General features: G+C 34.7%; 7 protein-coding genes across 13 annotated transcripts in view; 3 read left to right on the top strand and 4 right to left on the bottom strand.

The window, feature by feature from the left end:
- Nucleotides 1-1,077: 1,077 nt before the first annotated feature.
- On the bottom strand, nt 1,078-5,601 carry LOC128178247 (SKI family transcriptional corepressor 1 homolog-B-like). 2 transcript variants are annotated; one of them, XM_052845333.1, is made up of 7 exons: nt 5,373-5,601; nt 3,580-5,043; nt 2,768-2,828; nt 2,600-2,671; nt 2,339-2,413; nt 2,098-2,163; nt 1,078-1,703 (listed from the first exon to the last, which is right to left on the bottom strand). In XM_052845333.1, the coding sequence occupies exons 1-7, from the start codon at nt 5,376-5,378 to the stop codon at nt 1,591-1,593; spliced, it is 1,857 nt and encodes a 618-aa protein (XP_052701293.1). In that variant the 5' UTR covers nt 5,379-5,601; the 3' UTR covers nt 1,078-1,590. The 2 variants fall into 2 exon arrangements, with proteins under 2 accessions (XP_052701293.1, XP_052701294.1); XM_052845334.1 differs by having other exon boundaries at nt 2,339-2,410.
- A 30,250-nt stretch (nt 5,602-35,851) lies between these two features.
- On the bottom strand, nt 35,852-69,911 carry LOC128178241 (tubulin polyglutamylase TTLL5-like). The gene is given in 38 exon segments (XM_052845320.1): nt 35,852-37,728; nt 38,529-38,572; nt 41,063-41,205; nt 41,207-41,903; nt 42,669-42,758; nt 43,213-43,266; nt 43,493-43,528; nt 44,272-44,460; nt 45,073-45,437; nt 45,690-45,826; nt 46,341-46,487; nt 46,608-46,722; nt 46,822-46,997; nt 47,832-48,058; nt 48,214-48,316; nt 48,481-48,526; nt 50,212-50,235; nt 50,825-50,887; nt 51,341-51,403; nt 52,862-53,043; nt 54,494-54,529; nt 55,347-55,415; nt 56,048-56,077; nt 56,606-56,694; nt 56,815-56,876; nt 56,987-57,068; nt 57,479-57,586; nt 58,076-58,167; nt 59,596-59,697; nt 60,483-60,567; nt 61,214-61,283; nt 61,732-61,814; nt 62,893-62,959; nt 63,736-63,906; nt 64,291-64,373; nt 65,922-66,034; nt 68,187-68,379; nt 69,501-69,911. Coding segments are annotated over 37 exon segments (4,614 nt in total). The 5' UTR covers nt 68,300-68,379; nt 69,501-69,911; the 3' UTR covers nt 35,852-37,470.
- A 1,864-nt stretch (nt 69,912-71,775) lies between these two features.
- Nucleotides 71,776-93,002, top strand: LOC128178250 (uncharacterized). Of its 2 annotated transcripts, XM_052845336.1 has the most exons (5): nt 71,793-72,326; nt 73,839-73,902; nt 75,968-76,599; nt 84,681-84,743; nt 90,681-93,002. In XM_052845336.1, exons 1-5 carry the CDS (start codon nt 72,237-72,239, stop codon nt 90,807-90,809), a joined length of 978 nt encoding a protein of 325 aa, XP_052701296.1. In that variant the 5' UTR covers nt 71,793-72,236; the 3' UTR covers nt 90,810-93,002. The 2 variants fall into 2 exon arrangements, with proteins under 2 accessions (XP_052701297.1, XP_052701296.1); XM_052845337.1 differs by lacking the exon at nt 84,681-84,743 and having other exon boundaries at nt 71,776-72,326.
- Nucleotides 93,003-103,108: 10,106 nt separating this feature from the next.
- Nucleotides 103,109-110,461, bottom strand: LOC128176951 (uncharacterized). Its single transcript, XM_052843464.1, has 3 exons — nt 110,331-110,461; nt 103,519-109,978; nt 103,109-103,166 (listed from the first exon to the last, which is right to left on the bottom strand). Exon 2 carries the CDS (start codon nt 109,872-109,874, stop codon nt 103,719-103,721), a length of 6,156 nt encoding a protein of 2,051 aa, XP_052699424.1. The 5' UTR covers nt 109,875-109,978; nt 110,331-110,461; the 3' UTR covers nt 103,109-103,166; nt 103,519-103,718.
- Nucleotides 110,462-116,926: 6,465 nt separating this feature from the next.
- Nucleotides 116,927-118,881, top strand: LOC128178251 (uncharacterized). The gene is made up of 2 exons (XM_052845339.1): nt 116,927-117,554; nt 117,780-118,881. The coding sequence occupies exons 1-2, from the start codon at nt 117,385-117,387 to the stop codon at nt 118,540-118,542; spliced, it is 933 nt and encodes a 310-aa protein (XP_052701299.1). The 5' UTR covers nt 116,927-117,384; the 3' UTR covers nt 118,543-118,881.
- Nucleotides 118,882-119,192: 311 nt separating this feature from the next.
- Nucleotides 119,193-126,223, bottom strand: LOC128178244 (uncharacterized). 2 transcript variants are annotated; one of them, XM_052845327.1, is made up of 2 exons: nt 125,994-126,223; nt 119,193-122,824 (listed from the first exon to the last, which is right to left on the bottom strand). In XM_052845327.1, exon 2 carries the CDS (start codon nt 122,813-122,815, stop codon nt 120,491-120,493), a length of 2,325 nt encoding a protein of 774 aa, XP_052701287.1. In that variant the 5' UTR covers nt 122,816-122,824; nt 125,994-126,223; the 3' UTR covers nt 119,193-120,490. The 2 variants fall into 2 exon arrangements, with proteins under 2 accessions (XP_052701287.1, XP_052701286.1); XM_052845326.1 differs by lacking the exon at nt 125,994-126,223 and adding an exon at nt 123,217-123,468.
- Nucleotides 124,133-144,179, top strand: part of LOC128178245 (mirror-image polydactyly gene 1 protein-like) — a 29,700-nt gene continuing 9,653 nt past the window's right edge. For 2 of the 4 annotated variants that reach the window (XM_052845328.1, XM_052845329.1), the window contains exons 1-7: nt 128,374-128,582; nt 133,062-133,295; nt 138,121-138,227; nt 138,393-139,012; nt 139,180-139,288; nt 142,346-142,475; nt 142,600-142,663. In XM_052845328.1, the coding sequence (XP_052701288.1) occupies nt 128,398-128,582; nt 133,062-133,295; nt 138,121-138,227; nt 138,393-139,012; nt 139,180-139,288; nt 142,346-142,475; nt 142,600-142,663 (1,449 nt within the window). In that variant the 5' untranslated portion in view covers nt 128,374-128,397. Of the gene's footprint in view, nt 124,272-128,373; nt 128,583-131,846; nt 132,066-133,061; nt 133,296-138,120; nt 138,228-138,392; nt 139,013-139,179; nt 139,289-142,345; nt 142,476-142,599; nt 142,664-144,179 lie in introns of those variants that run through there. The other 2 variants (XM_052845331.1, XM_052845330.1) reach the window with 2 other exon arrangements.

The following is a 144,179-nucleotide window of genomic DNA, read 5'->3' as shown; positions in this document are numbered from 1 at the left end:
TTTTTGAATATTCATGGAGCGGAGTTTTTGAGACCTTTAAGTAAGATTGATAAAATACTAATTCTGACTACCACATATTTTGGGTTTTTTAAAGATATTTTGTGTTTGGCGTAGACTTAAGAGAACAAACCTATGTATACATTCATTTTCAATTGAATCGTCACACTTTAATTCGCTCTTGAAGAAAACTCAATACCTCACGCATAGATAGAATTCAATCCGCCTATCATTGTTGTATCCGGGATTCACCTCAAATAATAACCATTAACTGTTTTCCTTCTACAATTGAAACCTATTATCATTTCGGAAGTAATGCGGAATTTGATGTTATCGCCGTGGCTAGCGGACGATTTGCTCGTCTGCCGCCGAAGGCAGCGCACGTGCCACGTGCCAGCACACACCTCCCTGCTCGTGCCAACCATCTGTGAAGAGCTCTCCAGCGAACCGTGACGGAATTTACCAGTGTCGGTTACCTTCTACCTGTGGTGTGATGCAATGGTCGTTTGATGTTAGCATTGGAAACGGATTCTTTGTTTCCCGTGGAAAATGATTCACGCAAAAAATGACAAACATCTATTTAATCAAAGAGTTACGGGGATGATCAAGAAATTATCTAAGGAGACTGGCTTATCAATAAATTACTAATCGTATTGAATTCTAAAATTTAAATATAGCTTTAAACAAAAACTATAGGAAAAAATTCTTTAGAGTTTATCTTTAGAATTTGATTTTAATTTTTATACAAAGCTCTCCTTATAACAATAGCAATAACTATCCAGTCCTCCTGATGGTGGACTCTGATTATGCCGCATACTCCATTTTTTTATTTATTTTTTTTTCTTTACAATTTTTTTAAAACTATTCAATGATATTAAAACTCTTCCAATCCCAGACCAATATTAAACTCTCTCTGATTTTTCAGAACACATTTAGCAAAGGTTAACCCTCCTAGTCAGATATACAGTACTTACAGAGTCGGTCCCTAAATGTTTGGAGCAATTGAAATGCAAGGTATATTTTCCATAAATCACAATTCTTACTAATATTTATAAGAAGTACAGACACTAACCACTAAAATGAAAGTTCAATAGTTTTTATTAAAACTAAGCAGTTTTTACAACATTTATAAAAGAAATTCAATGAAATCTGGTAAAAATCCAAAATCTTATTCTGAATTATGAATAATAACATGTGAATAACAAATTATATGAACATTTTTATCACAATTTTAGTGTAAAATATAAAAAAAAAAACAAACTAAAATTGCAATTACCCATTTAATGATGTACATATATTTTTTTAATTCGAATATCAGGAAGCTTTATACTCATAATTTGTATTTTCTATATTTTCATTTTCATTTAAACTCTGAAATATTTGCTATTTAATCTAAAGAAAATAAATTCTTATTTCAAGTTTCTATTAAAAATAAATGAAGTAAAATATTTCGATAGCATCCTTATAAGTGCTTCTAAAAAATACATAACATGGTTATATAATTATTCACAAATAAAAACTACACATAGAGGGATTTCATAAATTCAATTTACAATAGAATTGAGGGTTTTTTTGTTTTGTTACAATATATCTTTATGAGTCTTTATTGGTTGTTAATGGTTGTTCGCCTTCTTTATATTCACATTCGTCACATTTTCTGGAGGCGAGCATTTTACAGGAAAAATTGTGCAGTGCATCGTGCGCTTCTGTAAATAAGACATAAACATCATAAGCACAGTTTTTTAAATTCAAATTTGCAAGTATTTAAGAATAAAGGAAACGTTATTGAATTTTCACAACTGACACTAGTTCATCCTTTCCAAAAAAAAAAAATAAAATGCAAACTAAACAACAACAAATGTATAAAAACGAAAACGGAAGGAAAAAAAACGAACAAACAATATACAGGTTTTAAAACAAATCGAATCTATTTTGTTGTAAAAACAAAATGAAAGTAAACATTTTTGTTTTGTGATATAACCAAATATGAAGAAAAAATTTAAATCGATATAAATGTATAACATTAAAGATAAAAACAGTAATTACAGAGTTATAAATATTGATTTAAAGGAAGGAACCTAAATAATGACTGTCATTTACCTTTCAGCTTTTGTTGTAATGAAAACCTCACTTGTCTTTCCTGTTCCAGCTCATTTGTTAAAGCCTCTGTTGGAAATTAAACAAAACTATTTAACTCTATCAAATGAATATCAATTAATAATTCACTGAATTGCATTTTAAATCACATGCAGACGAAAATAGGAACATGTAAAATTTTCTTTTTTTTTATTTAAAGCATCAGTTGTAATAAAACAATGCATTAATGTGTAATTCGATTTACCTTTGAGGGCTTGGATTTCTCTTTCCATCTGTCTTCTAATCTCCATTTCCGCTTGAACTTCTTTTTGAATTTCTTCTAGAATATAAATATCATATATCATCAAGTTTACTCTTTAAAAATAACTATCACTTTACAAATCTTTCCGAATAAAAAGGATAATAACATATTTTTTTCTAAAAAAAACAAACAAAAAACCAACAAATAATACGTAATATATTGTTATTACATGAGAGGCGGGAAAGAAAGTGTTCATTATCTTACCTTTTGTCATTCCCACTGGTTGATTAGATGGTAACGATGGTAACGGAGATTTGTCATTACTTGTTGTAAGACCTAAAGTAAATTAAAGTTAAAAATTATGTATTTTGAGTTATCTTTTGTTTTGTTCTGGATTTTTTTTAAAGCAGAGATGCTGTTCTTTTCACTTACAATTATTGTCACCATTTTCATCTATTGATGATGTGGTTTCTTTTTTTGTCTCAGGCATCCTCTAAAAAATAAAGTTAGATTCATGTTGAATTACGCTAGAACTGTAAAAATAGTTTTACCAACTTTCAAGTGACCACACACGACGACGCGAAGGGTTATTTATTAAAAATGAAAAACACACCATCACTCTTCAGCAAAATTTTAAATTCTATTAATCTAACAAGGCGTCATTTAATACAGTTGTTCTCTTATACGGAAAGTGAGAATCAAACAGAGCATTGAAATATTTTAATAATCTGCCACGCGACGCTTAATAAGGTGCTGAACAAATGGCGCAGAATAACCAACACCGCGTATCAGTGCGAATATCATTAAAATCAGGCTTGTGATTTATGTCGCGATCTCGTAAACTGTAAATCTGTATGCACCGGTTGTTAAATCAAAGAAAAAATTAGTGCATTATGTATTAAGGACGCCTGAATAAGAACAGGTGGATGAAACACAGAGAGGAGCAGCTTTTGATGTAGATTAAACAAGGTGAATTATTTACAGTTTATCAGGAAACAGATATTTTCTTTAACTCTGATAATGGATTGAAATTTTATGTATGAAAGAGCATTGCGTGACTTTCGACATTAAATCGAACATTTTGGGGGTTTTTTGCAACTGATTTTCTGCTTTGCTGGTCTCTAAAATTTTAAATAATTCAAGATATGGAAATGCACAGCAAAACTAATAATTATTTATTTCTATATAATCTTCAAAATTGATTTAATGCTTTCAACATAATATTGGTAAGATTTTAAATGTACCTTTTTAGGTTCATTTTTTTCTTCAGTTTCTTGTTCTTTTATAGTGTTACCAGTCATGTCTTGAAGATCCTTTGAAATTTTGTCCTCCAACTTGCAGTCTAAATCTATTGCGTCCGACATAGACTCATTATTAACTATATCTGTTATGTTTATTTCTTCATCATCAGAACTATTGGACGATATCTTTGGGGAGCTAACTGAATCTTTTCTTGTTGTTTGGTTGACCAGACGAAAAGCTGAAAATCTCTCATTGGAATCATCGTAACAAGGACTGTTTCCTGCCGAGGACGAGGACTCGTCGTCATTGAAGTTTTCTTCCTTTCTTCTTGAAAGATTACCCTTAAAAGCCATCATTGATTCCCGAAAGTCACCTCGAAAACCCTGAACAAACGGGTTGTTCCATAGAAGATTGTAAGTTGGAAACATCCCATGTAAAGCCGGCCATGATGGAGGGTGGAGAGGAGAGGTCTTGGTGGCATCAGTCATGCACTCCTTTGCAAATGGTAACGCATACGTGGTTGGTGGAGAATGATTGACTGAAGAAAATTGGAACGGTTTTCTTTGCTGAGACAACAAGTTAAAAGGTGAGTAAGGGGACTGAAATACTTCTTTTGGGACATCTAAATCAACAGACAGTTTTTGTTTTTTTGGTGGTTCTTCTCCACGCGAACTGTAAGAAGGACTGGATTCGGTAGACAGCATTTTCTTTCTGCTTCCGCCATTAAACATGGCTTTCACATCTTCCCATGCATGAACAATGGCTTCATCAGAGGTACTATAAAGCTTCAAGTGGCGCCTCCACGAATTGAAATTTGCAGCATCTGGATGGCTATATTTTGCTTCTTGTGTCCGATGAAAATGAAATATAAATTTGTTTGGAGAAAAGTACATATTACAAACTTTGCATTTAATGCATTTTGCCCTAGAACTGTTGTATCGGGAAGGTTCAAAATAGCCTTCACATCCCCAACCACATTCGTGTTTAACATGGAAAGAAAAGTTTTCTGGTAACTTTGGCGGGATGTTTTCTTCCAGAAACGACTTAACTAACCTCTCTGCTTCCCTCATTGTAATCATTCCACATCGTCGAGAAGAGATGGGCATTGCTCCTGCCCGCCTTAGAATTTCTAACTGAACTGGGGTGCACTGTACACAGGTTATGCCAAGAGCTACCCGCCTATTGTGTATTTCATTGTAACTGTATTGTTTCAGCAGTGTGTTCGAGATCTGGGCGAGACATAATCTTTCTTTGCCATCAATATACAGGCTGACGATGGGTACACCGTGCAACAGAACCGTGGACACTTGATTTGGCCTCGCCACATAGGACCCGGACGTAAGGTACACGGGTTGTTTGTCTGTTGGTGGAGCTTTACCTATTTCCATGGTACCTGAAGTTGTCAAATCTTTCGGAACGTCCTTTACAAGAGGTGACGACTCGCCATATGACTTACAATTTTCGTTCTGAAAGTTTAAAAATAATATTAGATTTAATTAAATTTTGACATATTTGCATATATATTGAATCTATTTAGAAAATTGTGATCACATGTGAGGTTAGTATTTTTCATGGTAATAAAGCATAAAATTACTTGACATAAAATTTATCAAATTAATATTAAGAATGGGAGACAAAAAAACTTATTTTAAGCTAAGAGAATTAAAATAAAAATTCAATATTTCGAAAACAATTGCACATTTTCAGGAAAGTGTATGCTGTTTTAAAACATTTAACACCATATAAGATTAACTTATAAAATAGTTTGGTTTATTAAACATCTAAATCGACTTACCAACATCGTTTCTCTTTATTATGATTATCCAGAAAATGAGCATTCATATCAAAAGTAGAACAATTGTTTGAGAGTCTTCAGTAAGATGTTGGAAGATCTGTGAATGAGCCGACACCTAGCCCTAAATCAGCATAAGTCACGGCGATTGACAAAAGTGGGGCCATTTATACTTCCACCAATGAATCAAATCAATAAAGAGACCGCTTCGATTTAACCAAGCATATGGCAAACGTTGTCTCTGACAATTTTAATAAACTACCTGATCATTGTAATATTCAATGAACATTCTATCGACCGGCAGAGGATAGAGGCGGGGCTCTGACAGCTGTAGTCAAAATTTCATTGGCTGCTTTATTCTCTCATCTGGAAGCCTGACAGAAGAACAGTCGTTTCTAGGGGAAAGTTTTCTGCTCTTTTGTTGTTTAACTATTATAGCAAAAACCAAAAATAACAACGGAATTTGTCTAACAAAGCTTCATAAGTTTAAATTGAAGTTATTTCTGTGAGGATGTAAAAGAAATTTGTTTCCTCAACATATCAATACAATGTTGGATAAAATGGATATGGGCCACGGGTCCTCCACGGTAAATTGTAAAAAAAAATGAACCAAAGATATCTACCTAATAATTGACTTTATTTTGCTTCTACATGTAAACATTTTAGTAATGTTATAATTATGAGCTCAAAGGTTTTTTTTTTTATTAAAGTTAACATATATGTATTTCAAAACTTTAATTCACTCAAATTTTTATTGATTAACAAAAATATGACGAAAATTATTCTAATTTAATCTGTTATTCAAGTTTCTTGTTGTTAGTTAAGATAACAAACAAATTTTAAAAATGTACATTAATTTTTTAATATACATGTATTAACATGATTTAATGGTTTAAAATTTAATGGTTATATGCAATTTTGATCGTTTATAAGAACATTTTTTTCCTGACTGATATACCACCAGCATTGAAAACTTTCAGTATAACACAAATAAGACCCCGTTTCCCCTTGGAAGCATCCAAGTTGTTGCATAATATTACCCCTTTTTTATTTACATTTCATCTTTAGAAAATGGAAAGTAGAAAACCAGCTAAAATATTGAAGTTTTCTTGATAACCTTTTGTTTGCTTCAGCACTTAAACATATAACAGTAATTTAGGTTTATTTCATGTTTTTGCCAATTATAAGACGCTTTAAGAACTTTTTTCTGAAAAATCTAGTAAATATTGATAAATTAACTAAACTATTTTTTCGTCATCATCTTGTCTGTTCATCACAACATAGAGCAAGAAAGATGATGGTTATGGAAAGTTTCGAAAAAGAGAGAAAAACTGCAGTCATACAGGGTTCATTGTCAGCTATATTTCTTATTACAGTATATCATTATCATAGCAACTTGATGATTTATCCCATTTTCTTAGAAAGATTAAACAGCAAATGATTGTATTACTAAATTACAATTACAACACTTACTGAAGCTATTTTAGTCTGATATTTCACAGGTAATCAATCTAATATTGCTAATTCATTACAATTAAAGAAAATCGATTTTTTTTTCTTCTGATTGATATTCAACCTACCGGCATCTCGATGTTTATAACCAAAGTAAGCATTCATTTAAACCTATCGTTTTTCTTTTACTTCACATAAGAATTAAATAAAAAATGAAGGTGACCTTAATATAATACTGAAAGAAATGACATAATTTTTATTAACTCTTTCTAAACAATACAAATGTTCTTTTATTTCATAATTTTTACGCTCGTTTTTTCTACAGATTTCTATTAACCAGCAAATAACATTGTAAACAACCCTAGAAAAAAAAACGGCTGCTGAAAACGTTTGTTATGGTATGTAGAAATGACTGGACATTTTTATATAATTGTTGATATATGTATGTAGAATACAATAAAAAAAACTTTTTGTTGGGAATTAGACTTTAAAAAACGTACATTGTTTTTGATACATCTTTTCAGAATATTGTTATTTGCAGGGATGCATGTATTTGGAAATAGATCAATTAGATAGAAAAAGTTCAAGTATATGCAGCCAGTGACGTTATAAGTCAAACTATCGTCATTATCAATCTAATAAAAATTAGATCTTAGATCCGCTCACGCACGATCGCTTGTATAGCGTATCGTAGTATTCTAAATTTAATTAGATTGCACCAGCATTATCATGGTATTTAGAACTGTTTGGAAAATCACAAGTGTATTTGGAATCTACAGCAATATTGTTCGAGGTTATGCAAATAATATGTATTCGTAGTACCGGCAACACTTTTTCAAGATACGGGTGCTTCCATTTTTTCATGATCTCGACAAGAACACACGGCGGGTGCATGCTTACTCCTCCTAGGCAACAGATCCCACCTCTATCCTTTTAGAGGTCCGTGTTGCTCCGCTTTAAATTTGTATTTTGCTTTATGGATTTTAAGATGGTTGACAATTTCTTATTGTCATTTATATACAACACAGATTACTAAAAAATACATTGATCTGAATTGTTGCCACAAAGTGTTTAAATGAATGATATTTGACTCACCAAACAAAGCTACAAGGAAGCTACCTCAATATATCTTTAATTGATACAATTACTCGAAAAACGATCAAATTTTCACTTTCATATTTATTATTGTTCTCTGAAAATAATAAAGGTAAATTTAATATCACAGATTGTGCTTTTTGTCCGTTTATCAAAATAATGGCAAATACCATTACATTTTGTGTGTAAATTCTATATCCATATTAAGAGAATTATTCCATTTCTTATATTACAGAAACTTACTGCTGTTATCGGAAAACAGCGACCTTTTAACTTGATCAGGACTATTTTTTCTCTTGAACCTAGGTACTCAAAAGATTATCTAATTTCTTGAATACGCATACAAAATATAACTGCAGTCAGCAAGATAATAATTTTTAAAAATGACGGTTAAGAAAATTAAAGCGTTGAAAATAATTTATAAAAATACATTTGATTGAGTTACAATTCTTCAATATGTGAAAAAAAATCTTAAAATATTGAAAATACTTATATAGATATTTAAGTTTAATGTTCACACGGGTACATGTTTCGTCGCTTTTGAGAGAAGCTTTGTATCTGCATTACTTCAAAGGTTATATTAACACATAGTTAAGTGTTATTTTTTTCTATAGATTAAGGTATCTCACTCCTCACGTATTGATTTTATTGCGCAGATGTTCATTATATTTTACATAAATACGATTTTATTAATTTAATCCTCACAGTTAGATCATCATTTCATAATTACACAAAATTCATAAAGAAAATTCATTTGAATTCAAGAAACAAACAAGTTTTTGGGGTGACTATTTTCTTTTGCGGAATGTTTTTTTTTAGATGAAAATGACAGAAACAAGCAATTTTATGAATTTTCACTATACTTTTTTTTTTATTATACTTTATCCATTATTCACATTTTTAACATTTGATAGGTTTGTGACATGTTCTATATGCCCTGTGAGACTTGTACAAAACTAAATTTTGAGAGAATGATAAACGTTAAGCATAAAATCATGCAAATAAATATAAAATGTCTGAATTTTTGAAACCGAATTTTGCGAGAATTTTTCCTTTGAAGCCATATATCTAAAATTTGACATCACTGACCCCATGATTTAATAAGTCAAATTGATACTGAATTAATATCTGGGCAAACTGGATTAATCGTTTAAAATTCTTGATATTAAAATTGTTTTTATTTCAAATCAAATTGTAACTATTATAGAAAATGTCTATTTTAAGTGCCAAAACGTATGCAACTTCGTACAATTTTTTTTCGTAATCCCTCTATTCAGTGTGACCATTATGCATAATTAAACACAATATTTCAAGAAAAAAAGATTGCTTAATCAAAAATACAGATAACAAATCCTAATCAGGCTGAAATCGCATTTTAGGTGCAAAAAGGTCAAATTAAATTGGCCATCTCAGAGGGATGAACACTGACCTCCCATTATTTTTGTATTTTTCAAGTATATTTAGGCTACAGATTTCAATTATATACTTCTCAAGAAATTCTTGATACACGATATTGAGTAGTGGGATACCTTAAATGTTTACATTTTAAATATGTTTATACATGTACAATTTAAAAAAATGATTTTGCAACATTATCAAGTGATATCTTGATAAAACTGCGTTATTTCAGCTGGGGCCTATCAGAGAATTCAGACTTATCAATACTTACTTTTCCACTCATGAATTACATCGTTACTAATTAATATTCTAATGAGAGTCATATTTAAAACAAAAGCGTCAGTTTTACAATCTAAATTTCATGAACGCCATAAAAGTCATTCATAACTCACATGTCACCTGCTCTGCCTTAAGGAATTACTACATACTTTGTCTATTTATGTATATTGCCATGCTTAATTAACGATCTAAAAATTAACCGGAAAATTTAAACCAATATGTGTTAGGTATTTTTCCTGATATCGTCTACGCCTTGAATTGCATATCGATAAAAATGATTGTAATTGAAAAGAAAAAAATACAGCACCAGTAACCCATGCAAAAATTTACCCTTTGAAGTTCAAGCAGAGGTTGAATCTGTTTTGATTTATCTTTCAATGTGTAACTATTTGTATTCATCTCTCACCCCAGGGTCTATGTATCTCCAGTAGACGGTGAAATTATGCCAATAAATCTACCATTGCGGAGGATCGTTTCCTTTTTGCTGCAAATTGGCTGTCAGGACGAGTTAAAAATTGATTACACCAGCGATTACACTGCAAAATATAAAAAAAAATCATATATATATATATATATATATATATATATATATATATATATATATATATATATATATATATATATGATTAACACATTGTATTTACACTATTTGCTTTTTAATGAAGTACAACAATGCATTTTATGTTTAAAATTGAACAAATGTTGAAATGCAAATATGTTTTTGTAGCTTTAAGTAAATAAAATCAAATTACAGTGTCGCCATGTCTCAGATGATTGAAAGGTAGTAACATTTAATAGGTACTTTGTTTTGTATTATGTTGTGTTTAGTTCTTTTTGATCTTTTTAAGAGGTGAAAATGGTAATAAATATCACAATTTGTTTATTTTGAACTGATAACAACACTTGCCAAATATGTATATGTAAAATTAAAACAAATCAATAAGCTATGATAATCTTAAGGAGACATTCCACACCAAATTCAAATCAACAATTAAATAACATTTTGTTTTTGTTCAGAACTAGATAGTGTAGCTAAACCAAAGGTGTAGCGCAATATGTTCAGTTCAACACCAGCCGAAGTTTATGATAATAACCTTCAAACAAATATTAATAAATGTAATTTATACACAAATATTGTATAATTTGAATATTCTTTATGAAGATTAAATTCAAAAGATGTAAATTCATCGACGTTTCGTTGATATTTCTTATAACGTGTTTAACATCTGTCTAAATTTACATCATAACCGCTTGTTTTAAGCTTAACTGGTTTTGTTTCAATGATAAATCAATAAATTTTTCACTATTTTCCTTTAGAGCAATTGAGACAAAGAATAATTTTATATAGAAAATTTATTAAAAACTTTATAAGACAGCTGAATATTTAAGTGTAGTCCTTGGTTAAAAATACGTTTAAGAAAACGCCGAGTCGTAATCAATCATTCTCAGACAGTATCCAATCACTATAGTTTTAATATCGACTTTGATGTAACACGATGATAGATTTCACTGCGTGAAGAGTACTTTGTGGTATGAACTCTCCCGTGAAACCAGGTCGTAAGATTACTTTTATTTTCCGTTAAATAAAATTTTAAGATTTAACACGAATTTGACAAGTAAGTTGTGGCACCTTCAAGGTTTTAAGTATTGAGTGATTAACCTTAAAATTAAAAATGCTTTTAAGCAGACATAAATGACGGATTGAAGTTGGCGTTTTCAAAAATAGGTACATACTTTTTTTTCTTTTAAAGAGCCGCTTGTCTAGCAAATCTATCAACATCAACGAACTTTATCAAAGTCACTATTATGTAATATGTCGTGTGTATTTTTGGTAAAATAATTTGCATATTCAGGAATTTATAATCGAACGTGCCAATTACTTTTTAAAAATATGTTGAAACGTCAAATGAATATCCCATATTTTAAGACATTTGAATTGGGCGCAACAATAACTGTGAAGCCAAGCATATCAACACTATTTCGATTTCCCTTCGATGATATTTTTGGTGTTTTCCGATAAAGGTATACAGCAAAAATATATCATCCTCAATATCTGTACAATTTCGACCAGCACATTATTGTTTAATGGCAGATCTGTATAAACTACAATCAGAAGTCCTGTAGAGAAGGTTTTTTTTTATGTCAAATCTTAATTCTAAATGATTCTGCTCTGTTTGGTTTTTAATTAATTAATGAACAAAACACAAACTAGAATAAAAAAAAATATAGTCATTTATTACCAAAATCACAATGTAATGTTTCATATATATATATATATATATATATATATATATATATATATATATATATATATATATATATATATATATATATATATATATATATATATATGAAACATTATATTGTGATTATATATATATATATATATATATATATATATATATATATATATATATATATATATATATATATATATATCATATGAAAAAAAGAAACATATGCTTGATACCTAAACCTCGTTCAAATTGTGTCATTTATTACCAAAAACACAATATAATTTTTCATATAGACAACATATATACACCATATGAAAAAAAAGAAACATATGCTTGATACCTAAACCTAGTTCGAATTGTGTCCCTGAAAACCAAATGTTAGGGATTAACTTCTGATTTATTTTGCTTATATTCGGCCAATTCTGGAGTAAGCAGTATTGTATGGGATAATTGCTCACAAGAAAATTCAAATCTCCTAGAACATCTCCAGATAGAAGCAGGTAGAATAATTACAGGTCTTCGGAAAAACTTATCTAGGACTGCTTTGTATTCAGAGTTGGGGTGGGAACCATTATATAAGAGAAGGGAAAGACAAAAACGTTTATTATTCTACAAGATTGTTTATGGTATAGCTCCTGTATTTTAACAAGATTTGATTCGGCCTTTAAAACCACCACAGCTTGGATATAACATTCGTAATGTATGTAACTTTAACTTCGTTATACCTCAGTCTAGGACAGTTACATATTATAACAGCTTCTTGCCATCAACTATTCAGCTATGGAATAATTTACCATTGGAAACAAAATGTATTGAGTCCTTTTCATCTTTCAAAAATGAACTTAAAAACAATCTGTACAAAAAGCAAAAAATGCCAAAAGTTAACAGTTATGGAAATCGCAAAGAAAATATCGCTCACTGTCAACTTAGAAATAAATCCAGTAATTTACAAGCTCACCTTTTTAATCAACATATTAGTGACACTTCAACTTGTAATAAATGTGGTCACACACGTGAAAACAATCTTCATTTTTTCCTTGTTTGTCCAGCTTACATTAATCACAGATCAGTTCTCATTAACAGTATTCAAAATAATATAAACTTTAACAATCTCAATCATGAGGAAGTATTGTATGTTTTACCTTTCGGCAATAGACAACTTCCCTATAAAACCAACTGCTCAATTTTTCAAGCAGTTCAACAATATATCAAGTTAACAAAAAGATTCTAAATAATACCTGTTATTAATAATCTTGCATAATATCATCCTAAACTTTACCTCAGTAAACCTATCCATGCACTCAATATTTTATGCCTCTTATTTTTATTATACACTTCATTTAAAATATTCACTATCATTATAATTTTTCTTATTTCAAATTGTTTATGCGACCCCAATTTTTTAAGTTTTCCATTTTTTTGTTGCTTATTTTTCTTTCTCTGTTCTAATTCCTACATGAATTTCAACTTCTTAAATGCTGCAATTATTTAATAAAATGTTTCATATGATATTATAAACTTATTATATTCTGTTTCTATTATTCTTATATAATTCAAATGTAACTGAAATATCGGTTGTAACTTTGATCTTTAGGGAGATGACTTAAATAAGCATAGCCTGATGTCCAATCCTATCATGTACTTATTTGAATAAAACAATATTCGTTAAAATTAAAAATTAAAATCCTGACTATCACACATGTTAACACTGACATTAAATTAAAACTGGCCAAAACCTCTAAGCCCCTTGATAATTGACAAAAAGCTATTAAAGCAAGTTAAAACAAATGACAAACAGAATTTAACTAGTTCAGTCAAAATAGAAGAGGTTTGCATAATGAATACTAATAACAAGCAATTAGACCAATGTGGTAGTACTGAAAAAATATATATATATATATATATATATATATATATATATATATATATATATATATATAGATATATATATAGATAGATATATATATATAGATATATATATAGATAGATATATATATATATATATATATATATATATATATATATATATATATATATATATATATATATAGATATATATATATATATATATATATATATATATAGATATATATAGATATATATAGATATAGATATAGATATAGATATAGATATATATATATATATATATATATATATAGATATAGATATAGATATATAGATATATAGATATATATATATATATATATATATATATATATATATATATATATATATATATATTTATTTATTTACAAATCTTATAATTAACATTGTTGATAAGAGAGGGATGGGAATTTACAAATAAAACATATTTCTAAACTTTTATTTAGGATGTGTTGTTTTGATTCAATCTGCCAGTAACTAGCGGTGAAACGGGTAGACCACTCGACCAGAAAACTAAATACTGTTTCCTAGCGGTAAAACTGTTTCAAGAGCTATTCTTTGAGTTTTTTCAAAAAATACTTTTATTAATAAAAATTTGATCTTTTTTAACTCATTTATCTCAATTGATTTTTTCATTTGATGAATTCAAACACATTGTAAAATCAAAACGTAGTTATTTAGTTATATGTTATGTTTTTATTTTTTTGGCATGCTTATGTTTTTATAACTGTTTATCTTAGAAAAAACATGCATCAAAGTAACACATGATTTCACTTAACAAATATGTACTTTAAGACCCAATTTAGAAGCAGAAGAACGCATTAATCTAGCTGAACAAATATGATTATCATGTATTTTGATCATGTGATAATAATACTTGTCAACATTTTATGATATATATACATGTGCGATTGATAGTAACTTCTTAAATGAATCTTTCGATGACAGGTCGGTACTTCTTAAGCTTGGATGCTTCATGCTTCAAACGATCTATCTTTTCATAAACCTCTGTTACTTTAGATATTTGTATAAATTAGGAAATGCATACACATGTATAAACATATATGATACATGGAATTGAATATGATGCAGCTCATAATACTGTAGATCTACAATTCTCAATGTTTTTTCAGTTAAGTCAAAGAAATGGATACACAATTTAGGCATTAATGATTTATATGCAAAGCATGAAAACAATTATTTAAATCTATTTTTAGATGTTTTCAATTATCTAAAAAGGATGTGTATAAATCCTTTCACTCTGTTTTCTATGTGCAGTATTATGCTATTATTTCCTTCAGAAAGGATTTCGTTGGATTGATCCAATTTTGATTGTTTCTAGTGATTGTATTGTATATCCAACTTTTTTCTTATTCCTTTATTAAAAGCTTACCATTTTAACGCTTGTAAAATGTTTAACCGCTAAAATTCAAATTGCGTATTACAGTATGCTTGGCTGAAGATGTTGCAGTATAACGAATAGTTTTTGGTCTCGCAGTCCTTACTGTAAGATGTAAGAAACAAACATATAAGACATGCTACCTTCTTCTTTTCTACTTTTCAATTATTAGTTAAAATTATTTTCAAACTTGCGATGTAGTAGTTTTTAGGTCACCTGAGTAAACTCAGGTGACCTATTGCTATCCGTTTTCGTCCGTCGCCGTGCGTCGTGCGTTAACAATTTTACATTTTTAACTTCTTCTTAGAAATCACAGGGCTAATTGTTACCATTTTTGTCCATGAAGCCCTTTACCAAAATTGTAAAATTCATGACCCCTGTGTAAGTGGTTCAGGATCTAGGGTGGGGCCAATATGGCCATGTAGTTAAAATGAATTAAATCTTAGAAAATCTTTTTCTCTACTCAATATATATTTGTTAAAAACTAAATGCATAATCATAATGTCCATGAAGCCCTTTACCAAAATTGTGAAATTCATGGCCCCTGGGTCAGGGGTTTAGGCTCTAGGGTGGGGCCAAAATGGCCATATGGTAAAAATGTATTGATTCTTAAAAAAATCTTCTTCTTTACTCCCACATATGTGGGAGTAAAAACTGAATACTTTGTTATGATGTCCACTAACTCCTCTACCTAAATTGTGAAATTCATGGCCCTTGGGTCAGGGGTTCAGGAATTAGAGGGGGCGGGGCAATATGGCGTGTTAAGGCATTAAATGTGTTAAAATGTTCTTTTCTATTCTCACACATCTGTATGAAAAACTGAATTCATATTTATGTTTACCAGGAAGTCCACTACTACAATTTTAAATTTCATGTCCCCTGGAATATGGGTTTTGACTCTAGGGCAGGGCGAAAATAGATGTGTAGGTGTTAATGCATAAAATGTTTTAAAAGTATCTTCTTTCTCCCACACACCTGGAAGGAAAACTGAATTCATGATTTTGTAGACCAGATCTTTAAGTTTTTCGCCAAAATTATAGGTTTCATAGTTCTTTTTGAAAGATTCCTGGCAGGGAGGTGGTCGTCATTTTAAATTTTTAATTTTTCTACTCCAAAATTAAACTTAATTAAATGCATATATGATACTCCTCGACAAGTTTGTGTATGGGTTATATGCTACTCATGTGACTGTTAAGGCTATGGGCCTCTTGTTACTCACCTGAGCCGAAAGCTCAAGTGAGCTTTTCCGATCAAGATTTGTCCGTTGTCTGACGCTGTCGTTGGCGTTGGCGGCGTTGTTGTTGTCGTCGTCGTAAACGTTTCACATTTTTATCTTCTTATACAGAACCACTTGGCCAATTTCAACCAAGCTTGGCATAAAGCATCCTCGATGGAAGAGCTTTCAAGCTTGTTCAAATGAAGGACAATGTCTCCTTCAGATGGGGGGTTAGAACTAATGAAAATTTGTTTTTGAAAACCTGTCAAAAACCAATCAGCCGGAAACTTTTGTAGTGTATATTCATGATTGTTAAAATCATGATCACATGGGTTATGGTGGGGCAACGATAGAGAAGTGTTGAATCAAATGTTTACATTGGAACATATAGAAATCAATCTTTTAAAAGCTTATCAAAAACAAATTGGCCAAACAAGCTGTAACTAGGTAGAATAAGACTGAAATTTTGTGGGGGTTGAATTATAAATAGAAAATATATTTGCGTATTATCAAAAACCTATATGTTATAGTATTAGGTATTACTTATATGCAAGCATCTCATCATTTGTTTTAAAATTCTCAATTCAAATTTTTTGACTGTGGCCCCAAGACCATTCTGGGCCCAAACAAGGGTTCAAAGTAAGTTTGTAATTATATCAATAGTTGATCTTGATGTTTTTTTTTATATCTGCAATGCTCAATACGTAATATTACTACGAAATCTTTCAGGTACAAAAAGGGCTCAATGTTTAGCATAAGAATATCCGGAGAAAATTTTGAAAATCTTTTTTAAAAGGATCTATATTATTTTAGTGTTCAAACATATTGTATATGCCATCACAAGTCTAATTTTATTATTGTTGTCGTTGCTAAGGTGAGCTATGTGGCCCATGGACCTCTTGTTAATCTTGAGGTTCATAACTTTTTAAAGATTTATTAAGACAATTTTCTGAAGATTGCAATCTATGAAACAATATTCTCATGAATAGACTTAACGTTACATTTCAATTCAAGTTCAATTAATTAAAAGGTCAATTATTCAAATGTTCTTTACTTCATAACATATAGAACAAATAGAAGTGAATCCAATAGCATTTTCATTTGGTAAATCGCAAGTTGTCTCAGTTCAGTTTGTACTACAATGGTGTATAGGTATCAATGTAATTTAAAAGAAATAATACATTTAAATCATTAATAAAAATTTTGATACATTGACCTTTTCTTAGGATAAGCATCACTTAAAAATTCTCTTTTGACAATGAAAGGTGATTTGAAATTATAAACCGTCTCAATCATTTTTCAGCACAAAAAGTGGACCGCCTATGAATATATTTAGATATAGCTTGATCACGATAATTAAACTTTGTGGCACATATTCTGTTTAACCTTGCAATATTAATAAATGCAAATCAATCTATTATTCTATCTGTTACATACGTTTTCATCACAACGGATACCTATGAAATATTTTTTTTTCTTACGAAACGTGCATTAACTGCGCAGTATATCAGAATATATTTTTACCTCATTTTACTTTACAACACCTTATTGTACTGAATTTATCATTCCGCACATTTTGTTTAACACATAAATTCTTCGATAAAGGAACATACAGGTAATAGTCAAATTTGGTCCTCAATGATTCAACATTTTTTAAAGTATTTCAGGTATCTAAAATGTCACTGTAAAGCAATTGGTGCTAGACATATTCTCATTTATAACTCTTATTTATTTTAACTCAACGGCAATATATGATTTCAGAAGTGACACTTTATTTAGAATTCTACACAATCAGTCAAAAATATTAATAAACTAGACTCTGTTGCTATAGCAACAAAAAGGTCTTCCGTTTATCATGTATTAATCGGTACAAAAAAATCTATTTTTCTTTTAAAAGAAAATGGATACATGTAGAATATATACTGTAAAGGAATTCCCATGAAATTATTTCTAAGTTAAACAAAACAAAAGACTAGGTGTTAATTTTTGAGTACTTTCTGTGACGACCGAAGTTACGCCAGATCATTCAGAACATCGTAAACATATCTTCATACATTGGTTTCTCTTTCCTCAAAGTTTGGATGTTCAATTTTTTGTTCGTTATAGTATCTCGTTGAGAAAAGGATTTTGTCGCGGGACCGGAAACGGACAAACGGAAGTGATTAAGGAACTTAAAAGCAGATATTTTAGTACATTTACCTACGGTACGTTACTGTTCATCACACTAAGTAAAATGTTTAAAAATTCTAAAGTAAAAAAAAAAGTCTTGTGTTTGAATACTTCAAGTTAGAACCGGAAGTGACGTACGACCAAATGAAAGCCGTTAAACACATGTTCAATCAAATGTCCATCATCTATATAAGTTTGATGTCTTGATCTCTCACAGTTTCTGAGATCTTGTGGGTACTTTGTTTTTTTTTTTTATAAAAGAAGGCTACCTGAGATATTTTAGATGTCTCACCGGAGGTAGAAATTTTTTTTGTTTTTTTTTTACCATGTATAGATAACTTTTTTTTTTTATTTCTACAGCTTAAATGTTACTTTCATGCTATGAAAACAAAATATTTTTAAAAAATCAACATTGAGTGAACTTCCTGTGACGACCGGATGTTACGCCGGATAAAACAAAATATTGTTAACAAATGTACAAACATAGGTCTATCATCCCACCAAATTTGGTTGTTCAAGTCGTCACTGTTTTGGAGATCTGGTCGAAATAAGGTTTTCTGTCTCGGGACAGGAAATGGACAAACGGAAGTGCTAAATGTAAATCGTATTAAACAATTTTTGTATTCTTGCCTTATGCACATTATTCTTCATCGAGCTAACTACAAATATCAAAGGAATAAACAGCTTGATTTGTTTGAATATATATCTATACCATAGCAATTTAATCCTCTTGCAGAGTCAGAGTCATTCACCCCACGACCGACGATTGTTCATTTAAGGGACTCCAAACTTCGTCTTCAGTCATACTTCATAATGTTTTGACATTTATGCTCTCTATAAATGCTATAAGGCCTTTGATTGTTGTAGAAAATCGCTGCAACTACATCCTCTTAATTTATGGTTTCCACAAGGCATGCATTGCAAGAATTATAGAACACCTGCTATCAAGAAGTAGGCCCTATTTCCTGTATGTAATGTTGAAACGCATCACTTATTATACTGTCTACCCAACTGAACTATTTTGATCTATTGCCATATTTCTGTTATATTTAAAGTTCGATGAATGACCTCTAACACAATTCATCATTTAATTTTACTGCGTTTTACCGTGGTGTTTCACTAATTCGATCTTAGTTCTATTCAGTTAGAACAGAAGAATAAATGTTCAGTGATCTTTTGATTTAATTTCAAGGTATGACATTTTTATTAATGCTCGCTTATACATTTTTGTAAAAGCAGAAAAGAATACTGAGTATTAATATTTTTTGTCAAAGTTTGGTCGAATATCAAGAATTTTAATTTTAATTAACTATGAATAAAATGAAATGAATCAAAGAAACATTTATGAAAGAATTAAAAAAAACATTGGAAAAATGTTTTATAGATCTGTTTTATGGAGAAATATGTACATTTTTTAAATAATCCGGAAACGCATTAAAAGCAGGTTTAATTTAAATAAACTCCAAATTTAAAACCACATAAACACTATCGTCAAATACAAATTAATCACATCTGGTCTCCTCATAAATAAATCATTCTACAAAAGTACAAATTACAAACGTCAACATGAAAGTAATTATTATTTCTGATTTACATAGTTATAAGGAGATAAAAGTTTTAAAACTTCATTTTTTATGATTTCTATTACATTATTATCAAGGACAACATTCAGAAAAGAAACACTACATGATATTATAAATCATGAGCTGTCAAGACGTCCAATAACTCTAGAACAAGGATTAGTTTTATGGAATCAAAATGTTTCAATCTCTTTGTATAACCGCCCTGATAAAAGTGATGTCTAATGTTTATGCTATATTTTTAGAGTTTACCCGAGTCACCAATTTTTTTTAATATGTCATAGTAATGTCTCTCCTTAAAGCTTGGTCGTTACTTTTAGATAAATTCGGCTTCTACAACTAGGTCTGTTTCGACTAACTTGGAGTGTACACAACAAGAAAAGGGTATGCTAAGGCTATGCATGTTCCCCCTCTCTTTACTGAATTATATTTATCTAATCTTCAAAATATTCCAATCGACTGCTGTACATCCGATTGATAAAAGAATTATGGTAATATTAACAACCCGGTATTGCCTCCACCAAAGTTTGGTGGGGCTGGAATTATCATTCAAAGAAACTCTATACAGTAATTTTAAAAATGTGTTCTTATACTGGTTATCTAGTATACAATGTAGGCACACGTTAATGAAAGGTAACTTGTACAAAAAATTGTGTAATTTCCTGTCCCAGAGATCAAGGATTGTCTTAGAAAAAGGATGTTTTGTTTTCTATCATTTCGTCAATATTCGTTGAGTGCCCATTTTCGTGGATTTCGTTGATGGCTTCATGCACAAAAATGTGCATTGGAGTTCAAAATTTACATATTCTAACTACATATTTTATTGATAGGTTTCATAGGCCATGATTTTTTTCTTTAAACTCTGCTCTTCGCTCAATCAATGAAAATCGATGCGCACGAACATCAATAAAACCGCAATACCTACTAAATATTTGCTAAAATTACTTTAATCCTTTTATTTCTAAAAAGCACGTCGGTAACTAAGGTCACAATCAGGATATGTAGGGATGTCTCTAAATAAAATTGGGTTATGAAATCCAGCTCTGGTTATAAAGTGATACATATATACCAATATAAACACCTTGAATTATTTACTTTGTTCGTTTTACTTGAATATACTTCTCTTTGGATTACCTTTCACCACTTCCCCATTCATTGCTCGTTCTACAATTTCGTAAAATAATTTGAAATTTTGGCCACATAAGCTTTTTATATTTTTTTTAACAACCAAGACATAAAGCGTCAACGCTTTACAATATAAAAAAAAACAAAAGATGTTTTTTTTTTATAGAAATTAAGGAAACAGATTGGGCTTCTCACAATGAAGGGTATTTTATGATAAGCAATTCATTAAATTATGATGTAACCATCGATTGCTGCTTACGCTAAACAACAATTACCTTATGCATGATTAAACAATATATAAATAGTGCCTGTTTGGGAGGGTAACAGTTGAAATTGACACCCCGAGAAAACCATTGTCAACCGACGCGAAGCGGAGGTTGACAATGGTTTTCGAGGGGTGTCAATTTCAACTGTTATCCTCCCAAACAGGCACTATTTATTTTGTTATACTGAATGTCTTTTTTAAAATTTTTAAGAAAACTTTACTGCTTTTATATAGGAATAACGTGAATGCGAACCGTACGCGCATAATTTTCGCGCATGTAATATTTTTTAATGTTACCCGTTGCCAAGTGCGTTGCTAACGCTGAGGGTAATAGTAAATATTATTAACTGCGTCTTAACCAATCAGATTTCAGTATTTAACATGAAAGTATAACAATGCACTTTGTTATTATCTAACCCCCTAACATCAGATGGAAGTTACGTCAGTGGTAAAATGTTCGAAGAAATTCCTTTGAGCTTCTTAGTGTTTTTTTAATAATCGTGATAGTCTTTTTGTGGATTGATTGGGTGATAAACGTTTTTTCAAAAATTTCAAAATTAAATTTGTTTACCAAATCTAAACTTTTAACTAATGTTGACAATCAATTCTTTTCAACTTTTGTATAGAAATGGAAAATTGAAATGTGTGTTCTGCTACATTTATAAGATTTATAAAAAAAACTTTCATTTTCCGATTTTCCGATTTCATGCTCTTTATTCATCGACATGCGCCATAATATTTCCTAGAGTTTTTACCCAGATATTTTAAAAGAAAGAAAAATCTTGTCCAGCTAAACAAGCTCCAAACAAGCATGCATACTTTTACCCTCCATTTCATTTCTCGCCACCCAAGCCTATAATTGCCAACGTTCTCGATACGAAAGTCTTTTCCTACATCAACCCGATTAAGAAATATCAAGCAGCACAAGAGCTGACGCCTAATTACTGCTTCCATATACACCCCGCAAATACACTGACCATTTCTCGGGCTGCTGAGGGATTACACCGCTAATCATCACTCCGGAGATTCCATGTCCTTTTCAAGTCCTCTCTACTTCCGAAATCGGTAATTACTATCAATCTCGCGATTTAACGGATGCCCGCGCGAGAAAAACGTTATTTGTGCTACGCGGTGAATAGCGCCCCATATGTTTAAGTGTAAATTTCTACACGGAAAGTGGTTGCGTTACTTAAATTAAGATGATTTGAGATGAAAGTATGGCATTAAAGCTTGAGGGACGCTTCTCAATAACGATAATGAGGGATTAGAATAAAAAGGTGCAAGAAAGGATCCCCGATACTTCACTGATATAAAAGGAATCCAAATAAATGCGGGAAATCAACCGTGTGTTTTGTTTAAGGAGATTTTCCCCTATTTCTTAGACTGTTCTTATGAAGTTCTATATTTACATTATAAGCCTGCTGTTATTAATGTTTTAATAAGGTTATATATCACCATGACAGAAAATCTGAAAAGGTCTTATCGAAGAAACCAAATAAACACCCATTACAGACTCGTCATTCAAATGAAAAGACGTGTCAATTTTTTTTCGTAAATAAAAATATGATAAGCAGATCTCATTGAATATACAATTTCTTATCATTGAGTATGTGTGCAAATCAAAGGCATTGATCATAAAATTAGACAGAAGCATGCTTTTGCTGGCTTACAAAGGTATGTTTATAAGAACTATCTATTTAAAGATGAACAAAAAGTGGATAAGAAAATCATTTTTTTGAAAAATGCATAACACGCTTAAAAAAAAATTATTTCATTTTGCCAAATTTTATTCATGTGTGTCATTTTAATTTGTACTCAGATTAAATACTTTGCCAGTGTTTCTCGAAATGCGTGTAGCTTAAGTCAAAGTCAACTCAGTCGCCTTTTAAACGGGTTTCAACGTTTGTTGTAAGTTATTCTTGGGAAAACGCACTTATAAATGTGTATAAATCACAAATATTGGGCACCGTGATTAGTTGATGAACTGTAAACAATTATTGTATTTCTTTTTAAAAACTGATAAATTGATCTACGAAATGTCGTCATTATAAATGGGCAGAGGAAAACTAAAGGTTCATTCTAATCACCATCGTATCATTCAGGTTGATTTGGTGAAGAAATTCCGTTCCTAAACTTATCATGTATATTTTCATAATATTTCAGCAAGTGTGTGTAAACGTAAACACCATGTAAAGGGACAGCCTTTGCTGATATTGAACACATCATATTAAAAAGGGATTACCAAACAAATGTTTCTACAGTGTTATGATAAAAAAATTGAAAGTATTTATTGCTAAATTTAAAACCAGTACTAGTAAAGCCAGCCTACATTCAGTCTGAGAGTTATAGATACAGGCATTTGGGCATTATCACCTAAAATGAGCTTTTAACTTTCAACAAATCTAAGTATCAGTGCAGGTACTTTTCTTCCATTAATCTTCTACATATCAAAATGTGTTTGAAATACATAATTACTGTATATACTCAAAGCCATCATGTTGATCATAAGATAATAAAACTAAAGTCATTTAAATATAAGCCAATCAGAGCCCCTCAAAACCCCACATATTTGCAAATGTTCATATTAGCTTAATTGTAACACCTTGAGCACACAATTCATATTAAATATAAAACAGCATTAAACATCTTTTATAATCAACTTTTTACGTTTATACAACAGTTCTGCGATCGTGAAAAAAACTTTTTAATCGTCAAACTGTTTCTAAGCACACTCGCTGGCGAAGAAGAGCAAAAAGGACAGTAATTATGATAATAAAAGGGATCGATATGGTCATGGCAATTTTGTTTTATCTTCCGAAAAAGAACTTTGTAAAAATATTTGGATTTTTCTTTATTCAGTGTTAGTTTATGGCCAAAAATATCAAATGTCAAAGCTTAAAGGGGCATGGTCACGATTTTGGTAAAAAGAAAAAAAAATCATTTTTCGAATTTTATTGTTTACAATGCTTCAGTATGTCATTTTTAATAGGCAACCAAAATTTGAGCACCACTTGTTGAGTTTTAAGCGCGTTACAGAACTAACAATTCTTTGCCATGTAAACAAAGCTTTCATTTACATTTTGGATGTTAAAGTAAAAATTCAAGTTTTAGACCTAAAATGAATGTGTTAAATGTTAGAAGCTGTTTATTTATGCTTAAAATGAATAAGAAGATAGACTAAATTAGCTTTAAAAAAGATTTTTGCTGGTATATTGAACCTATGTAAACAAAAACAGGGCACGGGCCTTGTTTACATGACAAGAGTTATGAGTTGTATCTTGCTCATAATTCTACGACTGACTCTCAAATTTCACTTGATCATTAGAAACACATTCTTTCAGAGATTTTGTTTTCTTTGTTTTGTACTCATGTAATTTATTTTTTGGTCCTGAAGAAGGGACTGGTTGTCCCGAAAATTTGACAATTTCTATTATTCGTGTCGTTTGCCATGTTTAGTGCTTTTTATATTCAGTTTACTGGCTTAGTATCTATATATTAGATCCGACACTTTAAAGATGCCTAGTGTTGTTGATTCTATTCAGTGCTTTATATATATATATATATATATATATATATATATATATATATATATATATATATATATATATATATATATATATATATCAGTACTTTACCCAAAATACACTAGTATTACATAACTAGGCATAACTAGGCATAATCCCTTTAGCCATTTGTAACATTCTTGAAGCAGTTAATAGGAAACAAGGAAAGATTCTTAATAATTGCGAATGAAATGCGCTGTATTCGTTGAATCGATAGTAAATTGAGATGTTGCAGGACCGAGCACAAGACGGGGGGATCGCAAAATAAGTTTCTAATTGAGTTTCTGGAGTAGAATGAGGCTGATGTAAATATTGTAAATATTAGCTACGGGGTGCTTTTTTTATTACGGGAAAAATAAATAATATCAGGTGACCTCGCCTACAAACCTATTCGTTATATAGAATCAAAGGTTTTTAATTTTTTTTACCGTCATTTTATATACAATTTTAATTAAAAACGACAATGAATCTTTTCTGTCAACTGAATAATTAAGGTCTTTTTCTTGCAAATTTAGAAATAAACAACACTTTACTGTATAACTTTTGACCAATATATATTCAAAGAAAAAATAAGTAAAAGCCCCAAAGTAGTTGCTTTGAATGGCAGTCATATCCCTTGGTTTCTTTCTTAAGGAGAGAGCTAGATGGTCAAGGAATTTACCATCAGATCTACCAAAAATTTTAAAATATGATTTGTTAAGTTATAAAGTATAATTTAGTAAAGACAAAATCCACATATTTTACCTTTTGAATTGGAGAACTCTTTTCTCAAAGAAGATCAATAAAGTCTAAAAATGGACCCAAATATCAAGCCCTATGAAAGTCAAATAAATGAATTAAATGTATTTTGGTATAGTTTTTAATGTCAGCGTGATCGCAATGTTTTACGAGAAAAATTATGCTTGCCAACCTGCATCCCAATCCTTCAAAATACATGTATTGTCTAGCCTTACAGGGCTTATCACAAATTTGATGTTTCTATTATTCTTACATTTTTCGCGATTAATTAATTTCTTATTACCATTTGATTGCAACAAGCTGACCCATCTAAATCTGGAAACCGTAAACTGTATACTGAAAAGGATAAAGTTTAAAACTTAAGAAATCAACATGACGGTACAAGTTTCCAATGTAAACCGATGACTGATGTTGCATTCCGTACGTACAGTAGAAGCGACCAATAACATGCATTCTGTACGTACAGTAGAAGCGACCGTTAACATGCATTCTGTACGTACAGTAGAAGCGACCAATAACATGCATTCTGTACCTACAGTAGAAGCGACCGTTTACATGCATTCTGTACGTACAGAGGAAGGGACAGTTAACGTGCATTCTGTACGTACAGTAGAAGCGACCAATACCAAGTATTCTGTACGGAAGAAGTGAACAATACATATGAAACATGCATTCTGTACGTACAGGAGAAGCGACCGTTAACGTGCATTCTGTACATACAGAAGAAGCGACCATTAACATGCATTCTGTACGTACAGGAGAAGCGACCAATAACAAGCATTCTGTACATACAGAAGAAGCGACCATTAACATGCATTCTGTACGTACAGAAGAAGCGACCATTAACATGCATTCTGTACATACAGAAAAAGCGAAAGTTAACGTGCATTCTGTACATACAGGAGAAGCTACCGTTAACGTGCATTCTGTACGTACAGAGGAAGGGACAGTTAACCTGCATTCTGTACGTACAGAGGAAGGGACCAATAACAAGCATTCTGTACGTACAGAAGAAGTGACTAATAACATGCATTCTGTACATACAGAAGAAGCGACCGTTAACGTGCATTCTTTACGTACAGTAGAAGCGACCAATAACAAGCATTCTTTACGTACAGAAGAAGCGACCGTTAACATGCATTCTGTACGTACAGAAGAAGCGACCATTTACATGCATTCTGTACGTACAGAAGAAGCGACCATTAACATGCATTCTGTACATACAGAGGAAGGGACAGTTAACGTGCATTCTGTACGTACAGAGGAAGGGACAGTTAACGTGCATTCTGTACGTACAGAAGAAGCGACCGTTAACATGCATTCTGTACGTACAGAAGAAGCGACCATTTACATGCATTCTGTACGTACAGTAGAAGCGACCGTTTACATGCATTCTGTACGTACAGAGGAAGGGACAGTTAACGTGCATTCTGTACGTACAGTAGAAGCGACCAATACCAAGTATTCTGTACGGAAGAAGTGAACAATACATATGAAACATGCATTCTGTACGTACAGGAGAAACGACCGTTAACGTGCATTCTGTACGTACAGGAGAAGCGACCAATAACAAGCATTCTGTACGTACAGAAGAAGCGACTGTTTACATGCATTCTGTACGTACAGGAGAAGCGACCAATAACAAGCATTCTGTACATACAGAAGAAGCGACTGTTTACATGCATTCTGTACGTACAGGAGAAGCGACTGTTTACATGCATTCTGTACGTACAGGAGAAGCGACCAATAACAAGCATTCTGTACGTACAGAAGAAGCGACTGTTTACATGCATTCTGTACGTACAGGAGAAGCGACCAATAACAAGCATTCTGTACATACAGAAGAAGCGACCATTAACGTGTATTCTTTACGTACAGAAGAAGCGACCAATAACAAGCTTTCTGTACATACAGGAGAAGTGACAGTTAACCTGCATTCTGTACATACAGAAGAAGCGACCAATAACAAGCATTCTGTACATACAGGAGAAGTGACAGTTAACGTGCATTCTGTACGTACAGAGGAAGGAGTTACCAATAACAAGCATTCTGTACATACAGAAGAAGTGACAGTTAACGTGCATTCTGTACATACAGGAGAAGCGACCATTAACAAGCATTCTGTACGTACAGAAGAAGCGACCAATAACAAGCATTCTGTACGTAAAGAAGAAGCGACTGTTTACATGCATTCTGTACGTACAGGAGAAGCGACCAATAACAAGCATTCTGTACGTACAGAAGAAGCGACTGTTTACATGCATTCTGTACGTACAGAAGAAGCGACCATTAACAAGCATTCTGTACGTACAGAAGAAGCGACCAATAACAAGCATTCTGTACATACAGGAGAAGTGACAGTTAACGTGCATTCTGTACATACAGGAGAAGCTACCGTTAACGTGCATTCTGTACGTACAGGAGAAGCGACCAATAACAAGCATTCTGTACGTACAGAAGAAGCGACCGTTAACATGCATTCTGTACGTACAGTAGAAGCGACCAATAACAAGCATTCTGTACGTACAGAAGAAGTGACTAATAACATGCATTCTGTACATACAGAAGAAGCGACCGTTAACGTGCATTCTTTACGTACAGTAGAAGCGACCAATAACAAGCATTCTTTACGTACAGATGAAGCGACCGTTAACATGCATTCTGTACGTACAGAAGAAGCGACCATTTACATGCATTCTGTACGTACAGAAGAAGCGACCATTAACATGCATTCTGTACATACAGAAGAAGCGACCGTTAACGTGCATTCTGTACGTACAGAAGAAGCGACCGTTAACATGCATTCTGTACGTACAGTAGAAGCGACCAATAACAAGCATTCTGTACGTACAGAAGAAGTGACTAATAACATGCATTCTGTACATACAGAAGAAGCGACCGTTAACGTGCATTCTTTACGTACAGTAGAAGCGACCAATAACAAGCATTCTTTACGTACAGAAGAAGCGACCGTTAACATGCATTCTGTACGTACAGAAGAAGCGACCATTTACATGCATTCTGTACGTACAGAAGAAGCGACCATTAACATGCATTCTGTACATACAGAAGAAGCGACCGTTAACGTGCATTCTTTACGTACAGAAGAAGCGACCATTAACATGCATTCTGTACGTACAAAAGAAGCGACCATTAACATGCAGCACAGGCCTGCGTTACAATATCTGCACTAATATGCAAGGTTCTGGCACAGTTAGCACAACTTTACATTTAGGTCTTAGACAACTCTCACTCTCATTGATTTTTTAGCCTAACAATGAGATGCAAATCAAGTGCCGAAAAGGGAAAAGAAAGTTGATCTAACTTTTGTTGTTCAACGTTATGTACAAAAAATAAAACGAAAAATGCTACAATAAAAAGTTCCTTGAAAACTTAATTTTTCCCAATGATAAATAAAGACGATTTTCATTTGTCTGATAGACGCAGATTTTTCATGGATTAACATTGTAGCCTAATATGGTTAAATTGCAGTAGATAACTTCAGAATGCACATATTTATGCAAGATAGTATTTTTTAAGTTAATAAAATCCGTTCTCAAAAGTGTGTTGATGGTCCTTGCGAGGATATCAAAGACGAGTGTTAAAGGGATTAAACACTTTAGCGGATATTTATGCCAATGTCAGGTGGCCGTTCTGTGTCTGTCTAAGAACAGATTCCAAAATCCTTCATATCTTCCATATGATAGATCACCACGGCACTAACGACTCCTCTGTTGTGTGGTTTATCTTGTAGATGAAGTATATTGACATTCAAATTTTTTTTATACGTATCATGTGAGAAAAATAAATTTCCACATAGTAACTATCGTTGTTTAATATTTTCTTTTATTTGGAAGCTAAATATCTCAACAATCAGGTGAGATATATATCTAAATATTTCCATATTCGAATACATCTATTTGATTTCTTTTAAGCATGTGATGAAAACCATATTACATATCAATCATTTTTAATAATTTGAAGAAAAAATGTGTTTAAAAAGATACGCTGTAACGGAACTCTTTATTTCAACAGTAGTAAAATTGACTGCAGAAGTTCCGTTGCTGACAATTTAACACAGACTTTACACAAACTTCATGGCAAACATTGAATTGTATGCCTCTTTGATTCCTTCTTAATGTAAAGCGATTGAATCAAGTGCGGATGGCAAGTTTTCTTGATTAAAATCAATCATTTTCCAATTACTGCTCCAAGAAATATTAATCTTAAGCAGACAATAAGTCGACAATTGACAGATCACCAAACAATCGCAATCACGAATTTTGCATCTTTTCATTTAATACACAGCCATTGTTGCAACTGTACATAAGTTGCACGGTCATCCAAAGTCAGTATACAATTTACATAGCAATTTATTCAAGAAAAATTTCATCACTTCATGTTTAAGATGTAACTTATACTTTATTCCTTTTTAGTGAAGATAAACTGACATTAATTACTCTTTGTAATGACACTTAAACATCGATAAATCCATCAGGGATATTTATATCACATGTGATCCGTACCAAACCTGAATTCGCCATTAAAGTGAACGACCTCTACTGAAGATTCTTCGAATTGACCTGCTTTGTCATCTCCTGAACTCTAAAATATACACGTAATGATTTATTCTCCGTTTCTTAACCAAATGGTTACAAATCAGGCTTATGTTTTATTGTCAAAATGCATTGTTTCCTCCAAATTGGCGGTTCATGAATTAAATGAGTGAATATATTATTGATTAGACCATCTAATATCATTTTGTGCATGATAAATTTGAAAAGAGCGCAGTTTTACTTGTATCATTGCTTTGAAATGATAACTTCTCCTGATTGAAGTTACTTAAGCATCATCCAAAAGATGTGCAATATCTTTGTCGTCTGCAAAAATGACTTCTTGGTCAATGATGCAAGTTTGAATGCTATTTGTTTTAATCTACACACACAGCTTTACCAAAATTCAAAACAAAATTTTAGGAACTATATGCTTTTTTTTTGGCGCTACGGTGCATTTAACATGGCCTTTCTGCACTGAAAGTTCAACTTACAAATAATTCGCTTTCCATCTTTTATTTTTTATCGGAAAGAACCATGGCATCAAATGCTAATTGATTCTATTAATAATTAAATACAATTAAAATAATTAAAAAGAAAACTTACACAATATCAACTTCTAATTAATATTTTGACCTTTGCGCGCTAATAAAACTCTGTTTTTAATCATTAACGATTCAACATGCATTATTTAAAATTTCAACATTAATTCAAAATATAAAATACTTTTCAAAAAATCTTATAAATTCAGAAAATAAAACTATTATAAAAGCTTATTTTAAGCAACAATTGGAGTTAGTTCATTCTTGAATCTTATCAAAGAAAAGCTAAATATGCCAATATATGTCTATAAAAAAGTGTTCAAATGAAGCTATGGTTATCTCTAGAAAAAATCTTAGTTACGCTGAAAAGTCTTTAGGAGATATTCATAAAATTTATCTTGAAAATTATTTTCGATAGAAGTTGCTTTCATCAGTTGGGTATCAATGTCAAAAACAACTTTACACATATTGAAAAATGAAATACTTGCAAATAGGTTTCTGAAGATAGGTCTATATTTGGTAATCAGGCGCTTCTCTGCCATACGGTACTACAAAATAGAAATTAGGTGCATCATGACCATTAAAATTATGCACGAGACAGTAGTACTACTAGTATTAATGATACGTCATTGCAGTGTCGCAGTATTCCCATATGTCCGTCATCCATACGTATGTTGTTTATCAACATCTCATTAATGATATTTCATATATTCTAGATTATCTAGAATACGGTGCTTATCAAATATAAAATTTTCAATTTTAACAGTTGAATCATTTGATATATTTACTTGTAAAATAACTATAACTAATTCCATTAGGGATTCCGATGAATAAAACGTGGATTATTATGACAGATGACCTTAATCTTTAAATTTCAATTTTGAAGACTTACCTGCTGATTTACAATACCTTACTTCAAAGATATCTTAGAGACATTCAAAACTTTCTTTCCTCGGATTATATACAACACAACTTTCAAATACTATTAGAGAACTAAGGAAAAATAACGAACTGAAGACGATTTCAGCATTAATGCATGAAATGGTCAATATGTGTACATGTATAATATGGCATATCAAACGCTGCAACATTTGATCTTTTTCAATTGTATTGTAATTTTTTTTTTACGTACTCAAAAATTTTCCATTTATATTCTATAATAACAATTTTTATTGTATAATTTTTCATTTCCATTGCATGATTTTCTTTTGTATTGTATACATTTCATTTTTATTGTATAATTTTACATTTATGTTGAATATTGTATAATGTTTAATTTGTATGGTTTCTCAGAGATTGTTTATAACTTGAAGAAATGCCTAACCAAATACAATCTAAAGCTCAAAGTTCAATGTTTATAACTTGGCGGGGCAAAAACCCAATAGCATCGGTAGCATCTGAGGTTCAGTGCTCACTGGGTTCACATAAGTTTGATACGCCTTTGATGATTTACTTTCGTATTCCTAGTATTCTACTTAAAATCGAAAATAAATTCAATGATACTTCTTAATAAAAATTTTGTCAAAAGCATTCGTTTTCAGTACAACACGTACTTTTCAACACTTTTTAACATGGTTACGAGGGGAGATGGTCAATGAATAGATTTTTCCTAAACATTGCCAGTAAGCACAATCTGAATTGAAAGTCGATAACATTGTTCTGAAGCAAGCAGAATGAAGAATTTGGAGTGGCCCTTGTTCCGCACATGCATGCACTTCCTTCAAGACTATTGGTTTAGAAAAGAAATATGAATTGAATATGAATAAAATTATACAGTTGAACTTCGATATCTCGAACATTGATATCTTGAATACAATGCATATGTCGATGTGATTTGTAAGTCCCAACCACTTATTTTTGAAATATTTTACCCTTAATATCTGGAATACTCGGATATCTCGATGGTTTTTAACAGTCCCATTTAGTTCTAGATTGGGAGGTTTGACTACAGGTACTGTTGAAAAAAAGTGTTGCAGTTCCTGTGCTTTTTCCGTGAAGGTGTTGCATATACAGTTAAATACTTGAAGTAAGAAAAATGATGTCGGTCAGTTGATTCATCTTAGATCTTTCAATAAAATGTCCGAAAGTAGGTTCCAAAGATATTTTTATATCATTGTTTTTATGTATGAATATATGAAAATTTTCGGGTGTTTTTTTTATATTTCAGAAGAGTTTAATATTTTAGAGTTTTGAGATAACTTCAAGAACGGTTGTTCGGGTGAGTGAAGTGGCCAATGGGTCTCGTTTTTATTTGACTGTATTATATTAAAAACGAAACTTACTGCATTTATCAGCATTTTTACGTTAAGTTTAAAATACTTAATGGAAATTGATATATTTTTGAGAAAGAAAGAAGAGGGGTGCCATTTCTATGTATTTAATTTCAATGATATACAGACACTGTTGGACAGTTTGGTTGTCTGTTCCACGTTCCTATAAATGACGGTAGATTATGTTCACCGTTGTTTACAAAAAATATAAACATTAAATCAAACTGTAACTGCATTCTAATTAAAAACAAGGTACATTTCGCAATTGATATATTTTTTTTTTCAAAAGTGCGTCGACTTTTCTCGAATTTAACGCTCTTCGAATTTTTTTTAAAAGTGCGTTACTTTTCCCCAAGAACTTTGACACAGAGATTTATGACTCGGATAAATCAAGAAATTAAAAAAAAAGTTTTTTTACTCATATCTATTCTCAGTTTCTGGTCCAAGGTCCAAACGGGGTTCTCTCGAGTGTTTATAAAACAGAAGTTATTTCAAAGAAAATTGTTCAAAAATCTTTGCTCAAAGATGCGTTTTTAGAAAAATGTCATTGCTTTATAAATAGAACTTCATGCTTTTTTAATGGAATAACTTAATCATTGGAAAATAGTAGATTAACGATAAAAAGGGATTTAAAGGTATATTATATATATTAAACAAAACATCTCTTCTGACTGGAAAGATTTTGCAGTTTTTAAATAAAAGTTTAAAACAAACAACAACATTAGCTGGAATAGAAACAAACTCCATTGTGTTAAAATCTAAACTAGAAGAGATTAAAAACAAATTTTGTCAAAGAAACTTAATTATTCTGCCGCTTGTGGGTTTGATTCGGATGAATACCTAAAAAAAACTTTGACTTCTTAAGCCAAGAAAGGTGTTGAATATCGTAAAAAAATATGGCTGTATGACTTGTATTTCAATGCAAACTATTTGTACCTTATAACTTTAATGAATTTCTCAGAGGCAATAAGCAAATGCATATAAGAAAAATTATGCATATTTTTTAAACATGCTGAAAAAGTTTTTCGAACTGTCCTCTGTAAATCTTCCACAAATCATGTCCTTAATCTAGATATAACATACTTCATATTCCACAATTAGATCCAGGAAGAGGGGCTGTATTTAATGATCTGTTTATTTAAAAAGATAGTTAACCAATTAAATACTACACACACACACAGAGATCACATTGGTCAGGATATTTTTATGCACTTCGTGCAGCTGATTCATTAAGGAAAGATCTAGTATTATCTACCATCTCGTGCACTGTAGTGGTAGTGGGTTGTTTGAGTCATGTCTTATAAATACACAGTAACATACAAGTCCTTCAAACAAAATTTCTACCAACTTGCGAGATTTTTTTAAAAATTAAAATCATCACTATATTAAATGCATACATCTGGGGCATAGATCTGTTTATCAGTAATCTTCAAAGAATTCATTACGTTGCTAAAGAAAAACATTGAAAATCACTTTCAATAGAAACCTTCAAAATTTGCAGAAAATCAACTGAAACATCTCACAAAGATATACTATACAGTAATTACAAATTTTCTTTCGAAAACATGTAGCTGTTAGATAAGTAAATATTAAGCACATGACCATTAAATTGGCTGGATATTCTTGGCTGTCAATATCAATGTCCTTCAAACAGAGAACTCTGCATTGGAAAATGTTCAAATGTAAATAGCTCACATATTTTGACTTCTCGTTTACTTAAGTCAAAATATCATATTTAACATTTTAAAGGGACTTGGACACCATTTGACTTAAAATTTTCAAATTTTATTTTTCCATGTTTATACTGATATAGAAGTTTTCAATGTTACGTCAAAATTTGAACGTCAAATATCAAAGTTGTCATTTACATATGTGTTGTATTTGTGTAAGTTTCAATCAAATGTATCTTTCTTTTGTTGATACCAGTATATTTATGAAGATATTGAGTTAGATTAAATTGTTTTTTACATTTCATTTTGTCTAAGAAATGGTAAATCTTTACATTACTAATTTGTAAACAACTATAAGACTCGAGCATTGTTTACATAACAACCAATTCTTACCTCTGTATCTCGCTTGTAACTTGACTTTAACATTCAACATTTTGGTCAATCATTTAAAATGCACCAGTAAACCATTTTATACATGTGCATAAAAAATAAATGTCCAAGTCCCTTTAAGGTAAATCTGATGAATAATTTGTTGACCCTCCAGTCTCCTTAAGGTGGTATGGAACACCTGTCGATATTGATGGGGATAAAATTACGTTTTAATCAAAATAGTTTCACTTACTTGGAATTTTCAAATTTTACAATATTTGACCAATATAATTGTTTGAAATTATTTAAGAAAGGGCAAATTTTTTTTTAGAAACGGCGGGATTTGAACTTGACATAGATCTATTCGTAGCAAACTCTCGACGCTTCTAGGTAACAAATTTGGTGGTAAACAATTATATAAATTATACTTTCTAGTTTATTTCGATAGGAAGTGTGTAACAATATGCAGGTGTCCCATACCACCTTAACATACATCATGAATAGATTCAGCTCAGATTTTTTTTTAAATTCAAAATTGATAGTTAAAATTTTAAATATAGAAAAAAAAAACCCGAAAGTTCCAAGAATTTATAACGACCTCTCCCATTCATTTTTTAGTTCTTCGAAAACCAAGTAACCCGAACAGTTCAATGATCGTTCTAACAAAATACAAAAAAGTTTCATAGTTTACTTATTTATTAATAACATTATATATACGGAATGTGAAAAGAACATAAACTTTCTTACAACAGAAATAATATGAACTTGGTTTCCATGTAATCAGAATTATCCTTTTGTGAGACCTCTGTCAATAGATAAGCATACGAGCAGGAAACAGACTTGTCCTCAGCACCAATAGAATCCACTCTCATAATGCAATGGATCCAGAAACACCTCGCAGCGATAAATCACCGAAGGTTCCCCATTAACATACATAACCTGCTATTTCGATACAAATTTATGTTCCTTTAATGTATAATTGACTGTCAACTCAATTAATAAAAGTACAAAATAACTGCCTTAATTAAATTCTCCATTTCAATAATTTAAACATTTAAATTGCCAATGTGACACCCAGTGGGAATGGTCTGGCCTCACAACAAACCAGCCATATTTACCATTCTCATAAACATGAGCATGACAACAAATCGGCAATATCTGACATATTACATTGACAATCAAAAGAAAACCATTATATTTTTTTTAATATATAAAAAAGGCAAGATGTGTTTCAAAAATTATAAAGGGACTTGGAATACTTTCTTCTAATAAAAATGTTGGATAAGAATGGAGCATTATCAACATATTTTTTCGATGAAAATTTGTATGATGAGAATATTAAGGACTAGACAACATTGAAGTCAGCAGGTCTGGTGTCTGAAGCTAATACATCCCGATGCAAAGCAAGAAAGTGGACACAAGATTGTATTTCAGAAAAGTGCATGCCTCATTATGTCTGTCATAGTCACATTACATGCTATCTAAATATGACGTAACTAAGCCACAAGTGTACCTGACGTAAATAATGCTATGATTTAATCAAGGAAATCTTACTTCTGTTGCTAAGGCCGAGTTTTTATCAATCACAAGACCACATAATCACTAATACTGTCATCAATTTCTGAAATGCTGATTCAATAAATAGACACAAATTAAAAGAGGCATCGCAAAAGCTAAAATTATTTTCATAAAAAATGACTAATTAAACAAAACCCTGTTTATTTTTTTTCAAAGTAGGCAGAATATAAGCAGAATAGACTACTTATTGTGAAGTAATCATCAGATAAAAACAAATAAGTAACAAAAATATATCACAGATACATCCATCATCTGATAAGTAGTACAAACGATTCCATTTGTTTGAAACACTAGCGATACTTCCCACAAAGACATACAGATTTACACTCACAAGGAAAGTCTATACTTCAGAATTAGGCCATACTTTTTGTTAAAACTTTTTTTGCTAAAAAGTTACTTTTAAAAAATGGCCTTAATTAACATCAACAATTACGAGATTTAACAGTTTAAGTTTCTTGCTTTACCTGAGAATACTAACACAGAAATACAATGTTTTTGGACACAAAAGAATTACTTTCTGGTATAGGCAGCTTGTTATAAAATCAAATTATAAAATGTACAATTTAAAAAACCCAAAAATTTCAAGAAAAAATATGTTAAACCACACATTCTAAGAATCACTCAATAAATAAAATTGATATATAATAAAAGAACAAAAAAACTATAAATATGGACGGCATTTAAAAGATATGCTCTATATCTGTATATTTCTTCAATCTCTACAAACATATTTTCAATATTCTCACTGATACACACACATTTAATACATTCTCAACACTTGTATACATACATGGGCACAATCCACTCAAATCATGTACAAAAATAGATTTATCCCTAACAAATTCAAAATAAAACAATGTATAAAATATTAAATGTTTTTGGATTCCATTGTTGTGATATATTTGAATCAAACTTATAATCTTATTTCTGGAAGAGTTAACTCCATTATTTGTTCTAGTGGGCGAAGATTCAATACCCTGCAAAGGAATTAAGTTAAACAATTCTTGAATTCAACATTTAGATATAAAATGTACTATTAAAGAATCATAAAAATTGCAAAATTATAAAATCTTTATCTTGTTTCCTCAAAATTATAGGTAATCTAAATATACATCTATTTAAGCATCTACTTTTTATGCTTATATGCCAAACAAAATATCATGCAAGCAACAGTCATGCACCAAATGCTTTCTCTACGTGCTTGTAGCAATATATAAACCAACATATTAAGTGAAATATTTTACTTTAATTTGACATTTATTCTTTACTTGCATTTCATTATATACTGTGTACAAAAATCTTTTAAAGTTTTAAAATGCATCACAAGGAAATTAGTAATTTTACACAGGTATATGTAGCAACACACAAAATCTGTAAAATTATGAGATATGCAAGCTTGTGTAATATATATATATATATGTGTGTGTCAAATTTAGGTGTATGTGTCTATTACACTTTGATTGAAAATTTAAAATGTGTGATGGCCTTAAAATGCAAATTTCACAATGTTGTGACTTAGGAAAAATATTCCAATAAACCACGAAAATTGTGAATACAAAATAATTGATTTAAGTAGATTTTTTCTTCCTTCTTTGACAGCATTGAAATTGATTTACTTAATGTGGTTGTAATGGTTCTCCTCTATTTTTGATCGTCAGTATAAAGCTTTTAAACTGGACAGCAAAATAACATTACTTATTATCATGATTTAGTTTCCTAAGTCCCATGAGTTAACTCACCGTGGCTGAGTAAATCATGAGTTACTGAGTGAGTGTACCTTGAGCAGATCGAGTGCGGCCAGTGTGCTGGTCAAACTGCAAGCTGTTGTAGAAATTGAAATTTAAAGAATCATCAGGAACGGCAGACCTGTGTAACAAAATCAAACCAAGTGACAGGGTGATAGGACAATGTCAACCCATTACCTACAGGCACTGCAGAGGAGAGAACAGAGCAGTTAGCCTCAGATATCAAAATAGAAATTTTTAAAAATGATGATGTGACCAGAGAGTAGATAACTTCACTACTGATAAGGTAAATAGTGCACGTTTAAAGCTCTGAAAAGAAAGAAATGTTGACTACACAGAATGAGTTTCTGATATGTACAGGATAGTGTTTAGCAGTGTGGATTTTTTTTTATTTCAAATAAAAGACCATTTTGTTTTAGATTCATCTCCACACTCCCTAATTTTTTCATTGCTTTTTTCTTCTAGAAGTCATAAATAATTTCTGTAAGCAAGAAATGCAGAATTTTTTTTTAATCTTGGTGGTGCTATATATCAAGCTCTCTAAATTTCAAAATGATGTACGTATGATAAATCTTTGACCGTGCTCGTATAAAAGAAATTCTAGCGGCTACACTTCCACACCCAGCGTTACTAAGGATACACGACCAAATCTAGTAAGATACCATGTTCGTACATTAGAAGAAGCTGTAAAACTTTGGGACTTCACAGAATCTTTAGTGAGCTAAAACAAAGAGGGATAACCCTAGTTCATAGCAAGGATAAAATCTGATATATTGGGAAGCACACTTTATATATGTAGAATTACAAAACAAACAATCAGGACAATTTCAGAAATTCAACAAAAAACAGGGAGGAAGAGGGGGTGTTGAAATTAAGGTATATAATAAATTACATAATGGTACAGGAATATCAATCAGGAGTAAAAAACAATGGAAACAAACATTAAACATGATCAACTTACATCTAATATAGATATGGCACTGTGTAACTCCTAAATGCATGATTTAATCATTTATAACTATTCAAACATCATGTCAACAATATCATAGTAAGCAAACACATGCCAGACCAAAAATAATCATCTACATGCATATGATATCAAATCTGTCAAATTGTACCCTGAATAACTGTGTTACAAAAGCTGCACTTCAACACATAGCAAAGAAATGGTCAATATGGATGAAACATTCTAACCCTTTAATTCCATTATTTATATTTAAAACTTTCGCCCATTTCACAAAAGTTTTAAAATTTTCAAGTAGTTGAATATCTTTTACTTAACTGGATTTAAAATTTAAATACATAATAATAAAAGTTAACAATATTAAAGCTGACATGAACTCATAAAAGCGTCTGGTCGCCATATTAGTTTTGATCGCTCCTCTACTACCACTGGGGTATATATACCGGTCGAGAAAGTTACGGTCGGTTGCTTTCCGATCGAGGCATTCAGGTTACACGGACTTCTAAATGCATGAACTACATATTGTAGTAAAATCGTTGTAGTAAATAATAAAGGAAACAGCAGTCACTAAAATACAAAAAACATGTATATTTATTCTTTGAAAGAATTTCCAAGGTATCCGTACTATTTTGCACAAATAGTGCTGCCTTACTTCACATGCACATCGAACACGTATGTCGTTCATACAGAGTGCATAACGTCTGCATCTTTTTGAAAACCCCGGCGGCACTCCATCCAACACAGTAGATGAATGATAGTAAATCCAAGAAAGTAACAACGTAATATCGTTTCCATCGGTTTCTACAAAAAAAAATAATCCATGCGATCATTGACAATGCTCGATCTGCCACAGTTTCTGATTGCGCATGTGCAATGTTATAACATTCACAGGAAAACGGTCTACAATTATCGAGGATTTTTGAAGTATCTGTGTCTGGATTTCAGTTTGTCTTGTTTCGTCGTTCCTTGGATATTCCTTGCCAGTGCAGTTGTTGTCATATTATTTTTGTTCAAAACGCGTTTCTACACGTTTTTTCGTCCAAGGTAACGTGTTCGGGTGAATGAAATACCTGAATGCGGTGAAGCATGAATAGTGCTTTCGGCCTTATATAGGGGGTGTGTAGCGATGAGCAGAACAATAGAAATCGACAACTAATATGGCGGTAGTCGGAGATAAAAGGGAAATAATGCGTATTTATGAATTCATGTCAGCTTTAATAATGTTTTTGCAAATATTGCTTGCCAATGCACTAACAAAACATGAATCACATGTAAGTGTTCTAGATTAATAGTAGTTTAGCACCTTTTTAAACACAATTTTCTCGCTACTTTAACAGCGTTAAAAATTTTTTGGTATTATCAATGTTAAGTGCTTACTTGGAGTAAAATATGCTCTGAATAAATAAAGGGTGACAAACAGAATAGACAGACACATTATGTTTGAGAATCAGCAGCTTAAGGTACCATCTGACAGATTTTCTCCCCCTAAAAGCCCGAGCTTTCTGCTGAGCCAATAGCTATAGCAGCTTTTAAAATCTTTCTTATAAAATTCAGTTGAAAAATTCTCCCATTACAATAAGCCATATACAACAATCAGCTTACCTTTGGACCCTGTGTGAGCTGGGGGTTTTCCGGGCGTGTGGGGGTTGGGTAGGGGGTTTTGGGGCGTACATCTGTATGGCACTCTCCAGCTCCTGGTCAAGCCTCTGTTGTTGCTGTACAGATTTCTGGACGGCATGAGCTTGTGCAATCATGGCCTGGTGCTTTGCTTTACTCTGCTCCAACATTGCCTTGCTCTGTTGTTTCAAGGCAGCTTGTTGTTGCATTATCTGGAACTGTTTACTTGATTGAGATGCTGTGTGATAGTTGCTAGGCAACACTCCAGTGACCTGATTGTATGCATGTGCAAGGTCATTTTGCCAGGTTGTCCCGTTTGAGTCTTCAATAAAACTATTAAATGTTGCGTTGGCACTTCGTAGATTCACATTTGATTGAACAGGTTTCCTTGACCCTGATGCGGATTTGATCTCCAGCCTTCTGTGTCCTTGACCTGACGGAGGTCTATTTCTGATGTCCTCAGTGATCCCATTAGATGAGCTATATCTGATATTGTCATTTGGCCTCTGTATGTTTTCATCCCTGGTCTGTTCTGGGTACACAGCTGCATTGGTCTGCACTCTTTCTCCTCCTGGATGTATTAACCCTGTTGCCGGCGGTGCCATCTTATTATAACCACTGTTCTTGTTGATGGTGTACGTAGTATCCACCAGTGAAGAACTACTGCCATACTGCGGGGTGTCGCCCTGTCCCATTTGCTGAGACGAAGAACAACGTGAGTCATTGTTTATCATACTTGTCCCATTGTAGGCAGAGTATTGTCTTGCCTGTTGGCGAAGCGCCAATCTCTGTAGAGCATCATGAATGGCCTGATCATTGTATGAATCTAACAGAAAAGAACAAAATTTATCATCAGAATCCATGTTCCATAACTATTACATACATTCTTAAATCATAAATACATGTAACTTAAAGAGAAAAACAGGAAATTATAATGAATTATTTACTCTTTACATTACATAAAACCAAGGTTTAAGAATTTAAATACTTGCCCATAGGCAGCTGTAGTTCCCAGTCTGAAAAAATTCTGATTGACAACCTGGGAGCTACAGTAAAAAGTTGCAATTTGTGCCTCACAAAAAATTGCTCGTTTTGGACTGACATATTTCCACATAAATTCTGTGAAAAAATTAGTTCAAGTACCATGAAACTCTTCAATTTACTACTGATATTGTCACCTTACTTGCCTCAGACTTTCTCTTAAAAACGCTGACCTTTGTAAATGAAGTATGTTTAATTCACATGCAGATCAAAAGTCACTACATTTTACGTGTAAAGGGACTGCACCACTTCATTTTTAATATGGGGCTGGTGATGTTGTTTACAAGAATATCAAAGGCAAGTTAAATAATAATACATGTACCTGTAGTAAAATGTCCAAGAAACTTTTGGGAATCAAATATTTGTACAGAATTGGTGTAGATATAAGGTACATGTAAATCAGTCTAAAATTCACACTGTAGCTCTACTGTAAATGTGGTTCATTGGAATTTATGAAGACTGGGAGCTACAGACCTGCAACTACCATAGGAGATGTGTTTTTTGGTGATAAATTCCAACTGGAATTCTAGGTGTATAAGCTACTTCTTACCAACAGTGGGGTTAGTTGTAGCATATGGATTGGCTGATGTTGGGCGGTTCATGGCTGACATTGGTCTATTGAAGGGCTTAGCTGCCACACCTGTTGATATATAGAGTTACAATATACACACTATACATGTACAGCTCATCATTCCTTTCTTGACCTGTCCCTATCAATGTTACAAATAGCATTAAATGTATATACATAGTACATATTGATTAGTAGGACTGAAGGAAAAAAAGAATGTATGATAGATTTATTAAATTACACGGTATTATTAATTGATCGGACAATATAAATAATAATGAAATTTTGTGTAAAACAGTGAAATTCAAGCAAGTGCTAATATAACTGAAAATTTCAAGAAAAGAAATAACAGACAACACCATATATTAACAACATCAGCTGTCAGAGACCCAGTCCCACAAAGAAGTAGATAACTTACAAGCAACATAAGATATTGCAATCAATGGGTCAGTAATGGATGTTAAATTGGGCAAAGTAAAGTGCAATGAAAATATTTTGTCCTGAGGTAACATCTTTTCTTGCCTACCTGACTCAGGTGTACACATGTAGTTTGTAGGCGTAGGTATATGTTTATTATCCACTAGAAACAAAGTTTGGAAATAACATTTCATTTTTATTTTATAACTTTTCTTGTAATAAAAAAAAAATTAATTTGCAAAAGTGTAGTTTGTCAGCTATCTGCCCATGTGAATGTAATGATATAGGTATGAAGCTCTTTAAAGGCAAGAAAGAAATGTTCTATTTGCAGTTCATAAGAGAACCCATGCAGTAGAAGCTGATATCCTCTGTGACAACAATGTCCCTACCTGATGGAGGGTCTACAGAGGGTTTTGGAGGTGGGGCTAAATACACAAAGGAAGGGGGAATAGTATGTTGATAAGGAAGCAAACCAATCAATTGTTAAACAAATCTACTTTTAGATTCAATGTTGTTACCAATTAATAGATAAAAAAAACTAGTGAAACTTACAAAAAACATCAATCCTATATTCAATCTAACATCAATCTACAATCACCATTATTCATGTATATTGAATTTCAAATTAGATTTATACTCTGTCCCAAGATATTTTGGATTCACGTTTGGACGATTTTTAATAAAAATACACTTACCTGTGAATGAAGTGCAATTGAAATAGTTGAAAGGGATATATTCCAAGATAATTTCATTGTCACATTATCATCTTTCACTCGGAAAAATTCGCAGGAACGAAAACAGATTCCTTACGGAGATTTATAATGGGGAATGTTTACATCTTTTCTCCATTCGGAATACACTCGGAATACATCGCGCAATATTTCAACGTTATCATCCGGGCTTACTGCAATGCAAAATCTCCGTAGACATCACATTTTTTAGCATTGTATTGAAACCTGATAAGCTAACAGGGGCGTTTTGACTGAGAAATCTTGGAAATTTTTCATACTTTTGAATGAACATCGTTTGGATCCTGAGGTATTTATAAATATTAAACAATTAAGCCTAACGTGAATCCAAAATATCTTGGGACAGAGTATAAACGAAACATATCAGTGGACGCTAACAACAAAATCCTCCAACAATGAGACGAGACTACATGAGTTACCTGTCCTGTTTCCACCAGAGGTCGCTGAGCGGGGTCGATTGGAGGTTAGTTTCTGTGTGTATACCTGCACAGCGTTAGCATATGAAGACTGAGAGGGTGTGTGGTACACGCGTGTATGTGGAGGCTCACCGGCCTGAGAGGTGGTTCTAGTGGCGGTGGTAGTGGTGGTGGTTAGGCTACTGTCGCTAGCTACAGAGAAAATTTATCAGGTGCCCAGAACTGCTTGTTGTCTATTACATGGTGAACAAAGCTCTGTGTACATTTATCTTACAAGGAATGGCTTCTGAGATTTAAAAGTATTTTTTATATTTTCCTGAATTGGAAACAAAACCAAATTTATGTTATGAAATTCAAACATAATAATCGCTGTTTTTATTACTTGTTTTATAGTGAATTAAGACACAACCAATACCAATGTGTAGACAACAAACATTTGATATATCAACATACATTTACATTGTAAGTAGAGCAAAGCTTAAGGGAAAATTTTTATTAAATACATGTATGCTGCTTGAACACGCTTCTATATACATAATGGATAATGAAATACTAACAGCATGTAAATAATAAAAAGGGTTTGGAAGTAATGCATGACATAATATGATTAGTTACAGCTTTTTTCTGAGGGGAACTAATAAGTTATAAAAAATGAATTCAAATATAAACACATTACTTTTTACAAGATGATTTAATATCTTAAGACAATTAGCAGAATACTATGATCTACTGAATATATCATGTACAAAACAACTAGCCTAATGCTATATGATATATATTAAAAGCCAACTAAGAATTCCTTACCAAATTTGGGGGGGTCTTCCCAGCCGGTGATAGTTTTGGGGGTCACCTCTATCGTTCCCTCCCCTTCCTTTTTCTTGCCCATGTTGGAATCAGAGGCAGACATATTGACGGACCTCCCCACACTCCCTGACCCAGGCCTATTCTGTAACAAGGAGCTCTGTCTGGAGATCGGGGGCCGGCCACTAGTGGCATTGGGGGGTCTATTAGGGCCTGCAGATGGGGGCCGGGAATGCTGGAAGGTTGAGGTAGGACGCGTCTGGCCGTTGGAGTCAGTGACCGAGTTCTTGGGGTGACCCCCCAGGAATATACTGGCTGACTTGTTTATCTTTGTGTAGGTAGTTAGCACTTCCTCCAGTTCTCCCTCACTAAAAAAGATAAAGCACTAGTATGACAATGTATGCATAGAGTAATATACAGGACCAATCAACAGGAACTATAATTCAACAGAAATAAATCATGATTATCTTTTTTGCACAATTTTCATAAACTTGGCCCTTAATACTATAAAAATTACCTAACACAAATAGTTACACATTTTTTTCACACACACCATAATAACTACAGAATTATCTGGCAATAAATGTTCCTCACCCACTCTCTATGTATTATTACTGTACCTGGCAATGTTGACAAACTTGTCAAACTTGTCCTCACAGACCCCCTGGGACTCGGCCTGGGCAGTTGAGGGGTGGACCTCAGCCACCTTACCCTGCTGTCTTTCCTGTTGGCGCTTCAGATTCAACTGCTCAGTTTCCTGGAATCAATAATACCATTACATTTACCTAGAATTTTGGCCACTGATGTAAGATTTTACCTGGTTTCATAAATATTTGTTGAATACCAATTTTCCTGAATTTTCTTGTTGAGTTGATCTACGAAATTACATGTTAATTGATCAGAAGTGAAAAATCAATTAACATTGGTACAGTAAAACACGCTTATAACGAAGTCCCAGGGAAGGCCAATTTAACTTCGTTATAAGCATAATTCGTTATATCCGTCAAGTTTACAACATGAAATAGAGACTTGGGGAATAAAATTCACTTCGCTGTAAGCGTCAATTCATTATAAGCGTGTTTGCTATAACTGTGTTTTACTGTATATTGTATGGATAGATTCATTGACCTCAAATTAATGTTTCCTTGAAACTGTCATTTTCAAAGTATCCACAAGTAACTGATGCCCACAAATATCAACAAACCACGGTACATATATGTGTAATTACAAGTAGACCACAGTACATGTACAAGAAGAGAGTTAATGCTGACCTTGTTGTAGATATGGACAAAGTCACCCAGTTGTTTGGCCAGTATCCTCCTGCGGTCTGCAAGGGGGAGCTTTCTGCTGGGGACCACCACCTTAAAGGGCTGTTGGAGATTGACCGCTGCTCGCTTTAGAAACCTCAGCACCAAATCCTGCATTATGAAGAAACCGTTTAACACTCTTTGTTTTAATGTTCAGAAAATTTCTGATCACTTCAATCAAAATATTATAGATGACAAGGAAAAATTTACAAATCTTGAAAATAAAGAGACCATTTGTTCATTAAGAGCATCAGAATCATCCTGATTTGACGGTCCTGCCTCCGATATCAATCGCTGCTGGACTCTGACTAAATACATGGCAAACGCTCCTCTCGCCTGGCATTTACTGAAGAAACAAGACAATAAAAGTAAACAAAACTACAAGACAGTCAGTTAAACTCAGAGCTTCAGAATCAGACAAACATAACTTCTCACTGCACCATACCTGAGTGTCCTCCCCTTCTGTAAGAGTTCCACCACATTGTACTTCGGTTCGGGGGGAGGGGGTGGGGGCTTGGCAGGTGCGGCCGGTTTTTCCTCTATAGGTGTCTCTACAGTTTTCTGGAGCGGTAGTTTTACCTGCACTCTCTGGGGCTTTGGAGGTTTTTCTTCTTTCGCTTTCTGCAAAAGTTACATAATTTCAAATAACATTCGCTTTTAAAAAAACGTCTTAAAATACCTCAATTATTCAATGTGTTATGTTTTTTTCAAAGATTTGGTTGGAATAAACAGTGGTTTAAGTTACACCACCTAATTATCATACTTGTATTAATTAAATATCATTTCGAAATTCACTCCATTCTGGTAATTGACATCGAAATGTTTGAGCGTTCTATATGTTTCAATACCCTATATATATATTCTCTTGAAATAGAAACAATATGTTGATCAAATTATGGGCTATCTAGGCACAGACACACAATGACAACATTAAATGAAAATTACAAGTTCTAATTACAATTTCATTGTGTAAAAATACATAGAAGTATGTGTTGCGGTGCAAATTATGATCACAGATAGCTAGAAATAGTAAAATATGACTATATGTTATAAAGAACAATCAAACTTTCACAACAGCACACACCGTGGTCTTGGTTGAGATATAGCACATTGTGCTGTAGGTTTTTTTTAAGCACATTGTGCTGTAGTGTCTTTTATTAAACACATATAATGTGTGTCTATATTGCTTCAAGGCCTTCTTGAGGTAGAGTATGTGTGTACTGCAATAAGACCGGTAATTCAAAGCTGATGGAGTGATAACAATGAACAAAGGCTCTGGTTTCAAGACACCCAACTTATTTTCTGTATATTGCAGCTAAATGTGAAAGTGTTAGATGGAGCAGTGGGGTACAGGAAGCAGTGTAAGCTTACAGAGTCACTTTGTGCTGAGCCTGAGGACTATGTAAGTGTTAGAGGGAGCAGTACAGTGGGGTACAGGAAGCAGTGTAAGCTTACAGAGTCACTTTGTGCTGAGGACTTTTCCTGGGGGACCTCATCCCCATCCGTCACAACATCCACCTCTACCTCCACCTTGTGCTCCTTCACCTCCTCCACTGGGGAAGAGCTCCTTGAGTCCTTCTGTGCCTCCTCTTTCTCCTCATCATTCTCTTCATCAGACTCCTCAGCCTTGTCTTCATCCTCCTCCTGGTCCTCAACCACACCCTGAGCAAGCTTAGGTCTTGCTGTGAATTTATGAAAGATATCAAATAAATTCATGTCATTTGAAAAGTGTTGGTCATACAATCAAATAAATTTGGTGGCTTTTAAAAAAAATTAACTGTAATAAATTATCTAACAGGATATTTGTGCAGATCCTGCTATTGTTAGTTCTAAGTACCTTTTGGCTTGCGTTTATTTTTTCGCTTCCCTTTACGAGCCGTTCCAAGTTTCCTCTCATACTGCTTGGTCCTGCTAATTGCCTGGGCATAACATTCAGCAAACTGAAATTTTAACATGAAACAATGATAAGACAAAGCTGATCTTTTACCAAATAGACAATATATCAGGTAGATCATTTTGGGCCTTAGTCTTATCTATAATTCATTTTGCATAAAAAGTAAATTTTAAAACAAAATAATTTCAAAAAATTATTGAGCATACATACCTCAGGATCTGACTTCATTGATCCTCCCATTGAAGCATATGCACTTCTGCAATGAAAAATATTGATTGATATTTAGTTGATGAGTTTATAATGCATTTTACAGTTATAGACAATTAATCTGAAAATCTCTGAAAACAGTTTAACTGCATGGTTTTACAGCTTTTTTCTGTGGGTGGAATTTTTTGGTTTTCTTTCAAAAAGTTCTTAACATCAACTTTATTTTTGGCGATTTCTGAGTGGGTGAATACGAAGAATATACACTGTATAGACATTATTTTGCCATAAATTTCTTTTGCCCTTGAAAAGATACTGTGCAAAATTTATCCAGAAAAATAGCACCCAGCAGAAAAAATTCAGTAAACCAGTATGGCTACTTCAGATAGGAGGGAGAAGGCTATGCTCATAAAACTGTACGAAACTATATAGAGAGTTAAATTACGAATCATTATAGTAGCACCGCAAATCCAGAGGAACTACAAAGTCTAGCAATGTAAAATAGCCACTGCAAGTCAGTTGTTTATTTTCTAGCTGTGCTATGGATACTCATTCGCCAGCTTTATATGTTCATTACATTTCATTTCAGCATATTTCACTATTAAATGAATTCAGTACATGCATTAAGTATCTACCATAGCACATAATAACATAATGCTACCACAGGACACTAAATTCAATATCAATACATATCTTTACCCACAATATTATACATTTTTATAATACAAGATAGGCATGTTTGCCAATAATCATAAATCTACCAAAGTTTCTTGTCTGTAATTTATATATAATGTACATAACACTTCATTTTCATAAGTTCCATGAAAAACAAATGAAACATTAATTAAAAAATATACAAACAACTTCTTTCTTTCTTTCTGATTAAATAGACTAACTTTTGGGAATTTTTTAGCAATGTGCAAATTAAAATTATCTAAATTAACAGGAAATAATTATATTACCCAATGAATCTAGCCCATTTCACTTGATGATGATCAACTCGCTATCATTAGTAAACCACCCACATTGTTTAGTCATTATACAACAACAATCCTTAAACATGGATAAAACTAAAATCTAAATCAACAGAGGCAATGACTCTTAGCATTTTCATTATAAACATCATAGATCAGGTAAGCCTCCTCAATGGCAATCAATAGTGAGAGCTTAAATAAGGAACTGTACAGTAACATATAGGGCTAAAGATATACAGACAAAACAGTCTAATGCTGACAAAGTGATAATGATGATATATACTACAGACACATTGTTAACACATACTGTCTGACACCTAGGAGTGTCTACATCCTGCTTGTAAATACACCATTTTAAAGCACGTCACACATTGCAGCATGCAGCATAATGAAGCCTCTTAGTCTATGTCACAGGTTGTACTGACTCAAACTATCCACACCAGCTCAATCTTGCCTCAGATATCCTCAGCATAAGATCTGAACAACACTGAGGACATCTTTGAGCAGGTACAGTATACGTAAAACATAAAATATCAACAACATGTACAAAATCGATGACTTAAATTCATGCAAAATATTACAAATATTACAAAATAATACTGTGCAGGTTGACAATGCCTTACGCTGTATGTTTGGAATGTTTGGAATTCCTGCATATACACAATAGACAGTATAAATAGTTAACAGAACTAGAGCAGTCTAAGTCAGAGCTACTGATGTTTTAGCACACTACTCGATATAACAACACTGGTGAGGTACTCACTTGGTCTTATAGGAGGGGCAGACTCTGAAAACATCACGGAGTGAAGTCAAATATAAGGAGCTAATGATACATGCTTACTGCTATTGGAACATCTCTGTTATATGTAATACATTATGGAATGTGCTGCCATTTTTGTCTTTAACCATTTGTTATGTTAACTTTTTATAATACACCATTTCTTACCCCACACATTAATTTTCTGAATAATAACAATGTATATGTCTGTTAATAGCCAGTTGTTACATTATTTTTTTTTCCTATATCATTTCTAACACCCCATCTTTACCATGACTGAAAAATCACATTGTAATTATTCCCTCTATAAATATCAAACATCAGATGATCCTATATTTAATTGGAAATATTCTATGAATTTGATTAATTTGGGAGAACTTCAAAAAATTGCAATACATGGTAATATAACTCATCATTTTTTTTTATTTATGCAATAGGAATCACAAGATACAAGTAGTCATTTCTAGCTCCAAATGGAAACTTTATAACCATGAAACCCACCAGACCATAACCAAGCCTTATACACATCCAATTAGCAAACTGTTTACCAACATTACAGCCCAGGCAGCCAATACAGCTTGACCTTTCACCTACTTACTTTGCCCTTTGACCTGCTGAGGTGGATGCTACACTTTTTGCTTGCTGGGATCCCCCTTTGTGTCTGAAACATAGGAATAAGTTTAGAATTTATTGATTTGTATATAAATGTTTACGTATTAAATCTAATTTACAATTAAGCATTCCTTATAAAGACTTTGAATAGGATACTTCAAGAAAAACCCGAGACAAATACCGATACATTAATTAGCACCTAAATGTTGCAATTAGAATCAACTCCCACTGACATAAAAATAACTCCATACAGTCACGTACATGTGTGGTGTTTGCAACTCTTAAAAGGATGGAGTTAACAGTTTGTAATCAAAAATAATAATGAATTCATTATCTTAAAGTTTCCTTATTTGTCTTTTTTCAAAGTATATGAAAAGTTGCAAATTTTTCTAAAAACTGATAATGAGTTTGAAGGGGGGGGGGGGGGGGTGTTGTGTTGTGTATGGGGGGGGGGGGGAGTGTTTTGTGTTGTGTATAAATTGAACAATTTTTACTAGTGTACCTGTCAGGATAAAGTCGACTATGAATCATCAAGTTGTGACTTGTTGAGAATTGTAGAAATGACCTAAAAGATAAAAAAAAAAAAATCTTATAAGTTTCTATTAATTTTTGGTTATTAGTTCCCATGGAAAACTAATACATGTGTACATCACTACAAATAATTTAAACCAATCATGAAAACACTGAATCAAGAGTGCATTCTGTGTAAACAGCACTGAATTAAATTGTCATTTAAGTTAATTTCCAAGGAATATATCAGAGTAAACAATAAAACAAGAGACCCATGGGCCACATCGCTCACCTGAGAACAATAGGCATGATAAATTAGCTTAATGGAGTCGTAATTATACAAAATATCTGGACAATGTAATATAGTACATGTAGATCCTGTATAAATAAAAAATCCATTTTCCCCTAGGATATTCTTATGTTTATAATCAAGTCCCTTTTCTAAAAGGATAATTTTATAGTCATTTCACATGTTGAGCATTGCAGTTCTCAAAAAGATCCTAAACAATTGTTTATATATGGGATATAAACCTACATGAAACTCTGAACCCCTTGTGCTGCCCAAGAATTGTCCAGCAGCTAAATTCTAAACAATTTTAAAGAATTTGCAAAATGTCCAAATGCTTGCATATAAGTAAAACCATATTCGATAACTTTTCAGTTTTTGTGAATAATTGAAATGTTTTCCTTTGTAAAAGTGGCCCCACCTTACTCCTCAAGATTTTGAATTTTACAAATTTGAATCTACATTTTTTACAGTTGCTTTCACTCAAGTTACAGCTTTCCTAAGCAAATGGCTTTTTAGAAGATTTTTCTCTAAGTAAAATTTGACTACCACCCCCCAACCCCATTGTGGCTCGCAGAATCATAATTCTAAAAAAAAATTTGAAAAACTTAAATCTACCCTACCTGAGGATGCTTCCAAACAAGTTCAGCTTTCCTGGCTGATTGGTTTCAGAAAAGAAGATTTTTTAAGATTCACTTTATATATTTCTATGTAAATATTTAACCCCTCCCCCAATGTGGCCCCATCCTACTCCCCTGGGGTTATGATTTTCACAACTTTGAATCTACACTACCTGAGGATGCTTTCACACAAGTTTCAGCTATCCTGGCTGATAAGATTCTGAGAAGAAGATTTTTAAAGATTTACTTTATATATTCCTATGTAAAAAAAATTTTAAAATTTCTCAAAAATATTCAATAATTCCTTACTATCTCCTTTTAAAAAAGGGCAGGGTCCTTAATTTTCACAACTTGGAATCCCCTTTGATTAAGGGTGCTTTGTGCCAAGTTTAACTGAAATTGGCCCACTAGTTTTGGAGAAGATGTTGAAAAAGTGAAATGTTTACAGACAGACATGCGGACAACGACAGACAAAATGTGATCAGAAAAGCTCACTTGAGATTTCAGCTCAGGTGAGCTAACAATGAAAGATTCTGGTTGTGTTAACATAAACAACATTGCAGACAGATTAATTAGGTAAGGCTAAGTAAACAAAGAAAACACCCACGAGTAGAGGTCCCAGGAGTCTGGGGTGGGGAAGATCCTGACCCAGCCACCCTTCCTCTGGTCCTCCTCCTTTAGTCTCCTCAGGATTTTGATCTCTTCACTGTTGAGGCCTGCCATGCCCCGGGGCTGAGGATTCCCTGGTCGACTCCCCGAGGAGCTGCCCGCTGACTGGGGCCTCTGTTTCTACATGGAGAAAATTGAAATTTGAATTTAAGCATTCTTTAACAACTGAACCTCGATAACATGAACACTGATATCTTGAATACAATGGATATGTCAAAGTGATTAGTAAGTCCCACCACTTATTTTTTAAGTATTCAACCCCGTTTCCTAGAATACTCGGATACCTCAAAGTTTTTAAACAGTCCAGTTTGAGATAATGAAGTTTGATTGTATATACAGTAAAACAATGTTATAGCGAACACGCTTATAATGAATTGATGCTTACAGAGAAGTGATTTTCATTCCCCATGACTATATAATATATTGTATACATGACGGATATAATGAATTTCGCTTATAACAAAGTACAATCACCCTTCCCTTTCAATTCGTTAGCATGTTTTACTGTTTTTGAAAAGTTTGTTTCCTATTGAAAGTACATAATGCATTAACTATATATAAAAGAATGAAACACAAGCACTGTGCAGTCAAAATAAAAATATTCAAGGCAATCACCTTCTAATCAAACTTGTCTTCAACCTGATTTTTGTCACTATGTAAGATATAAAACTTTAATTTACATTAGAAATGTTTCAGTCTTTTGATAATCATATAAGAAAAGTAATAACATTATTTATTTAATAAAGAGTTTATAAGTAAATTTATGATAGAGGGAAGTTTTGTGTTTCTTCAAGCCACAACAGATACAAAAAAAATAAAATCAAAGCTTCATGTTGCACAAATATTCCATTCGGCACAGACCCCAAACATCATCATTTTTCTCACTGCCATTATCAAAATCAGGATAACTAATTTGATGTCATTTTCATAATTAATAATAAAAAAGAGTTCACTTTCAGGAGTAAAAAATGCTTGGAAAAGGGAAATATTTTTATTTAAATAAAAAATCAAATGCCTAAGTTAACAGTCAGTTGTGTGTATTCACCCTCTCCAATTATTAACTAAATTTTAAAATAACTGTATTTTCCCCAGGCGTTTAATTAAATAAATGCTTTTATTCTTACATTTTTGGTCTATTGTTATCAGGTATTGTCATTTCAATCCCTATAGTTGAGCTGAACTTAATATACAATGATTTATAAGGACACATCCTAAAATTTTCTATTAGTCTGCACACATCAATTTACACAAGCACCAAAATCATTTCTTAATAAAGTAAAGGCAATAGACTATGCACTTAACTTGGCAAATGTATTGGTTTGCCAACAATTATTTCAGTAACAAATAATGAAGAAAGTTCAATATTTTTTTATTTTGAAAAAAAAAAAATGTCAGCAGACAATAATAAACTACCAAAACACAGAAAATAATTAAATTAAGTCTATCTAAACACAAGGTTGTCCTGATTAAATATCACTTTAAAATACCAAACAAAGCCAAACACCTTCCCAAACCTGTTTTAGAGCTGGGTTAGTAAGATGATATGATGTTATTGTGGCATGGAACTTACCAAAGATGATGCAGAGGAGGGTCTATATCGAGCCGACTGGAAATATAGTGCGGTGAAAATGAAAGTGAAAGTAATAAGGTGCAATCACTGTCAATCTTACTAAAATCTTAATATACAGTCTGTCAGTAAATACAACGTACTATGAATCTATAGATTATAATTCTCATGGGTTTCTAAGGGCACAGAAGGTGTAGGATGATCATATATTTACAAAATATGGTGGTTAGTCAATAATGAGTCCTATATTGATCCAATCATATGCCATACAAAATTTCAAAGATACCAATCCCAGTCAATCCCATAAAGGCCCATCACATGCAACAGAAATCTGTCTATATATACTTAAATTTTTATGCTTACCCCCTTGCCATTCAATTATTTGCATCTGTGCTCTCGGAAAACATTGAGAATTTAGTCATGCAATATATACGTAAATATATATTATCAGATGAAAAAACTACATGTCACTATATGTCATTTGTAATTTCATGATTGTTTCATACAATAAGTATCAGACTTTATAGTTACACAAATGTTAAATAACACAAATACCTACTACCTAATGAGAATTTCTACTAATCAAGAAAGACAAATGCAAAGAGTCATAATTAAAGCCTTCAGCCGAGTCAGTGGGCAAGCTAGGATAGATCTACATGCAGACAAGCCATAACCAAGAGAATTGAGGCTCCACAACCCATACAAGACAGGAAGTGGACAGTAAAGTTATACAACACAACCACTAAGTCCCAGATCTAGGACTGAGTCACTGCGCTATGTGTTAACTATCTACCACCGAAAGCAGGGAGACAGACCCTGAGGACCAGCATAGTTAATATGTTAAATGCCAGAATACCATGTCAAGGATTGAGACGTCATCAGAATTCAGGCGTTTGTCTGCCTCAATTTTCCATCTACGTCTGTCCTATGGGCATTATAAGAAATACACAATTTAACACTAGTTAATCTCACATTTTTTATTTTTATTTTTGGGTGGGGGGGGGGGGGGGGGGGGTAGGGAGAAAGGATGGGGGAGAGTAAAGTTTCTCAAGTTAAACGAAAAATACTGTCAATAAAATGTTATCCTTCAAGAAAATGTACTAACAACTCATCATTAAAGCTATATACTTTTACATTAGAATTTTTAATTCATTCTGAATAAAATAATCACTTAATGCAGTATCATATTTCATTTCAGTGCATTCCTTGTTTCTATAAATAACAAATATACCCCATGTGTGAAATTTTCATCATTAAAAACTTCCAGAATTACTCTTAGTTTGCACATTTAACAAGTCCTCTGGGTAGACAAGTATAAAGGATTTTTGGGAAGAAATCTTTGATCTTAAGGGATCAACAGGCACGAGCTGTATTGGTTTTCTGTTAAAATATGAAGTTAATTCATATATAAATGATGCTACAAACTGTTAAGAGTGACCTACGATTATACCCATCTAAAAATCAGAGAGAAAGAGAAAATAATGGGAAAATAGGAAAAAATTATAGATACCAAAGTCTCTGTTACACCAATTTTCTTGAGTACAAATAAAATCTCACCGAAATCTTTTCAAGTACCGTCCGCTCTTTCTAATTAATACAATTAAGTCATAATTTAAATAAAATGTTAAAATGTATAATTCATAATCATTTTAATTATAAGTTCAACTGTAATTTGCCCATAATAAGCACATTAATTAGTATCTATTCCTGATTCATTAGTATAAGTTTACTGTATAATATGTCTCTTATTAGTGTATATGCTTTTGTATAATTATGCCAACATGCTCAAAACCCTACAATAGTATTACAGATTAATTTCCTATACAGAATTATCAATATATTATTTTTTTTGCTCTCTGCTTTAATTATTCATTTGATTTAACAAATAGTATACAAAAAGGCACAGAAAAGTAAGAATAAATCGAGATCACAAGAAAGTTTATACAGATAATGAGATTTAATTTCTATGCGATACTAAGGTTGACTAATCCCAGACACCAATGTTAATTAAGTAATGAGACAGCGATGACAGATTGTGTGTAGGTGCCTAACAGGCTGGTTCAGAATGGTGAATTGTGGGTGTGTTCGACTGTAAGGACGGGCTCAGCTCCTTACCTTGGCTCGCGCCGCTATTTTGGCAGTGACTTCTTGATTACGGCGGCTTTGCTGTAGTGTTCTCATCATTGGATCATGACACACAACTCCTGCAAATCCAGAGTGTGTAGCCATTCAATTTTGTGTCAATTCAATATGCTTTTTATGGACCTTTTTTTGAACAACTTTAATTTTATTTCAACCTATACAGTAATTACAACAAAACTTACCTGAAAGACTGAACAAATCACACATCATGTTGGTTTTGATCTTCATATCCAAAGGGGAATCACTGTAAATAAAAACATCTTACATTATCTCTAGTTAATAATACTTGGAAAGTAAGAGTCCTCTCCCTTGTCACTCCATCATCAAATTGGTAATCTCATTCTGGACACTCACCATGCAAGGGAGGGGGATAAATTGACCTCTAGCACCCAAGGTTTGAGATTGTCATCGACTAGAATGTCAAAACCATACAACTCTGAAAAAAATAAATAAAAAGAAAATAATATTTTTCCAAATGTTTCAATTTCCGATATATCAAAATTAGGTTTGGGTAAAAAAATGTTGACACTCATTTATAATGATAAGATTTAAACACAAAATTAATTATCCTTAAAAGTGTTTCAGGTTTTTTTCTTCAGATCAAATATTTCTCATCACATATAAGCATATACAACATGTAAGCAATTTTACCAATACTTGATCATGCATGTTCATAGAGTTAAAATAACAATGTTTCACACAATACTATATTTGCAATAATTTGCTTCTTTTGAAATTGATTCGAAAAAAAATCCTTTGTATTGATCATCATGGTACTACCACATGTATTAACAAATGAATTCTTCATATAAATAAGGAAGGATTTCGACACGTAATGAAACCTACCAAAACAGTTTCCTCGAAATGGCATAAACATTTTGCAGGCAGTAGCTACAGGGACCTCAGCGGACACAATGGTCTTAATGACCACATCCTCAATCCTCATCATCAGAGCTGTAAAAGGCCAATATCAGTTTATTCTTGGGTAGAAAGGTTATCTGATATAACAGATAAATGAGACATCCTCAGTCGGATTTAAAAGTCTTAATTTCAAAATTGTCAAAATTACTGTGTACTTTCAAATCATAAATATGTAGCAAATTATTTGGGGTTTTTTTCAGTTTTCATCAAAACATAATTAGATATGGATGTACAAATGGTTGACGTACCTTAAATTACGACAAGAATTGTTATATATGATTCAGAGCAAACTGTAACTTTTTATATATTGAGGTCTAGATTATTTTTCTAAATTGATTTTTGTGTTAATTACCTATTAACTAACAGTTAATGACAATTTAAAAAGAAAAAAAGTGTTTATACTTATAATTATATAAAATCATAGAGAGTGAGTGTAAGAATTCAAGGTTAAAAATTCCTCAATTAATATTATGATGGTCTGTGTAAAAATCCGGAGTCATTGTTGTCAGTTCAATGACTGACCTGCAGTGTCTTTGCCCCGTGATCTCAGGTAGCGAAGAAATGCACCAAGCGACCATTTATTTCCATAATCCTCCACGTCAGGATCATCATTCCTGCAAGAGAAAAAGTCTACAATGATTGGTTGCATCAACAATGGTCATGACTAGAAAAAAAAAATTTCAAGGACAATGAACTGCGGAAATTTTTCAATATACGGTAAATAGGTGATAATAAAAAGATGGCACGATTGTCACCAACTTTCTCACTTCCAACATGTGATGTGTGCATGCATGCTACATTCTTCACCCACTACTAGGGAGTTTTACATCACAGCAATTACATCACAACCAGTTCATTTTTTTTTCAATGGCATTATTGCAACTTCCTTGAAGTAAACTAGCTTAGTTCAGAAAAAAATGCTACCAGAATCAAATATTTAGAATGATTGGAAGATAAGCAGGCAGATGCTGATTTGAATCCAAGGACCCGTATAATTTGGCAGGGTCGTGTCAACATCACACTAATGACATTTTTCTATCTGGCTGCACTGATCAGGAATGCTGTGCTTCTGTTACAAGAAAGGCAAGATGCCATTATTTAGAGACGAGCAGTCTTTATTGATCTGTGGTCTGGAACAAAGTGAGGCCTCTTCTCCTTTCTCCACATGGAGTCCCCGATGACATAACTTGGTTGTAATTCATTACAATCACAGAGAAAATGACAGCTTCTGCCTAACTCACACAAAAAGGGCTTTACTCTTTGACACAATATTGACAGGACCTGTTCCTTACTTGTATCTGGTACCTCACAACCTCCTTCAGGAATTCCTCACACGATAAGGGGTCTAAATCATCTCAAATAATAGAACGAACAGCAGAATTTGAGTCCCTATATTAGGATCTATATAACAGCCAACTTGAATGATTTGTTCTCTGTTACATTCTATCAGACTCTACTGATAATGGCAGAGGTATACATGTATATATGCTGCCTTACAGGAAAGCTATACAAGGGGTTTATGGGTTTTTTCTGATTCATACTGTTAGGTTTTTGTTTTTCTTTTTTGGGAGATTTTTTTGTTTGTTTGTTTTCGTTTTTTTTTTTTTTTTGGGGGGGGGGGGGGGGGGCTTTTTTCCCCTAAGTAAAAACTAGATTCTCGTTGAATGGCAAAATAAGTAGTGTACATAGGAGGCTTTATGGCACACAGTTATTTTTATGAGGTTAAGTTTCAGGGAGGATTGTAATTAAGGCACAACTGAAAGACAGCAGGTGTGAATTTTACACAGGGATAATGACATAATTCTTTAATGAGAAAAAATGTATTCTGAAAGTCAATATAATCTTTCAATAGCCTTGCTAAACAGAAATTAAGTAAAGTAAATGAGTTTTCTTAACTATATAAGATGCATCAGCTATTGTAACAAAATACAAGAAACCTCAAGAGGTCCAACTACAAATTGCATACACCATGCAGTTCGTTCTCCTTTCCTTTGTCAATACTTGATCACACAATTCTTTTGCATTCCCTGCTGGGGACTTACTTGACATAATCATCACTTTTCTTGTTGACGCTGTAATTTGTCAGGTGCATGCACTGGTTCCTGATGTGTCGGTTGCTCTTCTCATATTTCACTGTAGCAAACCTGTTTATCAAATCAAAGAGGGAGAATGTATCTGTTATTTCCAATTCAGGCAGCAAATCATGGCACATAAAAGAAATCCTGGAACACAGTCAACCCCCCAGGCCCATTACAAAGGAATATATAACTATAAAAGTCAACTAATATAAAATCTATATGCCGGTACAAATGTACTTAATGTATCCATGTATTGTAGTATATTACAATGTACAATATTTTTTGTAACCTCTGCTAACAATGTTTTCTGATAACTTAACGATCTCCGATCTTCAGCCATGCCCGATAACTCTATAAAATTATCCTAATTTTTTTATTCGTACCATAAATCAGCCTTTATATAGACAAATTTAATTAGTCCATTAGTGTTAATGTTACAATCAATGTTTAACAAAATGCTTGGCTTAGTGGATACTACATATGGGTACACATGTACAATGAAAAGGGTTCGAGGCACTGTTACACCGGTACAACCATTTTTTCAATTTAAAAATTTGATCTCAACTTGTATATTTATTCCATTATATCCATTGTGGGCAAATTTGCAATAACTTTGTAAAATGCATGGATACCATCAATAAATTTCTTTTTATTTCATTTCATTTGTAAAGTTTGAAGGACAAATAACATTTTTATGATGAAAAAAATACTTTGAGGCTGAGGGTCGAAGAACCTTATGACTCTTTTCTAAAACAAAATGAAATAGTAACTCTATCATTGATTTGCTTCTATATAGTTATGTCAATATAGAACTTTAATCTCTTTGTCTGATGCTTCTGCTATGTGCATACCTTGTGAGACCCTCCTCAAACAGGTAAATACACAGGGGGTCATAGGATGTCACACAAACATATAGACGGATGTCAAACTTAAAACCTGAAATAGGAAAAAAATAATCTATGAAAGGTTTCATGCAGTGTAGATAGAACATATATCTTGAGATTTGAATGACTATGGTTCAGTCTAAATATTTTCTGTTGAAACCAGTGCTTCAATCCCTAATGTCATGTTTTAGTGGTTTTGATTTTATTTCAGTATTTAACACAGATGAATATAAAAAAAAATTCACAACTCCAATAAGTTACATTATCCTTTACCAATTTAAACTCTTGATCAGTTTAAATGTCATTGACTTTCTGAGTTTCAGCTTAAATAAGATCTGTTGTACAAAAATTATTAGCATCACTGCTTCAATCTCACTATTAATCATAAAATACTGTGCAGATTTATGATGTAAAGATTATGTTTTATGAAGTGAAAGAATCTGGGACTAAGTTCAAACAAATATAATACATGTAAGAGACCTGCTACGGCAGGTATCCTTTCTTCATCCTTCCTATCCGTGCAGCTGTGGTCCCTGACTGTTTATGAAACAGCACTGCATCACCCCCCCCCCCCCCCTTCCCTTCAATATGGCGCAGGTTGTCAACTAGCTACATTGTAGCATATCAAGTTACCCAATCATTCAGACAGTACAACAGCCTGAAGAGAACATTAAATAACTTGCACTAGTTTAACTTACCATCAATTAGTAGAGGATTGGCTATATATTTACACACTATCAAGTTTTCATCTAATGGTACTTGATCGGGCTACAAGGAAATAATAATGTCAACAATTAAAAAACATATTCTGTTCTATAAAACTGCTAAGAAATAAAAATTGTGATCAAATTGTCTCTCTATTTTTAGCCATTTTATAGCATTTAAATTACTATAGTACACTCTTTATCTTATGAGTACTTCACTCCATGATGTACTGTGGAATTACTTCTATTTGGTAAATAAATATTAAACAAATGCTTGTATATACAGTCATTGGATTGCAAATTCGTAGGCAAGGGTTACCCACCAAAGCAATGAACAATGATGATTCCACAGAAATCTTTTTGTGCATGTACCAAATCTCAAGAATCACCTTCATTTATCATAATGTCATTTAATTAAAAACTTTCCATGAGCTGCAAGGGTTGCTTCTTGTGATTTTATGTAGTTATCAATTCCTAACATTTTATTAGGAATCTAAGGTAGTATAACTTACATGGTTACAGAGGAACACCCCCCGGCCCCTGGACGAGGCCACAGGCTTAACAATCCACAGACCCTTCTCTCTCAGAAAGGCAGCTGTAAAAGACCATTATAACCATCATCAAGTGGAATCAAATTTATTTCCTTCTAAACCTAACTGGTATTTTCCTATAAGAGAACCATTATTTATTTCTTCATCACGATTTATTCTAATCTATTTCCTTATATTCTAACTGTATCAATTTTTTGGTGATATTAATGTTGTTGGGTATCAGTTTATCAATAATTCTTACAGTAACCTGACCTACGAGCTTGCTCAATCAAAAAAACATAAATCCTGCTGTACTTTAAAATTACTTTACAAACAGGATATATGTACTTTTCCTTTTCATGTAATCATGTTGAGTATTTGTGATTAAAAATTCTCTTTGTTCCAATTCACATAATGAGTTGACAGTTCATTTTACATTTGAATTTGAATTATTGAATATGTTTGGAATGCGGAAGAATTGAAGGTTAATGCTGATGACAGAGGATGAGATATTCACTTTACATGAGTTAAAAGCATTAATAAGATAAATAAAGAGATTTCTCCTCTGATAAAGAAGCTGCTTCCAAAAGTCTCTGATCAAAAAAAAGGTTCATAAATAAATAATTTCTTAATCTGTTCACCTCAATGACTGTTTAAAATCATTTCACTTCTTAAAAGTAAGAAAAAAATACATAGATAAAAGAAGCGAAGGATCTCATTGGAGGCCGATCTACAAATTGCTGCAGACTGGAAAGATCTGTTGGGAATGTGACATAGATCTTTTCTAATCAGAAGATTCCAAGATCAATGTCTGACAAAACAACAAACTCTTAGCCTGATTCTTTTTGCTTCAGGAAGAAGTTTTAATCCCTCCTGACAAATTGATTTGTGCAAACCACTATCATTTTTTTTTGGTTTTTTTTTTTGTTAATGCTATAATGTATTTATAGGGGTAACTTCTGGAAATTCATCAAGTATTGATAGCTTTGATCCTTTCTCCTTCTGACAGGATATACATGCACTGTATAACACGACCATCAAAGTATGACAATGAAAAACCACTACACCATTAAGATTCATGTAGATTTCAGACAGTTACAAAATATAAATCCTCTAAAGTGTAACCTGCTTAGATTATCTTACCACAAAAATCCTGGTATTCACTCGGTAAAATGTAGCTCTGAGGGATGAAGTCGAAATGTTTGACACCCTGCAGTTACATAATATAAAGCTATTACAATAATATGAGAAGTACTAGTAGTTCATTTACTGTAAAATCCATTTTAAAATTAACACACATAGAGTTTATATTAAATGCATGTATAAATGATCATTAAATGCATAATAAAATACAATTTTATCCATTAAATACTTCAAACATTCCTAGAAATAGGTTATGTATATTTGCTTGTCTCTCAGACAAGCCATAAACTAATTAATTATTGATTTACTTCATCAAAAAACGAGATTGGATGTCAAGAGAAAAACTATATTTGTCCCGAAGGAAGACATTTTTAAAACTATTTTTTACCCAATGTGTCTAAATACAATTCCCCCAGTTTCTGTTGTGGGTGTATGCATATATCAGATGGTTCCCCCATTACTAATTAAAGCTCACTATTGATTGGTTGTACTTATCGAGACCGACAACCCGGTAAGTACCAGTGTGCATGCAAATATGTCTGCCGCAGTCAAAGTCCTCTAATTTCAGCATTCAGTAATTAAAAAGAAAAGTGCAAATTCTTTGCCATCCAATCCTTCTCTCCAGTTCTTGACTTAACTTTTTAAACCTCCGAGGTATGAACTTAAATCTTCTGATCGATCAAAATATCCTAAAGTTTACACTCAGCGTCAAAATTGATTTCATCAAGTATGCATGTGCAATTACAAAAACTCATTTAAGCAATTAAATATTTCAAAGTTTCCTGAATTTTTCCCTGTATTTGCCTTTGTGAATGTCATAACATGTTAGAATGGATAACTAACTTTAATTTGTTGCATTCTTTGGATGTTTTTGAAGAGCCTGTCTTTCCTCGTGATTTCATAGGATCGAGGGAAATGATTGACTTTCTGGAACTCTGTCAAACTGCGTAATGTGAACGGTTTAAGATGGCCTCCAGTCCAGATGAGGTTAAAGTCAGAACTATTTGGATGAACCTGTAAATATACTTGTATTGTGTGCAAAATGGATTGACAATTAGTGCATGCACATGATTAAGAAGAAATAGCAACATCGCACTGCTATACAAGAAAATATAATCATAATTCATAATGTAACAGCCTTACAGGTCTAAAAGTATTCTCTCTTTCTGAAAGCAGTAAGTGGTTAATAACTATACCCATGCATTTATTTCATTTTGCCATTAAATTTTAAACATTTTCAATGTGTTTTACTATCGATTCTTAAGAAAAAGTTATATTTTGTGATTTTTTTTATTTCCGTTTATGATTACAAAAAAGTTTTTTCATAGAGTCCTTGAGTGTATAATGCACATCTCCATCAAAAAATTAAATCTTATCTTATAAAATATTAAGTCGAACCTCATGAAATCCATGATAGTTGAAGATGTTTCTGACTATCTTGCATTCTGAACTTCCAAACTTGTATGTCATATGGTACCTCTCTGTAACGCAAACAATATCTTGAATAGAAAGTGAGAATCATTATTTCAAAATATGTCAAAGATGCTTTTACACTATTCTTCAGAATTCCTCTCTGATTAAGTTACAAGACGGCCTTGTATCTATCCAATTGAATGCATGAGAATGTATACATACATGTATATTAAGTACTGTAGATTCCTATTTATACGTGAGGAATTAATATCTGCGTAAAATCGTGAGAATTTTAAAATCTCGCTTTTGTTTTTTAGACATATGATAAAAATTTGGCGTTTTTGATTTTATGTTTTTGCAATTCGATGGAAAACGGCTGAATCGCGGAATTAAGTACTCGCTTAATATATGGAATCTACAGTATAACAGGAAAGACTGAACAAGCCTACTAATGAAGAAAAACATCTTTATATTTGTATCAATGATTAATTACAGAAGAGTGATAATATTCTCTCGTAAATACACTGGAAGTGTGCTGAAATTAACCCGTTACTTGACAAAGTAATGAGTTTTTAAAATACTCTTATTCTGCAAAATGGGAAGCTGCCACCATCAACTTCGCAAAAAATGGCCCGACATGCAATTTATATCAGTATCATGTGTCAATCAGGGGAGATGGAAAGATATAGCCTGAAAGCTTTTAGCAGAATGAGAGAGAAGCCAGTACATTTTACTCTGAGCACTTGTAAAATATTGTAACAAATAAATAACCAAGGAGGTCTTTGAACTGAATCTAACCCGGCCTTTTCAATAAACTGCCATACGATACTGACTTTTTTTTGCTGCTAAAAGCTGAAGAGATGCATAATAAATTAACAACTGTATACTCCCAGAAAATGTTATAGCATGCCAATCATCATTGAGCCAAATCCATGTTACCTACCAAGTTGCATTCTAGGTTGTTTTATCTGCTTAACATGCATTATTGACCTGGCAAGGCTGGGAGGAATATGTCAATATTTAGCAATTATTCTGAGAGTAATTAAGTGACATAAACAGCTTAGTTCATATTCTGTTCCTTTGCTCGGATTGATAGTTCATTAATATTATTTGTAGAAATGATAAATCTACACCAGGTGTTCTAGAGTGGACCGTCAGCCTTATCAGATTTTTCATTAACATATCCCAATCCCGAAAATCCGCTCAGTATTTGACATCAATGTCAATGTTTGTGTTAGGGATATTGTAGCTGACTAAGTAAGCCTTGGGTCCACACTTCATTGTGTGTGGAGGCTTCAAGGTCCCCTTAGAACAATGAGTCAAGAGTCTCCCTAGTTTACACTGTATACTTATCAGTGTGGGGAGATAGGTTTGGGAAGGTGTTGGTGTATTGATTTCCTCAGAACTGTGCAATCTCTTTACCCAGTGGTCAGAGACTTTACCACTTCTCTGATAATACAGATCTACATTGAATATCAGGTGCCAGAACTTTTAATGAAAAATGAAATATGAACACTTATTCATAAGCCTGGCAATCATAAACTGCCTAGCCTACAGAGTCTATGATTGTAAAACAAGCTGTATTGCTGTTAAACAATGAGTGACAATATACCTACCTCCCACTGTCTTTTTGGGGGCTTTTTTGGCCAAAATGGCCTCTGGACAAAAGAGAATCACCGGGGTTCTCCGAGCATAGCCTGTCCATTGTATGTTCAACTTCTCACTGTGTCTAAATTGAAAGGAGATATTTTATAAATTTTTATTGTATAAAAATAACCTACAATTACAGTCTCATATCTCTTGATTTTGATAATAGTATCATTTTCATTTAATTTCTGCTTTGAATTTAATGTTGGAAACAAAAATCTTTCACCAAAATCTTTAAAAATGTGTTGTATATATAATGCAGAATTTCACTAGATTATGTTCATGCATGATCAATAATGTGATACTTTAAATCAGTAATAAAAAACCTCAAAAATATTATAATTTCACAATTGATCATAGAAACCAACAAACTGTGTCTGCACAGTAACTGTAAAATCAAGGGCAGGGGTGCCTGGTAAAAAGGTATCGACACAAACAGTCAGAAATAAATCAACTACCGTAAGAACAGCACACGCAAAGTGGAGTGGAAACTATACAAATACCTAGATATCAGTGCTCTGCAATGAAAATAGAGTAATTAATTCAGCAGCTGGTTCTATTTCCATGTTAATTCATTAAGATTGCAAGTCTTCAGTAAAGGTACTTCTATTTGCCATACAAGTGTACATTACTTTGAATCTTTTAATTATTGTGACTTGCTGGCTATAGTTTGCATGTGAATTACTTTGTTGATAGATACGGACATTAGAGCCACATGAGTGCAGAGCTGGCCATGGTATTACGGTGTAAAGCTGATGCTAATTTATGGAAATTTCAATACACTGAAAATGCGAATATTTGACAATTTATCTTGTTTTACACGTCTCAAATTACAACTACACAAAGCAAAGATGTGATCAAATGAATGTTAATGTGTGATGTAAACTGTGATGGGATGCTTACACCTGTCTACGCATCACCGGCTTTACAATAGCTGAACATACCAGGCCAGGGAACATACACCACTAGATTCAACTCTACATGACCTCCCCATGTCACAGTGTATGTTGAGTTTTACGTATACCAGATATAGACAACAAACAATTTAAACAACATATTTAACTGCAAGGTAGTTTTAAAATACCTGACATAATAGTTTTTATTTGTAAACAATCATTCTGTACACATCATTAAAGAAAGCACTTTCTGTAATAACTGTACTGCAACATGTTAACAATCTTAACTATAAAAGCCAGTTGTGTGTGAAGTACGTAGAACAACACTTAAGACACAGACAGGGTTTTTTCTCCATTCCTTTGTTTCCATGCCTGTCTAGTTAGAAAGCAGCCTTACAGATCAATAGAAATCTACCAATGATTAAAGATTTCTACCGCTACAGGTCTACAGTATCTACACTCACTCAATAACAGAGACCTCACAGAGTACTAAATATGTCTGCACTAGCGATTACCTTCTAGACGCCTTGGGGGACCTGCATATTAAAACATCTTTATCTTTATTCTGGAGATGAAACATGAATCTTCTGTCATGTTTTCTTGTTAAAAGACCCCCCTATCATAGATGAGTTTTTTGGTCAAGTGATCATATCATTCAGTTGCCATGATTATACAGTGACAGAATGTTTGATATGAGATTACTGAACATTCCTAAAATCAATTTTCGAGCATAGAGCTGGTTCTAGAATTACACTTGAAGTGTCACACGTGCAGATAGTAATAAAATAACCGTTGTTTTCTTCAGACTTGTAAAAGAAATTTCCATATAATTCCTTTGTTTGGAGTCAATTAATACATTGGCAAGAATGTTATTAACTTATGTATGCTTACAACTTATCAAATACTGTATGCAAATATATGTCGTAACATATTTACTTTCATTAAAAACACACACAGATGTATGCTTACATCTTATCATTTTATAATCTATCTCTAAAAAAAAAAAATGGGAAATTTAAATTTCAGCACAAATATGATATGAAGTTCAGTTTTCTTAGTACAGACAAGGTTTTAAAAAATATGTCTCCAGTTTCAAGTACCTCTGCAGCTGTAACAAGGGTTTGGTGGGTTGGTGTCTTATTTCCCATTGCTACAGAGCATATCATACAATTTAATCATTCAGTTTCCATGGACACAGCATACATAATACTTGTTTTTGAGCACTGTGTATTATAGATCTACTCAAACCCACAGTTTTCTAAACTGATCATGATGTTGATATCGAGATACTGAGATACATTGAGATGATGAGATACCCAGTCTAAACTCTGTACTTACTCTTCCTCATCGTCGCTCTCATAATCGGAATCCCGGTCACTCCGGTCGTCTCCGTCACTTGGCTCTGAGGGCGTCATTGAACCACCATCAGAGTCAGCAGTCTTTGCAGCCATTTAATCACACCACTGCTGTTTTACATCAAATTGTTTAATCACTATTCCATGCTTATTGTGCTGTCATCCATATCACATTGCTGCAAAAAAAAATTGGTTTTTTTTGTGTTTTAATCATCATGAAAGGTAGTATAAAAATAAAAAAACAAATAAACCAAACTGTGTGTACCAGTAATGTCACTTGACCATGGCAAATTTGTCAAACAAAGAGTTAGAAACAGAATTGGAAATAAAACAATGAAAATTAAACTTTTTGAACCATTAGGCATTGACATGTAAGTAATTGTATGCATTTGTACAGTTAGCACAATATTAAAACAAACAAAGTATTAATTTTGTTTGTAAATTACAAGTAAGCAAAAAAATACTAGTTTAAAAGAATATAAGCTGTCACATTATATTGATAATAAATGTATTCAATAAAAATTGCTTTGACCAACTACATGTACATGTATTACATTTCTTTATCGGTTAACAGTATCACATTAAATTACATTGATGTTGTTGACCAGCCCCTTGAATTTCAGTTGAAAGTGCTTCAATTTATATATTGGGTATAGAATCTGGGTTGTGTTATCTTAACGGGGATAGTATGAGGAAGGAAGTTGTTACTGTAGTGTAACAGCTACAGTATATGCGTACTGTGGATATCGGCCAGTTCAGTTGTAATCTTGAGTTTAATTCCCAGGAAAGCCACTAATTTTTTCTTCCCTATTAAATTGACACATACATTTACTATCACTATGAAAAGGTTTCTCTTATGCTTAATATTGTATACATACATTGGATGTTTTATTGGTTATGGAAATGTATTATGTCCCAATGCAAGTGATGGACTCTGACATAATTTGTAACCATCCCTTTTATAGCTTACCCCCTTTAGTTGAAATGAATTCTAAATCAGTACTTATTTAGGGCAATCAAAATTGTAGTCTGGCCCAAGTTATTGCTTGCAATGCAAAATCCCTATTCTTCTATTTTTCGTTGTGTATTGAAACCTAAAGCGATAGAGGGGGCATTTCGGATCAAATATTACAACGCAAAGTCTTACATTTTATTCTAAAAATATACAATACTATTGTATATAGATAAAATTCTGTATATGCTCTTATACAAGAAGACTAACTGCATGGCCTTCAAATTAAGAAAATTCGAACGGAATAAAGTTTCACTGCACAATAATTTGTTTGTATATATATACCGTTTATCGCAGTGTATCGTTCAATACCATTAAATCATCATCAATCACGTCTGTTTCATTAAAAGAATATTCAATCAAATGAATGATATTTTTGAATCAGCATGCAGAGCTGAGCACTTGCAGTTGTCATGACATCAATAAACTATCTGAACATAAGCATCGTTACTAACTAAACTTCCGGTGAAACAAACTAACGTGTTCTCTCTTAAAATCAGCAAATATTCGAAATTTTCAACTACCACGAACGATTACTACATGAAATAAATAAGTAATGCTCTAAATATATTAAGCCGAATAGGCTAATAGTTAAATAACAACAAATGTAAACAGAGTACAGCTGACCCAGTTTCGTGATGATTTGAACTGCTATTGATTGAAATTGCACTCTGATATAATATTTGGGAATTCTCACACATAAGCCGTTCCATTATCTGAGCTTGTGATAAAAAAGTATCATTCTACTTGCCTAAATTAGCTGCTTATTCCTAAATCCATATGTGTTGCAGGTTGAGACAGGCCAAGCAGGCGCGACGTTTTCGAATGGAATTGTGGGAAGGTAAAGTAATATTCAACATGGATAGCACTTATTTTCCGAAATAATGAGTTCGCATGGCCGGGGGGGGGGGGGGGGGGGAATCGTGGGGGCTACATTGGTGATTCTTCATTTTATGTTATAGTGTTTTGGTATTCCAAACTTCTGTTTATATTACTTTGACTTATGTACATTGTCATACAAACTGACAGAAGTGACAACTGAATGGATCGAGTGGGTGGTTCCCTTTCCATCCCCCGGCCAGGGGGGGGGGGGGGGGGGGGAGGGGTGAAAATATTTGGTGTACGTTAAATTTGCTTTAAAAGGGATTTAATTTTCATGCTGAACTAACCCTTCACTATCTGTTTTCAGTGAAACATTTGTTATTTTTCTTCAGAAAATAAGTTTTGTTATAACCTATTTAGAATACAGGTCCAGGAAAATTCATAGTGTTCGGAAGGATTCTTATTTCATCGATAAAATTAATGAATGTATTTTCAATATGCATCTTTTAGGCGGTGCAGCCCATCAGTTTAAAATTATAATTTGAAAGACATGGAAATATACACCAATTACATTTTGATAAAAAACAAAACATAAAACTCATGCTTAACGTTTGTCTATTCATTTTTTTCCTATACTGTATACATGTTGTATATATTTCATTGAAAACAAGACTTTTTCTTAAAACGTTTCGTGATGTCATATTTTATCAGATTTTGAAGAAATTTATTTTGATTTAACAATGCAGCTAGATTCATTTTGCATTTTTGACTTTTAATTGGACCGGCAAATTATAAAAAATTAACCAGGCAATCGATCCTTTCAATTGTTTGATTTTTTTTTTACAACTGCTTTATAAGATATGTTTCGTTTCTTATTCTTCAAAAATAAAACAAAAATGAATGAATAACTAGTTAATATTTATTCACAGACAGGGATTCAAAAATGAGTTTTGTTGGGAAACTGTCACATACAAATCGTAAAATTTATCATACAATTAAGTAATTAATATTTGTAAAAATATTAACTCAAAGTATTCTAATTGGGATAAAATATCAAATTAAACTTTAACATATTATTCATTGATCATGTGTATAAAATCTATGTAACTGTTAGGTTTGATCAATATTATTTCAGGAAAATTCCAATCGCTTTAAAAATTTATTGGTATTACATTTAAATCTAAAGAATGATTTTCACTTAAAGGAATCTAGATATTTATTGATATACATCTACGCTTGATAAAAACTTCACACATTCACGAGAAATCTCTCTCTCTTTCTCTCTCTCTCTCTCTCTCTCTCTCTCTCTCTCTCTCTCTCTCTCTCTCTCTCTCTCTCTCTCTCTCTCTCTCTCGTTTGATTTGACCTAATGCATAATATTTAATATTACATATTCTGCATTTTGGCCTTTAGCCAAACACCACCATGCACAAATGACATAGTCCAATCAAAAATCAGTCCTTAAAATGACGTAATGTGTGTACTTTCCGTATACTCAGTAACTTAGCTCGATTCAGTAAGTATGAATAGCATAATTCGAACGACAGTCTTAAAGTTATTCTCGCTTTATTCTATTTTTTTTTAAAAGTTATATAAACACTTCAACCTGTTAAAATGTGTTGGCTAAACGCCAAGAAAATAAATAGGTCTACTATGCCATGTGCGATACTGGGCGAGTTTATTGCAAACCAATCAGAATTTGGTAGAGTCTATAACTGGCTGCTGCATCGGGAGTCCAGCATATTTTAGAGCAGATGAAACTTCTAAATTTTTAGATTTTGGTCAAGTATAGATTCAGCATATTGATTTTTTAAGCCTAATTTCGGATATTCTATGTCATTTTTCAGAAAGATTCTTTTTTAGGATAAAAACCGGCATGTTGACCTAGATTCGCCGCGTCCTAACATTCCCACTATTTGGATTCGCCCGGTGATTGATAAACACTGACATTTCATTTACAACGGTAGTACGAGAAAAATATTAGTATTTCAACCGAAAGAAACTTAGGATTGACAAAACCGGTAGCTGCCGTGACAAGTGTGATGATGCAGTGCTGAAATATGGAGGGTTTATTGTGTGTCTGAGTGTTTATTCTGAGTTTGTTGAGTTTTCTTCTAATGCTGACTGGGGTTATATTTTGGCAATTCGCCAGTGTAGGAGGTTTGACAGCAGAAAGCCTTTGGGACCCGGGCGCTGTAAATGACAACGGAGGGAGTCGACATGCTTAAGTACCTGACGCAGAAATTTAGATCTCAATCTCTAAACGAAATCCAATCCATTCAAAATAAGGTGAGTTTTATAATCTTCTTTGTTCTTTGGTCGGTTAAGTAGGTGCAAAATACAAACAGCTTTTTAAAGAGTTATTTTTATTCATTCTGAATGACAGTCGCTTAAAGATGTATTAGGAGATATACAAAGCATACTGCATCATTTACTTATTTTCAGTTATATTTTTCATGCTTTTATTTAAATTTGTAAAGGAAAAAAAATCCGCAATAATGCTTTCATCGTTGGTCAGAGTGCACTGACAGTGGCATTAAACTAGTAACCGAAACATTCACGAATTGCCCGAATACGATACTTATACATACAGACACCAAACAAATTATTCAAAGTAATTGTTAGCTTTTGGGTTATTATTTCATTTTTGTCCTTCATTTGACGATCACGCAATAAAAAAAATAATGTCAAGTATATAATATTTCAAGAAAATAAGAGGGTGGTTGTTATTTGGGTGTAAACATAATGTTTAAATTCTCTCCGAGTCTACAGTATGGTTTGTTTTTGGTTGGGGTTTTTTAATATTTGCAATATTGCATTATTTATAATGCATGGTGCATATGATAAATGAACGTGAGCATACAGCCATAAACCGGTCTTTGATTTTTTAATTGTAAGCAATAAATCAGCGCTATGTCTTCTGCAGGCTAGACTCGCACATCCCACATCTTGGGTCTGCTGTCATGAAATTTATTTTCCTTGTTCAATATCGTACATCATTTGCCAGCTATCATGGGCACATAATTTCAAGTATTGATTGTTGGCCAGGAATGCCAGGCTTTTGATTTTAATGAATCAGCAGATGACTGTCCCCCACCCCCTTTGTCTGCCACGACAATGTCACCCCGTGGTGCACGCCAGCTGCACCAGATATAGTACTCACAAGCACAAGAGGCCCGCCAATTGCACCTCGGGGGGCTTTGAATGTAATTACCATGAGTACCCGGACGGACGCGTGCCTGGAATGGTATAATAGGAACGAATTGACTCTATATAGTATATATCTCATTACATGTATATATGTATGTAAATCATCTGGGTTTAGTATGCTTGTATGTGTTTGATGTCGCATTTGACACATGTACCTTGGAAATATCTATAGGGGAAGTAGCCTATATCACTACTGACAAGCATTACACCGATCGCTGCCCATACATCAATCAGACGTATACGTGTTCCTCTTGTGTGTACAATCAAAATTATTAATACTCACAACAAACATTTCTATTAGGAAGATACCTTTATAAACATTACGATAAATTTTCCTATGTAAAGAAATAAAATATCATTGAGTATATACTCATCCAAGGGAGTGCACATGCCATAACACAATCTGTCGCCCAAAGTCGTAATGCATTTCACTCCATAATAAGTTGTTGATAAAGATCAACCTCGTACATAAAAATTAACTGTATTATATACCGGTATTATAGAAATGACGGTGTGTATTAATTATTATCGATGTTGTGTATTGAACTTGGACGGAAATAACCATGCATATTATGACGTCATTATTTTCAGGGTGACGAGGACCATGATTCGGGGACCGAGTCGGATGAGGACATCCACGACCTGGAGGACTTAGGTCAGCGCTTACTTATTTACTTATATCACTTGTTCATGAGCTCGCCTTGAGAATGTACGCGAGTATTTCATCAGCGCTAAAAATAGAATACTATATTTAAAAACAAGCGCTTAATATCACAGGGTTTGTTTTTAGATATATATGTTAAAACAAATTCTTATGCATGTCTTCGTTAACCGGTATTCGAAATGAATGTATTTACAGTGCTATCGTGTTCATCATTATCTAGGAAAAAGTCACCTGATTAAAGGCAATGACATCGCTATTTTCACGAATAGAAAACTAACAGTAAATATTAGTTCTAGGACATGAAACACGATATAAGGGACCAAACACTCAATAAGTTCTATGTCCTGAGTCATTGTGCTCCAGGGGCGGATTTATACCTAACTGACCATCCACTTGGGTTGTGCCGTTTCGTTTTATTTTTGTTCATGCCATCAAAGTTTTTATTCGACCGTGATAGGTTTTAAATCACGATATTTGTTGCTACATATACATTTCAGTCCTGACTGAAGTAAACCTGCAAAATTCCAACATTTATAAAGAAAAAAAATGATTGTTATGAAAATAAATATGTGTGAACATAGACACACGGGCTGTCACACTGACCCTAGAGCGCAAGCGATGCGTGTAATTCTTGAGGGCACGTGCAGCAATTCACCCCTGTAAATTATAGAACAGAAGCATGTCTGCAAGAAACGCAGACACGACTGGTGTCATAAGTTATAACTGCCTGCTCGGTGGCACACATTAAAATAACGATACAAATACAAATGTGTATAAACTTAAATCTTTCTAACATTGAATTAAAACACAGCGATTTCTAATTAATTGTTACAGTCTGAGTTCTTCTGTGTTCCTTTCCTGTTCCGTCGGAATTTTGCAAATTTTTTAAAAATACACACGGTGACTAAAATTAACACTAAAAAAAAGAAGAAAGGTTAAACATTTGCTTAATTTCAGACTTGCAATGGGCTATAAGATATAAATGTTATGTATTTTAATCGAAAAAAAGCGGTTGCAAAATTAGTTATTGATAAGTATATTATGGAGCATACACGGCAAAAAGTGTACGGAGTTTTCTAGTGTGGCTCATTCTTTGTAGCTGATGAGCAATTTGGATTTAGGAATAAACAAACAAACTTGCTAAAGTCAGTCATTGATCTGTAATACAGGTATCAAATATATATAAGTCACTAATTATCACGTCAATTTACTTCAAACTGCATTCTAAAGCCAGTAATACAGTTCATTTGTACCTAAGTTTAGTTAATTAGATTTTTAACAAATCCATGTCTGTGTGAGCTTAACAAATTGATTCTGATGACTTGGAATTTTTTAAGCAATCAATTTTACCTGTATATATAATGAATGTTAAATTTCGTGTCAACTACAAAATCGGTAAAAAAAAAAAAAAAAAAAAAGGGACTCTTGTTGAAAAAAAAAATCTATTAACGACACTCAAATCGGCCTTGTGCGCACACGAATCCATTCTAATACAAACAGTAATTTGGATATAGAGCTTCTTATATATTTCCACCGACCGAAATTGATATAACTACTTTTATTGCTTCATCTTGACGTGATTTTTTGCAGACAACCTTGAGCGTTATTGTTTGCTATTCATAGTCACTTCAATCATATTTCTTGATATTTCCATGAATACAAAATATATAACTCATTCCCTGATTACTGTGTGAAGAAATACAAACAAATCGGTCTTATACCAAAAAAAGTGTTCCGGTCTTTTTTTTTTGGGGGGGGGGCTTCGGTGATGGTGGCAATTTTCTTTCTGAATGATTTTTATTTTAAAGATGCATATGAGTATACATTATTCAGAAATTTACAGGTAAAAGAACAACTGAAAATATAACATAAATTAATGTATCCAAGAATGGATTTAATTTGGTGAAGTAGAGAAGATAGCATATTGTAGAAAGACTAAAAGTACATATACAACTCTATCAGTAGGAATGAAATGTCTGCTCAGCACTGTCGATTTGGCTGGGATGTCTTCTATTCGTGTTATATTTTACTTCATTGAATTTTACATTTGTTTCAGATGATACTGGTTCCGTTTGTTGCCAGCATTGTTACTGTTCTTGCAATCAAACCTCAATGTCAAGGACAACTCACGAGATAAGTGAACACAGCTTGGACAGTATTAGTTGTACCTCGGACTATGAGCGACAGAGCCTGGACTTTGAAAGACACAGCTCGGAAGAAGAACTGTCAACGATACACAAAGGAATAACATCGGAGAAACGGAAGTGGTCACACGCGCATTCAGCAAGCTGTGACAGTACCGGAAGTGTAGATGAAGAAGTCAAAGAATTAATGCTGGAACCCCAACCGATCTTGTTCAGTTCTTCGCCGCCGAAAGACATAACCGTTGACTGTATTTCACTGAACCAAAATAACGAACAAATTTGTGATGAAACAATACAATTCATAGTTGGACCAGAGTCTCAGAAATCAAATTTCAGATCAGAAAACCCTTGTGCTGTAGTTATAACTAAAGACAAGAGAACGCACAAAGCTAACACATCACAGTCTAAAATAACGTACCCAAAAGGCACCGTTCCTATGTTAATTTCCCCAAGAAAACGCCATCGTAAAGTTTCCGTCTCAGACAACAAGAACGAGTCATCGTCCACCATGAGACGCCCAAGTCTCGACTTCGAGAAAATGCAGGTTAGTTACTTACTATTTTCAACATCTTAATACCCCCAATCCCTCCCACCTGAAAACCGACGAGCTGTAGCAAATCAGTACATTTAGAAATACATGTTATGATACGTATTGGATCTTTGTCGTTGATTAGAAGATAATTTTATTTAAAAGAGTTAAAATAGAGAAAGAAACAGCTTGCTGATCCCAACTGCCATCAAATTCGTCGTTTAAATAATGGCCGAGAGAGAGAGACGTTAAAGTCTCCAATACTAATGAAAATTTATTTTTACGAGAAACTTTATCTCTTTATGGAAGATATGGAAACTGGGCTTAGATGTAATGTCTGGTTTTTTAACAAAGTAATGATTTGGATAATATCCTAGGCGAATTTTGGACATCTCTCGTTACAATGCTTCACTTAAATTGATTGGGTAGGTGGAAACGGAAGGTTCGCTAAAGTATCATGGAAGAAAAAATGATGACAACAGCGGTCATGCAAATTCGCTAGCATTTTGCAAATATTGCAGATTATAATCTTTAGGTACCTAATACACCAGGACTCTCTGGAGAATAATAAAAAGCAACAATTAACGATTCCTGGATGGTTTATGTGTATCGGTATTGGTTTCCTCTACTTTGCCAAAGGACAAATGACATTGTTTCAGTTTTTCCCCCAATCAAGTCGTCTGTAAATTTAGGTCGGTAGTTTCTGAACTAAATGTAAACCCCCGGTACATATATCAACACTTTTTCCACAGTAAGTTCTGTACAGCTTTGGAACATGTATTGAATTTATGTACTCAAAGGCGTATTTTTCATCAAACGAAAGTTCATTGCCCGCTTAGTTTTTATCGGCCTTTGTACATTGTCAGCTATGAAAAAATAATTACGCAATGAATTTAATTTGTTTCAGTTGGTTTCCTATACAGACTTTGTTCAGCGTCAGATTCCGTTGCGCCAATATAATATTTGATGATCGCTTGAGTCCTTAGAAACCGATAGGGCGTAACCATTTATTTGCTAAATACCACTGAGAACTTACTACCAACCTCAACAATATTCGTTTTAAAAGAATATAATGATGTATATTTTTCTGGCTGATAACAATCTTCCACGAGCGTGTATTTATTTTTTGGTATTGTTATTGTAATGTCTTTGTTTAGAGATCGCTGCGTTAGGTTAACCCTCTGTTGGTCCAAGGCCGCTGCACTAACTGCAAGCAGGCTCAGTCGTACAGCTTCACAGAGAAGTACCTCAAGTGCGCCCTAAGCACATTAATCCATGTGAGATAGCGCTTCGTGTCCGCATTAAATGATTGGAAGGAAATGGGGCTTTTAAAATATGGACCAAATAAAACGTACGTCCTGTCTGGCCTGCTTAGTCAATTGTTCTATCAATATGCCACGGTACCAAGTACTTCTTTGTTTCATTCTTGTTGTTAGGGAACAACAAAAATGCCAACAAGCGAGATAATTTCTATCCGTTTCGTACCTTTTTGTAGTCATAATGTATCCCGAACAAAGTCTTTTGTTGCTTGATAACAAGAAGCATGTTTCATCAAAAGACACTACTCCGTTTCAAACGTGCTCACTGCGGAGTCGTCGGAAGCGCTTTCTACGCTGTTTTGAAGGATTCTGAGGAAGCTTAAAGAAATTTTTAACAATGCTAATATTTATTGCATTGAAGAACCATTTGGCAACAATTCAGTGCGCTAAATCAAGCCTGCTCTCATCAGTAAGAGGGCCTTTTTTTCTTTTGAGAGCCGGCATTTCAACGCCTTTTGTTACTTTTGTTCTATAGGAAAGCTATCAGCATCTATTAAATGATCGCTCAATGATTGTATCTCTCGGAGCTACTAACATGGCTACTGTAATCGAATTATGTTGTCGCCCTATAACCCTTACCATGTAGCGGCAAAAAATGAAAAGCGTGACATTCTAGGCTCTGAACAATCGCCGCCATATGAGCGTTTGTCCCGAAGGACGAGACCCGTTGACCAATTCAATCGGGTTTAAGGCTGACCATGATGAATTGAAGCTGGGCCTAGTTGTGACATATTGTACTCTTTGGGCTGTGAATTACCTAGATATGCGTCTAAATGATTGAACAGCCTTCGATGAATGTATCGATCAACTACGAATGAATAATTGTTGGTCCCGGAGAATTGGACTCGCGTGCAGTGTTGTGTGTATGAAGTAGATCTAGTCAAACAATTAGTTGGCGATTTCTGATTGATGTGTAAATGCCTGGTCTTAGCCTACAAGTGATCAGTGGCGACCGGGTCCAAGTCTAGCTCCCCACTACAAACGGTTTATTGTGATTTGATTTTTATTATGCGTGATCATGATGCCAGTGTCATATTCCTTTTTTAATAAAATGTCCAAGGATCTCATAAATAAAAGCTAGAAATGAATAACTTCCTGGTTACTCAGAAGTTTTACGAAAACAATAGAAAAAAGCAGTCCCGATGCATTAATTTGATATGGTATATGTGTTTTGAAATTTAACCAAATCCGGATTCTGATCATTTTTTGACTGGGGTTTTCCATGTCCTTGCTATACGAACTATCTCTCTACAGGTGGGGCATTTCCACGAAATCTCTCACTATCACAAGTCATGTAATCTGTTATCATATCAACAGTATGCAAAAAGTCTCTGAATACGGCAATTGTAGGTAAAGTTCAAAATATTTAAACCTGCTCAAGCATATAGATACATGTATATACAGCATTGATATTTCGAGGAAAAGGTTGGAAATCAATGAAAAGGAGCAGGGGCAGTAATTTCTGAAAAGAAAAAGGGGATCTCTCCGTATGCATTGCAAGTCGAGGAGCACAGATTTACATGAACAATATATGAGAGGAACACCTGACCAATTTATCTAGATTGCCTTGATTATGGATCTAATAAATATTTTACCGGATTACATAGAAGGCGATTGGCCGCTATTGTGCATCATGGCGATGCTGGGTTTATTTCATCGACCGTTTCTGCTGATTCAGCAGTTGGCTTCGTGCCAAGAACTTAATGGTCAACAAATTTCTCTGAATGAGTGGTCATCTATAGGTATATACAGCGCACTAGCTCAGGGAAGATCGACAAGATAATGCAGAATTATAGATTATAAGGGGTTTTTCTTATTTTTCTGAAATTAGATGTACTGATTTGTTTAGCGAAATTTCAGTTGTAGAGAAAAAAAGGGATCAATGATTCGATGTGGAAAAAAATGCAAAAAAAATATTTTCCCTGTAAATATTCACAGTGAAAAGTTTGTGCAATAATGATTCAAGCCTAGGGGAGGGGGGGGGGGGTCGTCATCTTATAAAAGTAACACTAATACTTGTACACAATGTATGCAATATGCAGCATCGATAAAAACATGTATAAACCAATATCCAGTTAAACACTGAAACGAGAGAAGATCACTTTTCAGCTCCTTTCGCAACAGATGGGTAACTTTGTTGATGGTAACGCTGCAAGCGGATCTCAATACAATTTTAATTTGCCTTTCCTTTTAAATACTACAATTATTTTTTTTTTATGTTTGCATCCTATTTTTGCTTCATTAACCAGTTTAAAAAGTGCGGTACTTGATGAATACAAATTGGACCAAATTTGTAAAGCATTCGTTGCTAAAATAGATAGAGAACCAACATTTTACCAAAAAGCTTATCTTAGGCTAATTGTGGATCAATCTTAGGTTATTTAAGCTAATGGCTCAAAATGTGTTTACCTTAAAAGAAAACAAAACAAAAGTAAAAATCTTTCGAACATATTAATCCTTTTTTTAAGCCTTTACTCCTATGATTGCATTAAACAGAGCGAGAGTTGGTAATTACATATTGATCACATCTTCTTAAGGCATTGTTCTTGTCTTTTGAGGAACATATATCGCTTCTCCGGAGATCCAGCCATCAGCCAAAACTACAATGGATACATTGGGACCAGAACAGCTCAATGTTTGTTTGGGAGGGGGGGGGGGGGGGGACTGGTGTTTGGGGGGGGGGGGTTGTATGTAAGCTTTATCAAGATAAATATGTGTCACACTGGTGTGCCATACCAGAACATTGCTTGATGTAATATTCACGTGAATGGCTCCTGTGTGATCGGGATTTTTAAACAATGAGCGTCAATTGTCTATTTTAATATTTTTTTTTGGGGGGGGGGGGGGGTGGGAGTGCTGGCCCAACTTACGGCTTTGTACAATCCCCTCCCATCTGGCGGGTAAATGAGAGTCAAGTGGACAATGGCTTGAGACGAACAGAAATGGGTGGTTGGTTAATTTTTTCTTTCAACAGATTTTTAATTCAAATTATTTTTAGGATTTTAAAGCAAACTTACAGTCAATACGGAAATACAGGCTTGTTCAATTAAGTATGTGTCATGTTAACCACTTGGGATGATGAATTTATTATCTGTGTACTTGTCAAACCACACATGAATGATTTTTATTTATATTTTTTTATTTAATTTTTTTTATATACAGTTATATATGTATTTTACTTTTGAAAAAGCTTATTATATGCCAACAATAAAGATAAATAGTGTAGGATCATCATTTGGACATTTTGATGACGTCATTCTTATTGTGAAGGCAGCTCTATGATTTTTTGACGGTTCATACGAGGGTCAATTTCTTCGATACTTTTGGCAATCACATTTAGCACGCTACATTGCTTGTTGGATAGGGTAAGCATGTAAACTAAGAATAAAAAGCAAGAAAGACGCTCTGATTTACAAGCCAGGCACATCATCCAGATTAGATCCCATGCACAGCGCCGTCATTATACCTCAGTAATCAAATTGAGGCTGTCATTCAGCAACAGAATATTTTCTACACAAGATTGTGGGCTCAAATTTTCATATGGTAGCCACTGTCAGCATACCTAATCTGAGATTACAAAACCGAGAACACATATCGAATTTAATCAACTCGAGACTTGCTGTACGTTGTTGTCAAAGACATGCTGTAAGTTTTTGGAGAGGATTTAGAATTACAAGTATTGCAAAGCACTAAAAAGGCTGCACCAGATTCATCGTTCTTCTAACGATTTTTGTCTAATAAATCGTCAATCCAGATCCATCGGCGGTGTATAATTTGATGTCGGTAAAACCATTACATGAAGAATGAATGGTTTTAATTTCATTCATAATGACACAAGATTACAGCGCTTCTACAGAGCACAACCAAGTTCTTGGTAATTACTATCGCCGAGTTTGAATAGCCAGGCCTGATATTGGCAAAGGAAAGTGCAGATGATTGACTTTTATGTAAATAGAAATCATTTTCTGTAAAATGGTGTCAATTCATAAGCAATGCAAATTTGAATTGGTAATAAACAACGGTTGATGACGGACGAATGAGTTCACTCAGCGGGTACTTTTCGAACGTATTTTCGTTTGACCCTCGCCAAGTCTCGTTGGATCTCGCCTATCACCCGCGAGAGATTAGTTAGCTGTTGGTAGCGTAGAGGTGTGATCCGTGTCGTGCGGAGTGTCCCAGTGCTGGCCAATTTCCCGGAAAAGAGGGGGTTGTAAATGACAAAGCCAATGATTAATTCCTACATGCAGAAAATTAATAAAAAACGTTTCTGGCGACTTGCATCAGCCGAGGGAATAGTCTGCTCGCTCTCTTACATGGGTATTTTTAAGGGACATGCTCTGGTGCCGTCTGCCGCTGCATGGTGACGTCGCGACTGACGTCAATTTAATATTGGTGTAAATGATTGGAAAATGCGCTTATCTTTAGAACCCTAATGATTTTAAGAACAGGACATTTTTATGATCGAACACCAGGAGAATCAAATGCTCATGGTGCAGGCCGAGCATAAACAAATTGCCCACCATTTTGCGAAACAGGGTAAAATGAATATTTTAAATGCGATTCCTATAATAACTCAAAAGCATTCACAGCACCATATTAGAGCTGTTACCGGTTTAAAGGAAAATTGAAAAAAATATTAGTACCCATCATGTGTTGGCGTGTGAAAAACCAATCTATTACAATTTACAGACAAAGAAATAAGACCTCCCCTAGTTACTTGCTTTGATTAACACCTCGCCGACCTTTCAAGGCGAACAGAATTTGACTCGGGAAGCAGATTGAAATCGCGACAATTCATTTCCCTTTTACCAATACGCTGGCACTTCGCTACAGTCACCAGTATGCAGCAGATTTTGCCAAGACATTTATGTCTTGCATGTGGTTGGACAACACAAAGAAGCACTCTCGAGCAAAACCTCTTCATTTACCCTTTCATTACGATACGAAGTAATATTCTTACTGTACATGTACATTTATCAAGAGGGGCATGTTTATTTATGAACAGAGCTGTGCGATTTATTGGTATGCTGCAATAAACCAGCTACAAAACCTTCTCTCTTACGATAACTTAACGTAATGAATGAATGAAAATAAACCAGGCACAATTCATTATATTTCTCAGTCCTAAATATCACTAGAACTGGAACCACCGTTTGCTGTAAGTAATCATAGGGAACTCACTAAGTAGATACGAAGATGAAAGAAGTCACCCCTCTGTAAATCAAGAGATTGCGCTTTATTAAATCCAAGGATTTTGTGTTCATCCTTCATTTATCACAAACCAATGTCATTCATAAGAAAGCGAGCGAAAAATTACACCTCAAAACACATTCTTGCCCATTTGGATATGAAAAATGTAAATAGGAGGCTTTCGATTAATAAATGGAAACCGCCCTGCACGAGGTGCACGGATCCTTTCTCATAAACAAGATGTAATGCTGTATTTTTATGTTGAAAGAAGATGCTAGTAAAAGTTATACGAGATCCAGCGGGGGAACGTTCGGGCTTACTTACCAATAAAACTAAGCAAGATATTCTTTAGTCCAAGCAAGTTCCTGGAGTGACACTCATGACCGGCCCCCGTTTTATGATGATTGAACCTTTGACTGTAAATGGAATATTCCCGTCTTGGAATAAAGGGAATTCCGCAAACTCCAAAATAGCTGTTTTCTTTCGTATAAATGGAGTCTTTATGGAAAATAAATTCTCAGCGCCCGGTGAGATTTTTCATTTGAGATACATCTTAATCCTCTGACTTGGCAGAATACGGTGCATGATAAAGGGACGAAAATGCGTCCATCAGTCGAATGAAGTAAATACATATACAAACTTTTTTTGATATATAAAACTTCAACACCAGGGACCTCTTTAATATATTTATATATATTTATGTAAATTCTTCATTTAAAACTTCCTTCAGTACAAGTGATGCTGATACCGGCATTTTTCTAATAATATTCTAGTACACAATGGTTACTAAATGCACACCCGAAGCGTCAACCGACTCTTGACGCTTCGTGTGTGAATGGTAAGTTTGCTTTTAATTGACAACAAACAGGGCTACTCGGTCTAGCGTTGCCTGTTTGGTATCAAACAACTGTGTAGTCATGCATTGTTTGAACTAAATGAAAGCGAATCGTTCACCGGCTGATCGGACTATCGGAACGACGAGCGCGCCCGATACCCTGACCGCCAGAATGTTCAACTCAAGGCTAATTCTAAAGATTTGTTTCTTTTGGCAAATAAATATTTAGTCCTTGTATCAGCAAGCAGCCCTTTTGATGACAGAAAAGCCGTTTGTAAGTGCCATCAGATGCTGGGCTCACATCTGTATCAGCTACACGGCTCATAGCGGGGAGAGTTGGAACAAAAGGCCCCTTATATCATTGGTTTTCTCGAACAATGCCAATTACACTACTGCAGTGGAAATCTTATTCATTTGACTACAGCATCTGATTCAAGGGAAAATCGTCTCCACTATAATGAGCAAGAGTTCTCCAAGCCGTCCGTCGACAGTAAATATCCCGAATCGAGCAATTTAATGGCAGTTGTGGAATCTACCGCTTACTGTCCCTTCTTTCTTCGTTTTTTTTTTTCTAATTTTTTAATTAATTTTGTAAAATGATGGGATTTTTTAATAATATATTCCACATTCTCCTATTCTTTGCAAGTAGCTGCATTTATTGTTTATGTACATTCTTAAATGTTTGGTGTGCTTGAGGGTTTGATTATTATTCTTTAAGCCCAATTTGTAAAGAATCTTTCATATCTTTTTAGAAAAATGCGGTGAAGAAACAATGTGTACACAGTGTTGGCAAAGCGAAAGTCGTTAAAATCAAGGTAAGGGATACATAACATGTTCAAAAAAATTACCACAACTATAACGTTTGTACAGTGAAACAAAAATAGAATCTGGCACATTTTAATCAAACACATCCTTTTTGGATTTACAACGTGTGCTGAAGTATTCCATGTCAGCAATCCCGTGAATTTCAAAACATTGCCCAGGTCTGGGGATTTAAAACATAAAAGGTGTAAACACACATAGGAACCAATCGAACACGTGTGGAAGAGATATCAAGTTAATTGCTCAGTATTTTACCTTTTACCCAATAAATTTAATACGATAAGATCTCGCCATATCAACCCCTCAATCAGCATCGTGCAGTTGTTGTAGATATCAGCAGACCCTGGGGGCCGAACGAACCTGCTCAGTGCCAGAGGAGAAAAACCGCGCCAAACTGCAGCCACGTGTTGTATGAAACGCCGCCAAGCCAGTCTTATGTTTTTATGACTATTAGCGTGTTCGTCTTCAAATTAAACTAGTGTCAAGACCTTGAATGCATGCCCCATAGATAAGCGGCATGGTAAGATGTTTGAGAACAGAAACGCTTGGGAGATGGACTCCTTCCAGATCCGCGTAAACGTCGAGTAAATGCACGAACCAGAAATTATAGATCTTACAATGGCGGTTGAAGCCGCTTTAAATGCGGTTTTCTTTAGTACAGCTTTGTCGGTTTTAAGTGTATTTCCTTCTTTAATTGGATTCCAGTATTTTTGAGGAATGACTTCAATTCTGGCTGCAGCGTTATTGTTTCTCACCAAAGCCTTAGCAACGTATCTGCCACGCAATCTTACAGTAATATTACTGATTTGTGAGGTTTTGTTTCCTTTAAACGTCGCATTAATCTGATATGCAATCTTCCGTTGTTGCAATTTGATAAGTATTTGCTAAGTTACACAAGACAGATACCGGTCCCTGAGTTACAATTATATTCAGAGAACTGACAAAGCAAGAATTCTCGCCAGTTCTCGTCTGTCCCGATTATTGTACGAGATCTCTGCATCTTCCTCCTCCTGCCAATACAAGTCGGCCATAATAAAATGATTCGATTGTGCACTTATTCAATCATTGCCAAGAGTCGCAGAAGTGCATGTTCTATCGTATTGAAGAAACTAGGCTATCGTAGCGAAGAAACAAGTTGTTTCGGGGTTGACCCGTCAGGTTAGAAGATAAAGGGTATATATATATATGGTAAATCTCTGTGTGTATCTCTTTCCCTACATCAGATGGACTGTCCGTCTTCCCTTCGCCCATTGATTCGTCCATCATCTTTGTCTTGCGTTTAGCTTTCAATTGATGTAACCGTCCGAGTCGAGAAGTGAGAAGAACTTATTAACAGACCGCTGATAGCATCGGAGCGACACTGCCAAAACATGCAACAGAAATGTGCCAATGTAATGTTTTGTAGATGTTCACGAGCAGTTTCCCACGCTTTTTCCTGGCAACCGTTCAGGTTATTATAGGGAGCTGGAGAGAAACAGACATAAACCTCCACGTTTTGACAATCCTACCGCGTGTAATTAATTAATATAATCAACAACGCTATGCTTATTTTTTTCTGAAGTAAAAAAAAAGGTTTGATTTATTATGAGTTATTCAAACTCTTAACGTAGATCCTTTCAGGGCTTTTGGTTTCTCTCGGTAAATAACTTCAAGCAGCGTTCAAAGCCCTTCCTAATGCCTCGAGTTTCTTTCAATATAAAATACATATTTTTCATAAAAGTTTCAACATGCTCTTTATATTCGTTGATGGACTCAAAGGAATGTATATCCAAGATATAGCACGCATTCAATATTATATCCCTTGTGGAGGGTTTAGGTTTGACATTTAAAAAAGGTTTCTTTTCTGTATTCTGGTTGAATTTCATTGGAGACGTAACATGGTTTCTACGACTATTCTTGTCGTTGCTTTGCATTTTCAAGGACGAATTCTGAAATTTTTCAGATAATTGATCAAACATTTAGAGACTTTAGTGGAATTTTTGTTTGTAAATGCAATTAGTAAATACTTGGTTAAACAATGTGTCTTTTCTTTACCTTCTGAGTCGGGATGGTTCGTGCATGATTTGGGTGAGGACATAAAGGGATATACACTCTGCGTGCCCCGTATACCTCTCAATTATCAAAACTCGCGTGTATTCTAGTCATTAGAACGTGCAAGAGGGCAACGATATGAAATCAAGAAGTGCATCTTTAAGTGTGAAAAAAATTATATGTCGAAGAAAACGAGAGATAAAATGTTATTGCTTCTTCCAACCTGAATGATTTAATTATGAAGAGTATGCATTCTATCAAGTAGGTTCATTTCTTTTCGCGTAGTCCCAAATTGTTTCCTGGTGATGAAGTCAGAATGTGGTTACTAACCATGTGTTCCCAGTGTAAAAGCTAGGATTTGTTTTCGCATATATTGTCCTAAAACAAGCAGTTCTATATTTCTTTTTTTTTTATCTTGCATCTTTTATCTCATTTTGGATGATAGTATACACAAACAATGCCGTTCTTTATATCGCCGCACTTAAAACTCATCTGGCTGGATGCCGACATTCCTGTCATTTGTGTGCTGGATTTTACATATATACGAGACATGGAAGAGCCATCTACTATGTTTTTTAAAGCGTAAAGATATTACTCGATTTATTTTCCTAAGTAAATTTAAAACCAGTAAGGTAAATCCGAGCGGTTATAATTATCGCTGAAGCCGGGCTTCCGTTACTTATCGGGCCGTGGTTGCATGCATTCTACGATGTGCTCTCTCAAATCCCATCATCATTAAGGCGGTTTAATGAGTGTATTCCAAGTTTATTGATGGGTTTATTTTGCTCTTTCACAAATTGACATCATACCGACTGTTTTCTTATGAGGAACATTTTTTGTAAGTCGGTCGATTGTCGCCATATTCCGGCTCTGAAATGGGTTAATTTGATTTTTAATACTTTACAGATTTAGAGATTGTTTTCTTGCTTTATGTGTCTCGGTATGAAATAAAACCTTCGAGAGCAATTCGAATGATAAAGGTCACCCATTTTCTTAATGTTTTCAGTCAGATGTTGCGAGGTTAGATACCATGTAAACTACTTCCAATTTGAATCTCAGGTGATTTCATTGAAAGCGGTTGTTCTTATTCTTAGAAAACCGCAAGTTCCATGCGACAAAGGAGAAACGGTGAAAATCGCTGCTTTTCATTAAATCGTGTCCAGTTTGTGACAATTAGAATTCCCATGTTAATCACTAGCATCGCTTGGGCTTGATTCGGTCTGAATATTACAATGTTCCCCTCGTTTCCGGCGTTGAAGGAGCACATGCTGTGTAGTGAGGCGATACAATGACCACGGCCAGTTAAGGAAGTTTTGCAAGGCTTCTCTGATTAAGTTATAAGGAGTAGCGACAGCGGCGATGGTCACTCTCTGTAAATGGTTTGTAATTGGACGGGCCGCGGGCAGACTATCTTCAGCATGCAAACCGAATTGATGGCCGTCCTTATCTAGCAAATGAGCTAAATTAAACCATGATAGGGTACGGACATTGGAATGAGACATGTAAAAAGAGGGAAAGGTTCCCTGTGCTTTGTCAGGAATTGTACTTCAGCAGTTAATCTAAATGGATTCCGCGCGATGTATTTTTGTTCGTTAATTATTCAAGCTTATTAGTTAAGGTAAAGAATAATTGAATATTTCAAATGAAAAAAAAAATCAAAAACAAATCTCTCTCTCTTTCTCTCTTTCTCTCTCTCTCTCTCTCTCACACATTAATTAGCTTCGTTTATAACAAAGAAAACTACAAACAGCTTGGAATATTCATTAAAGGAGTAATAATTTCAATTACCTTGGATACATTGAAATGTGCATGACAGGGAGATTGCCCCTTGGCATTTTCCCTTTATATACTATTGCTCTTGAGGCTCTCAACGCTAACCGTCTGTTGACCGGATGTTCAAAAGAGATGTTCCGGTTAATCGGCCTGGCCTTAATAGGAAAATTCTTCAAATTTTCTTTATCGAACATTACTTTAACAGTCTTTCAGAGGAGAAAATCTGAATGACTATGGATAAAGTTTTGATGTTTTGCTTTTATCATATTCGATTCGTTTCCGGTAACCGATTGATACTTAGCCGTTAAACGTTAGGTAATTGCGGGAAGCTGTTCTGGTGGGGTTCTTTCACCTTTTTATCACGAAAGCTACATTTGCATGCTTGTTATCGTGAAGCAATTTCTAGGACAAATAAAGAGGTGAAATGGTCTGTTAAAAGTGTGACACTGATTTTAGACCAATCACAATGCCTATAGCTTTTTAAACGTTAAATGATTCTTGAATCTTCACCACATTTTAATTTTTGCTGTTACAGTAAGTAGAAGGCTCCTTTTGATATCATCTGAACAAGGCAGCGCTATTGTCGCTTTAGCTTGAGACAGGTGGTCCAAGTCACGCTAGTCTGTATCTATGGTCGAGATGCCATTCCTCGTCCTTGGTTATTTACATTTGTAAAGAATTGCCGCCCAACAGATGGTTCTCTCATCAGCCACCGCCATCAATTCAGTCAGAACGTAAGGGTCAGATCGACTGCATAATTTGACCCCCTTAATAAATATCACTAATGAATGCAGCAATTGTCACGTTACTTTGAAAGTAAATGCTCCCAATAAAGCTACTTAAAAGCGGAATATTGTACTTTTTCTTTGTTTTATCGCCCGTTAATGTTTTTATGAAAATTTCCGGCTATTTGAAAAAAGGGGCAGTATTTTATCATTATTTATCAAGAAAATTACAAACAAAATCTTACGGCTACAAACCTTAAGTGTGGCTTTGTTGGTTTTTTTTATTTATTTATAAATTTGTTTATATATTTATTTTAACAAAAACATTTTAAAAATATTAAAATTAAAAAAAAAATACAACTTGCTCATTCAAGAGTAAATATCTTTAGAGACATTTGGGAAATAGCTGTGATGGATTGACGGATAAATATTTGATGGTATACGGGTATGAGACATTGCTCTACATATTGATGCTAGATCAATCCAGAATCACTGCAGATCGCTAAATAAAGAATTTCTTGAGGGCACTGCCAAGAGTAGGTACCAGCTGCGGAGACTGTTCCTAATTTATGGCGCAATCGAGCGGCTCGTGACAACTTTCTCACGGCTATTTCTTAGCTTGTTTTTATATCCTTCTGTTGCAAAATCCATTTATAATTTTGGCAGGCTTCTGTATAACTCTAGTGTTTATATAAACACAGACACAGGGAAGTTATCGTTTGATGAGGCTTTCGGTTTTTGATCACAGCAGTATGTAGATTAGTGGTTTTAGGGTGTAATTGAATGTGAACGCTTCAGATGCGTGCAAATTGATACCCTCATTTAGCATTGGTTTTCTCGTCATTGAGGCAATTAATTTCAAAAAATTCTTCTTTTAAAAAATATTTTGTCTTATATATGTAGCTTATTTTCCCTCATTATTTGTGAAAGAATATGTCTTAGAATTCAATTCGGCATCAATTTAAGCGATTGCATCTAGAAGAACTCATTAAATTGGCCCCGACTTTACAGATTAAATCGCTTTCCAGAGCAGTTCCCTCTAATGAAGTAGTTCTTTGATGTCCCAGACGCGTCCCAAGGGGTTTAATTTCGATAGCTTCATCAGTCATTTTTTCGTCATGTGTCATTAAATACCAGTATAAAGTCTCAGTACTGTAATTTTACAAAACAAAACCAGGGAAGTCGATTAACCACCCCAGTCCAATCGAACCACGTATATCATGGTCTTTCTCTCCGTACTATGTTGAATATTCTTACCAAACTTACTATAAGTATCTCTTTCCATACACATTATTTTTTTATATATATTGGGTTTTTTGCGATACTTTTGGAATATTCCGATCAAAGGAAGAAACATGTAAGAAAGACATTATAAACATTTTCTTCTCTCTTTCTTTTCAGACCGTAAGCGGAAGCAATGCGGTGACTTCAAAATGTTTGTCGGACCCCGCCATATTCTCCTTCCGGTCCATAAGTAGCGTCCGGTTCGGACAGCTTACTCCCGTGGAACAACCGCCATGTGCGTACTAAAGATGGCACTACCGTGGTGAATACGGAATGTGATCACAGATATGGACAAATATGATGCAGGGGACACAAAATAGTGCGTTAGGTAGTGTTGGATTACAATGCTTATTATTTCTCAGGCAAAACTGTTTTCCTCAGGAAAAGACGAAAAGTACAACGCGGTAGGGGACAGAGGGACAAGATGTGTGTATGAAAGAGAATGAGTGCATAGCTCCGGACTACGGAGAATGGAGATGTTGTGTTCAAAGACAGGTCGTTTGGTGTTTTTATTTTACCAAGAACAACATAATTATATTGATATCACAAGTGACTTGAAAATGGCAAACTCTCATCGTCAACCTGTGTACGCGTACTGTGTGGTTCACATCAGAATCTTGCCATGCGACATTTATTTTCATATCCACTATTTAAACGCACAGATTTCTTTGTAGGAACATTTATACATTTTATGAATGTGTGTAAAAGCGTAGTCCTCCCCACATTTTCTACCTCCAATTACTAGAGATTACTATATGTAGATCATGTCTTTCCAATGTTGTATTACCACTTTGGTCACATTATTGACGGAAGTTCCATACAACCTCTAGTTTTTTATTCCCTATATACGTCTGTGTAACTCCTTTTTGTATGCTACTTGATGTGATGAAATAGTGTCATGTTGTGCATTAAGTATCATTAATTTTCTTCATTTCCTGTTAAAGATCTGATATTGCACAAAGTAATCGATTGTGTCGCATGTAATGTGATACCTTGCAATAGCGAGAAATGGGAAGGGGTCCTGATAGAAACAATGAGACGGCCGATGTTCTATATATTAACATAGGTATAGGTTTGCATCAATCATGCAGCTGTTTGAAGCCATTATACGCATATCTACGCCGAATCTCCAATAGGATGCAACGGCGCAAAACGCAATTATTATATAGTGATACAAGTTATTCGGATACATCTGGAATGATCGTTTTTACTTTAATTGCTGAATTGAAACATTATCATTCACTGTGTCATTCTTTATCGATCACTGCAGAATTGTTCACTGCCAAAATAATGGCCTCTTCCCCCCAAAAGTCACTTGGTAGTACCCTCAATATCTAGTAAACGACACGTGACTTTTCCCGTCAGCAGTTGTCCAGATCATGATGACCTGCCTATGACATTTGTGCAATAATAGGACTTTTCCATTTTATCCACCTTTTTTGAGCCGTGAAGTGGCTATCGCTGGTCGATCAGCCATTCTGTGTAAAACGGACGCTTCTCCATGTCTTTTGATATAAAGAACCCATAGCATGCGAGAACGATTAGAATAATCTGTTTTGTTTTTATTAAAGACGCACAATGTATATTTTGTTTGTTTGATACGTTCAGGAAGTCGGCGTAGATCTGTGTGATTACATGACGTTTGATGTTGTCGAGTTACATATGTACTGTTCACTGTGTAGGTGGGCCGCGTTCTTTATCACAGCGAGTCGACACAGCTCTTCGCTCGCAGCACATAGAGACCACATAGAGAACGGTGTGTATAGACGCACATAAACAAATATTATCCACGTCTCTTTATTTAGTTTTATTGATACTAATCAACTTAAGTAGAAAGTGTGATCAAACGCCAGTCTATGACCCGTTTGAAATTATTTTCTTATTTCTTTACATATCAAAAGTGTGATTAGAGCAATCATCAAGTTGAACAAGCCTGTTCTAAACGGGGATAATTCAGGAAACCCGGATCGAAAGCAATTTTCTGGGTAATATACATGAATTAAAGCCTATCATATACATGTTTGACAGACTTTGAAAATATCGATATCAAAAAAACTATCATCACGCCTAATGCTAGGACGGAGATAAAGGGAAAGTGGTCGTTTAATTTCGCGCCATTGTTCAGCACGACCTCGTTGTCGCGATGAATGCTCTGGAAATCAAAAGGATCCGCTACAAATAGCTCTTACGTAATATGAATATGAGATAAAATATTTTTGTAAGCATTTTCTCTCTACTTTGGTAAGGATATAACTATTCCAATTACGAATGGCAAAAGTACATACAGTTAGGATATATGGACTTTGTACCTGTCATGATTGACTATGGTATGTGTATAGATATTATTGTATACAAGTTCTTAGTTTTTGTGTACTTTTTTGAACAAAGTTTCCGACTGCAATGCAAGTGAATGAAACGTAATAAAAAACTAAAAATTAACTGTGTTGTTTTTGGCTAAACATTCAAATAAGAGTCATTCTCGTTTGACTCTTGACAGGTATTATGTGGCTTTATAATGCCCTTCACAATAATTTCCTCCTGAATCTTGGAAAAATTAATGATGCCTGAAACAGAGGTGATATTTGAAGAAATTTAAAAAGTAAACCAATGAAGCAATGGTGAAGAGGTTCAAGAACACTTCGTCAGTTAATGAGAGTTCAATCAACTGTGTCATCTCGAACGACCATTTTTAAAAAGTCATTTAAGTAATACATTTAACAGCTATACAATTTTTACGAGTGTAAAACTCGAACCACTTTACATTTGATGATGCGTAAAGTGTTCCAACCCGATTCAATTGGTAACCATTAAAGTGGCCATTAAAGTAATTCCTTAAATGTACAAATTATGACGATTGGTCATGCACGGTAGATGTACCACATCTATTACAATGAATAATAACCGATTGTTGCATAATAAACTGAATGACAATAGGTAAGATATGGCTCAAAGATGTAATTATGCATTATGTCCTTGAAAATCATTACAAAAGTCAAGGTCATAATTGTATGTTGAGTTGTTTAAAGGCTGAAGGCAGAGAAAAATCTGAATGAGAACATGACTCTTGTACGTAGGAATGATCGGTCTGTGATATTATTGATCAGCTTCATGGCAATGTAATACAAAATCATTACATGCAATTAAGGCAGTCCACGCATGACTGGGGTGAATTCAACAATTTTGATTTATATAAACTACATTGAATACCTATTTAAAAATTATTATGAGGCTGACATAAACCAAACTCAGGGATATGGACGCAGTCAATGAAAGAACTTTTTGCACTTGGAACTTTTTAAAAGAGTTGTCTGCCCCTTGCAAAAATTAGAAAAAATTCAATTTATAAAAATATGTACCGTAAGTTACGAATTTTTTGGCATTTTCAAAGAAAGGGAAAGCTTTTGCAACTTTTTAACAAGAGATTTGTGAGAAAATTATTTGCATATAAAGATATATTTAAAAATGCATTTTTTTTCCCATAGACTTCAATGTTAATTTCAAGATGTGATAAATTTGTTAATATTAAATTTTTTTAAATAACTAAAAGATGAATCTTTACTATTAAATAAACCACTAAAATCACACTAAGATTTTAGTAATCAACCTTGCAATCTATCAGATATGAAATATGATAGTTATGGATGGACTACATTAACATGATAAATAGGATATATCGCATTGTTGTGTTGATTTCCAAAATGACAAGAAATGAATGAACTTTCCAACTGAAATTCTTAGGATTGTAAAGAAAAACATGATTTGAATCATTATGTAATATATATTGCTTGATAATGTATGCATACATGTTTACACTGTCACTGCATATTTAACAAAGCAGTGCAAGGCGCAATGCGTGCCAGTTGCTTACCAGGCTGAAGCTAGCAGTCACTAACAGCAGCCAATAAGACCGTAGAAGCTAGCAGCCAATAAGGAAATTCATCAAAGTACTGAGAGTACTCGAACAAATTTTTTTTATTTTACTTAATTATCGACATATTTTAATTAATATCAAAATGATTAATGCTCAATAATTTGTACGAACATTGGCGACTTCCGAAGCAGTAAAGCTCGCCTGGATAAGAGTTATAAATGCGTCTTTGTTGGATAGAAATGAAATACGTTTATATGGGTCATAAGTTATGAAAATAATGTTATCCTAAGTGTAGTCTTATTGATACAAATAGAAAAACTATATACATCGTATAAAGTGCTATGCAAACGTATTATGATATATAAGACATGATGAAATAAAGTAAATTAAAAGGCATAAACTGATATAAAAACCCAAAGCCAATCCAGTGTGGCAAGAAAATTTGTTTACATCAAAGTTGAACATGTGTGTTTAAAAATTTAAAATCGTGCCTTTTCATTCCCCGGAAACAACATCAATCGAAAATTAAAAAGACATCGTATTATTACGAATATGAGACAATAGAACACCCAGCATTGTGATTTTATTCTCATAAAAAAATTATCATATGTCGCAGTCAAAAGCAGCGAAAATCATTAGGTGGAATTGGGATTTCTTTGTCTCGGCCATGTTTTGACGTGAACCTTCGAAGAATACAACAATTAAAATGAAAAGGGTCGGTTTAGCTAACCCGAACTTTGTCATATTTTAGCATTTCACAATGATATAGGGGTGAAAGGCGGGCCATTATTTTTTTTATCTTTGAAGTGTGCATTAAACGGATACCAGGGCAGTGTAGGGGACCTATGGGGCTATTATTTTCCGGTCTCGAATTTGGGCTGTAGGGGTACCACCAAGTGGCTCCCAAGGGTTCTGGCTCATTTCAGGGATTTGTATCTCACTTGAGATTGGCCACAAGAACTTACAAACACTTGGATTAGGTAGAGGACCTCAAGAGGTATTCATAATAAGCATTAGAGGGCACATATGAGCCCTACAAGGGTTAGGTTAGCTCACCCGAACTTTGTCATATTTTAGCATTTCACAATGATATAGGGGCTAAAAGTGGTCCATTATCTTCCTTATCTTTGAAGTATGCATCAAACGAATAACAGGGTAGTGTAGGGAGCATATGACAAAGTTCGGGTGAGCTAAACCGACCCTTTCATTTTAATTGTTGTATGCTTCGAAGGTTCACGTCAAAACATGGCCGAGACAAAATAATCCCAATGTCACCTAATGATTTTCGCTGTTTTTGACTGCGGCATATAATAATTTTCTTATGAGAATAAAATCACAATGCTGGGTGTTCTACTGTCCCATATTCGTAATAATACGATGTCTTTTTAATTTTCGATTAATGTTGTTTCCGGGGGAGTAAAAACGCCTGAGGATTAGTTTTTAAACACGCACATGTTCAACTTCGATGTAAACAAATTATCTTGCCACACTGAGTTGGCTTTGTGTTTTTATTGTATTTGTATCGTTTAATGCCTTTTAATTTAATTTATTTTATCATTTTTTTATATCATAATACGCTTGCATATCACTTTATACGATGCATATAGTTTTTCTATTTGTATCAATAAGTCTATACTTAAGATAACATTATTTTCATAACTTGACCCGTATAGACGTATTTCATTTCTATCCAACATAGAAGCATTTATAACTCTTATCCAGGCGAGCTTTACTGCTTTGGAAGTCGTCAATGCTCGTACAAATTACTGAGCATTAATCATTTTGATATTAATTAAAATATGTCGATAACAAAGTGAAAAATAATTTTTCTGTTCGAGTACTCTCAGTACTTTGATGAATTTCCTTATTGGCTGCTATCTTCTACGGGCTAAGTGGCTGCTGTTAGTGGCTGCTAGCTTAAGCCTGGTCAGTTGCTTCTTAAGGACACAACTGTGATCTGCCGAAGCCGATCACAAAAATAAAAAGAGGAGGGTGGGCCAAGCCATGCATATGAGAAAAAATAATTTAGAGGCTAAGAGATGGAAAGTATTGGAATACGGTCTCAATTGACGTGATTTGCACACATCATTTACAATGGTCTCAAATCTCTCAATACACGCTGCACTCACAATATTTTAATGAGGCAAACATCTACTATGTACTTGTGGCAAAACTGATGCATATGTTCACTATGTGGTTTAGTCATTATCACTTTTAGACTATTCTAACCTTATATTCAAAGTTTTGAGCCAAAACAATTGGGTTATTTTTTTGTTTAAAATATTTGTTTATGTTATGGCAAAATAAAAGATAGTCAAGACCACTTTTTGAATTTTCTAAAGTAATGAAATATAACAGTACTCTCTTTATTTTTATAGATAATATTTTGATTTTACAAATAATCTAGATTGCAATTTCTTTGTAGAAATGTTTTAATGGCGACTCGGTCTACATCCGGAAGACTTTGCTCCGTTGTCATGAACCCGGCTCATAAATTTAAGTTCTAAGTCTTTAGTTTGTTCTTGAAAACCTAGGGTCAATCGCAACTTCTCGGGCCTTTCTGAGATTGCCGGAAAGGCCCGAGAAGTTGCGATTGAACCTAGGGTTCGACCAAGTGTTCAACTATTAGACCGGAAGTCCCACGACACGATGAAATTTAGTACTGCGCAATAGCCATGGGCGCCGGGCTGTGAGGCTCATCTGAAGCTTCGAGAATTAAGTTGATGTCCTTAAAAAATTTTGTTTAAAATCGTGTGATTCTTTTAGGACGCTATTTTAAACAGTGGTTTCTCAAATAGTTTGACTCTGGCATTGTTCATTAAGCGCAGAAATAAAAACGTTTTAGGGGAAGTTTGAACTTGTTAATGCACAATGCCACTAATGCATGCTGAGATTTGGTACACCTATATATAGCTCCTGGGGGTCGGATTTTTTAAAACCTATTTTACTATGCACAACACAATTAAATCAGACAAGCATGTGTTACATATATAAGCCTTCTTGAAAAGGAAAAGGGGTCTAGAACATGCAATGAACAAATAAATTCAAATGTAGTGGTAATTAAATTCTAATGGAATAGCTTTTAGAATAATAAAATAATGGAGAAATTAAGCATATACGTGGTAAGGTTTTCATTACATGCAGATAGAGTAAACAGGTATTTCCTATTTGTAATAAAAACTTTCAATTTTTCATTTTCTTGACACATTCATACGGAAAATTATTTTTTTTAAATAACAGAATAAAACAAAGTATCATTTTTTTAATTAAAAAGGTTTGGGTAAGTTATGCCACTAATCACAATAACTGACACGGGGAAGTTCCATTCATTATACAGTAAGTAATTAATAATAATAATAATAATAATAATAATAATAATAATAATAATAATAATAAAATGATGTAGTAATTTTGCATTTGATAGGTCTATTTTGGAGAATGCTTTGCAAGTTTCTATAATTAATCTAACGGATCCATCGTTTGGTTGATGTTACATAACATCTTAGTTTATGATTTGTTGCAGGAATGCAAACCTTGGGCTCATCAAATCCAGAGAAACCTAGTCAAGTATTGTCACAGTTTAGGACAATTTAATTAACCAAAGTTCTTTTTGAAAATAAGATGCTTGATCTAAAAATAATATAAAAATAACATTAATCTAGATGTTATTGTCATTTAAGAGTTGAAGCAACTCGAGCACGGCTCTAATACCAAGAGATGGATACCCTATTATGATACCTGTAACGTAACGGCACTACAGCAAGCCCAGATATTTAATTATACATGGGTTAGTATTATTAGTCTTATTAACTGCAAGCAGCTTTTTAATGTAATACTGACCAGTTTGTTATCTTCCTATCATCTGATCAAAATTTCCACCCAGAAATACGACATATGTAAGTCAGCGCCCCAAATAATCGAGGCATGGCGTGCCATCGCTCCAGTTCCCTTTGTCTGTCCGACTTACCCGAATAAAAAAAAAACACTATCAAATCTTAATGAATTCAGTTCTACACTCGATGATAATTGATACAAATAGACGACTATTGACAGAACCGTTTTATCAACCGTTGTTTTATTTGTTCGTTATTGGCAGGGTGACTGAGTACCCCATTCGAACACGTTTTGCTTATTTTCAGCAGTTCAGGCAAACACCATTGTTAAATCGACATTTTTGCCGATACTTTTTTTAAAAGAATCGAATAAAGAATTAAATACAGCGGTACTTTATGGTAATTATAGCTATTGCTTCTGTGAATATTTAACGGCGTAAAGATTCCGGGTCAACCCAGTCCTGCATAGACAAAGGCTACACAGCGTCAGTAGATACGGGCGTTACGACTTGCGATCAAATATCACAAAGATGTCAATATAACCAGGGATAGCCGTGTATTATCTTTTATAGATCGGGGGGGGGGGGGGGGTGGATCGATAATAATATGTTGTCTATATTTTTTTCAACTATTTCTTCTATTTTATGACCTACTGGTCAAAGGCACCTGACGTTATATGTTTTTCTCATAATAAAAATAAATACTATTAGGTATAGGGTGTTTATTTTTATCATGAGATAAATTTATAACGCCAGGTGCTTGTGCTACAGATTTGGAAAACCATGTTTATTCTTGGTATTTTTTGGTAACACCTGAATCAGGCTACTAGTACTTTTAAACTGCGCAGTAGAATATGTCGCTCTATGCCGGATTGTCCCTGGCGGTTGACTTTCTCCTTCACCTCTTTGTACTTGGATGTGATATTGCGTTCATTGCTATTTTTCATAGAACATGAATTATAGATTAGACGTTCCTTTTGAAAATAAATCCATCTTTATTTTCCGTCGTAACTTTTGACACGTTAGAAAGTATAAATATTATACTGAATAATTAAAATGATAATTAAAAATAGTCGATTTATGTCATCCTAACGATCTTAAGTTAATGTATGGACATTATTGTGTAATTTAGAGAGAGAGAGAGAGAGAGAGAGAGAGAGAGAGAGAGAGAGAGAGAGAGAGAGAGAGATGGGGAGTGAGAAATATTAATACAGCATGCATATGGCAGATTATCACTGTTTATTTCATTGCATTGTATTTCTTAATGTTTGGTTATTTATAGACAGTATATTACTTGACTAGGCACGATTACTTAATGATTAATACAAACATCCCTGAATATTCTTAGCAATAAAAACACATATTTCACTTCCATTCATTTGAAGAAGTACATTTTTTTGACAGCAGATAGTAGTAGTTATAGAGTCCTTTCTGGCATATTTAATTTCGTAAATAAAATATGCAATATGACCACTTTAAAGCAACTTTATTTAAGAAACAAAATATGTCAGAAAGGTCGGTAGTAGGAAGACGCACTGGTACCAAAATACATGCTCGCTTTACAACTCGGACGACCGATTGTTTAGAAAAAAATGTTTTTGTTTGTAGGAAAACAAACGGCGGAATATCGTGCTTGCCATCCATAACCTCTTATAGGAGCAATATTGCGTTGTATTAATTGTCAAGGTGTGAACACACTAGTTCCACACCATCCCCCAGACACCCATCGTTGAAATATATATCAGGCGTCGACTTCAGTCCAATTAATTTAAAACGGTAAAATGAGTTCACGTCAAGTCGGTGACCGGTTTAGTGCTCGGGAACATCCGGGTATCTGCGTTTGATGAGGATGCCTTTCACAGTGTGTATGAATTTACACACCGGGAATTACCTATATGCTAGCTAACCCTTAACCAAGAAAAGAATAATTTGAAATGTATCTGAAAATTAAATTTTTGAAATAATATCGATAAGAGTAAGATACGAAAGACGAATAGGGCCACATAAAAAAAATATTTTTTCTCGTAATGACAAAAAAAATCTCGTTATTACGAGAAGATATCTCGTAATTACAAGAAATAACGAGATCTTTTCTCGTTATAGTGAGATAATTAGCTCGCAATAACGAGATATGTTCTCGTAAATACGAGATCTTCTCTCGTAATTTTGAGATGAAAATATTTTTTATGTGGCCCTATTCGTCTTTTGTAAATTTTTTTTTTGGTTAACAAGAAATATACAGGTATAAACCTTAATCCGACTATTATCACTCGCCAATTGTAAAAATGTGTGTAATTAAATATAACACCAACAAAACAAACACCGAGATTGAGAAAATATTGAGATTTCCTTAGATTTTTATCTCAACATGCAATTAACTAAAACTTAATCGAAAATTTGAAACATATATAATCAAATTTAAATGACAATTGGATTTATTTTCCAGCAAGATGAGTTAATTATTTCAATGATGTGCTCCCTATTAAGAAATGACGTGCCCCAGATGGTACAGATTGCGGCTACTGGAAATAGATGCGCACGCAATAGAGTCTGAACTGTTTGTCCTTTAAACATCTTTTATAGATACTAATGTTAACCTAATTCGTCATTTTGCAAAGGAAAGTACAGGTTTCATAATATATGGTAAGAAAAATAAGGTGACCAGGCTACTGATGCCGTGTATGTGAACACAGTATTGCCGGCGCCGGTGTGATTTGGCTGCCCGATGTGATGAATAATACTGCCAAGCGGCACCTTGTTTTATGCGAGTTGCTAAATGTCACCCAATAACCACAAAGATTCAGTATTCAGTTGCTATAAATAAGATAAATTGAAGCGTTTACCACTTTTTACCACATTTTCCACTATTATAGCATTGAATCATGATTTTTTGAAAGATATACAGTCTCATAACTGCAGCGGTGTGTGCATACAAATTGAGTAACGCGCGTTAGCGCGTTATGAAAATTTGTATGCACACATCGCTGCAGTAATGAGACTGTATCTTAAAAAAACCCATGATTTAATGCTTATATTCACATTTCTTCAACTTCTTGCCCTGTCTGCAAATGTGATTTATACCTTAAAATTCTTAATTTATCCCAAGGGTAAGTTCATATTAATGGAAGAGCCACTGTAACAGCCATAAGCGTGAACTTTGATTTTCGCTTGTGACGTTACAGTTTACAGCGTTCAACGTTTGTGACGTCATAATAAAACTCGTCATGTTAACTTTTGAGTACCCTTTGTGTATTACAGTGTATATTAACTGCCGTAACCTTCAACACATTTTACAAGCAAAAAATCTGTGGAATGTAAATATATGTGTATAAACAACCGGAGTAAATAAACCTTTTATTTTTTTATTGTGAAAATGTCATCAGTAGTTGTATTACAGCTTTTCTTGCAAGTAAAAAATATGTACCAATTTTTGCAATGGAATGATTTTTCTTGAAACTTTCATAATACTTTCATTATAACCCTTTACATAAATTGATAACATTTTTTTTTTTTTGGCTTTATGACATTCATTTCTTCAGACGTCTAACTATTTGTTGACATGACGGGATTATAAAAAAATTGTTTAATTTTTGTGTGGATATTTGTGAACATTTTCATTTTTGATATGTAAGAGCATTCTAAATGTCCGGAAAATATCAAAATATTAGAATTTTCCGACAAAATATAATAAAAATCAAAATGAAAATACATGTAACTGGTCTAAATGCCAGACATTCTCTTACACCCAACTGTGCTCCAATTTCATGTTCTTTCATTGTTTCAAACTTTAATGCTATGACATAATCCTAAGTCCTCCCACTTAAAAAATTCATCGTTCATAGCCGTGCAAAATGTTTAGTGATGGTCTTATCTTCACTTGGTGTACATGTATCTGTATGCATTTACTGAGAGCGTTGTTTATATTTAATTGCATGTGAAAAATATATTCTAATGTCATGTGTATTTGTAGCAGACAAGGTCCTTTGTAGCAAATAGTGACTTCGGTTACCGCAGTCTGTTATATGTTAGAATATATATTTGTATGTTGTTATATATGTGGAATCATTTAATTTCGTGGGGGCCAATTTTCCCCGAATATACCCCGAAAATTGAGCCTCCAAGAATTCTAATGATTCCACGGTATCTATTTACAACTAATTTATATATATGGTCAACTACCCAACTCTTTTTCATTGGTCAAAATACAACCACCGTGCATGGAAAAACCGATTAGATGAAAATCAAGATAATGAGAATTTACTAAAACATACCAAGGATGTGCTATCTTGCAGAGGAATGCAGCATTAAACTGCTGTGATTTTTTACGACTTTCCTGACTTTCAAGGCTACTGAAATGAATCTTCAGCATCTCCTCTATGCATTTAAAAAAAAATATTTTGGCCTAAAAATTCCTCTGTAAACTGGTTCGTCTTACTAGCAGTACCGTGCCAGGCTTGACCTTATTTGTGCATGTAAATAAATGCCAATATTTTATGAATAAAGGAAAGCAATGAAAAATGATTGTGTGAATAAATCCAGAAGAAATTTAGCGTGATTCACCGCTGTTTAACATGATAGATATGATCGGCGCTGATTCCTTTTATGCATAAGATCTGTATTTATCGGGGTGAACGTTTTCTTTTGGTAGTGAAAATCAGCATCCACTTAAAATGCACTATCAGGAATTTGCCAAGAAGTTCTGTTCCTGGTATCTTTGATTATATTGTAAATTGATTAATACTTTTGAGTACAAAACTTGATTATTTCTGAGAAGTAATTTATTAACCGTGATTGTCCAACGAGAACCCCCTGTTCTGCCCCAATAAAAGTCGGACTCACAAGTGTCGGTGAAATCAGTTTATTTGGGAGACAGATAACCGTCTCAGACGACGGTAAAAAGCTGTAACAAAAAAAATGTAACAATCAATGACTGGTACAGGTTTCCATACAAAAAATATTAGGACAGAGTTTGCAATTAGATTATGAAACCTTACACATATGATTTAAACAGTTGAATTCAGTCTATTCATATGATAAACAGCAAGTTAAAGTAAATTAATCAACTGCAACTCGAAATTAAATGACCAGAAATTTGATGGACAAAATGGCGCCCCATACACCGAGCACATGGTAAACATAAAATACAAGATTTCAAGAATATGCATCGCTTAGCATTACTGACATGAAACATACAGATAATTCACATAAAAATATGTTGAAATAACCTAGTTTACAAATGTCAAAAGACTTACACTGTGGATTACAAGCCTCGATACAGAGAATCAGAGTTGTGCATACATCGAGTATGGCGCGGTTTTCCAACATAAAAAATTAAGTCGTACGACAAATCTTTCGTAACAAAAAATAAAATGTACACGAAACATGACACTCCCCGTCTGATATATAAAATTATATCACACAAGATTTGAATACAATTTAGTACAGAAAACATTCAGTTCTCCAATAATAAAATGAGTTCCGTCACTGGTCTGACGTAAGAGGTGGTCTTGCCGTCCTTGCTGACACGTACTTCAACCTTGCGAACCAAGTTGTCCTTGCCAGGAAACGTTGCAGTAATGCGTCCAAGCGGCCAGTTGTTGCGATGGGTTTCGACATCCTTTAACAACACTATGTCACCAACACTAATGTTACGTTGACCATGATGCCACTTCTTACGCGCTTGCAAGGTATGCAGGTATTCCTTCTTCCATTTGTCCCAGAACATCTTGGCGAGGTGCTGTACTCTCTTCCACTGTACCTTGAAGAGGTCCTTAGCAGTTGTGTCGCATACAGCTTCGGTCGGTACATCCGTCTTCTGAGTAAGCAAAATGCTTGGGGTAAGGACAAAAGGCGAGTCTGGATCTGACGAAACGGCGGTAAGTGGGCGAGAATTTATGATCGCACTTGCCTCGGCCAGAAAGGTGGTAAGTACCTCGTGCGTAAGACCCTGTGCTGAATGATCCTTCAACATGTTGTCCAATATGCGCCGTGTCAACCCTATCATGCGCTCCCAAGCTCCACCCATATGGGATGCATGGGGCGGGTTGAAAATCCAGGTTGTTCCCCGAGAGTGCAGGAAATCCTTGACCTGACGATCTTCCACGTTGATTGCGTCGATCTGTAGAGGGTCGGTAGCGCCAACAAAGTTGGTTCCTCTGTCGGAACGGTACTCCTTTGCCTGTCCTCGTATGGCTGTAAAGCGCTTCAGGGCGTTGATGAAGGATGATGCGGACATCTCCTCTACTACCTCGACATGGACTGCGCGTGTCACCAGACATGTGAACAGTGCTGCCCATCGTTTGCCGTTGGCTGGAACTCCCCGAGTGCGACGAGTCACGACGTCCCAGGGCCCAAAGATATCTACTCCCACCGAAGTGAACGGTGGCTCTCCTGGCAGTATGCGGTCTGTAGGCAAGTCAGACATCTTCTGGGTTGCGAAGCTCCCACGTTGTCGCCGACAAGTAACACACTTGTGAATGAGGGACGAAACAAGGCGCTTGCAGCCGGTGACCCAGAACCCACAGGACCTGACCTTTCCCTCCGTAAAGTGGCGCCCTTGGTGTTGCACCAGTTGATGGTACTTGCGTACAAGTAAGGTCGCAATGTGATGCTTCCCCGGTATCAGTATAGGGTTCTTGCAGACAGTCGCATCGTTGAGATGTCTTAAGCGTCCACCAACTCTAACAATACCATCGTCGTCGAGGAACGGACTCAATGCAAGAATGCTGCTATTCTTCGGCAATGGTTGTTTGGACCTCAGACAGTAAATCTCCTCACAATAGACTTCTCTTTGCACTGTCTTGATAATGTAGTTTTCTGCTCTTTGAGAGTAGTCTATGGACTTCGGTAAAATCTGTGATTTACCTCCCTTTCTGCTTATGATGAATCGCTGGAGCAGGGCGATACCCTCGACCAATCTGTCCCAGCTGGAAAATCTCTCATATCTCTGAGTTCCAAGCATAGGTTCACACTCAGTCTTCAAACATACAGGTCTGACTTCTCTGTCTGACAGAGGTTCCTGTAGGGGAAACCCTTCTGCCTTGGTTTCGTCGTCAATGCGCTGCAGGTGAGTAGTTCCTCTAAGCCAAGCACACTCTCCAATGTCCTTAGGAACTACGCCTCTAGTGCCCTCGTCAGCAGGGTTGAGGTGTGTCGGCACAAAGTTCCACTGCGACGGCTCACTAAGGCTTCTGATTTTCTCGACCCTGTTGGAGACGTAAATAAAAAATCGTCTCTTATCATTGTGGATATACCCCAATACCACACGACTGTCGGAAAAATACTTCACCGAGTCGAACATTATGTCCATGTGATCCATGACTATCTGCGATATCTCAATGGCTAGAACAGCTGCACAAAGCTCTAAACGGGGTATGGTATGGCCTGATACTGGTGCCACTTTAGACTTCCCTAGTAGAAATCCAGTCATCGCAGAGCCATCTTCGTAGTACACCTTCATGTAAGAAACGGCAGCTATGGCTTTCTCTGACGCGTCCGCATATGTCCACAGTTCCTTTCTTACTGCCTTGCTAAGATGTACCACGGTTGTTCTGGGTATGTGGATCTTCTCCAACTCCTTCAGAGATGAACTCCACTCTTCCCAGCTTGCCAGAATATGGTCCGGCAGCGGCTCATCCCAGTCTGAGGTACAGGTCACTACGTCTCTAAGAATGAGTTTCCCGCTGATGATAACAGGTGAGAGAAAGCCTAATGGATCGAAGAGGCTGTTCACTGTCGACAGTACACCTCTGCGTGTTGTGGGCTTGTCATCAGTAGAGATGCGGAACTCGAACATATCACTCGACAAGTTCCATCGCATACCAAGACTCCGTTGCACGAGCTGGTCCTCATCAAGGTTCAGGTCGTAGATGTCCTGTGCTAAGTCTCGTGGCTCAAACGCCTTCATGACATCCGCGCTGTTTGATGCGAACTTGTGGAGCCTTAGGTTCCCGTATTGCTTCAATGCGTCCTGGGTTCTGCACATCAGGTCTACTGCTTCTTGGCTTGTTGAGCATGATGTCAGACCATCATCAACGTAGAAGTTCCTCTTGATGAACTCCTTGACATCAGGTCCATGGCTTTCCTCAGATAGTATTGAGATCTTCCTGAGGCCCAGTGTCGCTATGGCCGGAGAAGGACTATTACCAAAAACGTGGACCTTCATTCGGAATTCTGTTAGTTCCGTTCCGATCTCGTTGTCCTTGTACCAAAGGAAGCTGAGAAAGTCTCTGTGCTCTTCTCTGACGGTGAAGCAGTGAAACATGTGCTGCACGTCTGCTACGACAGCAATCATCTCCTTCCTGAAACGAAGCAACACTCCAAGCAAGCTGTTGGTGAGGTTCGGGCCAGACAGCAGTTGGTCGTTCAAAGAGGTTCCCTTGAACTTCGCAGAGGAATCAAATACGCCCCGGATCTGGTGAGGTTTCTGAGGGTGGTAGACCCCGAAGAGAGGAAGAAACCACTGCTCCTGCGTTGACTTGGAAGTGGGTGCTTTCTCAGCATGATCGTTGTCGAACAGCTTTGTCATAAAGGTCGCAAAGTGTTCCTTCTTTACTGGATCTCTCTTGAGACTTGCGTCCAAGGCTCGTGCACGTCTCAATGCAACCTCATAGTTGTTTGGTAGTCGTAATCTTGGTTGGCGGAAGGGTAGGGGAGCTACCCACTTTCCATCCTCACCTATCAATAGTTCTTTGTTCATGATGTCCATAAACATCCTATCTTCCACTGATGATCCCACTTTGTTATCATCTGGTGTGCGTCTGAATAAGTGTTCATCAGATGAAGTGTCAGATACCCGTAATCTGTTTGTCACATCTCTGGTTGGAAGCTTCTCTCTCACGGATAAGTACTGGGCACATGGTTCAAGAATAGTTCCACGTCCGCTGTCCGTGATGAAGGTCTTGTACACATTCGCAGCTCTTGGTCTGTGTTGTCCAGACAAGCATGTGTCGCTGATGATCGTCCAACCAAGGGGTGACCTCTGTGCAAATGGTTCGTGGTCACGTCCTATGCGCTGCTCAAGAACATGGTGGACTTGAGGAAGGTCTCTTCCTATCAGCAACAGAATTTTTCTTGAAGCGTCAATGGGTAGGATGTCGCCGGCTATATCCCGCATGTGCTTGTGCTGAAGAGCAACGTCAGGTGTAGGGATCTCTTGGTAGTTGTTCGGTATTTCATCACACTCTAACGTGCACGGCAAGGGTAGTCTGGTCTCACCCCTGGCTGATTCAATATAGAGTCCTGAGGCAGTTCTCCCGAAGGTTGTCACTTGTCCAGAACATGACGTCATCAGGTAAGGTATTGTCTCTGTATTGATGTTCAGCAAGTCAAACAATTCCTTCTTAGCCAAGGTCTTGTTACTCTGGTCGTCAAGCATAGCATACAGAGAGACAGCTCTTCCATCATAGGTGACAGTCGCGGGAACAATTCTTGCACAAGATTTTCCCTTAAATTCCTTCCCTACTTCTGTGCAGTTGCTGTTTATGGTTGTGACGTGCTGTTCTTTTGTTACTTGCTGACGCCTAGGAGCCTCCTCCCCGCCATGAACTGATGAGGCCCTTCCAGTGGTAGGAGCTGGTGACGAATCAACATGGAGACACGTAGTGTGGAACTCACTTCCGCATTCCTTGCACATGATGGCCTCTTTACAGTCTTGTTTCCTATGACTTGCGGAACAACACCGAAAACAGAGTCTGTGTTCACGGAGCAACTTCATACGTTCTTCAATAGGCTTGGCCTTAAACACTCGACAGTTATTGACACTGTGTTTAACACCCGGACCGGTGTGAATTATACACACATCAAGCTTCGGCTCGCTCAGATTTCCGGATCCTGTTGGTTGATACACTGTGGTTTTCTTCGTGTTCACTCTTCCCCTTGGAACGTTCATAGGCTGCTTTTCGTTGTGGTTAGCGTCAGTGTGATACGCAAAACTTGGGTCGTTTTTCACTCTGCTCATCTCCTTCATGAAGTCAACAAACACACCAAAGGGTGGAAACACAGTCTGATGTTCAAGCTTGTACTTCATGGCTCTGTTGGTCCATTTCTCCTGCAGGCCATACGGAAGTTTTGAAATGATGGGTCTAATCCCTGAGGATGAGTCTAGATAGGCCAACATTGCACTGTACTTCGGATCCTCCTTCAAAAACTTCATCTCCATAAGAATGTCTGACAGATCGTAAAGTTTTTGATGATCTCTGTTGCCAAGCTTTGGGAAACTCAACAGTTTGGCTCTTACGGATGCTTCCACATGTTCTGGTGCACCATAGCGCTCATCCAACCTTTCCCAAAGTCTTCTTAGTCCTCTTGAGATGTCGAAGATGTTGGATGTCCTCATGCTTGTTGCGTGCTTCTTAGATTCCGGACCTAAGTACTTGATAAGAAGGTCCATCTGCTCGGAGTCCAAGACTTGAAGCTCATTCACTACACACATAAAGCTGTGTTTCCAGGCACTGTATGATTCTGGTCTATCGTCAAAGTGAGTAAGTCTGGAGAATAGCAAGTCCTTCCTCAGGAGGAATCGGGTAACATCAGTTACTTGTGGTCCCTGATCAGTCACAAGTGGTGATAAGGGGTGTGAGGCAGCCACATACGGTTGTGCGACAGGCACGTGAGGGTGTGCGGTAGGCACGTGAGGGTGTGCGGCAGGCACATGAGGCTGCGCGGCAGGCATGGATGGCTGTGCGGCAGGCACGTGAGGTTGTGCGGCAGGCACGTGAGGTTGTGCGGCAGGCACGTGAGGTTGTGCGGCAGGCACGTAAGGTTGTGCGGCAGGCACGTGAGGTTGTGCGGCAGGCATGTGAGGTTGTGCAGCAGGCACGTAAGGCTGTGCGGCAGGCACATGAGGCTGTGCGGCAGGCACGTGAGGTTGTGCGGCAGGCACGTAAGGTTGTGCGGCAGGCACGTGAGGTTGTGCGGCAGGCACATAAGGCTGTGCGGCAGGCACGTTGGGCTGTGGGGCAGGCACATAAGGCTGTGCAGTAGGCACGTACGGCTGTGCGGCACGCACATAAGGCTGTGCAGTAGGCACGTACGGTTGTGCGACAGGCACGGACGGCTGTGTGTCAGGAACCAAAGGCTGTGCTGCAGGTACATAGGGTTGTGCATCCGGGTCAAGTTGAGTCGGATCGGAAGTACCGGTCAGTAGTCCTGGCGATGCAGAAGGTTGACGTGGAGTGGATTGATCCTGTCCTGGTTTAAAGTTGCTGACTTCGCCTAAGGAACTCGTTCGTCTCTTCATAGGTGACATCTGTATCATGGTCGATTCAAAGGCTTGACAATCAGCTTCAGCTTCTGCAGCCTCTCTCTCGAGATGTAGCATTTCCATTGCAGCATCGAGTTCCACTCGTTGTTTCCTGAGCTCCAATTCTCTGGCGGTGTATGCCATCCTAGCCTTTGCTCGGCTTACATCAGCCCTCTTCTTCGCTAAGATGTCGGCAAAGGAGTCCTCATCCTGATAGTACTCTTCCTGATACTCCTCTTCATCTTGTGTGACGTACTGCCTCTTGCCATCAGTCGTCTGTGATTCCCGGGCATCCTCTGTAGGGTCAGGAGTGACCTGGGTGCCCTCTGTTGAGTCGGGAGTGATCTGCTCTGCTGAGGTAGACATCCTAGTCTTTTTACTGTTCTGCCCCAATAAAAGTCGGACTCACAAGTGTCGGTGAAATCAGTTTATTTGGGAGACAGATAACCGTCTCAGACGACGGTAAAAAGCTGTAACAAAAAAAATGTAACAATCAATGACTGGTACAGGTTTCCATACAAAAAATATTAGGACAGAGTTTGCAATTAGATTATGAAACCTTACACATATGATTTAAACAGTTGAATTCAGTCTATTCATATGATAAACAGCAAGTTAAAGTAAATTAATCAACTGCAACTCGAAATTAAATGACCAGAAATTTGATGGACAAAATGGCGCCCCATACACCGAGCACATGGTAAACATAAAATACAAGATTTCAAGAATATGCATCGCTTAGCATTACTGACATGAAACATACAGATAATTCACATAAAAATATGTTGAAATAACCTAGTTTACAAATGTCAAAAGACTTACACTGTGGATTACAAGCCTCGATACAGAGAATCAGAGTTGTGCATACATCGAGTATGGCGCGGTTTTCCAACATAAAAAATTAAGTCGTACGACAAATCTTTCGTAACAAAAAATAAAATGTACACGAAACATGACACCCCCCTAATTTAGCTTCCAATGGCCCATTACTTGACTGAATTCCTATTGAAGAAAAACACCGGAATCTCGTTTCAACTTATGTCGAATCTAACGAGCTATATAATCCGAACAAGGAAAGAATATTTGTCATTCATAATCAAACTACTTAGAGTGTCAGTGAAAAACAAGATCACTTGTATTAACGACTTCCATGAAAAACAAAACAAAGAAAGATAGATTTTGGGTTTATTTTTTACACATTGTGTAGAATAACAGAGCGTCTCCATTGGACGCCTAAGGCCTAGGGATAAAGCCCTTTATCCGGGTTTTCCTGTTATCAAAAAGAGATCCCTCAATTACAGTCAAGGAAACATTGATTTTTTTTTTCATATTTGATTATTTTTTAAGTGAACGAAAGGTTAGCTTTCATTATTGCTTGTGGGTTTGTTTACGTTTCGCTTCGCACTATTCGCAGAGTTATAATAGCTTGCTCTTAGTCAGATATTATCAATATTTGTATCAACACCTTTCTAGAGATATCCATGTTAATCTTTAGTCTTCTTTGGAACTACTCTAGAGACTATTTTAAATGTTTATATTTTTATAAATCTTTAACATGCGTCAATCAATCACAAAAGCTGCAGCTATCCATAGTCTCTCTCTCTCTCTCTCTCTCTCTCTCTCTCTCTCTCTCTCTCTCTCTCTCTCTCTCTCTCTCTCAAACGAGAGCTCATTCTATCTCTTGGTTGAATAAGAAGACATGTTTTGTTTTGTTGTTGTATGCTGTTTCAATGTTACGGTTGCGACATTACAATTTTTTGACGCGCATTACGTATTTTTTCCTGCAATAAATGCAATTTTTATAGCTCATATCTAACAACAAAGAAAGAATATTTCGTATTAATAACAATATAATTTTTTAAATACATGCATTGATAAAAAGTAAACAAAAGCATCATTGATTTTTATACTGCATAGATGGAAGAGGTAACGCATCTGACATTTGACACTTTTCCATAGTTAGTGTGAAATGTAGTGGTTTATTGATTTTAATTAGTTTAAACTGGATCTATGCATAAGACACGCCATGTTGCAGATACGTTTATGAAACCGATTTGGTTTTCTCAATATAGTAATAAATACCTAATGGTGTAATATTACGATGGATTCAATGATAATCTTAGCGACAGATGGAATATTCAAGGGGAGTTCATCCCAAAGAAACTCCGTGAATAGTTTAACACAACAATATTCAATTAACATTCATTTTTCTCAGTCATTGCAAATTTCAAATCATAATCTAAACTCAATGAAACGTTCGTAAGCAGAACAAGAAACGTACGTAGTGCTCAAAAATGCGCAGATACGTAAAAGTACTGCGAGCAGATTGTAAGAAGTAAGGGTTTTTCCGAAGCCTGGATTTTAAGTTATTATGGCGGTTTAATGGTTAGCACGGATGAATTAGTCTCTTAGGATCCCCAGTCTATGTAGACTGTACTCCACAACTCTGGAGAGGAGAGCGAACCGCACGACGAACGTCCCGCTCCTCACGTGTTGGCGATACTTAAACCTCGATCCAAGATTTATGTTTCTGTTGTAATGCTTTTCTTAATCACAGGACCTGGAGTGTTGGATAATATCCATGCAGTTTTATTACATCTAGGCACACTGCTTAGTACGCAACACCGGAAGTCAGGATACTGTGTTTCCTTTTCTCAGGAAAGCCCGAGAGTGTAATCAAAAGTAAATCAAGGTTAATGGTTACATTTTTCGCTAATTGACACTAATCAAGCTAATTAAACTCTAAGAGTTTGTTAAGTTTGGTTTATACAATCCCGGTGTATCGTTTCCTAGGTAACAGCTCTGTGATACCTTTATGCACGCAATGCGTGCGTCAACAACCGTCCCATTGACTGGGACTCGGAGTCTAGTCTAAATTTACTGCACCAAAAAGTACAGAGATTCAATGGATTTGGCATTATCCAATACCACCATGCCTCCAATTACAATCTTAACGCTGGCTTCTGAAAACATTTAATGCATCCGCCTTTTTTGTTATTACGTTATAAAAAGCATCGCATAGGCATTAAAAATCAATCTGAAAATTCACACAAAAATTATTTTATTTACTATTAACTAAAATATGTACTCGTGCCAATGTCTTCAGCGGGTATAGGATTCTAGTATGGGAACATTGTCTTAAAAACCATGGGTAACGGCATAGTACTTTCAAATACCAGTAAGTATTTAGGGTGTTTGGGGTCACAAACGTAGAGAATGTCACTCGCAGTGTTTTCTTGCCACATGAGAAAGGGGTTTAATTAAAAAATATTTAATAACTTTCTTGAACCATCGACATACCTGCATCTTATATTCTGCAGACCATTCTAAAGTTTAAAGAAAAAAAGAGGAACTGATTATTGGGAATAGCGGGACCTGTATGCGCCAGTAACTTGTACTGCCTTTCCGACAGAGAAAAATTTTTAATTTGTTTATACGCTTATTGGAAAGGCCCATAAATTTGAAAATAGGGATTTCGAATTTCGAACTCTCATAGAAGAGATTCCATTTTTGAGGGAGGATTTAGTTTTTCTAGAAGAAATCTATTAATCATTCAAAACAAAATCCCAGGCATGATATGAAACTTGCAAACAACTAGTACATGTATGTTGCTTTTTCAAAATATATTTTATTGGAAATGAAATAAGGTCAACAAAAACCCCCTAAACACCTGTGTTAGCACTATGTGAGGCAGGTCTTGCTCTGCATACCATCATTGCACACCAACCACTAAAACAATCAAGGTGCAGAATGTAACAGGTAATCAGTATGTATATTGACGAAAACTATAATTCTGCAAGCATACTTGCTGGGTAAAGGTGCAGATGGATGGCTACACGAGAGACGTTTACTCATTTTAGAAACAGTCGTTTATAAGAGATTGTTGTATAGAACATTAAGGCATAACGGAACAGAATGTCAGGATGAATTAAAGCGTCGGTTCTACTTAATGATACATGAATATGCATTTCAAATTTTATTGAATAGGAAAATAGGTAGTTGTAAATGAGTAATTAATGGATGCTTTAGATAGAATTGCAGCAAAACAGGCGGCCTTTTCCTGTATTCAGTTCAAGGGCTGTTTTCATGGGGCACCGAGATGCTATGTGACGCAGTTGTCACAAACAAAGATATACATTCTAATTGGTTATAACTGGGGGTAACTGATTCAGAGTTCATCTCCCTGAAATATTAAATATGAATGAGAAGACCTGTTCTTTATAGGGGAAATCATTAAAGCTCAAATTAATGTCAAACAAAATATCAAGCAAGATTAGCGCGCGATGTAAATTATGCATATTTTAGGACTAATTAGATGTCTTTCATGGACAAAGGATGCCATTATTGAATATCAAAATGCAGGAAATCATATGGTATTTTTTGGAATGGAAATTAGAAACTATTTCTTTGATCTTTGAATCAACATTAGCTGCGCCGACTTAATTCTAAACCGTATCTGGTTAGAAATCCGATTTCAAGATAACGACTCTTAAAATCATTCGAGGATCTCCTAAATCAAAGGACATCTAAATACATTTTTAACTAAGTGCTACTTATATCCACAGAAGCGAGTCATGTTCCTAATTAGAAAATATCTTCTTAGCAGATATACACGACATAGTTTTATCAAATACTTCAAAATAGTTCGATTTGCATGTATCACAAAGGTTACAAACTGTATGCACACAATACATTTACACAAAAAGTGATCTTTTTGTTTTTGTAACCGAGTGTGTTATTACTAGGATTTGAAAATAAAGAGAGTTAAAATCGACGATAAAAGCCGTTCGTTGATGCGTGACAGCATGGGTATAAACACACCTGTTACGTTGCATGCATATACTTATTGAATTATTCAAAGCAATATGAGCTGGGTTTTTGTTTAAAGAGTACTAGTTTTATTTTGCTGTTGACATGATAATTCTGCATGCAACCTCAATTAACCTTCATGATTAATACATGTATAATAAAATAAATCATTTTAAATTTCATCTGACGAAATATTTCCTTACTATAAGAATACACATACATATAAAGTAGCAAACTATTTTAGCACGGGACGACAACAATGTATCAGTAATTTTCCCATCAATCATGATCAGGGCCTCAATATCGCTTTTCCAACAAATCCATGTACCTAACTAAGAGTAGTGTATCAACCATTATCTTTTTCGTCGTTGTAATAGTAATTTAGGCCGATAATTTTCAATAATGAATCGAAAGATCTGACGTGAAAATTGAAACACATATTGCTTTAAATATAATGTATCGATATTTCTCTCGATTCCTATTAATTAAATACATATGATGTAAAGAATTATACAAATAATTGCACATGTACGTATTTGCAAAATATCTTATTACAGATTTGAATACGGAAATTTGTAAAGTAAGATAAATAACTCCTACACCAAGTGCTACCATGATAGGGTACCTGACCATTGTATTTTACAATATGGTGATGTAATAATACATCTCCGAAGCTCTGTGCAGAAGAAATACTTAAAAAGAAAGACAACTCTCATCAATCAAAGGTATAAAAAAATGAAAGAATTTTTCCCAAAAAAGAACAAGAATCGTCTTAGGGAAAATCGAAGATCTCACAAATCACTTGCATTGTCCAAAAACAAGAGCATTGTGACGTCATCGTCATGCATACTGCTTTGTTTTTGTCAATTCTACAAGACAATTCAAAACCATACAAGCAGGATAAACGATATATATATATATATATATATATATATATATATATATATATATATATATATATATATATATATATATATATATATATAACCAATAGATCTATTATTGATTATTAAATACATCGATAAATAATTGAATATAAGATTTATCATTGTTATTAGAGACACTTGTTCAAAACGCTTGAATATTGCCGTGATGTAAGCTCATTATGACGTCACAATTACGAATGGAAACGCGACTGAGGTAAGAAATAAGGATCATTTCAGCTAAGACAGATTACTATTTCATTTCATAAAACCAATATCTGGGGCAGGGTAGACACACTTAAGAGACATTTATCTTTTAATACAGGCGCGACAAGTGAATTTCTTTCTACAGTCAATCAGCACGCCCTATCGCAATATTTTTATTCAAATTTCACTGAATAAATCCCATTTGACTGAAATGAAAATCTGCGTGAATGCAAAAGAACTGTGAACAAACACTGCATGTTGACAAGATGTCCTACAGGCTTAATGATATATCCGTCAGCATTGTATGGCGGTAGAACACCTATTTATAAGGTGTTTTGTTATCTGAAATATATAGTTTAAATGTACATATATACTCTTTTCCATTTTTCCCAGAGAGTGAAAGGATATGAAATACAGAGGTAAGATTTCGTGCTGATCAGGATAAATCAACTAACATTTTTAAAACTCTTTTTCTTATAGTGTCATCTTCTTAAGTATTATTGTAGACTTGTAATAAAAAAGGTTGCTTTAACTAAATTCTAACAAGGTTTGCAATATTCAACGATTGTATATTAAAGATACATTAAAGAAGTGATTGCCAATTGGATAAATACTAGCATAAGGTCTTGGGATTGGGTGGGAGTGCGGCTCAGAAGTGAAATATAACAGATCACTGGCGCTGGCGTCGGAAAGCAAATTGAAAGTGGGGGGGGGGGGGGGGGCTAGACTAATCCTCAGAAATATTGAGAAAAAAACTAATTCTGGAAATCTTAATCCGTGGGGGGGGGGGGGGGTATACCTATACTTCCAAAAAAAAAAATTTTATCTACCAAAAAATTTTTTTCCCAAATCATGGGGGGGGGGGGGCTTGTATGCCTCTGAATCCAACTTCTCAATCTTTCAAGGTAAATTTAGGAACAATAATCTTTCCTGCGAGAAAAGTGGGACGGGAGGGGGGCTGAACCCTCTATCATGCTATATGCCTAATGGTTAGGTCTAACTTTGCAAAAAAAAGTAGGGGGGGGGCTTAATGACGGAAAGCTAACAACCCAGTTTATTTCAATGTTAAATTCTGAGATGACAACGTAACACCTGATGAAGACAATCGATTGAGTCTTATCAACCTTTTTCTATATGCACTAAATATACATGATGCTAGAGTTATTTTTGAAAATTTTAGGGATTTGGATACTGTGTCTAAGTTTTTCTATTAGCTTACGGTAATGCCTCTCTGTAATTGCTATCTGCATAGCCATAGGCGTCGGAACCGGGGGGGGGGGGTGAGGGCTGGGGTACTTATTCTTATGGCATAGTCAAACTCGTTAAAAATTTTATTTCTATCCGACTTTTTTTTTATTCTATAAATTGTTTATTTACCGGATGGCAGTAAATACAAAAACAATAAAGATAAAAAAAGAAAGAAAGAAACGACTGGTTTATTTCTGCCTTGGTTCACGGGATAACAGTATAGGTTTGCTTGGTCTCTATATAAATATAAAATAATGGGTTTTTACAAAAGTTGATTTAAACATTTGTTCGGCTTAACATTTAAATTCTATTGTTATCACAACACCCCGTTCATCAGTTCTTCACGCAATGTTCTACCACTGTTCATTGAGTTCTTTGAGAATTCAGTGAGAGACCGTGTTATGGGATAGAAGGATAGGGTAGGTCGGAAATGCACTTCTAGTGAACAGGGGATATAGATGGTGGCCAGAGACAAACCATTGGACCGGTGTGGCAAATAGCGGTGATAGAATCAAAAGATTTGTCATGTGAACAATCTGATGACGTCGTTCCTTTGTGATGTCGTTTCTCGTGACGATCCCTATCTTGTTTTGTTTACACTAAACTGCCAACGCTTGTTACATAAGGTCTGAACGCTGTGGAGGTCTAGCAGATAAATAACAACACACAAGTGTTGGTGTGTTTCGATAATGTTATCCTCAAAGAACCCTTCGTTGCAGGGTTCGGTTAGATCTAACTTATCATCACCCAGACCAATGGTTCTGTCGTCCTCAAATCTATCGCCAAATAGAAATGGTATTGCTAGTCGAGAAAAAAGTGTCTTGAATGGGGATTCTTTAAGTAGAACAAAATCGAAACCGTAAGTAAAAATTGAATCATATGGGATGTACGTTTTTATTTATCTATTTTCATATTTTTTTCAGACTTGTCAATGGCATATATAGACTGTCTGAAGAATTTTGCTTGACTGATGACATATTATTTTAGATTTAAAAAATCCCTTCAATTTCATGTCACATCAATGTGAATTCTAATTAACGACATGTCGAAGCGTAATAATTAAGTGAATTTGTGAATTTTTCAGACAATCTTCTTCTGTGGGATTTGATATGCAGAAGGAATTGATGGACAGGCACGCCAAAATGCGGAAAAGGGATCAGATGGCCTACCAGCGCACCAAGAAGCTGTACCGAGTCGCTAAGGTTCAACTGGATGGCCAACTTAAAACACTCAATAAGCATTTCATGAGAGAAAGCAAAGAACTAGAGAGAGAAACAACTTTCATTGCAGATGAGGCTAAAAAGATAGAGGAAAAAAATCAAATTTCTAGTTTTCCATATGATTTTCACGCAAAAGAAAACCAATCTACAAAACTTCCGGTTCTGAATAAACCAACATTCCTAGCACATTCTCCCCCATCAAAAAGCGACCTTTCGACGGGAGGTCAAGGTCAGTGTTTATATTGTAACGAAAACAGGTGCCACTTTTTCCCATGCTACCTCCCTGTTACCTATCATTCACTTGGAGTCATTCGTCGAGAGAAGAGCTTTTCTGTGCTGAAGAACTATGACAGTCTTCTCAGCAGATGTTCAAAAGTGCGTCCTCCTAGTCGTAAGTCGGTCTTAGATGAGCAAAGCGAGCAGGGACTGAATTTACCGACTCCGGGTGCCCGGATATCCGTACAGGATCGAGAACGAGGCTTACAACAATTGGTGAAGGAAATGAAGGAACGGAACCGGAAAATGAAACCACGTGACTGGGCCACAAATTATGGACAGCCGCTGCCGAGGAGAATGTTACTGAAACCTGTCACTTATGTCTCCGATGCTGTAATGGAAGTTGATTGATGATAGTTTCATGTAAAACGTCTTTGAGTTTTATAGCATTCTTGTTTCATCGTGCATAATTTCCACGAGACACTGTTTTTGTTTTAAGTTACAAGTATAGCTTAGGTAATAAATGTTTACAATACTATTATCCTTAAGTTTGTAATGAAAACGATTACGGCACAAGAACTGCCTCTGTAATCTTTTACTTGACGTGTCTATCATTCAGGTGTTGTAATATTTTAAACATTCATTGGTTCGTCTGCGATAGAGAGCGAGTCATTTGTACATAGATTGTGACAAATGTTCAAGGAATTCCTTTCAGCTCTTGCACAGCAGATGTTTCTATGAGACGGGGACTAAATCCATAGGTTGGTGTTTTGTTTATTATGTGAAAATTTTAAAACGTTTTTCAAAAATGGTGTAGTGTAGTTATATACTAATTATTTTATTGCACTTGAATCAAAACGAATTATTTAGTTCAATTTTTCTAATAATAAAACAGTTGCTATTTAGTATCCAATTTCTTGAAGGTGATTTCTCTCTCTCTCTCTCTCTCTCTCTCTCTCTCTCTCTCTCTATATATATCAATCTAATTGATTGTATTATCAATACACTATTGCTTAAAGATATTCAGTAATGCTAGTGGTCTAAATGTAGTAACGTTTTTTTATGATATTTAGATTTTATCACGTTACTTTTAATATGGAAAAGTAAAGTAAGTAGCTCTGCATGGAACAAGAACATTCTTTCATTTTGTTTTATTCAAATGATGATGGTTGTATGTACATATATACAAGGTACATTTTACACTTTGACACGTGGTATCAAAGTTATAGATGACTGGAATCCAAATTCCTTAACTGGTTGATGTGCCAATTCAATTAAAACCGGATATGAAGTAATGTTCAAATAAAGTTTGTCTTGAACGTCAGACTGGTATTGAAGTGCTTCTATTACGTACGGTACATCATTTCCGGCAAATCTCACAGCTTGAACATAATTAGTTCCATGTAGAACAGCATTGTTGGATTGGTCTGCGTGAAATATTGACGGAAGGGACAAAAACATCAGATTCGTAAAGAAATCCAACAAAATGTTGAAATTTTCAAATCAGTATGTGCGTTTTGATTTGTAACTAGAAGACTGGGACCCCAATTTAATAAGGTCTTCATTTGTTCAGCATGTAAGAGAATAAATTTGAAAAGCCGCAGTATATCATACCGAAAGGAACTTTTCAACGAACTATGCCACTTTGATGTATATTCTCCTTTTAAGTTCAAAAAAAATTTGCTGATAAAGGCTTATGGAAATTTCATGAACATTTGTCACATTTATCAAAAACTGACGATAACTCAAATCAATTTCATGACTTCCATGACAACAACAAGTTCGATAAAGTAGTATATTGAAAGCTCCTATATACATTTTGATTGTATCTTATAGTTTATTTGCCTGTTGGAATTTTTTTGGCAACGCAATAACTCAATTTGTGCTTACCAAAAAAAAAAAAGACTTGACTATTATACGAAAAACCCACGTTCTAGTCATCAGGGTCACGCCGCTTTTATTGTTTGTCATTTGTACAAGTGGGTCAGATTTTTTTTTTTATATCCAAAAGACTTCTTTGTTAAGATAATATAAACACATGTACTAGTATTTAACGCTCACTTCGCTCAATAAACAAATCTTGTATTATATAATATACATGAAGTAGTTTGAAGCAGATTGAAACAAATCTTTTATTTGTAACATCGACAAGTTTTTAAGATAAACTTATTAAAGTTGACACATGTATCGGTACATGTATTATATGTATTAGTCTTTTACGAGTATATTTTACACTGCCACTTCAAACTATTTATCTCGAAAATGTAAACAGCTTTGTGTATATCAACTGATATTTTTTAAAACCTGTTCTAGAATGATATAAATGATCAATATAATACATGGCATTTAAAGTCAGTGATCAGAATCCAACGACAGGTGCTACTGGACTATGTGAAAGTTCTATTAAAACCGGATATGACGTAATGTTCAAAGTGAGTTTGCCTTGAATATCAGACTGGTAATGAAGGGGTTCTATTACGTAGGGTACATTAGTTCCGGTAAATCTCACAGCGTGAACAGGATTGGTTCCATGTGGAAACACGTAGAACAACGGAGTAGATCCGCCATCTTCGAGAGCTTCCGGTTTCCACAGTATCATATACTTGGCTCCCCTAACTTTAACCTCTTCATCAAATGGCTTCTGATTGTGCACTTTTTCGCCAAACAGATAAATGTAGCTCTCTTGACTCTCATTCAGGGCGTACTGGAAATAATAGTCGCCCAGAAAATCAAGTAAAACTTTGAAGGCGTGGAACACAGGACGCTTGATGAAGCCAGTTGTTGGTGAGCCGGTCAAACCACTTCTGCAATAAAGATGGTCACATTGTGTATTGGCATAGAAAAACCAAGTGACCCTGTCTACAGCATTCCTAGACAAAATTAAAAGTCCCCTCAGTCCGTAGATAGCTTGTGCAGTCTCTGTAACACATTCCGGGAATGTACATGCTTCGGTCCCTGATGGCGCGTCCCACCCCCATTCCGTCACCCACACCGGGTGAGAGGGCAGGTTAACATCCCTCCATCTCATCATGTTTGTTAAGCTGTTGAAGGAGGACTCGGGGTGTTCAGGATGTACCCCCATCCTCGCCCCTGTATAACTAGAGACATAGCTGTAGGTATGGAAATTGATGACACTCACGTTGTTAGCTATTGGAGCGTCTATACGAGTTCCTATATAATTACGCGAAGATCTCTTTTCATGGGCTTGGAATGCTCCAGGGAGAACTTTATTTTGGGAGTCTACGCTTCTTATTCCTGCAGACATGCTTCGAAGAAGGTCTTTATAAAACGCTGCATCGTAAGACCAAGGTTCGTTTCCAACTTCCACTGCGTCAACTAAATTATTCCCGGCCGCAGAACCAAAGTGCTTTGCGAATTCTTTCCCGTAGTTAAAAGCAGAAGCATTTAGGTTATCCCATCTTGATTGCTGGAAATTTGAGAATTGGACGGATACATCAACCTTTAGGTTAGCAGTTTTCCAGGCTCTGTACTCTGTGTCCCAATTCAACCATGACTTGGCATTCGTTCCCCTGCCTTCTCCCATTTCAGAATATTCTGGGTCATTGTCGGGATCCAGGACGTCCCAGTCCATATTGTGGTAGTTCCTGGCGTGAGAAGCCACTGCGTTGTAGAGGGTCGGTCCCTCCCCTTGTTGTAGTGATGAACTGTACTTGTTATTCCCCCAGCCCCAGATTCCGTTGACTCCCAGCAGAGATCGCATGGTATATTGTTGAGGTTTGGGTGGTATTTTTGCTCCCCAAATTGAATTTTCATCCCATGCATCCACTTCCCAAAGATAAACTTTGTTATAAGATTTCGGATAAAGACGATATTCAAAAGCGATGAAACGACCTCTGGTCAGTGATGAGAGACGCGTGACAACGGCATTAACGGCATTTGGGTCTAAATCTACCGATATCCAGGAATTTCCGAATTCAGAAATCTTTAATTTTAAGGCAGAGGCTGTGTTATGTCCAGCCCAATGTCGTGATCGAATTGCTTGAATCATACGTGTGTCCCCGAGATCCAGTGTCAGTTTGGCGATGCATCCCTTGCTCCCAAGAGCAGCAACTTCCTTGATTTGAAATTGTTGACTAGAATTAAACTCTATCTTAGCGACAGCGTAAGAAATGTTGGTAAGCGAAATTTGTTTGTAGCTATCAGCGGATACAAGCAACCTTGTATCCCGTCGAATGTTGTTACTGTCAAACAAAGACATCTTGGTAGTACCGTGGTTGTATATACCCCAGACAGTGAGAAACATCAACACCTCGGGTTGAGGTAGACTAATCACTAACTTGGCCTCGGAGGAATCTTGTCCGGGGTTAATTGTAGCTACAGTGTAAGATGGGTTGCCATCAGTCGCTTTGTAAATATCGGGACTATTTGACACCGAGCATAAATTGTTATTGTCACAAAGACCATGGAACAGGTTCAGTTCTGGGTCACCCACAAAGCCACTCGGCAGGCAGCTTCCGGAAACCCACATTGTGTTGTCGTTGTCATCCACTACTGATCTTGGATCAGATGTGCCGGAAGAGGACGATACGTTTACTGTAACTCTCGGATACTTTGTCCATGACGTCACCATACCAGCATCCGGGTCCCATTGAACCGACTTCTGGGGTATTACTGTCACCACGGCAAGAAATATGAAGAATGCTTTTCCATCCCTGCAGGTCATATCCAAAATCTGTAATAGAAAGGTGGTTTTTTTCAAGGAGGAATTGAAGTTTTAATGTATCGTTTCAATTTTTTTTAGTGAATTCGTTCTTGTAGGGGCTAAGCTTTTGCATATCATACATGTAGATCTTAGAAGAGTCAAATGCATGCAAAAGTTTACAGGAGTGTTTCCATGTGCACGATACCATATTCCTCAATTTACGATTGATAATCATAGAGTATAGTCTATCTATTCCTTATATAAGTTACAATATGACATTTTTAATATCATCGCAACAAACTATTAAGAACTGGTATATTGTTAAGACTCTTTTTAAAAGAAACTGACCAAATAAGAAATTGATACACATTCATTTACGCCTATGTTATGCGTGCCGGTACATTTGAATATAATAAAGTTACCTGTAATTCGAACTCTGTTCTCCTTTCTTGCAAAATAAGTCAGGTCAGCTAGATATGTACATGTACTTGGAAATGTTATCTAGAGCGACAGTTTCTTTTAATAGTGCGATTATAATTAACAGTCACTCTCTTATATATACTCTCTAACTGAGGGAATTCCATTGATGAAATGATGAATCAGACTACGTACGTTAGGAAGTTTAATGTTTTGAACCAGGATTTTGCTCAGGAGGTGCAGCATTTGAAAACAAAACATGTTTACTGGGCATCATCGAGGCGTGAATGCTTAATGTTCTTATATATGCGTCAAATCCACCGTCCGCAAAACTCAGGGTTCATAAAGGGTCAATTATACTTACTTATTTTTTTTCTTATTTGATTGACTTTAAAAGATGTCAATGTATTTTTATATTCCACATGAAATGATTGATTTGTACAACATATATTAGAAATATCAAATCCAGGAGAGGGAAACATGCGGTCTACATTAATGTTTTACTGTGCTTGTTCAGTCGACAGGATTTTATGCCAGCCTTGTAAGAATTTGACAAGCATGTCATTTAATTCGTTTAATGCTATCATCAGATGATAGCAAAATCTTTTCAAGGCTTCAGCTTATATTGCTGGTCTTAATACAAGATTTACGTAACCCACTTTTACGTGAAAAGATTGTAGACTGAATAGAAAACAGAACATTCACACATTCATACATGAAGGAAATAACATTTAAAAATGTAAATTGACAACGCTAAAGGCAATGAAAAGATCGGAGTTTTCATACAATTTCAATTGTGTTGTGCATTGATCCTTTCAATTGGGTACAATGGTAGTAAATGTTCTTTTTCACTCTTGGTGCAGCAAGAACAAAAGTCTTTGCAGTTAGAAACGGACACGTATGAAGTCGGTGCCAGTGCTTCATTTCAACAATGAATGGATCTGAAGGTGGTTTTTCACTGCTATAAAACGGGGATAATGACAAAGAAAAAGCATCCGTTACTTCAGTCAGTGTAAACTTTGCAAGATTTAGATTCCTGTTACATTGTGACTTAATTAAGGTAAGTGACTCATGCACATTTGTGTGATTAAGAAATATGTATATATACGGTCGATGAAATATGACTGTTTGGCATGTTTGTCATCATCGCTACCCAAGGGTTTACCATCCAATCTTCTCTTCCATAACTCTTGGCTGGAGAAGATGCATACATGCATACATTTAAATATATATACAGGTAGTTATAATTCGTATTTTTGTATACATGTATTAATACATGGCAATGTACGGTTTTCCGTTTCTTTATCATATTCACTTGCAGAACTGGTCAATTTGAAATCAGAGAAAATTTGTTACATTTAAAAGGATTCCCACAATCATTATTGAACTTTCACAGACAATAGTTTAAATAGTGATATGCATCGATGCAATGATTTACACGCTGTATATAACCTTTCATTATGTTCTGCTATATCAGCCTAAACGGAAAGATCAAACAGTGTTGATGCCAGAAGTCCGATTATTTAAAAGCAACAAAAACATTTATAAGGTCAATGCATTTGTCTTTCATGAAGCTCTATAAGACAGTGCATTGTCAACAGACCATTGGCAGGAGATTTCACTTCTTTACTATTTTCTTCTCTCATTAAAAAGCTCTTACAATACCCAAAATGTATGTAGATGACGGGAAATCGTTTCTGTTATCGTGGGGCCATTGTAGGGTGGTGGGGGTCTTTGATCAGGTGTGATGCAGCAATCTGGCATAAAATCCTATTTATTATTGCACTCCACTCGAATGTTACATTGGTTTAGGATAGATCATGGAGCACTTTCGTGACTACACATGAATGCAACTATATATATATGAAGCGGGCAGCTTCTTAATATATTTTTTTTAGCAAGAGTTATTCCCCTTTGATTTATTGATTTTTGATGATTTAATTATTGTTTCCAATAATTACCAATTAGTGTGATGATTATTTGTTTTACAATAATAAATATTCTTTGTAAATAAGTTGTTTGGCATAAGTAGTTTTAGGTTAGGTCTAGTTAGTTTGTTTATTTTCGATTTCCCGTTTTTAGATACCACAAATTATTCTTGGCCAGCACATATATAGGGACAGTGTCAAATGCGTTACGAGAACGACTGTTTGGGGTCAAACTTGAACAGGTACGGCTAGATTGAGTGTGTGGACTTCCCTGCTAATCTTCGTGTTATCTAACCTACGATACAGAGTGTGCGGTCATCCCTGCTCTGTGTTGCATCAATACAAGTGTGCGGTCATCCCTGCTTGTATTGGTGGTGGTTGCGGCGGAGCACTAGTGTGTGGTCATCCCTGCTGGTGTTCTGGCCTTTCTAGCGCAAGTGTGCGGCACTCCCTGCTTGCGTTAGGTTGAACTGTTGGCGTAAGTGTGAGGTCATCCCTGCTTGCGTTAACGTTGGTACCTGTTCAGTTGCGTAGGTGTGCGGTCATCCCTGCCTGCGTAACGTTGAGTCCCTATATATGTGCAGGAGCGGTGATTAAAGCCTGCACTTGTAAATATTGGCAGCAATCAGGGCTATCCGATTCTATCTCGGGTACGGGCCCGCGGGGATCACAGGCAGTGACCCCCTTGCACGTTACATATATATATATATATATATATATATATATATATATACGTCTAGGCGTAAAGGAATAAAATATTTGATTGGTACTCGCTCTGTAACTTTTATCACTCATCATACCGTCATTATAGAGGGAAAGTACATGTACATATATTGCATCCAATTCTGTAATACCTAAACAATGAGTTCATGCTAAATCTACAGACGTCGTCAGCCAGGTCCACCCGTCATCGGTCGTTTCGACTCCTATCCTGGAACGTCCTCGAGGTGGTGAGTCAGCAATGATTGGCCAAATCAATGTCCGTCTGTAGATGGCAACCAGCTCTGCACCGCTCTTTTCCACCATAAACAGCATGATGTTGACAGTCTCTGTATTCCAGCTTTTCTTCCTTTCCCCTTATAATTCCCAGGCCTGTTTCTGCTCTCCACGTAGACTGGGCTGGGAATCCTCTGCAGCACATCTCCACTGGGAAAATCCATGCACTCCATCCTTTGCTGCGGTTGTCGTCTGCCAGATCTTGATACTTTAATTTCTGTCTCTGGTAGGCCACCTCGCATCTGTCTTCCAATGAGACCGCTAGCTCCACCATTATTATCTTTTTGCCTTCCTGGGACCATAATACGATGTAAGGACGGAGATTGGTGTGGATAACATCTAGAAATACCAGCCGTGGTCCGAGGTCTGCCTGCATCTCCCATGCTGTTGCTCTTCTGTTCTGAGGGTTTCTTGGCTGTTGTTTGATCGTCTTCCTTCGCAAGTTGATATATTTACTGTCTCTTTTCTTCCCTCTCTTCTTCTTCAGTTCCATTCTGTAGAATATACAGTAAACATGTGTATATAGTATTGCTTTGAAGCCCATTTAAGACCTGTCAAACATATTTTAGAATATTCAAATTCATGAATTTAATTGTATAAATCTATATAACAAATCTAATTTAATTTTGTTTGATTTAACAAATTTTAGAATATTTTTTTAAAAAATTCATCAAATATTTTTAATTTATAGAATTTTACTAACTTTTCATAATCAGTTTATATATAAGTTAAAAAAAGATGTTAATATAAACAATAAAATGCCTTCTTTGATGATTCATGCGGGTTATGAAAGTAGCGATCATTGCAGGAAAAATTTACATAACCCGTTAACGCGGGATGAACGCGGGTTATGTATTTTTCCTGCAATGACGCTACCTTCATATCCCTAATGAATCACTAAAGAAAGCATTTTATTGTTTATATATACATGTACCGGTTCTCTCAGACATTTATTTTTAAGGTTTTTTATCGCATCAAGGAAAGTCCCGTGTAGACGTTAATATTTTCCTTTTTTCAAAAATAAAATCTTGTTTTTAAGTTTCTTTCAGACGTATATCTGGTGGCACCCAGTTTTCTTCAATTCGTAAAATTGCGAAGGGATATACAATATTATTTTAATAAACATTTGGATCAGAGAGAGGCTAAAGAAACCTATACATGTAGCAATATTACTTTTTAAAATTAGTGTTTTTGATAAAAAAAATACATGCAGCATACATATATTTTTATAAAGATTATGGTTACATTGAAATTAATGTTAAAACGAGCTTGGCCCCTGTGGTATACATCTGTATTTAATAAACATTTATCTCATCACTATTTATTTCACATCTATTTCAACAGCAGAGTGCACTGCATTATTGAGCGTTTTGCCGTTTTGGTTTAGGTAAGGAAGATTTGCATAATATCTAGCCACAAGAAACCCAAGGCTCCAGCAATGAGAAAGTGCTTCTATGCTTCACAGAAAAGAAACACTAAGACGCAAAAAATAACTCAGACTAATTACGACAAACTATAATAAAAATGGATATTTTGTTAATTTTTTAATTCTTTGATGTTTTTAAATTCTGAACTATTAATCAATTTTGATTTCTATCGATTGTATTTCTTATATGAAACGAAGTAAAACTCATCTGTTTTAATTACTTAAGTTAATTTACTAAACAATACATTTGAAAGCGGCTTTTTAAAGTAAAACGAATGCATGTACTCGTTCTTGAACGTCGTTTTACTCGATGGCTTGTCAGTTCAAAACTGTATGAACTACATGTATAATCATTTATAGAGTAGAAAATGCATTGTAGATGTTGTGTTATTAGCGATACTGCTTAATTTTATGTATTTTTTCTTTAATTTTCCACATGTTTACTCAATGTAGTAAACACCAGATGCTGAAGGGGAGTACAATGTACTTTATTTCGATAAAAAATCGATAGGGTTCTTTTTTTTATATAAGAACAAAATTAACGAAATTCTTTAAATAAGCAATTTTAAAAGCATTTATTTGAGATAACTCTAGTCTTTCCATTATAAATGAGGAAAATTGCCTTTAAATAGGCATTAAGCGTTTTCAAAAAAATTCATATGTCCCAGAGAAAGGGGGGGGGTTCCGACCCCCGGAACCCCCCCTCTGGATCCGCCAATGAAATGTGATTCGGAAATTTTCATACAATGTCAAATTCCGGAAATAGTAAATCTATCCGTACTAAACTTAAAATTAAAATTTCCCATAATGCAGTGTCAGTTTACACAGGATTCAAGATGGAGGGGGATGGAGATAATGATAAGATTCCAGAAATTAGGTATCACAGAAGACTGGATAGATCGCCAGAAAAGGTTTTGAAATTAATGAATGAGTACGATAAGAAGTTAATCAGTGAGTTCCGTCGGGCGAAGGAGAATGCTCGACATAAATTAGTGGATTTACAAGATGAGATCGATGACAGGTGCGTGTTTACATTGGGTGTCAGTGACATGTAGCAGCACATAAAGGTTACAATTGTAATCAAACAACCCTCATACAGAATTCATTGTCGGTCCTTTACCTTATGTACATTAAATCACCAGGTTTGCTTTATGCATAGTAGCCAGCTGCTAGCTGTCTGATCAGTGACCTAAGGTGACCATCTTTAGCATATCTGACCATCATACTACACTTTGCAGATTTCAGAATGTTCCCATAGAACATGTCCCCTTTTCTGCCAATTATTTTATTCAAAAATTCCTTAACAATTACATTCTCTTGAATATGAAAAAGTTATCTGATTATCTTAAACAGTTGTTCAAGAATATAACAGCCAAATGTATTTTTTTCGGTAATTTCCTCTTTTAACGAGGCCGAGTACAGAACGAGTACGCACGCTTTCGCGCAGCGTTTCATTTGTATTGTGACGTCATCTTTTTGCTTGTTTGACGCCATGGCGTGATAGTTTTATCTGCAGATATTCAGCGAAATTTGTTGAAAATGGCTCGTTTAATGCGTAAAATTAATGTTATATTGTGGAATAAACATAACTGTTTCGAAGTATAAGCTATATTTGGGCTCGGGTCGAAAAAGTGAAGAGGGTTCAGCAGGCCAAACCCTCTGTCACGTTTTCTTAACCCGCCTAAATATAGCTTAATTCATATATTTCAAGACAGTAACCATGTATTTTATATTAATGACCCTTAATATGTGATGTTATATATTTTTTTATTACTTAAATATGTCTGAAGGCTTTAATAATACTATAAAGATCACCTTTTCCGCCTTTGTCAAATAAAAAATAGCCATTATCTGACAAATTTGGGAAATTGGGCATACAATAATCAACTTTGATAAGACCCCTGGAACAAACCGGGAGGTAAAAGGTTTTTTTTATTTGACCATTTGATGCCTTTTAGCAATAAGTTTAATATGTAGAACAGAAAAAGAAATCCCTAGGGCAGAAGTTTAAAAAAATGTGCAAAATTGATACATTTCAAGCGAAATCCCATAGGGTCCTATGTTAAAGATTAACAAACTTTGAGATGACCCCCTAAAAAAACGGTGTGGTAAATGTCTTATTTTTTAATCTTAAAACAATAATTATATCAGTAGAAATTCAGGTAAAAAATTTCATTAAAAAATCTAGGGCAGAACTAATTAGACCCGGCCTCGTTAAATCCAAATATGATTGAGAATATCTTTTTGGATCATCACCTCTACTGAGAGTGTATGGTTTCATTTTTAAGATCAAAACCATTTGGTAACTTTTTCCCAAAATGAATATCAAGGTTCAAACGAGATTCAATATATAGAAAAAATCCATGATATTTCATTTGAAATGTTTCCTCTAAGGCATCAGGTCAAAGGACTTAGACAACATGAAAAATCTATGGCCAGTTAGGATTTTGTTTGGCATAAAACACAGTAGCACAGGATTATGTGCAAAAATTGGGGAAGGTGACGTGTTCTGAAAACATCCAAGCAAAATGCTGTCAATTATTTGCATCATAACTTTGTAAACTTTTTGATTTGTCAATTTCTGCAGGTAAAAATAGTGGAAATATCAAAGAGGAAATCTTGGCCTTTTTTTTTTACATTAATTGATTGTAGTATAAGTATTATTCATTGATTGTTATATGTATATGATTTCAAGCAGGGTTTGCATAATTATACAGAAATAACATAAAAAATGTCAATAATTTAATATTTAATATATATTTCAGTTGCTGAACATTATATGAATATAAGTACTATAATCAGGAATCATTCTTGGAGTAATATGAGGTGATGATCATATAGTCGGGGTGTGGTAAATCTATCAGAAAGCCAACATACATGTTTTATATACATATGATGTTGTGCATTAAAATAATTGCATGCTATGTATGTGGATTCTTCATTCACTCTTAAGACTAGTCTACTTTAAAAATAAGGAAAGCTTGACAAGCATACATGTAGCTACAAATTCATCTGAATAATTGAGTGAGTCTCCAGATCAATACTGTTGTGATTTCAGTGCTAGGTTACTGTAGTTCACATGCAACATCTGTAGGGTATTGATCACTGGGGCCTCAGATTAAATTTGCCAAAGTGAAATTCTATAAGGGTTATTATTATTCAATTCTCTATATTAATTGATATATCGGTAGGTTTACTCCTAATGCATACCGGTAATTCTGGTAAGACTGTTGATTTGATAGTACAGTAGTACTGGTACTAAATTATTGAAATTTTGAAAATGGTATGAATTTTTTTATTGATTTTCATCATTCTGAGACAGCTAGGGAATGAATATGTATAGTTAAACTTTAATACATATGTTACATACAGTAATATTGCTTTTATTGTAATTTTTTGTTTTTTTTAATTTTTTTACTCATGTAATTACTCAGTATCAAGCAAATATACCCGTAATCTGGGTTATAAATTAAGAATTTTAAAAGAATAGTTATCAATATTCTTGATGTAATTCTGTGAAATATATATTGATTATTTGACATAACAATTTAAATGCATGCAAATGCTGTTATTGGACATGTATTACATGTGGTCCTGATGATTATTAGACGTGAGAGATAGATGTTCAAACAAGAAACATTGGTCAATCCACCATTAGAAAGTCATTACAGTAGTTATGTCATAAATGTAATCTCTTACCCATACTTGCCAAATGAGAGCAATCAATTGAGTAAATTTTTTAGATGAACGTGAATGAGTATTTTTGATTTACAGTATAAAAGTCACATCCTTAGCTAGTATTTTAAATGTTTACATTATTGTTTGGAGGAAAATATAAATGGCAAATATATTCATTGAAATTATTCCTGAATTGCAATTTGAATTTAATTTTTTATTTATAAAGTTTATATCCTAGTTTGTGGTTCTGGTGTCTGAAGTCTCTTAAGCAGTATTTCATAAAAGGGAGACAATGATCAGATTCCAAAACTTTCATGATTTCCAAATGATTGATGGGTTGAAAGTTATTCTGCATTAAATGCATATACTTATAGTCTAGTACATGTAGATGCGTTAGATACAAAGGAATCTTACAGTTTTAAAGGTTTAAATGTTAGCTGTTTAAAGCATTGGATTATGTGATTGATCTATTGCATGTACTACTGGTACTATGTTATTGCAGCCTAAATCCAGTTGATTGCATTAATTCATAATCTTGTATAATCCTCTAGGAACTTCAACTTCTTCTATTAAATGATTATTCCATAGCAGTTTAAATTTTGTTACCCCATTTACTCTGTTAACAGCTTGCATTGAAAACTTAAATCCCCTCAGCTCGGGCATTAACTTCACAATGCAAAATTATCAAAAGCTAGATTAAATCTAAAGTCCTTTATTTAATGAAAAGAAAACAAGTTACGTTCAGGTGCTGCATTACATTTACTTACACTCAGATTGTGTACTGCCCTGACTGAACTTGTGTCTGGATGTTCTGGTCTCCTTCGAGGTTTGTAGAAAGAAAGTGAATATTTAAAACATGTCATTTAGCATTCAAGTACTATGTTAGATATATAATGCACATTTTTGATTTGTTTTACCTTGATTAATCTCCCATTATGGCAGTTACTGTGAACCAGATTTTATTCGCAACCTTTTTTTCACAATTTGGTTCCGTTCGTGGCAACTTATTTTCATGACCAAGCAACCTTATCAACATCTGTGTTGTTATTACAAGCTTATGACAATAAGTGGTTCATGGTGAGAAATATTCGCTGCACAAACCTCACAAAAATTTCTCCCATTTGAATAATAAAAGTTGGTTTACAGAATGCTGGTCATGTATCCCTACACATGCATGTTACTGTAGATTCCTTATTTTACCTGAGTACTTAATTCCATGATTTGATGGTTTTCCATCAAATCCCAAGAACATAAAATGGGAAATGCCGAAATTTATCATACTTTCATGTAGTTTACACATGTCGAAAATTAAAAGCAAGATTTTAAAATTCGCAAGACAGGCTTCTTGTGGTTTTACGCGAATATTTATTCCTTGCGTTAATTAGGAATTTACAGTACATACTGTATCAATTTCTGGGTTTTTTGTATTGTTTATTAGGATTTTATCATTCTCTGTGTTTTACATTTATTAGTAATAAATAAATTTCAATTTTAAATGCACTTCCTGAAAATAATACGCCAATGTGAAATCATTGATGTTGTAGTTCATAACCCAATGAATCTTCAAAATTGAAATTCATTTCTTATATATATACATTCATTCCTTGAAATAACATTTTAGGAAGTCATATCATTTATGATATGAATATAACCATGTTTTTATTGGGTGGAATATTGTATCCGAGTCAACAACCAGGCATAGCTTGTGCATTATATAACAACAAACTCTGAAGGCCACCGACATATTTAGTCACCCATAATCGATGCAGTACTGCAGAAGTATATATTTCAGAAAGGCTAAAATATCGAGATTGTGTTGTAGGGACAAGGTGATAGAGCAGGAAAGACAACTCCGTCAAGCAGCCGAAGAGAGACTTCAGTCTCATCTTACAGACCTGTACAACAACCCAGAAGTCAACAGAGAGCTGAGGGAGCGCCTCCCACGGGCCGGCAAGTCTGACCCCCTGGACACCAGCCTGACCATCAATGACAACAGTGTAGAGGAGGGGTCAGTTGTTGACAGAATGGAGAAAACTCAGGACACTCCCAAACAGAGGTGAGATGGGTGAAGACAAAAAAAAAATACAAACAAGTAAACAAATGGAAGGGCATAGAAAATTAAAGAAACCAGCAAAGAAGAAAAAAAATGGAAGTATTTGTCTCAGTTTTTTTTAGCCCATTCATTAATTTTTTTTTATTCTTATCTTTTATCTGTCTTTACCAGGCCAAATCTAAAATTAAGAGAATACAGTTTGAAATGTGGACAGATATATTCTGTCAGGGAGCTTGTTTATTATACAGGAGTTCTAAAACATTCCTGATTGATTTGCCATCAGAGAGTGGTGTGACAGTAAGAGACAGTAATACTGCCGATCATTGCCCCCCTTGTCTGGTGTCAGACCTTGTCAGTAAACCATAATCCATTGTGACATTACATAGACAGCTCACAGAAGTGTACTCCAAAACAGAGTTATCTTTCTTTAGCCAGACAGTGTGTTATCATGCCTAATTTATGTGTCGGTGCAATACATTATGTTTTAAAAGGGTTTGTAATTAATGTTTCTTCTTTTTTACACACGGGATGAATTACTTGTTGATGTTTTTTTTTAATACATGTAGCAGGTAGTATTGTAACTGACATAGTGGCACCCTCTATTTCTTTTCAATTAAAGATATATATTTATTATGAGATATAGCAAAAATAGGCAAAATATCTAAAAAGATAAGAGTTTTCTAAAAAAAAAAAAGTACATTATTAAATGGAATACACGTATTAGTAAAATTTAAATTGTGCATTCAACTGTAATTAAATATATATGGCTAAATTTTAACTTACATTTTACTTACCTGAATCAAGTGTCACAACAAAACTGAGTTGTCTCTCTTGGTACACAATTATGTCTTTATTGAGCGACAAAATAAAGTCAATGTGTTTTAAATCCCTGTAACTAACTTGCCCTATTGAAATAATTCTGACACTTTGCTTCAAATTACACCCTGTTTTGATGATTGATAAAACTAGTGCAAATGGTTAAATGCATTTACAGTATATATGGGGCACTAAGCACTTATTTAGACTTTTCACTATTGGCAGAAACTGAATACTCGGAGAAATTGCAGTCACATAGCTGATTTATCTATTACTGAACATTATGTTATCTCCGTGCCATTATTAAGAAGTTGTTTCAGGAATTTGTATGACCATTATGTAGTGACGCTTAGGCTGGATCTAAAATGATGCTAAATTGGAAATAATGTACTTTTTAACTCTTAAGCAACTTCAGATTGTCAAGGATAATAAAGCTATTGTGGCGAGTATCAGATGAAGATCTTGCTTTTAAATGCTTTGCCATCATTATGGTATTGCAAGGTTTAAATGGAGATGATCTCCTATAGAAAATTCCACATCGATTTATATCAGCGCAGACGTGTTTGATTAATTTTTGCTGTTCTGAAAGCAAGATAAAAAGAGCTATTGATAGATGGAAAATGATGAAAAAAATATGCCCAGTATTTAAAAAAGAAAAAAACTTTGAAGGACAATGGGCCTATGGGACGGGTGTGAATGCTGGTTGGGTAAATTCTGTGACACACATCCCCTTTCATTCATACAAACTAAAGTGTTTCTGTAAAACCCAGCAAGATTGCATTAGATTCTTTCTGTATTATGTGAATTGCAATTCTGTCTTTGTGACCAGTCATTGTTATAATAGTCAGTTGGGAGATCTTTTCATGTTGAATTTGTTTAGTTTTTAAAGTACATGTAATTATTGAAAACTTTATAGAATGGTGGGTGGAATGTGAAGTTACTCATTTTATTAATTAAATTTGAGTTTTTATGGTCGAAGCTTTATTTAGAAACCATTGTTGTGGCTCATACATTTTCAAAAGAGAGAAAAGAGAGAGAGGGGAGAGAGGGGAGAGAGAGAGAGAGAAAGAGAGAGAGAGAGTATTATAAAAGATACATGAATACATGATGAACAGTTCTCTAATACTCAATATGCATTTGTTTAGCTGCATGGTCTCTTTAGCTTCCTTCTCATTTGTATATGAACCATCCTCTTGTTTCATCAGAGCTTGTCTTCTTTGAGAACCAAAGGTTCCCGAGTCTAAAACAATCATTTTGGTGGCGACTGATTGGCAACTATGCGCCAAACAAATTGATTACTAAGCCTCAGTATTAAATCCCCTTAGGTTAAACGTTTAGGAGAAACTGATCAAAATTTTGCAAATTATGTTAAGTCTGGTTCTTAGCCTGTCAGGAGCTTGCTTAAAAGCAAACATGGGCTCTTTCTATTATATTGGATGAAATTTGTGCAATTCTGGTAAAGTCAATAGCGAGTAATTCTCTGCTGTTTGCTGAGGTGAATTTGTACCCATACCTTAATTAACTAAAGGAATAGACGGGAGAAATATGAGGGGATCTTCTTGGACAAAGTCCCTTTATCCCATCTGACAATGGGTTAAATAGAGTTTTCCTATTAAGACTGTTTTTCTATTCCAGCTGCTGAAAAAATTGCGAACAGAAGCAAAACAAATGATAAGATTTGGTCCAATCATTTGGACCTTATACGTGATTGATGACCCCTTGGTATGAATGGTAGATGATGAACATCCTGAATTGATCGCAGCTAAACCTGCAGAGTAATAAATTCTATCACGATCTTTAATCAAAATTAATCAAGCATCATTTTTGCCAGTTCAGGAAAATTACATTAGAATTGTTATGTGAAATCTGTAATTTAATCTAATGTAGTGTAGTGATGAGAGTGGGGAATTTGCTATGGTATACAGGGAGGGAGCTATATGGCTGTGACCCATCATTACCCATTGATCAAGACTGAGCTTATCTTTCTCTCTCATCTTCATAATTCAGGTGTCTCACCTGACAGTGTATCTCCCAACGACAATGGATCAGGCTCTCTACCTGCTCAAGGTGAATACAACATTCGTAAAGGCTTTTTTTCTTTGGTTTTGCTAAGGTTGTTAATGTTCTGCAAAATACATAACTACAAACTGCATACAATCATTATTTGCATTTTCTAAATATGGGTAATATTACATAAGACCAAATCCTTTCTTTTGGAAGGTTCAATAATTATATCATTCTTAAAAAATATGGTGTCCTAGATGATAACTGTAACCATATTAGGAGATTTTTTTTCAAACTAATCAGTTAAGGTTTAATATCTGAAAATGATAGAAGTTGAGTAAATTTTTGAATATATATTCCTGGTATTAAAGTCTTGAATGCTTGCTAGGTCCTTTTAATGTATCTTTAGCTGATTAGCTTGGTAGGTTATGTGTAGAGCTAAGAACCAGCTATTATAGCCATGGAGCACGACTGCTACCGTAAGTTCCTTGTTGGTAATACAGGTAGTGGTGATACTCTATGGTGTTGATATTAGGACAACTAGTCAACATTTGTATCTGATGTTTGACCAGCAATCATCAGACATGAAAAAATATCTTAAGCAAATGTAATCATGATAAACTTCGGAACTGTAAACACATTGTTGACAGCATCACAGAGTATTTCAAACATGTTTAGTTCAATTTATCTCTGATTCTAGTTTACACAAAGTCAGGAGAATGCTTGAATTAACATTGATACAGTGTAATGTCAACAAGCATCTGATCAGCACTGATCATATTTGAGTTTTAGAGAGAATTTGCTTATTTTATCTTGTACAAATATTTTCCCATTCAACATAGACAAGCTACAGAGCTATAGCACAAGAGTAGGACAAATCACTGTTCTGGAAGAGATTGCTGTGCAAGTTTGTGAAACAAACTTTATTTTCTAACTGTTAGAATCAACTCCCAGCTCAGTAGCTAGCTCATTATAGAAGCCAACAATTTGATTACTGATGGCAAATATTGCCTTATAACTCTGCTGAGTTTTATACAGATCTGGTGTTCTTTCATTGACCGCGGTACTGGAAACTGAAGCTTTCCATTTTCTGGCTTTGTGTATATGCATTGTGTTGATGTGTTTGTACTATATTTCACTGCTGTTAGAGTGACTAATTTATCAACAAATTCTGACAGTGTTGGTATTCAGTCAGCCAGATAATGATGCCTTTTAAAATATTCTGTTCGATATATCATATTAATGTTTTGATCCCGCACATATAAAACCTGATCCCAACAATGCAAAACACTGGCAAAATAAACATGTATTTGATTTGGGATTCTTATGTGTATTTACTCTGGGAGATGTCAAACATAGATAGAGATTATCAGATATAATCTTGTTTGGAGCTGTCTTAATTAGTCTGAACTGTTGTATACATAAGATTATATCATGGTAATTTTACTGTCAAATTCAAACAGACCTGGATAGGGCATGAATGAAGTAGCGAGGCTATGGTGTGCAGTGAACATAACCTGTGTGTTTACTCTAATACAACAGCTCTTATGATACAGTTTTAATGTTTTGTCTTGTGTTAAAGGCCAAAAGGGGATGTTTAATGGCAGATAGAATTTGTTTTGTTTGCACATCATGAATATAACAAGCATTTGCTAACTGAAGCCACCAAAAAAGCAATCCCAGTAAATAAATAGTCAAGAGTTTATCATTCGTGCTTGAAGTTGGTTTGCAATTGTGAATGTACTTTGTTCACTTACGAAATCCTTTCAAACTGTTTCATAAATCTTTAAATTAAAACAAAAACTATTGCTCCACGTTTATCATAGATCTAATGTCTATTTCTTTTGTATAATCTTGCAACACATGGTGAATGACTGAATAATTATGAAGTTTTTTCATATTTATAGAACTTTATTGAAAACTTGTCAATTTTGAATGATACAAATGATTTTGTAGACGCTTTATAAGAAAAACAGGAAATATCCTTATTGACAATTTAATCTTTCAGCTCTGCTGCAGCTGTTGTCAATGGGGTGGACCTTTCAGATATTGAGAACCAGATTATTGCTGATAAGGAGAACCAGTCTGATAAGAAGAAGGAAGAGACACCCTCAGGTATCGTGTCAAAAAACAGCTATTGTTGTTAAAAACACAGAATAACAAAAAGTTTGATATACATGTAAATCAGATAGAAGGCCTTTGTTCTTCAAAGAAATTTATCATTGATTTAAAAAGAAAGTATTATTTATGTAACTTAAAGAAAACTCATTCTTTTTGCAGCTGCAGCAGCTTCAGAAACATCTCCATCAACCTCTTACAGGAGACCTCTGCCTTCCTCCTTTGCCAACTCTCCCACACAATCCTTCAGTCAAATTGGAAGCTATGCCCCCTCCTTCATTGCCCCACCCATGTACCTCAGCCAGCCCTACCCTGCTGGCTATCTCAACCCCTCCTTGTTCTCCTACAACATGGGGTCCCCCAGAGGGCAGCCAATTAGGCCCACCTTTACCTCCAGTCTTCAACAGAACACCAGTGTACCAGTTGTAGAGGACAACTTTGCTCCTCAGAATTCAGCCACTGCCTCCAGTGAACAGGCGGACACTCCTTTAGAAGTGACAGATCTCAGCTCTAGTCCTCAGAAAGACGCCAAGCCATGTGATCAGCAGCCATCCACTGGTGTGGGGTTCCAGACAGGGTACAGTCCTTTTGCTGCCTCTGGTTTAAGAAGTTCCCCATTCCTACCTCCTCACTCCTCCAATGTGCAATCCTCAATGACTGGCTATTTCCCTTCATTCTCACATGGCTATGGTCTCACTGCATCCAGTAATCCAGCTGACCAATCAAAACAGATAGCACTCCTCCTCTCAGAACTTGATGCTGCAAAGGCACAAAACAAAAAGGTAAGTCTGCTATTCTTACTTTGAATGTTTCACTACTGAATATCATCTTTAATAGGATTTTTTTTAAATTCAGAATAAGGATTTGATACTTATTATATGCTTGATTACAGAGAAACTGGATAAAAAGGATTTAAAGTGTTTCTTATTTTCTTATTCTTTTATTTTAGTTAGCAGAGAAGCTAGCCCAAGTGGAACATGACTTGGAGTCATCCAGACTGAGACTGAAGACCAAAGAGGTCAATGTCAAGGGCAGCACTGAAGCATCGGCTGCAGCAGGTGAGGGGTCAAGGTTGTTTGTGGGCACATGAAAGGTAATTAGTAAATTGTAGAGATTTGTCATGGAAATGGTGAGCAGATTTAGTCAGTGTTAGGTTGAGTAGAGACTGTTATGAAGGACATTTGTAGCTGAAATAAGATTTTAATTTTCACAATTATTGATTAACTGATTCATCATTTCTTTCTCTCTGCCCTCTCTCTTCAGCTTATGTCTTCATTCAGGACATTCTCAATAATTGTCTAAGAACTTTTCCTTGGTTGCTTTTTGTATTAAAGAAAAATAAAACACATACTGATACATTTTCTAAACACTTTTTTAAGATAATAAAATTTGTCAAATACTTTATATTCCACAATCCCATTGTCTATTAACATAGCACATAACTAAAGTGTTAGATTGCCATACGTTTTAGTAAGACTGGAATGTTAAAACTTAAAAAAAAAATAAAATTTTTTAAAATGCATCTAATGATCAAATATTATAAATTTTTGAAAAAGTAAAATGGTGGTCTTGTTTTGTGTGTGATGTTCTTTCATCAGTATTGATATCTCAATGAGTCCACCTTGATTGTCTAATTGGTGAGTACCATACACAAAGGATTATGAATCAATCACACCATTTTTGTAGTCAACATATATTTCCTGGAAGACTATGTTTTCTGACAGGCATATTGAATACTCCCATTAAAATTACTTAAAAGCTTTATGTATAGCAACAAATCTTCATTCCATTCCTTTCAGATGAACTGTAAAATTAGAACAGCATAATTTAGTTTGCAATAGACTGAGATTTTAACTGTTTGATGTAAACTGCTTTTTGATAAAATCTTAATTGCATTTGAGATAGATTTTAATGAGTAGATCTTTGGTAATCAATTTTTGAACAATGCTTTCCCAGCCCTGGTCAATTTTTTCTGACACAAACAAAATTTGAGTGATAAGTTGTATGAGGAAAAATTTGTAAAGTGATAGTGCTCGAGTGCCCAAGTTAGGAGACTACAATAGGAATTTCTCATTAGAGTGTGTTTCACGGACCTTGATTAAATGGTGATTGTCATGTCAGTCCTTCAGCCCACTCTTCATTCCTCCTTCTCTCTCTCCCAAAATAATCAATACCAATTATAAGCATTCATATAGCCGTTTGAAATGAGTTGACAATCAAATCACTTTACAACACTTATTAATTTTCGTGCGATACCTCAATCAGGACTGCTTTGGGAGCCCGGCGTTCATCGAGGGCTGAAGTGTCATATTTTCTCTCCATGATGTCCAGGTATATTGATTCATGAAGAATCAAAAAACATGGGGAATTTTTTTCCTTGGTGATGAAGCATTTGCCAGCGTATTTCATTTTGCTATCAGAGCGTTTATTGATCATCCCCGATTAATCGTGTTGCAGCATTTCTCATTACGGATGACAATGTCCGACTTTGAAGTCTCGTTCGTGAGACCTATCAGCGTAAATCAAGTTGTCAGCCATCAGTCTATAGGCAGCCATTGCGTTCAACCTAGACCTGCCTCAGTAACATAGCTCTTGGGGATTAACCATCTTTGAGTTTGCTTTTGGAAAATTGACTTTATTTCACTCCTTTAGATAATTAAGCAGTAGATTGCTTAATAAATTATCTCGTCACTATGGGCAATTTTTTTTATTTTGACAGACTTATATTTTTCCCTCATGGCGTTTGCAGAAAATAAATTGTTGCTTCATGAATGTGAAATGTCACAGATAAAAAGCTCATTCTGAAATGCTTTATTAATTCTCATGCCAAGTTTTCATGCTTGGCATTTTGGTTTATTTTAATGTCTGATTCACTCATATTGAATAATGCATGTAATTTAAATACTCAATTAGTTCTAGAGCTTGCAATTTTCAACCTCTGGTTATCTCAGTGTTTAGAACCAAGTAGTGTGCTTTTTTGCACGTTTTAGCAATTTTTTTTCAACTTCATTTACAACTGTAATAACCTGTAATTCATATATGCTTGTACGCCTGTGTAAGATGGAATTTGAACTAAAAAAGAAAGGAAAGGCCCATCCACCCATCTGTTCTTGGGTAACCAGAAACAAGATGTCATTTTTTATGGCCCAATCATATTAGAATCTATCTTTTTTAATCTTTGCTTACTTTGCTTTGCCAAAAGAACTTTGCATTATGAATCATTTTCTGATCTTTAAGTTAAAGATAGGAATAGAGCATTAAAAAGTGCTGTAACTTGTATCAAGGGTAGTTTATATCATGTAATATTCAAGGAAATAAAAATGGATTATTTGATCAATGTCACAGTGTTCACATAATACAGTGAAACTCGGTTATAGCGAAGTCCTAAGGACCAATGATTTTACTTCCTCATATCCGTAATTCGTAATATCCGTATAATGAATTTGTAATAATAACTATAGCGAATTCACTATAAACATGTCTTTCACCAGACTATAATTCTTGTTAATTGGGGCTTTAACTAAAAATACATTACTTTGATACCTTTAATAATTGGATTGTGAATTGAAAAAATGTATATGAAAATAAATTCATTCAAATTATTATGTTATATAGTAGTACAAACTTTTTAAACTGTAAAGAAATTCGTTATGAAAGTGTTAAATTTCATTATTATTCACCGCTACGGAATTCAAAACCTGTTCGCTATATCCGTAAATTTGTGATATCAGAGAATTCACTATATCTGTGTTCGTACTTAACGAGTTTTATTGTATCTTATAATTAGCATTTTGAGGGGAATTTGAAAATTGGTAATTTTCATTGTTTTAATAAAAAAATGATAAAATGGTATTAAAAAAAAATTTGGGGCAGTAACGGACCTTTATTATTCAATATGCCTTAAGAAATATAAAGAATAGGATTGAGACATGCATTCTGTATTCTTTTCAACATCAGTCATTGCATAATTTAGTTGAAATTGTGTGTGCCAACCATTTAAGTTTATGTGGTTTGAATTCTGTTTTTGAAGGGTCAAATATCAAGGTCAGAATCCCATATAATGAGCCCAGATCTGTGGTGATTTATAAACACGCATATTCTATGATTTCTATAAGGAATGGTCCAAGAGATCCACTCAGCTCAAAGGAAGAGGGAAGAGAGCATGATGGGAAGAATGAAACTGAACTCGCAGGAGAAAGAGGAAGCCCTGCGGAGATTGAGGGAACTAGAGAGAAGATTGGATGAGTATGTTCTATTCTGTTGTCCTCTTTGTAATTTACTCACTGATAAATTTATAATTTCTCGGGTTTCCCATATTTATTACATCTGTTTAGCACTAATATATATTTTTGTATTCTCTATGTTTCAGGGGTTATTCTGACAACACTGACCTGTCCGATTTTGATGACCATGATGAGGACGAGGTCACAGAGGTGAGAGGTCATTCTTCTATATGTTTTTTTATTTCTTTGACATGCCAGTTCATCTTAGGAATCATGCAATTCTAAAGGTACATGTGCATGTTATACTAAATGTGTAGAATTTAATGTCAGAGGCATATGGCACAGATGAAGAATCTGCCATTATTGAGTTTTTTCTGTAATGAAATGAAATACAGAAGCTGGCAGTCATTTATTTATTAATATTATTTCATCATCGTTTGAAGATTCGAGTCGTGTCTAGCATTAATTGATTCTTAAGCGGGGTTTACCGTCCTTTTATTAATTTATTACAATTATAAAGTCACTAGGTTATCAGTTCTTCTATGAGGCAATTCTTCGGCTCCAGCCATTACTGAGAAATAATATTTCCGTCACTGGATAAGGCAGCTATTCCGCCTGGCTGTCTGTCTGTCCATCTGTCATACATAACAACCTGCCATGGTTACCGGGGCCAGGAAAAGCATCTATCTGCCATCCCGCCCCGAGTAAGGGTGGATTACTGAGATTATCGTTGTCACTCGGGGTCTTTATGATTAAGAACGAAGTCTACATCAAAAGCCGCCATGTGTGCAGGGTCTTAGTCTTGCATATCAATGCAACAGCTTCTTTGTCGCTGTCTTCAGAGTGCCAGATTTTATTTAGTTTAAGGAAGAAAAAATCTATAATTTAAAAAAAATGCACTGTAGTTGTAGAAGTTGTAAATTAAATGAAGTTTGAGTAAAATATTATATTTTCCTAAGAGAGAATAGAAAAAGAAATTAGAAATTTCCTATGAAAATTAAAGCTCTGAAATGGAGAACAAAAGTGGAGCACAATCATATACAATTTAGCTCTGACATGAAGTACTTTAACCAGGCCTGCGTTAATTTAGTATTGTGTTATATTAGTAAAATTGATTTTCATTCTGGTGCCTTCAATAATACTGATAACGTATAAACCCTCGTAAATGTCAAAGACACGGCCAATGAGAATAAATTTCCAGGTTTGGGGGTTATTAAAATTTTCACTCCCTGAAGGGCCAGCATGTAACAGTTATTACTCATCGCAGGAATTTCTTTATTCTCGCAAAAGCCTAATAAACATTGGAGTTAATACGTAGATTTATGGTATATACCCTGAACTATGATTAAATTTTTAAAACTTTGGTCAGATGGAGGGAGAGATTTATGTTGATTATTGATCCACCGGCGCCCTAATCCATGTAGAACATGAAATTCAGTATTTGCAAACAACTCAATATAGTCTTGGTGGTTAAATGGGATTAAAAGAGACATCATACTTGGCAATTTGTTTAGAAAAAGTGCACCATTGATATTTTTTGGCTTGTCTGCCATTATCTGGGCTAAGGCCTTTATAAACTTTTAAATACGGTGTAGGTATAATCGATACAGTGCGAGTTCGCTGTCTTAGGATGGGCCTCTACCGAGGAGCAGGGGGGTGATCCCTGCCTGGGAATCGGCGTAGTTCTCACCAGGCTTGCTCCCACTCGGCGGGATATAACTGCTGG

This window comes from Crassostrea angulata, chromosome 3, assembly GCF_025612915.1.
Source record: "Crassostrea angulata isolate pt1a10 chromosome 3, ASM2561291v2, whole genome shotgun sequence".
Lineage (NCBI taxonomy): Eukaryota > Metazoa > Mollusca > Bivalvia > Ostreida > Ostreidae > Magallana > Magallana angulata.
Note: the sequence above shows the minus strand (reverse complement) of the source record. Positions and strands in the feature narration are given on the sequence as shown.

Excerpts from the sequence above, each read along its gene's own strand:
- LOC128178247 (XM_052845333.1), bottom strand. Across the intron at positions 2,414-2,599 it reads ACCAGTGGGAATGACAAAAG|AAGAAATTCAAAAAGAAGTT; the intron begins GTAAGATAATGA and ends TTTATATTCTAG. Across the intron at positions 1,704-2,097 it reads ATTACAACAAAAGCTGAAAG|AAGCGCACGATGCACTGCAC; the intron begins GTAAATGACAGT and ends TCTTATTTACAG.
- LOC128178250 (XM_052845336.1), top strand. The coding sequence starts at position 72,237 with ATGACAACGGAGGGAGTCGACATGCTTAAGTACCTGACGCAGAAATTT. Across the intron at positions 73,903-75,967 it reads CCACGACCTGGAGGACTTAG|ATGATACTGGTTCCGTTTGT; the intron begins GTCAGCGCTTAC and ends CATTTGTTTCAG. Across the intron at positions 84,744-90,680 it reads CGAAAGTCGTTAAAATCAAG|ACCGTAAGCGGAAGCAATGC; the intron begins GTAAGGGATACA and ends CTTTCTTTTCAG.
- LOC128176951 (XM_052843464.1), bottom strand. The coding sequence starts at position 109,874 with ATGTCTACCTCAGCAGAGCAGATCACTCCCGACTCAACAGAGGGCACC.
- LOC128178251 (XM_052845339.1), top strand. The coding sequence starts at position 117,385 with ATGTTATCCTCAAAGAACCCTTCGTTGCAGGGTTCGGTTAGATCTAAC. Across the intron at positions 117,555-117,779 it reads AGTAGAACAAAATCGAAACC|ACAATCTTCTTCTGTGGGAT; the intron begins GTAAGTAAAAAT and ends TGAATTTTTCAG.
- LOC128178244 (XM_052845327.1), bottom strand. The coding sequence starts at position 122,815 with ATGACCTGCAGGGATGGAAAAGCATTCTTCATATTTCTTGCCGTGGTG.